Source organism: Ciconia boyciana, chromosome 11 (genome assembly GCF_034638445.1).
Source record: "Ciconia boyciana chromosome 11, ASM3463844v1, whole genome shotgun sequence".
Lineage (NCBI taxonomy): Eukaryota > Metazoa > Chordata > Aves > Ciconiiformes > Ciconiidae > Ciconia > Ciconia boyciana.
The window spans coordinates 22655410-22775687 of record NC_132944.1 but is presented as its reverse complement, the minus strand read 5'-3'; the positions used below and the strand labels follow the sequence as shown (position 1 = coordinate 22775687).

Genomic DNA, 120278 nt, shown 5'->3' with positions numbered 1-120278 from the left:
ATTACAGGCTTGGTGTTAGTTATGATCTTTATTAATCTAGGATAATGTAGCTCTTTTTCAATGCGATCATGAAACCAGCAAATAACCTATTAGCAAATACCTGTTGTTGTTTTCTGGTAATGATCATTGTTCCGAGGACATGATCTTGCTCCATTCACTTCTCATGATACACCAGCATGGACAGAAACACACTGCTAGAGAACACATTTGTAGAATGTATATGTATTCAGCAGCTCCTAAAACAAATAGCTATCCAAAATTCAAATGGGATTGTTGCTGTCTTGACGTAACACTGCAACTACACCATTTATGCCTGTGACTGTCCAGCAATACGTGCTATCATGCATGCACAGAACATTGTGAATTTTATCAAGAATTGCAACCAGAATATTTCAACAAATTGTAGAACCACCACAATGTCACAATAATCCTGCCACTCCTTGTTTAACTTACTTTGTGGGACCACTTTTCCTACTTAAGAAAAAAGTGATTATGTTTTCAGTCACTGCGTCTCAAAAGCAACTATAGATCAGCAAATATTGGTCTGAGCTGGTTTGACGTGCCATGCAGCTAGTCCTCCCCTCAGTCCTCTAGTGGACACGAAGTGATTGCTGTGAATCACATTTTTGTAGTGTTAACATTCAAATTGACACACCTATAGCTCCAGGAAAATGAACCTATTGCTCTGAAACAATTCCTTACTTTTTGACAGTTCAGCTTGATTCTGAATGCCTCAGAAGCTGCTTCTGAGGCAAGTTTCAGTTCAAACTTTGCTGTACATTTCCACATTGGTCTGTGTAGCAGTAAATGCCTTTATAGACTGTCATATTTTAAAATTTGGTATGGCTTAAAAGAGTGCAATTATACATAGAATTTGTTGTATTCCTGAAAATCAATGAGAAATTGATTTAGTAAATTGCTGATGAATCAGTTTCAGGGATGAGAACTCAGTAGAAAACTGTGCATCTCCAACTTTCTCCTTACCTGTTTATTCTGTTTTCATTATCAGTTTGCATCTTCATTTTTATACTAGAAACTGAACTTTTGCTCTACAGTATGCCTCATTCATTCAAAGTGTAACAACCTCTGTTGAGTCAGGATCTCCCACCACACCACTCGTTCACAACACCTCCCCACTGACAATCTGATGTATATTAATATTTTGGTAGCCTTTCAGATCATCATTGCACAATACTCAGACATCTGGCACTGAGTTGCCTATAATGATGCTCAGTGTTTTTCTTCTCTAGTCACTTACAGTTAACTTAGAATTCACAACAGGCTTCCCTCAGCAAAAGATCTTATTTTTCATCAAGTCATTAAGACCACAGAATCTCTCCTGCACTTTGACACACTCAAGCCAAAACCCAGGTGTTTAGCAGGTATGCACATAAACGCTACCTCTGCTGCATTTCATCATCCCGAAACAGACACCAACTCTGTAGGGGATAAATGTGATTCCCATTTCCCTTATCCAAGATGGCTATAGAGCCGGCTGTTTCTGCCCTCAGCTACGATGGACTTCCTGCCCGGAAGAAGGATGGCCACCTAAGCGGCATCTTGCTGCCCTTACCTAACATGGTTGCCAACGCTCGCTGCCTTGTCTGGTTGTGTGGCAAACCGCGGTTCGCACAAACGAAGCATGAGCTTACACCTCCTCCTTACTCCTGCTGAGCACTGTACAGCGGCTGAGCATTTTATACTGAACTCTTTTCATCCACCTGTTGCTTTCCACAGTTCTAAGAGGGACACTTTCTGGTAAGCATCAAATACCTCATAAAATACCCATACAATAATTGTATCCTCATTTCAGAATGCAACCACTTTCTGTATTTTTGACTTAGTCTATGAGTCTGCCCCTGATAACTTTTGAACTCGTTAGGCAATTTGAAATAGGAGTAAAAAAGTCTGAGAGAGAACTAAACCCATCCAACTTCTCTGAAGGCTGGCACTCATGCAGAAAAGGAAGGCTCAAATTAATGCCCTCGCTGAAAACTAGGTAGAACTCTGTTGTTACATGAGCCACTTGGCAGCGCCAGAAAGTATTAGAAAGGCAGCTGGCACGTACCATTGCTTCCCCCATGGGACTGCCAAAATGGGATTTCTCCAGGGGACGGAGAAGGGTTCAGGGTACCATAATATGGTGGCGGCTTACAGCTCAAAGGACACAGATACTTAGGGTGTTAGTTCATTCTACTGGTTGCAGGAAGACTTAAGAAAGATACTGTACAGACAATACAGTATTAAATTTGAATCTCAATAACAATATCTAAAAATTATAAATACTTACAGAGAACATCAGAAAAAGATATCCACTGCTCAGCTTATCTTTTTCACTTGATTCTCTTAGGCCCTATACGTGGTAATGGTTCTTCTTCATCGCTGATTTTACTTTCAGACTTTCTCAATTAAACATGCATACACAAATATAAAAAATGCTCTCATAAATGTTCTTTTCATTCCAACACCTGTAGTACCCTTTGTTCCCACTTTTTATGCCTTTGCAATTCCAAAATGCTCTCAATTATTTCTACTTTTGCAACTCTTTCCCTCAAATCTAACTCCTGATGGACTTAAATTTATTCCCCATTTTCCCCATCCTCTTTTTATACCCCTTTCCTTCCCCCTTTTGATCACTTATGGCACCTTGTGGGCTATAAGCAATAGCCATACTGAATTTCCATTTATTTAGAAAACGAGTAAATTAGGAATATATTTATCACAGTAGTATAATCTCATAAACAAGCTGATTAAAGCTATGGTGTGCCAGATATTTTCTTGTTTTTCTCCTGCAGGAGAATGAAAACTACGGACATATAGTCCTAAAGCTTCCACCTATTAGTCTTTCTCTTTTTGTCTTCAAAAATCAGACTAATCCTTCATATTGGATTTCATTTCTTTGCTTCAAACACAGATGTTACAGCCTGGTTTTGCTGTCTTTTGCTCATTGGATCATTGGAAGAAAACAGAAGAAAACTAGGCTGTAATGAATCACCCCCCCCCCCCCCCCAATCACAGTGCAGTCAAAAATAAAGGAAAAAGACAACCCTGAGATTTTACTGTGCTATAAGTAATAGCACAGCAATCGTGCTTTCTCTCATACGCTGCACTGCCTTACCTCGATTGTTGCTTATTTCCCTCATATATTGCTGGCTAAACTGCCTGGCCCAGCTCCACTTCTCTCCTCCACGGCTGCCTGGCCTTTCTGGCATCAGAGAACCCTCCCGTATCCCTAATCCTAACACCTTGTCACAGGGTAATTATAGTGCTGGCACGACTCCAACATCTATCTTATATCAAACAATCTCCACTTGTTTGCTTTATAGGGAATGACGGAATTAAAAATGAATTCAGACCGGAGAGACCTGTTCGGCACTAGCCTACCATATGACCTTGAAAAAGGAACAACCTTTCCTTGGCTTCTAGAAAACGGGCATAAATACGGCTCTGGATGATGCTCCAAGACCTACTGAGGGAAAACACTGCGCCGGTGACCGCACCGCTGTCCTGCCCTGGCCCGTCCCTGCCGCTCTGCCCCGTGCCTGCGGTCACCGCTCCAAGGGTTCCCCGCTCCAGCCGCCAGCCCGTCACTAGAGAGGGCAGAAGACGGCCAGCGTTGCTCCCTGCCCGAGACGTGTCAAGTGACACTGCGGCTTCCAAAATTTTCAACCTGGGATCATAAAACAACAAGAAGAGCACGGGGAACGCAGGAGGATGTCGGGGAGACTCCTGCGCTCTCTCATGAGAGCTCTGCTGATAACGTGTGACGCCGCTTTCTCCTCAGGGCTCCCCTACGTAACGGCAGACGAGCGCCGCTCGCTCCTTCCCTCCCTTCCCCCCCAGGGCAGAGCTGAGGAGAGCAGGGGAGGGGAAAGAGACGGCCCCGGCTCCGGGGGCTCACTCACCTCAGAGACCTGCCCCCGCTCCCACCTGCTAACACATCCTAGCCGTGCCCTTTCACAGCAGCCCTTCACCCCTTGTCCCGCTTCACAGGCGGCCGCCCGGCCCCCCGCACAACCGCCCGGCCCCTCGCCCCTCACGGCTCAGCCCGCCGCCCACCTCCCCTCGCAGGCACCCCCCCCCCCCCAGCTGCCCCCCCTCCCCCGCGCACCCGGAACAGGGCGGCAGCGGCAACGGGGCGGGGCCTCGGCCGCTGCCGCAGCTTCACTGGGCGCAGCGCGCCGGCGCAGCCCCCCCTTCCCGCGCTTGCGCAGCCGCCCGCGCGGAGCCGGAGGCGGCCGCCGCGCCTTCCCTTTGGTCAGGCCCCGCTGAGGACGGCTCCTCCCTCCGCCACCGCCTGCCCTCCCCCCCGACCCCCGCCCCTCCCCGGCAGCGCCGCGGCTGCTACACCGGGTGGGTTTCCAGTCACTATGGCGGCCGCTGCGCTGAAGGTAAGGGAGGGAGCCGAGCCCTGGTGCGCCCCGTGCCTCCCTGGGGGCCGGGCAGCGCTAGGCCGGGGGGAGGCGCGGGGCCGCGCCGGGCGAGGGGCGCGTCTGACCCGGTTTGTTTTCGGCTCTGCAGGTCGGAGGAAAGTTTTCGTGGTCGGCGGCTGCCTGAGAGGCAGAGCTACCGAGCGGGAGGCGTCCGGGCCCGGCCGCCAGGCCTCTCCCGCCGCCGCAGGGCCGGCCGCCGCCGGGCCAGCGGAGCCGCGCTCGGCGGGCGGAGAGCGCGGGGGGCTGAGGAGCGGGGCCCTCCTCATGCGCAGCCACCTGCGGAGGGGCTGAGCGGAGCGGAGCGGCCGTCGCCTCTCCCGGCCCGCCGCTCCCCGCGCCGGGGGCTCCTGGCGGAGACTTCCTGGAGCAGCCCCCCGCTCGCCTCCCTCCGCCGCCGGTCCCCGCGCCCCCGCCCGCCCGCCGCCAGCAGACCCGCCGCGGAGGGACGCTTGCCCGCTGCTGCCAGCCAGAGCCATCGCGGGCACCGCCTGGGAGCAACCTGTCAGTGCACCTCGTAGGCCGTCCCCGAAGGACCCTTCCCACGCGTTAGTTTGTCCCCGAGAGAAGGAGAGTTTGAAGCCCTCTCCATGCCTTATCAAGTTCCTTGTCTGAGTGGCTGCCTGAAGCTGTAGACCAGTTCAGCTTTATCTGGTCTAGGGGAGGAAAACGGTATAGCTCTCATACCCCATCCTAAATCGAGGACCACCTATTCTGCTTTGGTTTAATATATGAAGATGGTGAAATGCGGATTGCCATGTGAAGCAACTAGATCCCTGTCGTGGAGTGAGGGCTTCGTATTCACCTTCCAACTCCTGATCTGTGCGCTTTGAGAGAGGACGCTAATCCTTCTCCCTCATCCCCCTTCCCTAAACCTTTCCTTGCTTCCATGTTGCATTGGTCAGAATTTTGGTCAGTGTTGTTTACGGAAGGGGGGGGGGAAAGAAGGTAGTTGAGGTTGCAAACAAAAGTACTTGTATGACTCATCTACTTGGATTTAAGACATTCTATCCTTCGTTCAAGGAGCCTTTGCTTCTCTTTGAAGGAATCAGATGCTTGTTGCTATTCTTCCAGAGGAGGATGGATTGAAAGTTGTACATTTTAGACATTTTTTGGGCCACTGCTGATATTATTAAAAGACATAATGGGGCTTTTTCACTGGATTATTGCCAGAATTAGTTTACACACTGAAACAATGAGTTGTTAGGCCTCTCATACGATAATGTTTGTCCTGCTTTAATATAAAGTTGCTGTGGAGGTTTGGGTTAAAAATTGTGGAGGACAGTCTGCATCAGAAGAGGCTCTCTTCATCTCTGGTCGGCGTGGCAACCCCAATCTGTCCTCGATGCCTTCAGCCTTGGCCATCTTCACTTGCCGCCCGAACTCTCATCCGTTTCAGGAGCGTCATGTCTACCTGGACGAGCCCGTCAAGATCGGCCGCTCGGTGGCTCGGTGCCGGCCAGCTCAGAATAATGCAACTTTTGACTGTAAGGTGCTGTCCAGGAACCATGCTCTGGTCTGGTTTGATCACAAGACAGGCAAGGTAAGATGTTTTCCGTATTAAAAAAAAAAAAAAAAAAGAACCGCACATTTGTTTTAGCCCTGTAGTCCTGTAGATTGCAGATCACTTTGGTTTTGCTGCAATAAATATGGTTTCATGTGGAAGGAGTAAGATTTGTGTTATAGTTAAAATGATTACTTTTCAGGTAAGTTGATAATTTTTTACTAAGCAGAAACTTTAAATATTATTAAAAGTACATAAAACTAACAGTTGAAAATGGTGAGAAGTACTGAAAGATTTGCAGGCGTATTATTCATTGCTGGAAGTAGGTGATTTTGAGGTGAGTAATACAAATCTGAAAGCACAGGCTTGTATGAATATAATGGTGTAACAGTATTTTTTCAAATGCTGAGAAATTACTATTTTATCTGAGCATGTAAATAAATCTCACTGTGAGGAGTGTCAAAAAACAGGTTTTAAAAAAAAAATACTGGGTTTGTTTGGCACTCTTCCTACTTGCCCTTTTGAAATATTATAAAGAATATTTTGTTGTTTGGGTCTGATAGAAGGTTTGTTACTGGCATACAAGATATTTTCTCATTGATAGTGAAAATGGTTTTAAAATATATCCTGTGTTGTCCTAACTATTCCTCTCAAAAGGCTAACTATCTTGTTAAGTGAAATTTAGAGGTTCTGTAGTGCATGTTTTGTCCACTAGGGATTGAACTGGGACAAGTAAAGTTATTTTACTTAATGGTTGTCAAGTTAATTTTAAATATCCAGCAAGAAATGAACAAAGTGCAGATTTCAGTTGCTCCGCACTGTTTTTTTTTTTTTCCAAATATATTGATGTTATGCCCTAGAACTTCATATGCTCTAAATCAGCTGGTTTTTAGGTTTGCAGCATGCCCTCCTGTGAAATGCAGTCAGTGTAGCTCTTGATTTTAAGAATAATATGGTCTGTAATTACTGCAGTATTTTTTAGTAGTATGACACAGCATGAGGAACAGTACAACGCAGTCAAGTTCTTAAACCTTCCATTGTTAACTATCCTATGTTATGCAATACCTGGGCATGATGGGACAAGACAAGCATTTAATTTCTTAAGGCTGGGTTATGGCATGGCTTTCAAGTTACCTGCACATAATTGTTCAAACTGCTATCTGTATTAGTGTGTCATTAAGCATGTTGTTTTGGCTTTGTGTGTGTGATGTGCATTCTTGGACACTTTAGAAAACTTACGTGCATGAAATGTTTTCAGTTCAAGCTTAGTTTTTAACTTTTCTTGTTTCACTCAACAAAGTAAAACGTTCCAATTTATTGTACTGTTTTTAAAGTAAAAAGTATTATGCATATAGCTTTTTATCAACATTTCTCATGATTTATAAAGATTTTAAGCCCCCCGTGTGCTCTTTTATGGTTACAAATAGTCTAGCCATATTAAAGATGGTTAATTTGACAAAGCATTGAGTGTTGAGCAAGTCTGCTAACTAATAGATGAGCTTCAAAGACAGTCAGCTGTGGGTTTTTTGTTTGTTTTTAAATTTAAGTTAGCTTTGGCTTTTCTAATACGGGTAAAAAAAATTATATGCTTATTAATTTTTATCTAGCTGATCTAAAATAGCAACTTGGTAGTAGTAAATAAGTGAATGCTATGTGATAGTTCTTGAGATACCCACCTGGGCAGTTTTAATCCAGACCCCCATCAAATCCTCACGTGAAGGTATCTGGATCAGTAGCCATGGTGATCAACTGAAGAGGGGTTTAAGATCATGCATAGGAATACATCACTGTAAATTTTGCGTGTTAGATGTTGTGGTACTATAAAAGATTTAAAGCATTGATACAGCAGTATGGAGAATTTTGGATTCTGTGTTTGTTTCTTGGCACTATGGTCTGTTTTTTCATCTGGTTGAGTATTTGAACGGTAAATTGTGAGATAGTTGGAGGAGAGGGAAAAATGCATTTAGAGATAACAGATATAGAATGCTGTTGTGAAAAGGCAGGTAGAAGACATCGGTAAATACAGTCTTGAATTGCAAAAACTACTTTAAAGAATTCTGTGGTGTTTTCAAAGTACAAACAAAAATGTAAAACTATGCCAGAACATTTGCAAGTAGGAGTGTTTATTATCATTGTTTACAGAACTTCTAAGTAGTACATCTCATTTAGGAATATGTCATTACCCTATCAATGACCTATATTTAAACCTGCATAAATTCTTTTTGCCACAGTATTTGTAAACGTTTCTTAGAAGCTTATATATAGGAGTTTTATCAATTCTGGGTTTTATGAAAGATAAAAGACCTTGACATATTAATTTAGTAACAGAGAGAAACCTTAAAATAATTCAAAATAGTTCATGAATGATCTGGGGCTGCAGTTTCATAAGTTGTAGACTTTGATGGCAATACCAGTTGCTGGCATTCCCAGTCACTCAGTCCTGTGTCTGTGCTGCCTCTTGAGCTGCCTTTCAGTTATACTGTAATATTTTTTTTTTCTTGAGCGTTTGGAATGTTGTTTGTTTTGTTGTAGTGAATCATGTGAGTGATCCTGTCTAGTACATAGTCTGTAAACAATTATATCAGCATAATCTGTAAGGAAGGGTAGAAACCGAAGAGAGGGAGCATCATAAGCAGTGGCAAGGAAACTAGCATACAATTTTTTTTTTTTGAGGCAGTCTTAAGCTGAAGTATGTCACATAAATCGACCAAGTTGAAGATGACATGTTACTTACAGTTGAAAGATGTGAATGTTTACTTTGTATAAAGGCACTTTAATTATGCATAGAAGAAGTTACGTGCCCAAAGGAGATAATGTCTATGTAACACCAGCATTATTAAGGATAAAAGTAGAATGAGTCTTCGAGATCACCAGTAAATAGCAATTAAAAGCAGATATGTAAAGTTGGATTTGCTTTTTAAAATATTTTTAACATAATATGTAAGTCTAAAAATGTGTAAGATAAAGGTAGAAGGAGGTGGTGGTTGGAATATCTGTACTCAGCCTTTTTCTGTGCTTAGTAATACTTTTATAGACAACCAGTGCAATGCCTCTTTTTGCCTGTGTTTGTAGAAACAGTGTAATATCTCCTTGTGGATTTGTCACACAGCAATAACATTAGAAGCTTATGCTTAGAATTGATTTTGATTTTTTTTTGAGTAATTACAAGTTAATGAATCTTTTTAAGAGATGCCTGAAAAAGCGAGTCACTAGATATGTAGGAAGTGGATGTTGTGCTGAGCATGGAGTGTTCCAAAAAGTGTGAATCAAAGCAAAAGAAAAAGTGGGCTATAGTTCAGAAAATCTAAATATGTTTGTTCAGCTTCTATCACTGCATACGGGCAGAAACTCTGTAAAAACTGCTTAATTGAAATAGTCAAACTTATTTTGGTTTTTTTTTTTGTTTGTTTATTTTTGTTTTTAAAAATAAGTTGAAAACCCTTGAGAATTTGTATGTGACTTCTCCCAGGCTGAAATGCTTGTGGCAGATGTGGTGGAAGCTTTTAGTAGAAACTTGAAGTTTCCGACAGATATCCAGGCTTTCAAAAATTGGAATTATTCAGTGCCTTATATTGTTGTAAGTGGCTGTTATAAGTACCATTTATAGAGAATCCATTGCCACAGTTTACCAAAGGCGCTGAGAAACTGTGAGAAATAAAGTATTTTCTTAGACCAAAAGGACTCCAAACAACTGGTCAGTTTTAACAACTGAAAAAAAATGTGTAGGCACAAGTTTCTGTGTTAAAGTGGTAGCTAATAACTACTGTTCTCATTTAATTCAAAGTGAGTATGAATTGAATTGAGCACATTCATAGTATCTTGGTTACAGAAATGCTAACTAGTAAATTGAAAGCCAAATAGTCCACATGATAGCAAATGAAATTTAAGGCTGTGGTTTATGGCTTCTAGGCTTAAAATATGTGAGAAAAAATGTTACAGAACACTTCCTGCAGGGAGCACCTTCTTTAAAGAAAACAAACACCCCCCTCCAAAAAAGAAAAAACAAACAAACAAACAAACAAAAAAAACCCCAAAAACCAAACAAACCAAAACCCAACACCCCAAAACAACAACCCCAAAGGTACAGCCGGGGGATTACAGACTGGCTAGCTTTGTTTGAGTCCCATGGAAAATCTTGGAACACATTTTGGAACGCTTTTCTGGGCACATGAAGATGATGATTTGGTAATGGTCAGTATGGATTTAGCAGGGTTAAATCAGGTCTGACGAGTGATTGCCTTGTATGATAAAATGACTAGATTTGTGGGCAAGGGAGAGCAGCTCACGCTATTTACCTTGCCTTTAGCAGGGCTTTTCACTGTTTCCCACGATGGTCTTCTGTCTAAGGGCACTGCAGTCTGGATGTACAAACAACTAGATGAGTAAAATAACAACTGGTTTGAGGATCAAGCTCAGTCATAGTGGTTAGCAGGTGGTGCTCTACCTGGATGCTTGTAACAAGCAGAATACTGCAGGAGTCTATGTTACGACCTGTCCTGTTTAATGTTTTTATCAGTGACCTGAAGGACATGGTGAAGTACACTCTAGTCAAGTTTGAAGATGACACCAAATCTGGGAGTGGTGTTGTGTTGGGGAACGAGTTGATATGCTCAAGGACAGGGCTGCCATCCAGAGGGACCTGACCTTGCTGAACAAATGGGCATGCAGGAACCTCTGGAGTCTGAACAAGGACAAATGTGAAGTCCTGCGCTTAGAAAGGAAGAGCTCCTTGCAGCTTGTTAGACCGTGTCTAGGATATTGCATCTAATTTTGGACCATCAATGCAAGAAATATACTGATAAACAGGAGTTGAAAGATTAGATGCTCTCTTTTCTTGCTATATTGTACTAGGGATAAAAGTATATTGACCACGAAAGAAAGAAGAGAAGGAATTTGTAAAAAGGAAATAATGTTGTTCATTTAATGTTACATAGAATGGTTTGTGGAGATCAAGAATTTGGCAAGATTCAAGAAATACAGGACGTTTTCTCTGGACATCCTGTTTGTTCAGAAGTATTTTAGTAAATCTATCTTATAAAATTTAGTGGGATATGAAAAATGGTATTTGGGATTGCAGGATTTTAATGGGAGACTTTTTCTGCTGCTTCCTATAGAGATTTCTTTATGATACTCTGGGCTATTTGGTGCTGATCTATAAGGGATATTCAATTTCTCTTGTATCAGTAGCATTTCTTTTGGTAGATACCATGTCTGTTATTTATTTTTCCTCTATTACATCTTTTCAGCTTTCTGTTATGATTGTTGTCTTTGAGAGCTGAACAAATGTTTTATTTTTCAGTACTTTTGATGTTGCTGTGTTCAGTACTTCCTCTGCAGTGTCTGTAGAGGAGACACTTTATCTTGGAAACATTGAATGTTTATTCCAAGTGCCCGGGGAGACTGACCTGGGATCTGCTATAATACACTAAGGTGAAATTTCAGTGCTTAGATGCTTTCGGTAAGAGGGTGATGTCAGCCAGTGCTTACATACACCTGTTAGTATTTTTATGTAAGTGCTTTTCACCCTGAATGAACTATCCAATTTTATGCTGTATGATCATAAGAGTAGTATGGGGTAGGGAGTTCTCGGTTTCGGCAAACTTCACCACCGTGCTTCTTTTAGAGCCCAGTGTAGGAGTGCTGGCAGCCATTTATAGTAGAGGTAGGTTACTGCTGACAAGGATTTCCCTGCAGAGATACCATCTAGAGCCACTGCTGCAGAGCTAATACTGTAATTCTTGGAGCTGATCCATTGCAGTCATGATGCATCTATCCTGAGCCAGGAACACCAACACATTGATTAGGTTTTAAAAACAAACAAAAATCCCTTTTGTATTTGCAATGAATTTTTACAAACCTCAAATGAATCGGGTTACTTAGCAGTAATGAAGGCCAGTAAATCTGTTTTCCTTAGGTCTCTAATAGGATGGTTTGGGTTTGCTTCTGGTCCCATGCTTATAAATGTAAAACCTTTCTTCCCTAATACACTTTAATTATATAAAATTCTTTTTGACTTTTTCTTTGACTTTCTTTCACATATTAGTTGCAGCAATCCATTGATCATTTGCAGGTGGATTTACATGACATTGGAGAAATATTTTTGATTTGGCTTTGCCCTCTCATTTTTCGTACTGAATTTGAACAGTTCTGGTTACTTTGTTATCCAATTAAAGTAATTGAATTTATGTATGCTGTAAAGGGCCGTGTGGGTTAGTAGTGTCTAACTGTGTCAGTGTGCTACTGGTTGTGTTGATTTGAATCTGATCTAGCTAAAACTCTGCAAAACGTGTAGATAAATACTCAGCTGATTGTTGCATTTTGGGTTTTGTAATTTCTTATAATAGATAATATAAAGTGAAAATTATTATTGTTTGTGGAACCTGGCAAGTGAAAGGGAAGGAAGAATGCTGTCTCCGTCCCTAAAGCTAGCAATTTTACAGGCTATTGCTACTAAATTACACGATTGTTTGTTGTCTCTGGATTTTCTTTTGAGTCACATCAATAATTGCTTCCTGTTAATGTTGCTCACTTGCTGAGAGTTTGGAGTACCTAAGAGCTCCAAGTTTAGTTAAACATTGCTGTGACAATGAATTAATGTTTCCCAACTTGTCTTTCTTTCCAGAAACATTTCTGCTTGTAGCAGAATTGGTGGAAGAAGGCTTGCAGTATTGTCATGTTTTTGTTGAGTATAGACAAGCATTTTTTCAATCTGCTTTAGGAGTGGGAACCTCAGGCAGAGAGATGGATTGGACGGTACCATCTTAAGCCCCTGCAAGAAGACATATCTGACTGCCAGAGACCCAGAACAGTTTCCTTTTTGAAAAGGAAAATAATTGCACTGGAGCCAGACACTTAATCAGATACAATTTTTGTGTTATGTTGTACCAGACACACATGTATGTGATTGAGCAATGTCTGAGTTTATTTCAGTCTTGAGAACGTATAAATAAATGATGAACTTCCAGCAGGCTTATAATAGAAAGTCCAAAACCCTGTAGTAACACTGTAGTTGAGTGGAAAAACACAGAAAATGCTAGCAGCGGTTCAACTTTTTTTACTTTTTGTAAACATGTAAAAAGTAAATATAAAAAGTACGGGGATTAGTCAAGGGTAGTTAAGGGCATGAGGAATTCATAATATCTTTGCAAAGCTAAGGAACATTTCAGTATTGATAGTTGAACTGTGGTGCATACTGGAGGAAAATATGTGCTGGTCTTAGACTTTTTTAGGTTATAAAATAACGGTAACCAACCATTGAAAAGACTGAAGAATTGATGATGAGAGAGGCTCAGTCACAAATGTTCTAACAGTGTAAAATAGTGAGAACTTGTAACTAAATACAAAAATATTGACAGTATTGTGCTACTGTTAAAGTAAGTTTGTCCCCAGTTGGAACAACTTGGTCAGTTTTGGTTTTCATATGATAATTCAAATGTGTGGAAAATATTTATTGACAGAAGACTTCAGTATAGGAAACATGCAATGCCTGAGATAGATATAGAAGCTATATAAGAACAGGCAAGTGACCTTTTGTTCTCTTATTAAGAGACTATTGAAAATAAAACTAAGGACAAGTTATTAATGCTGTATATCCTCATAATTACAGCTGTAATAGTTCTTCCATAAAAATAAAATTAATGCAAGAGCTTAAGATACAAGAGTTGTGGATGCTTGTAACTGAGTATTGAGTAATAACCTTTTTAAAGGAAGGAATGGAAATGCTTATGTTTCAAATCAAAGAAGAAAAGCTCTGTTATGGGCCAAATAGATATTTGTACAGCAGGTTCTTTTGAAGACATTTGCTACTGGCTGCTGCTATTTGCATATGCTATTAGTCTTATCTGATATGGCAGGTTTTGCTCTTAACTGGCACTTTTTCAGAGTTGTTCCTTTTCTGGATGTTGAGCAAGATGAAGTTTAAACATAGATTTTCTAAAACTTTGATGTCTTTGATGCAATATTATTAATGTACTGTAAGAGGTTTTTTTGCTTGTTTAACATGCCCCCCCAGCAGATTTTGATGACTTTGCTTTGCTTTCTGTTTTTTAATTGCTTTTCTTGAAGTGTAATACTTAACCGTATAGGGTAGAAGCCAGATATCTTGGTTTTGCGAAGCTGGGCTTTTAGCCTGCCTACCTGTTTGCCTTTTAAATTCCCGGTGACCTTTCCCAGTAATTCCTGGCACCATTAATTGTCATTCTTCTCTTTTTTTGATTGTTAGCTATAATAGTTGAATGGACTTATGGGCAATAGCATTGCAAATCAGTTTTGGTGGTATTATTACTTGTGATTTTATTCTGGCATTGCTGTTTTCTGCACTTACACTTACTGTTTCCAAGTGCTTGAAGAATCTGAAGGCTTTTGGGAGGCATAATTAATTATTTGTAATTCTTCATGTTTTTAATTTTGTTATTTAAAAAAAAGCTTGTTTTTTTTGTATCTGGTTGTGAAAGAATCCATTCTGCAGCCCAACTATTTTTTCAGGTCTTTGATCTCGGTAGGTAATTGCAACTCCTTGTTGTTTTCTTGCTATCATTACAGGGATTCCTCTTGCTGAATGCCAGAGGATTTTTAAGGCTATGTGGAGTCAATATAATCACATATTATTAAGGGACAAAGTATAAGTTTGATGAAATTTCCTTTGTTCCTATGGATTTCAGAACTGTAAAGTCATTATGTATAGTTAGGGTGGTATTTAGGGGAAGTTACAATACTATGAACAAGGACAGCCAAATCTGATGACATGGATGTACTGTCAGAGGATAAGTTAGGTTGGTATGGACCTCTGGAGGTCATCCAGTCCTATCCTCTGCTCCACAGCAGGTCTAATGAGTTTAGGTTGCTTGTGGACTTGGGATAGAATTTTGGGTACAAAATTAATCCCTACCAACAAATAAGCTTCTGAGGCTAGGATCAGGCATATTTGCTAGGTAGGCTAGCTTGTGTTGCTATTGTCTTAAGTTATGTCCTGAACTTTCAGCGTGTGCGTGTATATATATATATATGTAATTTAGTATTATGAAATACCTGGAGTACTTATTTTATAGCGTAACTTAGAATTCCCACCAAAATGTGTCAGATAGAAATCCTCTTAAAATTTACCTGGAGGAAAAGAAGGACTAAATGGAAAGGTACAAGAATGTTCCTGGTTCCACCCCTAGTTCCATAAGGGTGGAAATAATACAACCCTTTCACTTACAACTCTCAACCACTACTTCCTTTTTAAGAACTCAAAGGGGAAATTATTTTTTTCAGTCTTCCTCTTCGAGAACTTTTCCTAGACTGCATATTCCAGCAGTTGTCAGAGAAAGCCAGGAATACAAATTGTCATAGAATGGGCATATTTGTTTTTGCAATCTGTGTAACTAGTTGACGTTAGGTAAAGCTACTGGTTGTGCTGTTTAAGCAGGGCTTTTGGTAGGTATATAAATATTGTCTGTGACTATAAGCCAATGATTTGGTTTATGAACAGAAGCCTTCTTATATAATTAAAGGAAGAACTGATAGACTGCTGTTATATTAATAATATGTTACCTATAACATAGAAAGGCATGTGGGTATTCTAAGTCTATTTGAATGCTCTTTACCCATGGCAGCATCCTGATTTTCAGTTAAATTTATGAATCTGACTTAATTAGAAAGTTAAAAGTATGTATGCTGTGTTTGGGTAACTTTTAATTTTCATGTAAACAGAAGGGAAAATGCTTTTGGTGTTTTTTGTACTTAAATGAGTGCTTTGCATTGACATACATGGACAACTTTCAAAAATAATTTTTTGTTTTGGAATCCGTGTGCACAGGCTACGTCACCTACTGAAATCAGTACAAGTTATACATACATCCTATTGCAGAACATTGCGTCCTGATAAATTTAATGCAGATCTACATTTTGGCTGTCGGTTGACTTGCTCTGACCCCATGTTCTAGAAGTGGGCTTGGGAAGGGTTAGTTTGGCAAAACACTACACCAGCATGGCTGTCCTCCTTTCCTTGAGCCATTCTGGGACATCCAGATTGCATTCCTGTGGGCTCTTAGGTCATCCTGTTCAGGGATTTTGCCTGCTTGGCAGCCTGGTGTAAATGTGCCTGCAGTTGAACAATTTTGTATGCAGATGTGCAGATAGGTGGGTTTTTCTGGTCTCCCCTGGTTGATCAAATGAAAATGTGCTCAGTTTTCTTCTTCCCTTTCCCACATAGCTTTCTGTTGAGCCTTCCCAGGGTAGGTGTTGCTGGATGAATTTTAGATGATGACGTAAGTTTTATAAACTAATATTAAAGGATCTTGATGACTAGTCTTTCTTTTGAGATCTGTAACTTGCACTCTCTTTGATGTGTTTTATAGTTTAAACTTGCTGTACACATCTTCCTTTATAATTGCAGTTTTGTATTTCCAAAAGATTTTTAAAAATAATTGCTTTGTAGTATCCTTTAGAAACCTTTTATTTATGAAGATGTAGTTTTGAGTCTAATGTTAGGGTACCTGTAATCTTGTAACACTATATCAGTGACTGGATCTGCTCGCTGGTTTCATGCCTTCCAGTAAGTCTAGAAAGTATGTTATGTAGTTCTGCTTTAAATATTGCTTTAGACAGTTTTTATACAGGTGAGCAAAGCTCAGTGGAAACTATTCTTTTCTATCCAGAGCAAAAGTTTTCAGACAATAGAAGGATTTAAGAAATAGTAAGTGCTTGCTTATACTTGTGGACATTTGGAAAAGGTAGTAATTTTATTCGACTGCTGCACTCATGCTGAGGTGTCCCAAGTATTCTTTTTCAGGGGCAGTTGTAGTTGTGGACCAATTCCTAGCTGCGCTACATGAAAGTGCTGATAATCGTTGGCAGTGCTCGAAGTTGGTAATTTGTATAATATTTTAGTGATCTAAAATTGAGAGGTCTATTATCTGCATTCAAAAGGGAGCTCTTGCCTGGTGGTGTTTAATGAGGTCATTTTTGTTAGTAATAAGGAGACCTTTTTTGATACCACCAGGGTTAAAGCTGCTTGCTGAGACACGACGCAACTGTGGCTTCTCCATTAGTGCTAAAACTACAAGCTACTTTGCAATTATAGAATAAGTATCTGGTGATCTGAATGTCTTTTGCCTTTTCTTAAGCTGGAATAAAACATGACAAATTGTGTCATGAATTTTAATATGCTTGATGGCATATTAAAAAGAAGAAAAGGAAATGAAACAACTGACATCCCAGAATTGAGGCATTTGCATCTGAATTTTTTTTGACCAAAAAAAACTGTTGAATTTTTTAATTTGAAATTTCTGTTCCTGGACCACGCAGGAACTAAGCATTCTTACAGCTGATAAAGATTCAGTGGCTTAACAAGTGACTTGGTGCATCAGTAGCTGCCTATGTGTGCATGTTCATGTCCATGGCAAACACTAAGTACTCTGGTTTATTCTGTAGCTGTAAGTGTGTATACAGGTAGGTATTACGTATCCGAGTCCCATGCTGTTGATTAGAGTTAGTAATATGACAGCATAACCCGTTTGGGGGCTGTACTATTAGCATTTACTAACAAAACAGTAAACTGTGTTTTATCAGGGAATTGTATTAGAGTAAGAAGCTTTTACGGTAGGGTCCATTTTAGGAGGAGAATCTGTGATTATATACAGCCAGAAAATGTTTTTTCTTAGAACTGAAGTATTGCATTTACAGACACAGCCAACTTGCATTTGTATTTTAAAACTGGTTATATTTAATGGATGAGAGATCACTCAATGCGTGTGCTCAGTGGACATAGGTTGGCAGAGATGTGCTCCTTATTTTCCTGATGCATTGTATTTTTGAGCAATTTAAAGAGTATTAGCTGTACTAAGGCTTATTTTCTTAATGTAGCCTTTGAAATATGAGCTTGCTTTGCTGGCATCTTAAAAGAGGTTGGAGAAAGTTTATCTGCTTTGATAAACAAGCCTTTAGAAAGAACTGTATGACCTTGCATGAAGAAGAATTATGATGGGAGGAATGTCTTGTATATTTATTTTACATAAGCAGAAGTAGTACAGTCAGTCAAAGTGCAGCTTGTTTAAAGTGTAAAGCACTGAGATGCTTGTCTACACTTGAGGCATAGTAAGGGTATTATCATTTAAATGTGTGAAGTAGAATAATTAACATATTTGTTTAACATGCTAATAGTGTTTAAGCCAAATGTAGAAGTTTTGAAAACATTCTAATTTAAATACTTGAGGTTTTTTTTTTCCAAGTATTACAGCTTCAAGTTCTGGAAAATAGACATGGATGACTGTTCTTTATAAAATACAGTATTAACAGTTTTTTTCAGACATGTTGATGTTACGCTTGGGTAAAACTGTTAAAAATGTCCCATAGCAGGAAGCTTCTGTGTCTTGCGTCTTCCCACAATGCTAATGAGAAATTGCATTATGAAAACTGTAGCGGAATATGGAGTCTTTGTTACTTTCTGCAAAACTCAGTGGTGCAATTCAGAGAGGAATCATGCTTGTTCATTGCCAGTTCTACTCTTCTACAGGATTTCGTTCCAACTCAAAAGGTACTTTTTTCAATATAGATTTCTGTGTTCCTCTGTGCTTTCTAGTTCCCTTGACAAAACAACTAAAGCAAATAGTATGAAACAAAATCTTGTCAACTTGTTCTGCATTGTCCAGTGAAAATACCTTTTAGAAAATCTAAGGTCAATGAACCTACACATTTCTGAAAGTGTGGGTGATAACACTGATTTAGAACAAGATGCTCTTGCCAGCGTTAGGGCAGTAGTCTAGTAAGTTAACAGGAAGAATGAAATGGAGTAGGCAGCAAAAAAGCATGATGAACCGCAGCATCAGAGTAGTGTTCCTTGTTTTATTTATCTAATCCTCTTGAGACCTAAAGCCTACGTAGCAGCTAGTGCCTCTCTTTGCGTTATGTTTCTTTATGGATTTTTGGGTAGTAACTTCCTTTTATTTGTAATGTGTGTATATTACCATTGGAAAATACAGTACTGCAGGTGGTGGAATTAAGTTTCCCTTTATTTTTTCCACTGAGAAGGTAAAAAATAAGATGTTCTGCAAAATACTGGTTCTTAGCAAGGTATATGACAAAACTGAAGAAATGGGAACAAATCTGTAGCAGAAAAGGTTGTGGGTGCGCAGAATTTTCCCAAACCGGTTCTCAAATGTCAGATGAGCCCTTCTGCGTAACTGGTCCTTCACCCATCCTATCCTCCGCATGCTAATTCTCACGCTTGGGCCACTCTTAAAACAGCTAGACCTTAGACTTCAGGTCCCTTATCTATGCTCTATACTGTTGGTCCTGTCTTCTTTCCACTCACTGAGAGGAAAAGAATTCCAAGCTTTCATGCAGAGCTACGTTATCTACCCTGTCTGTTTTTGAGCACCACTTCCCCATTGGAGTTTATAAGGCTGTCTTCCTGAAAGTCATTATTCTAGCTGCCACCTTCCTCTTACTACTGCCCCTTTCTGCAAAGTAAGAAAGAGATTCCCAGCAGTCTGTGGTGGCATCCCATCTCAGCTGTGCCTTCCATTCCTCTGCTCTTTTGTCCAGGTGGGTTCAAGGTAAGTGTCATGTGGTGTTGAGGCAGCCAGACCTAAGTGATTTTAGGGGCTGGAGAGAGGGAAATTAGGGCAAAGAGGAGTGAGATGAGAGGCTGGAATAAACTTTTCTGGTTCTGTGTCTCATTCCTTCTAAATATAAGCAACCAGTTCTTGAAGTCACTTTCTCTGATTTGAGCCTGCTAGCCATATCGAAAGGTGGTCTGCAGGTGCTTAGGTACTGTGGGGGGCAGGAAGCAGGTCTGTACAGTCAGGTTGGAGAACTGTAGAGGTGAGCTTCATATCAGCACTGAGGCACAAATCACTTCTCAGTATTAGGGATAAAGAATCAGGTGAAAAGAGCACTGAGCAGCAAAGGTACCATGGAGTTTGATTGTATTGGAAATTTTACGAGGACGGGATGGAGACAAGATGATGGATGTTGCAAGTGGATGAAGTGATGCAAAAGGGAATATTGAAACTTAAGAACAATTGAAGTCACGATTACACACTTTAGATTGCAAGTTGTTCTTTTAAAAAAAAAGAAAAACCAACAGGAAACATGTATTACCACTTCTCCTTTTTAAATTTACTTGTACCATTAAGCATAGGTGCTTGAAGAGCAGAGTTCTGTGCTGTTGAAAAAAATCATCGTAAAGATTAAAATTATCATTTAAGGTAACAAAGCTTTTCCTTGAAAATTTTCTATGTTAAGTCTGCTATTTGAATGTTTCATTTTTAAAAATGCATATTTTTCTCAGCTTAATTTCTTAAGTTCTATCAAAATATTCCTAACGTTAAAAAGAGCCATCATTATGAGCAATGCAGAAATGGCGGTTGTAATAAGCTTAATTTAGAGCAAAATAAATATTTCTTGATCAAACAGATTTTTTTCATTGAACTACTTGTACAGGTGGAAGATAGGTCATCTTCCATGAAAGATTTTAGGGAAAATAATTTAATCTCTTGACTCGCTAATGAGAGCATTGGATGTTGGTGTTTGCTTCAGTGGTTTTGGTTTATGTTTTAAATAGCAGCATGGAACTACTTATGCTCATTTCCATGGTTCTGTCACAGCTAAAATAGTTTATTTCATACTTAATGTCGTTTTGAACGTGTTGCTTCATGAAGAAATATAGTAATTCAGTTTGCATTGTAGTCGATACTAAGTAGAGATGAATGTTTGTATCCTTGAACTGACACAGTGGTTACTCTTCATATCTGCAGGATGTGAAAGTTCCAGTAGTTTTCCTTAAAAATCAATGGTAATTGTTTTTTTTCTGAGACTCTATCACAGTAAATTATGGTTTTTATCAGCTAACAATTTGAACTTCTCTGTAATACAGTATCTGAAGTGAATGAAAAAGGATTCGGGTAAAGTGTGAGTAGTAAAAGTATGGTCACTTAAGTGAAAAGTCTTTATTTGCTCTGATAGTTACGTATTTGCAGAGTGACTTAATATAAGGAGGATTAAGTATTGCTTGGAAAGAAATTTTGTGCTTTCCAAAATGAGCAGTCTTAGAAGCTTTCTTTTAAATTCATTATTTGGTTGAATCAAGTTGGTGAGTTTCTCTTTGTGGTTTTGTTGTTGTTATTTTGGGGGTTTTTGTGTGTTTTTTTTAATATTATTTCTGTGTTTTTTTCTTCTTGGAATAGTTTAGGGACTGAATTCTTCTAATATGCATTGAATTTTCAGTTGAAATTATGGCTGCATATAAATCTGAGAGAAGATAAGGAGTAATCTATTGCAGTTTAAGTGGTATTGAGGTTCCAGGTGATTGACTCACCGCGGGCACACTTCTTTCTGGGTTGGAGAGAAAAATGTTAGTAAATCACACACAGTTGGTAAACCTTTAGAAAGAGGGGAATGAAAGAATAAAAGGTGATAGTTGTTCCTGAGTGAAGTTTTGTAATGATTATTGTCTAACTGACAAAGAAGTAAATGTGTTGCATTCTATCATAAGGCCCAGTGCAAGAATACTTCTATTGTAACTTATCATAGAATATTACTGTTGAGTGACTTGCTTTGTGTAAATGATTATAGTCTTCTCTTAAAGCAGTAAGTGAAAACTGGATTAATAATTTGCGCATTGGTTACTGCATATATGAATGACTAATAAAATCCAGAAGGACTTTCTAAAATTGTAACAATTTATGGTTGTAAATTAGTTTACACAAAATCATTTAGGTATTGGTAGAATAGTTAGGAATAAAGGGTTAAGTGCAGTTGGTTTGAAATGCCTACCATTTTTCTTTCAAAATAATATGTCTGAGTTGTCTTGGGATTTTTCTCCTCTACTTTGTTACTCTGAACTATTGATGTGGTTTACGCATTTCTGTTTACTAGTTTACTGTTTCTGGTATTTAAATTTTCAAGCTAAACCTTTCAAAGGGAAGTGAAGAAAACATCAGTGTTCCTGATGTGCCTATTAAGAAACACTGAGGTTATAGAACTGTTGAGAAACAGAAGGCGAACGCTGCTGGGTGGTGGTTGATGAAGTGTGTCATGCTTTGAGTTAGTTCTCGGTGCTGGTTGAGTGGATGGTATTGGAAGTCTAGAGACATTCAACTGCTGAGTCTGGAAGTTGTCAGGCCATCCAGTTTGTGCAGTCAGTAGGTAGGTAAGCTGCTCAAGTTGTCCAGCTTTGAATTAAGTGTGAGAAGTGCAGTTTAACAAAGTGAGTGAGGGACCCTGGTTAACAGAACATGCTTATTTTATCTGACTTGGACCTAATTTTAAGAGACAGAAAAGCAAGCCATGGAATAAACAAATATAGTAAAAATACAGTTTGTTTGTCCCATGAGAACTTATTAAGAATTAAATGATGTATTTGTGTTCATGTCCAGAAATGCAGCATCCCTTTGTTTTTAAGGTATCTTCCGTTGAAGGTCAAAACTATAGTATAGGATATTCTGTGGTGTGCTTCTAGTCGCTATGTGCTTTGCACTTGTTGCAGTTGTGTGATGGGAGGGGACCAGTCTACACTCAGTTCCTCCGCTGTCCAGTTTTTTTCTTTTCCAAAAGAAACCAGAGCATATAAGCAGGGCGGAAGCTGGGGATGTGCTGTGGTGCAACTCTTAAAGCAGATGTTGGGGAGAGTAGAACAGCTGTGGGCACTGCATAGTATGTCTTTCCTGCAGTTGGGTGTGCTGTGAAACGTTACTGCTCCACAGGATAGACCTGCTGCAAAAGAAGGAACTTGTTAGGATGAAAAATAGTTGAAATACATAGAGAAGAAAGCAGAGAGCTGACTCCTGACACTTCCCTGAAAACTTAGATGGGAGATACTGAGTACTGTCGAGGAATGTACTATCCAGTAGAGCCAAGAGATATGTAAAGACTGAGGTTGTGTGTAATTACTTTCCAGGAACTGCTGCAGAGTCTCATTTAAGAATATCTAAAATACAGCTGCTTCTTCAGCCCCTAGGAGCTGCTGTCAGGTGGCAACAGAGGAAGGAGGTAATTTTAAGATCAAGTAGGAGAAGGACTTGCTTCCTTTTGAAGTCCATGGTAGACAGACTAATTCCTACCTACTAACAGGAGCAGTGTGAAAAGGTGCTTTCATGTAAGAGAGGGTGTTACCCTTTACTTGTTACCTGTATGTGCTAGATTATGTAGCTTCAGTGGATATTCGCATGGATCGGTGTATAAGCAATCAGGAGAGCTGTTATTGATCTATATATACATTTTGTATTCTGTTTTTATTATAACAATAACATCTTAATTGTTTTAAGACTGGCTGGGCAGATTTTGAAGTGTTTTTCCTGGTTCTGAGTGGTAAACACTTCTTTAAAATTGTTCTAGCAAAAGTGTCACAAATTTGGTGTGTTTTTTTTTTTTTAATGACAGGGTTGAAATAATGCAAAGCTGTAATAATCCAATGAAGCATTCTGTTAACCTGCATCATCTGTAGGGTTTGATATGCCTGGTATTTGCATAGGACCTCAGTATACTAGTTGGCTGTAGAAGAAAACTATTTTCCAAAAAAGTTGAGAGGAAAGAAGCAATGGGGACACACATGTTTCTCTTGAACTTGTATTTAACTGTGTTGCTCTTAATGCTGCCAATTCCCAGTGGCCCAACCTATTTTGCTTTGAAACAAGCTATGGATAGCATCTAATCCTAATTAAAGTTTATTAAAAACTTCATACTAATACTAGACTAATTATAGGTAGCATAAAAGTCTCGCTGATTTTTCTTTAATCAAAGTATAGTCTTGTCTACAGCTATATTAAATTTAAGCTTGGATGACAAACCTCTTGGTATGTCAAAGCTCATTACTTAACAGCAAACATGTTTTTTGTGGGAAGGCTGTGTTTGTACTGGGAGCGTAGTTTCAATTTTATGTGAACTTAATTTGAGGGTTCATCTGTTTTGGTGATACACAGTACGGATTTTGTTTTTTCATAGAGTAGATGGGTGAGCGTAGATGGGACTGATTTAATGCACAGTACTAGTGCCTTGCCACTCTTATTAAATGTCATAATCACTTTTAATGACTGGAGAGACCAAGCTTGCTGAGCTTTCTTCCATGTTCTGTTGGGACTGTAGATTTTGAAATAATTCTTTAAATGGTTTTGCTTTGAGTTACCAGCGCATATCCTTCTGCCAGTTGTATTTGTTCTTGTTCTTTTAGTAAATGACTCATTCTCCTGGTTTGCTTTAGTTTCTGGACTTTCTCTTTTGTTCTTCTAAGAGCCTAGATAATGAATTGTAGCAGAACTTAATATGTTAAATGTCAAGAATACATTTCAAGAAAGTACTACTTTTGTAAAGAAAAAGCCTAACTGTTCCCAGAACAGCAATATTTTTGAACTGCTGATTAGACATGGAAAAAATTTGCATGTTAATTCCAGTTCTTTTGCAGCATATGGCCAATTTCTAGCTAGATATTTTTTACCATTGATTAGGAAGTTCAATTTCTATATTTAATGTGAAAAGGCTTTGACAGCATTCTGATTTTTACACATGCTTGCTTATTCTGGGTAGAATTTTAGTAACTTGCATAATTTCAGTAGCAGGAACACTGAAGCCGAGAAACCTAATTTTAAAATCCAAGAAGTAGGAGAATTGTTAATGTGGATGTCATAGCTTAAAAGTAGCTTGTGTTTGAGGGTCTAGACTGTAAAGATGGAATTAATAGTTCAGACAACCCACAGTATACGTGCTATAATTAATGGAAATTTCAGTATTAAAAAAATCCCACCTTCATAATACAAACAGTCTTCAACTGTAGTTTCTGGTATGTACTTTTTTTTATTGGTTTGCTTTACCAGATCTGGGCGAGAGTGTGTATAATTGTGTTGCCCTCTAGTGGTTGCAGCTCAGGTTTAAATAATAAAAAGAAAAGGCATTCTCATGCTTCAGGAAGGGATTCAATGATTCTTGCTTGCCAGTGATTAGGTGTGTTGTGTTTTTTACAGCAGCAATGCGTTCCCTGGTCTGTGGAATGGCATGCTACTTCCATGACAACTGAACGACACCAGGATTGTACAGAGAAAACATAATATGCTATTACATAATATGATAGCAGGGAATAGCACCCATAATTATTACGAGGGAAATAAAAAAAAAAATCTTGATGGATTTATTGTATAATTTTTTTTTCCTAATCTTATGAGATTAACTTTAGCATCTTATTGGTGTGCTGGTTGCAATGTTTGGGGATGTGCCTTTGGCTACTGCATGGGAAGAATATAGTGGCACTTGTAACCTTTTGATGAGGCTTTGGATTTGACTTTCAGGTGAGTGGATGTTTACAAAAAACGTATTCAAGTCCTTCAGGCCACCTACGTTAATTGGCTCTTTTCTGATTCTTGGTAGGCGGAATGATTTTTTTGCTTCATATTTTCTGCAGAACTGCCCCTTTTTTGTCTAGTTCAAAGCATCACAACTGAGTTAATGAGAAAAATCAGTTGATGACCCTTCATTCATGGGCGAACAATACACCAGCTTTCTATGTTGAGCGGGACAAGGTCCCTGAATTCGTAGCTGCATGGAAAAGCTTGGTAGTCAGAGGGACTAGTAATCTTTCTATAATTTTGCGTATGCTTTTCAGGATTGAATCTATCTGTACTTCTGTCATCTCTCCCTCTCTCTCTTCCTCTCGTCCCCCCTCCTTTTTTTAAATTAAATCAATTTGGAATAGAAAACTATCAAGCTTATCCTAACTGCTTTGTTTAAAAAAAAATAAAAGCAGGGGAGTGATGGAAATAACTTTTCTGATGATGATACTGAAGTACACAGAATGACTTGAGTGATTCAATATACATAGTATCAGTAACTTCACATCGCTGCTTTTAGGAGGTGAGCTGTGGAAAATTTCACTGTATGTTTCTAGCCATTAAAAATGCGTATCATCTTGGTAAGAAAAATGTTATATTGTGTTTTGTCAATTGGACAGTGTGACCTGAAATCTGCATGTAGATGGTTGGAGGAGTCTCTGGTTTTCGTACGTGGAAGGATCTGCCATTTGGAAAATGACTTGATGGCTGTTTAAAGAATTAAAACATCAATTTCCCTTTATAAGATTTATAATGGAGGATATTTCTTCTTAGACTGACAGTCTAGAACACTGGTGTTAGAAGGAGGTTCTTTTTGTACTTTGAAAAATGTTTTCCATCTTTTAGAGGGAAATATGACACATTTAGTAAAAAAAAAAATTGCAAGACTTGGTAATGTATTTCTGAGAGGTGTGGATGACTACTCTCAGGCTTTACAGCTGAAAGGGCGTGAGATTGCCAGCAGTACTTTGCAATTCCCTTGCCCCTGCTCCTTGTGCCCACTGGCAGATTGGTCATGGACCCTTGTCATGTGTTCTAAGTACTTTTTTTATTGACAAAGATATTCTAAAAGGCATTCAGGTTTGGGGTTTTTTTAGCTTGTCTGAAGAATAAAATTCATGGGCACAGTGCTATCAGTGTAATGTCCCTGATGACTTTGTGGAGATGATGGAAAATAGCTAGAAAAAAGACATCAAAATACTTTTGTCTATATGGAAAGCTATACTGGAGTAATTACCATGACAAGTTTTTGCCACATTAGCAAACCTTTTAATCTGTAAACCCAAGGTACCATATACGTGATTTTTGCCCTCGACTAAGATGGATATGAATCATGAGTCACTGTGTGTGAAATTGTAATTACCATATCCTTGAACATCTTATCTGCACTCTGCCCGTTCCTCTGTGTCTGCTGGGTTTGTTCTGATGTTCTGAACCGGTGAGAAGGCCGCAGCACCTTCCCCTCGTTCTGAAGCCAGTAGGACACAGCTAAAGAAATGGCTGACTAATATTCTCTAAGATCACCTATCATAAATCAGCTCATACAATCTCTCACATTGTTGGCAGACCCATCTCAGTATGTGGATGCATGCTATAGGTATTTCTTTCCTTAAGCTTAAAAAAACCTCCTCTTTTTTATTGTAAAATTGTTGATCTCAAAGGAACACTGGAATAATCTGCCTTTGTTCATGAATACCAGCATTCAATTACTGCTTGCTTTGAAAGTCTTGACTCAAGAATGAGTTGCAAATAAACACAGCCTCCTCCCAGACTATTTTTGCTCTCACTTTGTTGGAGGTATGGCTTGGCAATGCCTTGAGTACAAATATTAAACTCCCAATTGTCAAATTTCTCCTCTGTGCTGGAAAATGAATTTTCCACCTTCGGGTGGAGCCGCACCCTTCTCTGACGGTGTTTGGTTTCTAGTTAATTGCATTTGCTCTCTGTATGGAATGCTGAAGTTCAAAACACAGAATGAAAATAAATTAAATTTAGTATTTTTTTAAAAAAAGGTTTGGTTCTTACTTGATGCGGAGAAGTCTTCCGAAAAACATGGAGGAGCATATTGCTCTGGTGACCCCTTGTTTTCAGTATGAGGAAGTGTGCAGTGAACTCTCACTACGCTGTATTTTGGTAGTATTTGTGGTTTGGACTTGTTACAAAAATATCTAGTTTGACATGATTAAAATTAGTACAGTGTCATTTGTACTTAGGCAGTTCTTTTGAGTTAGGACTTGTACTTCTGCATCTTTATTGGCTGCACTGAATTTATATGACCATAACATCAAGCTTACCCTCAGTACGGTCATTTTAACTGCAGCTGAGAAATGTGCTGAACATTTTCCTTGTGACACCTGTCATCTGTTAATAAATAGTTCAGGAGCAGATGATGTCAGCAAGCAAGAAATCTTTGCTTTGTGCAAAGGAGAGATGAATTAACCAGACCTGCTGCAGACGTTTGTTTTAAAAAAATAATACTGTAGTCGCATTAGAAAAGTCCTTTCACATGGAATGTGTCCCTTGCTAAAAGGAGGGGAGACAACTTCTCCATAGATTTTTTCAGGGTATTTTTAGGGTTTTTATGTAGTGTTATTGTGACGATACCAAACCACTATTGCATTTGGAGCAGTTTGTGAAATCTGATGGTGGTTTTTTTCTGTATCCGAATGTGTGATCACTGGGAGTTTTCTCTGTCATAAAACAGCAGTAGTATGGAGTTAATGATAGTAGGTAAACACAGTACCTTATGTGGAAGGAGCAGAAATGAGAAAAGGTTGAAATAGTTTCAACAACTTCTCCCTTTATTCTCTACACAGTTGAAAAGTGAACACGTGAGAAGGGATTCTTCTTTGCGAGGAGTAGAGGAGCTTTGATGTAATGATTAACTAATTGGAGAAACTTAGCAGTGTGCAGCCGGATCGTTACACAGCTTTTCCCGTCCTGCACCTGCCTTGAAATGGCTGGGACCATGGTTGAGAGTGGGAGCTTCCTGATAGACTAACGAGCTGCCTCCTGCTTTTTGCTTTCATATACGTAGACCTCTTTTGGCTGTTCACCTGGTGGAGTACCTGGTAATTTTGGCTTCTATTGTGGTTTTTCTCCAGTTTGCTTGCAAATGAAAAATGTAGTTGTTTGCTGATAGAAGTTTAGTAATGCAAATTTCTTCAGGAAAATTTCCATTTTAGTTAATTTTTTGCTAATCACTTAGTGATCTCGTTAATTCAAAATTTTTGAGGAAGCTTAAACAGTGGATAGTGTTAGTGTTGGATTTTTCGTTCTAAATATTTACTGTGCCAGATCCTGATAGTATTTCAAGATTTCCTTTTTTTTAAACATTTGTTTTTCATTTGTCTTCTGCTTTTTCTGTCAATTCTGCATATTCTCCAATGCTTTCCCACTAAAACAATTTAGTGTTTATTTTAGTAGGTGTTGTAGATCTTTGGGTTTATTTTTTATTTATGCAAGGTTTTGGTAAGCTTAGTCTCTCAAAATTTAAAGACCAGGAGAGATTTATGCCTTACCTCTGGTCTTAAATTAGGGCAAAGCTATGTCCAAACATGACAAATCTCCCTTTTTATGTTGTACTTTTCATTGCTGTAGTCGGAGACAAGACCACAGTTTATTTTGACCTTGCACTTTATAAAGTTGGTCAAAGAACGTAACTGCCAAGTTTAACCACTCCTTCTTGATCATGAATTTAAGAATAAAAATCTCAGTTCTCTAAATATTCTTATCACTTTTCCCTAGTGCAGAATTTTAGTACAGGTGCTTTCACCACTTGGAGGTAAGAGTAAATTGCAATGATAAATTGCCAACCTTTAGGAACATACATTTGAAGAGAAATTGGAGTTATATATGGGAACCTGCTCTTTACAGAGCTCATAATTATTTTTTTAATCTGGATACATGAATCCTACAAACACAGTCTTTGGGACTTTGTACACTTCAAGATACTGTTTACTTTCGGTTTTGCAAATTTTGAGTATGTCATGTTGCTAAACTCATTAAATTTATTACAGTATCCAATAGTATTTAGCTTTCAGTCTAGTTTGGGAGGAAAGTATTCATGTAAGGGCATCAGGATTGATGAGTATTTCAGCAATATTTTGCACTTAGAAGTTATTATCTGAAGTGATTATCCTGAAGAAGCCTGGATTTCTGGGCAATGGCCTATTAAGGTGTTTTGTTTCTTTTCTTTATTTTAAGGCCATATTAAGTTGCAGTATATTTCCGTAATTGATTAATAGAGAGAACACCGTAACATTAAGAGAAACCTCAGAAAGTCACCTTGTCCGTAAGTTTTCCCCAGGGTAAATGTTTGATGTGGTGATAGAAGTTGATGTAAATTATACAAAGTAATCACTGGTATCACAGTGATACATAGCTATATAAATGTCTTGCGTAACAAGAGACGGAGCTTCCTTAATGAAATAGAGCAGAATAACTTATTTGCAACAAGTACAATATCCTTCCAGAAACCTGTTTTTTATCTAGATTTTACTGGTTTTATGAGTCCCTTACAATAGTCAGGTATTCAATATGGAGCAGGAAATTTTTTTCAAAACCTCTGTGTTGTGTAAGATATTGTCATCTATGGCAGCAGTAATACAAAATAAGCGTCTTCATTATATTGCTTTTGTATTCTAATGAGTCAATTTGAGCATCTTGGTACCATGTGTGAGTATTAATTTCTCAGGAATCTTTCCCTTGATTGCACTTTATTGTTAATATAATGTAGCTTAGCACTTAAAGCAGCAATATATCTTAAAAATCTCTCAGCATCTTCAGGATGAGAATTTTGCATAGAATGAAAATTCTACTTGAGAATTTTCATGTAGGCTGAAAATTCAAGTAATTGTTTGTTTTCCTCAAGAAAATTATGTATAATTAGTGCTGAGTTGGGGAATTTTTTTGTAGGAAACTTTTCTGCTTCGTCTATATTCAGAATGGAGTTGCATCTCCTTTTCTGAGGCTGTTAATGTCCTTAATCTATTTTATGATTTACTTACAGAAGGAAGTTTTGAAGCATGGCATATGTGAAGGGACAGACTTTGATTCAGCTGTGAAGAGAATAAATATAAAATTTTTCTAGTTGTCCTGAAACCATCCAGCATTTGTAGCAGAAGGCTGATTTTCAGGAATTCTTGTGAACTGTGAGGACAAAAGTTAAGTAAAAGAGGTATTCTAAAGAGTAATAATTAGTAACTATGGTGACAGATGTCTTACTGTAGCAAGTCAGTCAGCTATATATAAACCAAATTACTTGTTAATTAGAACTCTTCCTCTAGATCTCTTCTTTTTAAAAATAGCCTTTTGCATCAAAACTAGTGACATGGATGTGGAGAGAGATCTATTTTTGTATGGTGTTGTCACATTTTGTGGTAAAACATTTTGTCTTGGGTTTTTTTGGGAGTATCTTGTCATCCTGCTCCTTTTGACAGTGAATGCATTTCTGGATGATTTGAATAATCTACGGATAGATCAGCACTCATGAGTAACTTTTACCTTTTTGAACTACTTTATTCCACACCTGTTTACCACAGAAAACTTTATCCAGTAAAAGGAATGAATATTGTGTACTGTGCCTAGGATTGCTTCAGGTCACATCCTTCAGCATGAATCTTCTACGTGAATGTACTTATTACAGAATTCTGAAGAATGAGGTGTTACTGCGTAATTGAGGGTGGTCAGGACTTCTGTGACTGGGCATTTTACTGCATTTTGCGATTACAGAATGTGATTATTGGGAGGAGTTAACTTCACAACTGTCAAGTCAGGTTACAAATTGTTGTTTCTAGAAAATGGAGTTTGTGAGGTTAGTTGAATGCCAGAGGAGGGTGAGGGCAAATAGGTTAGCAAGGGGAACCATCCTTTCAGATAATATTTCTATTCATGTTGGTTGGTTCCAGGTGTGGTGGTTTGTTTTGTTTTTTTTTTTAAACACAAAAAGAAGACAGGACTTGGGCACCTTTTGTGCAAAGTTTTGGATGAGTGCACAATCATAGAGTAAAAACACTGTTTTCAGTATAAGCTGTTACTTAATGTTGGCATTCTATGATGATCATCTCGTATGAAAGAATTTTTTCCATATAAATTACTATCACCATAATACTACTGTATTTTTTCCAGAAGTTTTGTTGTTTTAGGTGTTTGGAGTGTTGATAGTTCCTTTTAGAGCTGAAGTAAAAAAAAGAAATCTGGAAGTGGGTTAGTGATGTTTGTACAGTTCTGTACCCCTCATTGGGATGTTGGGGGTTCCAGGAACTGTAGTGCAGCTTGTTTACCTGTATTTTATGAAAGCAAAGGTGGTGCAGGTCATCATGGTTTTCTTAATTTACTCCAACTTCAGCAGCTGTCTCCTAATACAGAGATCTCCAAATTCTGGTTGTGAAATGTACTTTAAGGTCTTAAGATTCTGACATATAGCAATTGACAGAAATCAGATGGTTGACATTATAAATACAGCCTGCTGTCTGCTGTTCTCTTCTTGGATGCTGCTGTTGCTGCTGGAGGTGTGAGTATATGGCTTAGGAACAAGCTTCTAAAGTGTGCTCATTTTAGCCCAGGTCATTGTTATAAACCAACCAAATTAAGCAAACTGAAAATGGTAGAAATTTTGAAACCACACTGAGTTGTTCAGCTGTCCCTGACATCGAACCAACTTTGCTGCTTTCTGTGATGGGTAAGGAGCAGATAACTAGGATGGTGGTGGGTTCAGCTGGCTCATTTCTTTTGTCCATTACCACATACAAGTTGAAGGCCTCAGTCTTGAATGGTATAGTGGTTGGGATGTATGGGACTATGGTTTGAAGTTGAGGGCAACAGTGCATAATTAGAGCAAACTTTTGGAGATAAGCAGTAGAGATCTTCATCCTCATTCTTTTCTATATATCCACAATCTTTAAGTTGTGGCCATGGGTTTTTGCTTTTCTTATAAACTAGAGAACTTCTATTGTGATACAGTTTGAGGTCCTAAACTTAAAACTTTAGCCATCTTCTGCCAATCTCTTTAATATGAATTACTTTGAAAAATGCAACAGTACAGCTCGAGAATTTTATTTGATAATAAATAGCCCAAACCATTTAAATAGAATGCTTTTCAGCTCTGCATAGCTTGTTCTAAAACTAAATAATTAGTCTTTTTAGTAGCCTTTCTGTTAATAATGACCACTTCCTAATACAATTTTAAAATCCTTTTAAAGTAAATGTCTGACATCCTGTTTCTGAATTTTCCTGATGTAAAGTAGATTATGTGGATAACTGCAAATACTGAAGAATAGTATAGAGCTATTGACTAATAGTAACCTTGAGTCCTGAGCTTTTCACCTTCAGACCAGTGAGTTCAGTTACAACTACTAGCAAATGTGGGGTTTGAATAGTGGTTTAGAAAGTAAATGCTTTTGCCTAATGGGCACAACAGGTAGAAGATGGTATTAACTCTGCAAACATGCTGTCATGTTTTTCTTTTTTTGGGAATGCTTTTAATATGCCATAATTTAAAATTCTGATAGGTGTAAGTGTATCTGTAGACCTCACTAGTTAAAATAAGTGTTGCAATGTAGTATGTCAAAAGAGAGGTCTGTGCTGAAATGTTTGCAGGTACAACACACCTGGAAATGTTTGCTCTGTTTTGTTGAGGAAGGTGACATTTTGCTACTGAGAAACACACTAGAGCAACTCAAGGTCGTAGGCAAATGTATGTTTTGTGCACAGTTTAAGCTGTTGGTGCCTCTCGGTGTTTGGCATTGCCAGTCTACCTAAGGTGGTTCCTCCTCCTCCCCACAAATCCTTGACGTGGCAATTTGAGTGGCCGTCAAGGAATGGTTACATCTTCCAGCAAGTACTTGTGATGCCGTCCTGTATTCCAGCACTCAGGATGGAGGTTTAGGTATTACCAGGCTCTTGGGTTTGATTCCCAGTACACAAGCTCGAAGACTACACAGAATTGTGCAGTCTTCGGATGAGACAATAAGAGCAGCGGTTCAGCAGGAAAGTATTGAGATAGAACTTGAAAGATTGTGGATTGCAGCAGGAGGAGATAAGGATAAAATTACATCTATATGGGACCCAAAAGGCGGTTATGGTGATATTAGAGGAGTTAAGCGGTGAGGAACCAATCTTGGAATGGGAGATGCCCGCTCCAAAAGTCATCTTTCTGAGACCTTGTAACTGGCAAAGACAGGAATTTGTGAGCTGGACCAAGTTGGTATCCCAGGGCTGTGGAATTTCCAACTTTGAGAAGGATAAAATCAGTAACAACTGGCTGGAATTTTATAGAGGCCTTCCCCACAGAAAGCTCATCACGGTGTTACAGCTGAGAGGAGCTACCTAAGGTGGTTCCTCCTCCTCCCTGTGAATCCAGCCCATCTTCCTTTCCCCATCATAGCCCCTCTGTCCTTTTCAGGCAAAGTCTGCTGAGTTAGCTCAGCCAAAAGTTAAGCTGAATGACCGGGCCTGTAGTGAACTTCAAAGCACTTGAACTATCAGGACATGGGAAGCAGCAGAGGGATTAATACTTTACAGCACTTCAAAGACATCCAGAAAAGGCTGAACTCTGTTTATACCCAGATGCAGTTATGCTGGCATGAAACTGCTTTTATTGCCACAGTTTATTTTGCTTGACAACAGGTATGAGCAACCAGTAGGGCTGTCCTGGCAGTACAGTCAACAAAACTTCAAGGTGTAAACAGACACGGAACAACTTGGTCAGCAGAAGTGCACATTCACTGCTGTCCTCTCCCTCCTGCTCCTTGGAGCTACTGGCAGGTTTGGAAGGATAGCACTGAATTCCTGGTTGAGGATTTTAACCTTTTTCATGAGAGCAGCTGGATTTAGATTAAGCTTACATCTTCAGTTGAAAATTTAGGGTGAATATTTTTTGTCTAGTGCTATGTCAATGAAGGTTCACTTTTTTCTTTTTTCTTATTTACTGCATAGAGAAAGTGGTTAAGTTTATTTTCCAAAGAAGTTACTGAAAACGACTAGCAGGTTGTGCTCTGTGGGGACCTTCAATACTTATGGTCCCTGAATAGCTGTCTGCCACTCCTTCGGCTTGTTGAATCTGACTGGAAAATCCCTTCACAGCTGGTCACTTTTAGTTTCACAGCCTGTGCCTGCCTCAGGTAGCTAGAATCATTTTAAAAAGGAGATTTGCTAAGAACTCAAAAGTTAGTGCTCTGGTTTTGTTTCTAAGCTGAAGGAGCTGGTGTTTAGCAAGCAAAGAGCTATTAGATCCATGTGTTTAAGAAATAGAAGACTAAATAGAAAAGCAATTTTGCTTGATGTACCCCACCCTGTGAATTATGCTTGCTTATGGAGACAAATACTTCTACTTCCTTGATAGGTGGGTGGAGTTAGGCAAGTGAGAGGAAAGGAATTTAGGATGTGTCTAAGCAGACCAGAATGAGGAACTCAATCAATTGGATCTGGAGATAATTGAGCATTTGAACTTCTCTATCTTACAGCCAAAGGAGCGACCTGGAATTCAGTGTGCTTTGCACAGTGTACTCTGCTAGCAGAAGTGCTACTCCCAAAATGAGAAAATACTCAGTGTTAACTGAGTGAAGGAAGATAAAACGATCTTTTAATTGTATGGGAGAAAAAGCGTTCTGGCTGCAGTGTGATCAGTGTTGGCCGTATTGGTTTGACCCCATTATGTATTGTTTTAAAATCTGTGCACAATTCAGATTGTGCAAAGCCAATATACTTCGCCTCCTAGTAGAATATTCAGCGCGAAACAAGTAAATACAGTTGTACTACTCAGTCCAATTTTGGACTGAAGTATTACTCTAGGGAAAATTTTCCAATTTTTAGATAGATCCTCATTTACTTGCTGCATTTGAGTATTAGCTTTAGTACTCGGGAGGTGCATTTGTAATGCCAGCATTAATTGTTTAATGATTGATCATTTAGTTTGTAGCATGAGTAGGGGAAGAATCTGTCATCTTAACTGCAGCATTTTACGGCTTAACTGCTCTAGCTGACAGCCTTGCTGCTCCTTTGTGGTAGTAAACATGGCAAAAATGAAGTTGTTATCTCCTTAGTGGCTATAGTTCAGAATTTGACAAATTAATTTAAATCTTTCTGGTTTAAACTAATGCCTCAAAGCCTGTATAACAGGGATGTGAAGCACATGGGAGTTGTGTATACTTCTTTCACACAGAAAGTAAGAGATGAGGAAAAGAATGGTAAACTAGGAGGTCCTGAAATTGGCATTCTCTTTTACATTAGTTGTTTAGGCAGTGAAAATACATGGAATGAATAAAATATGTTAATGATTGACTTTCTGTAAAAGAGGCAATGGCCTACATTTTTTACTTAATTTTTTACTTAATTATTAATTCAGCTATGGAATAAGGCTGAAATATGTTTAAATATATGCTGTGGTCTATGTCTGCATTTTTAGATGTAGAATTTGTTCCTCTTCATGGAGTGAATCTCGCATCTCTGCAGACAAACTGTCTCAGTTCTCCAGTGATTTTCCTTGCTGTAATTCTCAGCGTAATTGTCCTGAACTGCAGTTTCAAGCTGGGTTAGATGGAGTAGCAGTAATGTGCTCTTAAAATGGAAAAGGACGGCTATACATAGTGTTAGCAAATGGTACGTGAGTCTTTCTTGATCGCCATTCTTGATTTACTGCCTTACTGCAGTACTGGTACAGTTCTACCCTAGAAGAGATTTGAGGTTCTTTTGTTCATTGTATTGTACTTGAGGTAGTTAAGGCATAAGAGTTTTTGAAAAAACACTATTTAAACAGTCAAGAACTCATTCACAGCGAGCTTACTCTTTAAACATTGATCCCCCCCCCCCCCCCCCCGCTGTTGTCCTGTATGTGGAGCACTTTCTATCTTTACCTTGTAATGAACAGAAAGATCTCTGATATCTTTGGCTTTTGAGTGTGTGATTATTATGCGCTGCTGATATTTTGAGATTTTAATTGTGTTCTGAGAAGCTAAAATGTTAAAGTAGCAAGTTAATTAAAAGTTCATTTTCGATGCTGCATTTGGCTACATTTTAGGCTCATTCTAGAACTTCATGTTGAATTTTTAGTTTGAGCCTCAGTGAAATAATGCCGTATATTGAGAGATGCTGTATATCGTCAAAATGAAGATGAAAAAAGCAGTGCTAAAAGCAAGTCTCATAGTAAGATATTAAAACAAAAGCTTGTCAGTTGTTTGTTCTACCCTTGTGTTGTACTGTAAAATTAAATCCAGGTAATTAAATCACTGAAAAAGTGTGCTGCTTTCTTTTCAAGATTTTCTGTGCATGTCTGAGCCCATCCTTTGCCTTCTCTGAGATCCTTCAGAAGTGTCTTGTCCTATACCAGAACTGCACGTGGCTTGGGAAACAAAATACTTCATGACTTTCTCACTTGTCAGGCTAAGTAAGGAGTTATCTTCAGCCTACCTCTTGGAAGATGTTAGAATAGTAATCATTAAGCAGAATGTTTGTTGTTGTTGTTACTTGTTTTTATTTCTTTTAAGAAAACAGTCTCCCTACTTTTCATAGGTAAAATCTGTCTTTCTGGAGCACAGCAATTTTATAACTTCCTAATATCAGCTAGGATTCATATATTGTATGTGCATGAGTTTAATGTATTATAATCTGGGATCTCTGCGGAAGAATTTTTCTATTTCATTAATCAGGAAATATTAGGAATTTGTTATGGGGGAAAAATTGTAGTGCTATCTGACTGCATGAAAGTGAAATGTAGACTATGATTTAGCAAGTTGTGGTACTCTTCTGAGTTATTGACCTAGAAAGCAATGGAACTTAAATGGAATGAGATTTTTATACACCACAGGTCAAAGCAGAGGCAGTTCTTTTGTTCAGTTTGCAAAACTGAATATTAACTTGAAATATGATAAATACTAAATTTGTAAAATTAATACATAATTCCTTGTAAAACATGGAAACAAATCTGTAATTTTTTGAAGCTTCCTTGATGCAGTTTCTAAAGAAGATGGACTGTACTGGAGAGGATTGAGTGTACTGATGAACTGCAAGTTTGACTTGAGAATAATGTCTCCATAAATTTTGTGGAAGCAGCATGGTAGGATGTCTGCAGTTAACTGAGTTTGTTAATGGGGTATAAATGAGTGAGGATGCAAACTATCATGAGAACATAAATTACTAAGGAGGAAATGTGGGCTGGGATTTCTTTTTCTATCTGAGAAGGTGTTACGATACTGGAGAGCAAGTTTCTTAAATAGTTGTATGTTACCTTGTATTTTAAGAAAGAGGGAAAACTACCACTCAAACCATATATATATATATATATAGTTGTGATCTGAATTTAGGATGTGATAATTCTTTAACAGTCCTCAAAAGCTGAGGTGTTTTGAATGTTCATGAGCCATCCTCTCTGCTCGAAATTGGACTAGTTGTTAATACAAGGCACAACAGGGCTGGGACTTGAGTTTGATCTGAAGGGAAGTGTGAATTATGAAAGCAAGTGTAATTAGGTCAGTATATGCTGCCCCTTTTTCTGGCAGTACTGGCTTAAGCACCTCCTCATATAACTTGCATCAGCTCTCAGAACTGGTTTGCCATGACTAAACAAATGCTTGAGCCAGTACAACTAAAGAGGTGGTGGTGCAACTCAGCAGTGAGCATCGGGAAGGGAAAGATTTATAATTACTCTTTAAGCTGGCACTGCTGCTGAAGTTTGTTGGTTTGTGCTGGAAAGCAGGAGAAGAACAAATGGTGCTGGTTTCACAGAAGGCACTGTACTATGTAGCTGTTGTGTAAAAGGCATTGTTTTGGGAATTGGAGAACCCACCAAGGATACTGCGTACTTGCTAGTATATTAAATACCAGTATACTGCCATATATACTAGTTATTGCAGACATGTGTTTGTTTCAGGGCTTGTGCTTGATTTTGTTTTCTAAAGATAACTTTTAGTAACGATACAAGAGTGATGAAGGGATAGACCTTTAAGATAATTTGAACTGGTGGAAACTAGTATGGAAACAACATTTTAATTTGTTACGTGAAAGGGACCAGTGCTGTGGGTTGCTGAGCAATTGCTACATTAAAGACGACTGAATCCTTTTTGCTAAGTCTTGAGGTCAGTGCATTTCTACTTAGACATCAGCTTATTAACGTGTTGCCGATTTTACTTCTTTCTTTACTAGATAGAGGAAGAGGAGAATATTTTAATCCTGTTTGTAAAGACTTCAAGAGCGTCACTTTCCTAAAACTTACATAATGAAATTCAGTAGCATACAGTTAAATGGACATCAATTTAATAATATTAAATTAATGTGTATTTTCTATGGCCATTAGTTTGCAGATTTTTTTCTTTTTGCAGTTTGAATTTTGAGAGTCTGCTGGTATTTTGGAAGGTTTATGTTGCTGATGCTCTGTTGCACTTCCTTTCCTGTGGTCACTCTCTTGTATTTCCCTGTGCTATCTCATCTGTGCCCCATCTGCAGATTCTGCAGAAGTGTATTTACAAGGGGCAGTGATTAATCAAAAATTTGGAGGGGTAAAAGGCAGATATGCAGAGGAAAGAAAAGGGGGGAGAAAAACAAATAAGCACAAGCATGTTTCTTTCTCCTTGCTTGTGACTCACTTTCTCGTAACAGAAGGATTTTCAAACGGTGCAGAAGGCTAACTGAAAACAAACAGGAAGTAAAAAAATAATCATCTCTGCACTGAACCATGAGAGGGTTCAGTACTTTCGGATTAGTAAATTAACAAGCTAATTAATTTGATTGGCTTTTAAACTTATAGCTGTTATAAAACCTATATTATATACTATTATTATAGAGTATTTCATAATACATAGTGTATTATTTAGAGTAGGGTGGGTCTGATTGTTAATTCAGTGAATGCAGCCATAATGTCTTGATCTATCCATAATTTGTGTTTACCCTTCATCTTGATGAACATAGGAGTATTTGATTATTATTTTCTTTTTCTTCAATTTAAGATCAAAGGCATATCTGTTAGAAAAAAGTCTTTCATGTGCTGCTTTTCATTCTGTCATTACGTACACCTAGCTGAGCTTTCCTGTGCTGGCATTCCCCTTTATTACTGTATTGAGTCCCATCTTCTGGACCCAGTGGCACTTAAGCTCTCAGGTTAGGGGCACTGCTTTGTGCTACTCAGGACGAGCACATAAGGTACACATGCTTGGTGGCATTTTCAATACAAGATCTGAAGAGCCCTAGTGCTGGTCTCTCGCTCCATTTTAAACCCACCTTTTCCCTCGACACTATTGCTTTGAGTTACAGATCAGGTTTTTTGAGAAGTGTGATAATAGAGGCAAATAAAGGCATGGAAAAGTTTGCATGGAATCCTGAAAAAAATCATCAATTGCTTTTATAGGAAAAACATGGGAATACGTTCATTTCTCTGAAGGCAACATCTCTCCCCCAGCCTTATGCTTGCTTTGGGACTTGATGAGATTCCTTATGGGTGCAGGAAGGCAGGGATTTCTACCATCCCATCAGGTTCCTGTAATAACTACTGTCATCTTGAACTACTGAAAGTGACTCATTTCAGTAGTTACACCTGCCTGGTTAGTAACATTCCAGTCCCCTCTTTCATGCCATCTGCTGATCAGGCCTCAGCCAGTGACTCTGGTCTTCTGCCAGGTGACTCACTTGTAACCTCTTCTCAGATGCAGCAGTTTTGACTAGGAGTCTTGTGTCATAAGCAGTTTCATATTCAATAAGTTGCTATTAAAATTTAATTAACTCTACAAATAGATATTTACAAAGGTACTTGATGATGCAGCAATCTCGAGATTAACTTAATGCTGTGAACTAGTATCGCTGAGAGGTAAAAGCATCCTAATTTTTTTTTCCTTAGTTTCGCCACGCTTTTATATTACAATTCCTGAACTCTGTCTTCTGCCAAAGCTTTTCCTTGTGCCCTCAGTGCTAGTCTTCCCTACAGCGTGTTTCTGTCATGGAACACTGGTACCTTAAATGCGTGAGCAGTCAGAATTTCTGTGTGTTGACCAAGATAAATATAAATTCTTACACGTATGGCAAAAGGTGTTGTTGCTAACAATGTCTGATCCTTTCCATGCAGGCAGTAGGTTAAGTACAGTTTGTAGCAATTATTTGCATAGTCTATGTGCTAGAATTCAGTCATATGTTAAACAACTAAAAATCAAATACAAATATTTCTTGATAATGTGAAGGTGTTGCATCCTGAGGAGGGTGTTTTGAGTTTGATACATTTGTCCTCTTCTACATTGGGAGGTCAAGCTGTATTTTATAGCAAGTAAAATTTTACTGGAGCTTATGTTTCATCATACTTGTTTGTTTTTTTCCAGATACTTTACTATTCTTTTTGTTTGTTTTTACAGTTCTATCTTCAAGACACTAAAAGTAGTAATGGTACCTTTATTAATAGTCAGAGACTGAGTAGAGGATCTGAGGAAAGCCCACCATGTGAAATTATGTCAGGTGACATCATCCAGTTTGGTGTAGATGTGACGGAGAACACGCGGAAAGGTAAGGGTATGGATCATTTCTTGTTTTTTTTTCCAAGTATATTTATTTAGAACAACGTACTACAATCCATTCTTTAAGAGTAAACGATATTCCTGTTGTAAGAAAATAGGTGGGGTTTTTTTGTTACCTCTTCCCTCCTTTGTGCTGACAGTGAGTCCCGTGGCCACGTGATAAACTGGATCAAGAAACTGATCTGCTGAAAACACTGACTCTATCCAGCCCCTTCCCTGCCACCAACTAGATTTTAACTGGGTTGCTTCCACAGCCCACCTTCTTCTGTGGCTGTATGGGTGCTAGCGTGTGCAGTGGAAATGCAGATCCAGAAAAGGAGGCTCAGCTGGGACCACATGTTTAGCTATTGCCTCTCTTAAATTGACTGGCAGCAATTTTGAAAGTGCAGCATGGGCATGTGTGCATAGCGCTATGTGGGGTTTTTTGTGGGTTTTTTAATTTTGTTTTTGTAACTACCTTTCTGTCAACCCTATGAACCCTACAGAAGTAGAAAACTGCATTTCTTGATAAAGTACTCAGCATAAGTTTGAAACAAGCTAATTTAATTCTTGTCAAGATACCTACTTTTTCTTTCTGTGACTGCTACTGGTTTTGGTTTCTGCAGGTACTTTAAAATGAGGATAGAAAAACGTTGCTAGCTGAAAAATGAGGTGACAGGATTTTAGTTTGATTTGGTTTTCTTGCTGTCCTCTTCCCCGTCCTCTTCCCAATATGCAAGCTCAAGAGATCTTGTGTTATGGTAATAGTTATATATCTGTGTTAATAAAAATGCAGCCTCTGTCTCTCTTCTTTTGCATTTATGTACAGTGTTTCGGGAGTAATTTCTTTCTCTTTCTGAAGACTGGTCTTTATGTGAATTATTAGATTGTAATCAATATGGTCAAGACTTTAAAAAGTTACCTAACAGGTCTGTTACTTTCAGTAAGCATCAAAGTTCTGGCTGTGTTCTGAAGGACCCTAATCCAGTAACACACAGATTTGGCAATAAAATGGCAGAACTGCCATCGCTGCTCTTCCACTTCACTCCTTTTCTGAACAAGACCTTCACAGAGCTTATCCTTAAAGTGGGGTATATTAGGAAAGAATGAAATTAAAGAATCATATTAAATGTAAATGATGATGGTAAAGTTCTTTAAAAAAAAAAAAAAACAAACCACAAGTGAAAACCCCCAAACCATCCCCCCCCCAACCAAATCAGAACAACCCCCCTAAAACCCAGCAAACCAACCCATAGTACAACAGTAGAATTTTTAAAAGGCATTAAGTGAACAAAACAAAAATATGAAGCCTGCTCCATCTGTTACTCATGAATTCTATCCATCTTTAGCCAGGTAGGTTATAGTTCTCCAAGTCTGAAGTATCAGAGGGAGGTTAAGAATACATCTTTAAAGAAAACATTGTTAAGCAATGGAGGTGGTTAAGTATTTTGTCCTGGCGAGCTTCTGGAGCTATATTATTTTTGAGCGATTCGTGGTAGTGAAGGTCACATTACATTGTTTCACTTTCCTCAAAAATGATGTCGTGAAGATTTAACTCCCAGATGTCTAGTTGGAATTGTCTGGGAGTTACTTAAAATGTTATTTAATGTGAAGTGATTGCAAATATTTATGAATACTAGCAGTATACATGGAATAAATCGAAGGAATACATTGAATCTAATGAACCTGGAACTATTTATTTGATGAGATGCTGTCCTTGCTAAAAGAAGCTGAATTTCTTCATGTGTATTTAGACCTAAAATAATTTTTATTTTAAGATTTAGTTGGAAGAAAAATTGGAGTTCACTTGTTCTTATCAGCAATTATTTGCAATTAGTTCATGTGAAAGTCTGTGGAAAGTTCATCGTAAGCAAATTCTTGCCCGTAGTAGTTCTTCCCAATGGTTTTATGTTAGTTTTACAAAACATGATCCCAGCGACCTGGCATTTGTGTGATCAGGTTGCGCAGCCTTCGTTTTCCTCTTCTCTAGCTTTGAACGTATGAACTGTGCTCGTGTTACTCACGAATGTGTTGAGCTAGCTGATGAGGAAGAGTATACAAGTTTGCTCTCCTCCTTCTTCATGCTCCCCCAAGCAAAGAATGAAGATTGTATCATCCCACTGGGGCATGAAGCAGCTGCCCCACAGTTAAAGTGTTTACCCATGAATGCAGTTGGAATGCGTATAAACACTATTTTTTTCACCAGTTCATTTCAGTAATCTTAGATGTTACTGTTAACCTAATCTAGTAATGAAACAGACGTGCAAGTAGTTTTATACTAGTGATTCCCTTTAAAACCCTTTTGCATCCTGGTATTTACATAACGCCTTACTTGCACAAGACATTTCAGCATGTTGCTGTGTGTAATTACAAGGTAATGACAGGATAGGCAGAGTTTACTTGCCTATGTAAATTCTGAATTGGGTAAATATTGCTAGAATACATTTCTTTTTATTGTATTGTTCAGGCTGTGTTTTAGTAAGTCATTTCGTTGCAAACATGATCTTGTTTTGGTTCATTAAAATAGTGGCACGTTCAGTATGTGATTTTTCAGGACATCTTAGATGAGCAGCGATTCCTCTGCTTTCTGCTGCTGAGCTGAAGTCATTCACAGGCCCGAGAGAAGAAACGTTTCCAACCCTCCCGCTTCCTTATTTGTCCACTTGTTATATTCCTAACGAGCACACAGGCCTGCTCATTTCCCTCTCCTCAACACAGTACTTATCTATTGATCATCTGACCGTGCTTTTCTCTCTGTTAGTCTGGTTTATAACCTTTGAGCACTTCCTGAATTTCCCAGCCAGTGCCAGAGCGTTCCAAGAGTTAACTGGTGGTGACTTCCCTGCATGGGAAGGAGCAGCAGGCTTTCAAGTAGGGTCAAATAATACCGGATGATTTTGTTCAAATACAGTTTATGCACTTTTTTCTAGTCAAGTTTGGACTCTTTAATACATCTTTTCTCTCACATGGCGTTCGAAAAAGCCTGTGCAGAGCAGATGAGGAAACCCAGCGCGCGCTGCTTGTCAAATAGATAGAGCCCTCGTGGGGAATGAGAGGCAGCTCCTTGGCGCTGCTTCGATTATTGCCAGGGCTGCTGTTACCACATTAACATGTGAAGATAAAAACGAGAGCATCGTTTGCAAATTGTCTCTGTGAAGCAGAAAATGTTGAGACCAACAGCAATCATTTCTTTATTCCCGTTTTTGTGCTCCTTTGCAGCATAACCCCCCATCGGGGTTCGGCGCAGAGCTCTCGGTGGTTTTTTGGAGTCGTGCGGTGACGCGTGTGACAGTTAGGCGTTTCAGAACGACGCAGCAAGCTTGGGACTAAAGTTTCGCAGCGCAAGCGTAGCAGGAATAGGTTTTTTACGTGCCCTGCGGCTAGCTGCGGGCAAGGCCGCTGGCAAGCGGGGGGCCGGCGCTCGGGGCCCCTTGCCGGGCGCGCCGCCGCGGCCCCTCAGGCGCCTGCCGGCCTGCGGCGCCCTCTGGCGGCGGCGGCGTGGCGCCGCGGCGTCGCTCCCTGCGCGGGCGGGGCGGGGCGGGGCGGGGCCGGCAGCGCCCGGGTCCCCTTGCAGCCGCCCCGAGGTGAGTGCGCGGCGGGCGGGGCGGGGCGGGGGACGCGGGGCAGCTCGGGGAGGGTTTTCCCGGTCCCCTTTGGCAACCGGAGGTGGCTTTGGCTTTGCTGCTTTTCTTTTTGTTGTTCCCCGAAAGGAATAAGAGAGGCTTGAATTTAAACAATTACTACTCTCCTGTCCGGACTGGACTGTAATATAGTCCATCACTATAATAACGTTCTATATGTTGCTTTACCTTTCCCTTACGCTTTCTCGTCATTCTTTCAGTTGTAACCAACTGCTAGCTAAAGGACAGGGTGCAGGGTTTTTTTTCTTTTTCTATTATTTTTATTTTATAAACCTATCAAAATGCTTGGTACCTTTTCACAGTCACTGTCTATTTGAGACCCTCTGCTAAATCTCCTTTATCTCTTAATTTTTTACACAAATAAAGCTCCTGCAGCTTTTAGGAGATTTTTTTTTTCAGTCTGAGTGTTGACGGAAAAACTTCAGGATTACATAATCTCACAGCAGACCCACCTGATATGACCCAAAGGTAAAGCTGTCTGTTGGTCTTCAATTTCAGATACCCTAATACTTTCTTCTTGAAATCACTCATTTCCTCTTTATGCCTTAAAGGAAAGATTCTTCATTATGAAAGCTGTGTGAGTATTACATGCTACAGCTAATATTGCTAATGTATTTTTTTTTTTAATGTTTTTGCAAGAACAGATTTGTGAATTCTGGGGACCTAAGTCTAAAGCCAAAAAAAGACCCCAACAAACATGGATTAATCTGTTTTGAGAATGAGGTCCTGGCTGTTCTTCCCTGACTTGTAAAGTTAATACTTTACCAGGTCAGCTTGAAAAAACAGGGTCTTGTAGCTCAGAGGATACTTCTCCAAAGCGTTAGCTTTTAGCACTGAATAAAGGTTAAGAACAACTCTGTTTAGTTGGATCATTTCTCCTGTATTTTTAGATTCTATTGAGGTAGCTTCCTCAAAGACTTGTCTCGTTTCCCTGGAGTGCTGTCGTCCTAAAACACCCATTGCCCTTTTTTTTTTTTCTTTTTTCCAAAGCCACATTAACTGTTTTGCTGATATTAATAACCATGAAAGTAGAGCAGCTATTTGTCTTTGTATGTTGGTGGGTGCTTTAGGTATAGTGCTAGATGACCATATACTTATTTGTATCTAGCTTGCACTAGTGTTTTGGGGAACAACATTGGTCTATCTTTCCATGTAACTGGAAAGAATTTTTACTTCCCAAATCATAGAACCATACAAGAAAAAAAAAAACAACAACCTAATTTGACTGTTTGCAATGTCATTGAAAATGGTATCAGTAACATTTTTGGGAAACATTGTGAAGAGAGGTTGAACTTGATGTAAGAATCAATTATTGCATTTGCTCCTCTTTTTCTTGTATTTTGCTCCTCTTATTCCTTAGGATCTTTCTTGAGTTCAAAGAATCTTGAATGTAGCCCTGGAGAAGCGAGCTTTCTCCTTCTGAAATGAGAGGCCACTTGTCTAGGGCTGTGCATGAGATGCATACTACAAGCATACCAAAACAGAGATGTATTGTCTCGAATGATGCTCGTAGCGTTCAAGAGGATGTACTTCTCAGTTATTCCTGTACTCTTCCTCTGCGTTCCCTTTTTGATCCTTGTGTTTGTAAATAACAATCACTTGGCAAGTTCCAGATGTTGAAGTGAGTGTCTGGCGACACAAATGGGATGTTACCTTTTAAGTCCCTGGATATGCTCATGGGAATCTTGTCAAAATGGTAGCTCGTTATTTTGTTTGTACTTCTGCATTCCCGTTAACCTAGCGCAGGTAAGATGCATTCCTTTTTCCTCATCTTATGATCAAAACATAGAGTTAACTTTTTTAACTTGCTGCAGTAAAGACATCTTGCAGGCATCTGCCAGACACCTAACTTTTTTAACGTGCTGCATGTGGAAGAATTGGACCTGTAACTGCTTCACAGCCAGGACTAAGCACACAGCGTAACTTCTTCAAGTTTCTAATGATAAAGTTTCCTGTCTCCAGAGGAGGTCTGAGCAGGCAGACCCAGGCACTGGTGCTTGAAGGCATTCATGCCTTTTCTTGTTTGCCTGCCTCAGAGTTTCTTGAGACAGCTCGCTTGGTTACTATAACATTAACTGTTGAACTTATAATTAAATAGTAACGAATCATGATGACTTAGTACTTGTTTCTTTTCAGTTACCCATGGATGTATAGTCTCCACAATCAAACTGTTTCTTCCAGATGGAATGGAAGCTCGATTGCGATCAGAGTAAGAATAAGTATCTATTCATGTGCAGCAAAATTAAAATACTGTATAATGAGGATTTGATGGGTATTATGTTTCAAATCAGGATAGGAGCAGTTTCTTTTCCTGTGATCATGCAAAGAAAATAACTGAGAGCGTGGTTCTTTTGCAGGCATTACGAAAAAGAAATCTCATTTGCTTGTTTCTTTTAGAAATTAAGACAACTATGAAAGAACTTTTTTATTAAGAAGTTCTAGAAAAGAATAAAAAAGTTCTTGTGAAGTTGGGCTTTGCTGACTGGCTGTGGTTTAGTGTACTGGAAGGGGTATTATAAACAGAAGAATACAGGACAAAAGAAAGCAAATGAGCGTTCTCCTTCCCTCTTTTTTATTTGGGATTGTTATTTTTGCTCCCTTAAATGCACGTAGACTCTACTAAAGTGGGGTTAATGGTGTCTCTGTGTGTGTACACGTGTACACCTAACGCAGTTTATATTCTTCAGAGAAGTAATACAGTAATGTGTCCTTGTGCTGCAGTTGTTTGGTGTCACAATGAAAGAAAGCTTTGCCTGGCATGAGGAAAAAAAATCATAAAATATGTTGGATGGAATAACATTTGGAAACTCAGATGAATATTGAGAGGGTTTTCTGTCTATATGTGCACATTTTGGACAAAATTTCAAAGAGCAGTAGAAACAAAAAAGTAAACATTTTGTTTGCAGTAACTGAGTGCCAATTACAAATGACATAATTTTAATCATCTTTTATCCTCAGCAATTGTATGGTTTTAATTGTGTACTTAAATATTCTTTTATCATTAGTATCCAGAATTATTTGCATGAAGCTTTAGGGTGTCTTTGCTTCTGGGAAGATAAGTCAAAATAAATTATTATGGGAAATTTTCCATGTAATTGCATGTCCTAATAAGAAATAGTAGAAATGTCTGGTGTTAAATTTTTAGTTTTGATGAAAATGTGGAAGTGTAACATTTTTCTCTAATGAAAGTGTACAAAATTCTGTAAGTTACCAAATATTATTTTACTCAGTTTGTTGAATTTGTAAACACAAGTAGTATATCCACTGTCTTTTCGTATCTGTTGTTTTGTGCATGTGAATTGCTTTAAACCTTATATTATCATTTTTTTTAAAAATAAAATATTATGTAACTACTGAAATAAAAGTTGGTAAAGAGAGTTTTTAGAATAGACCTTGGATTTATAATTTGAAAATAGTTCTGTAAGTTTGAAAACATCGCTTAGCATAGTATTAACTGGTTTTGCATGTTTGTATGGTAACTCTTCATTTTCATCTGAAGAATAAACTTAAAAATACAAAGCATCTTGATTAAATGCATAGTATTGGGGATCTTCTAGATTTTTGAACTGCTGTTCTGCACTCTGTGTTCACTTTTTAATTTCTTTTTTTAGCGTTATCCATGCTCCATTACCAAGTCCTGTTGACAAGGTAATTCAGTAATTTGCCATTTTCTGCCTTACTCAGTTATGTGCTGTTTTCTGACTTGTTATAAAGGTGAAGAAATGATGAAGTCCAGTTACACTTAGATATGTTTCCTACTGCCTGTTTTTACCTAGTTTAATATTTTGAGTGACATTTAAGGTAGAGAAGGTAATGCAGTATCGCAGTGTATATTTTAAGGTAGCTTGACTTCTGAATGTAGTACGGCATCTGAAACATGGCTTAGGGAAAAAAAAAAACATTGACGTTAAGATGGTTAAATTTCCAGGTACAGGTTGACTCACTAACAGGTCTTGGGTATGGCATAATTTGATACTTGATCTGTTCTGTGGAACCCAAGAGTAGCTCATGATTTGGTGTTTGGATGAGGTGTGTTGTCCTTGTATCTTGTTTTTTATGGAGGAGAAGCTGCACTGCACAGGATGGAAAGTGCTTTGGCATGTTCCAAAGGAAGATTGAGACCAGACCTCTTTGCTCTTCTTGTGTAGCCAGAGTCGCTCACTGCAGAGTCATGGAGGCAGTAATGTCTACTGTAATTTTTAAACTCAATTTTGATAATGTGGCAGACTTGTAGAAAAGCTGTTAATAGATACACCCTTGAGACAAGTGATCAGGAATTGATCGTCTCTCTAGCCTCTAAAAAGAAAGATTAACTTAAATAGGTTTGAATCAGAGTTTTAAACATGAAGAACAACATTTCGAGAAACTAAGGAAACTTATTTGTGAAGTCAGCAGCCCAAGGAGTTCATAGACTTTGCATTTAAGTTGAGGTTTCAAAACAGCATGTGTAGCTTGAATCCAGGACAAGGGCAGAAATTCTGAGGAAGGACTGCAGGTATAGCTGTTTGAAAAACAGGTTCAAAATTATGTCAGTGTAGGAAGAGCCTGCAAGAACTAGTACATAAATAAACAAATTTGCAAAAAAAAAAACCCCACAAAACAATCCCCATCTTCCGCCCAAGTCCAGAACAGTTTCAGGTATGATTGGAGATAATATGGGTATTCCTCAAATCTGAAACAGATACTTATAAAGGGGAATGATGAAGATGATGGCTAGTAGGTCAACAGGAAATGTGTGATTGAAATGTGTGTGTGATGATGACACTGAGTTGGAATACGAGAGACTATTTTCAATTCTGGAAGCCCCTGATTTCTGTTTGTCCTTGGGTTGAATGGCTTCACCTTTGTGCACCTTGTTTCTTTTTTGTCAGTTTAATCTCAGCTGAAACAAAAGCCTTAAACTCTTTGGTGTGTTGGTCGTCCAAGAACTTGTAAAGACATTAACACAGTGGGGCCTCGGTCCAGAGTTGGGAAGTTCTATGATAAAACAAAGAATGAATAGTAGCAGAGCAATAAATCATTGAAAATGTCATTATTAGATAATCTTAAGTTTACCTTCATGACTAGATTTAAATGTTGAATTTTGCATTATTCGAGTTTAATGAAAAATCCAAACCCATTTTGATTCTTAAATTCTCTTATTTTTCAGGTTGCTGCTAACACTCCCAGTATGTATTCTCAGGAATTGTTTCAGCTTTCACAGTATCTGCAGGTAGGTTTTCTCTTGACAGCATTTAGTTTGCCTAAATATTTAATCTTTGTTCAAAACACAAATCTTATGGTCTGTATGTCTTTGGCTTGCATTTTGTAAGCTGGAACATGATAAGCATTTAACTACCTTTTCTGTAGTGAAATAATGTAAAACATGTTGTAATTAGACATAGTATAGTTCTATGTAAACTTTTGGGGTTTTGCATGAGCAGTATAAACTATGACTCTTACAAAAGAAACATGAAAGCTCCCTGTTTTATAGAAGGCTCTCTGAATGCTATATACCTGCTTTTCCTGGCCTTTCTTCTCTCCTACCTTGCTGTCCCCAATTTTCTTTTGCTCACAATATTTTTCTCATCATCCATTGCTGTGGGTGTACTGCGTATGTGTATAAAAGTTTTGGCAGAACAAAAGCAAGGCAAAACAAGACGTCATTTCATGCGTCAAGAACTAGTTTGTTTCTGTGAATGTAATTTCTTAGTGTGACTATTCTGTCCCTGTATCTATTGGAAAGTATAAAGGAGGGGACAGTGCTGGCAGCTCTTCCTCCTCATGGGCATCGCCAGCCTTTCTGTGCCTGCTCCTGTGTCAGTTTTAATAGGTGTGGTTTTTTTCCTAAGATGTCATGTCACAAAAGGGTTAGACTGCAAAGTGGCAACACATTAAAGTGGGTGCGGATACGTATATATAAATAAACTCTTTAGAAAGGACCATAAAATCAGCTTTCTGGAAAAGATATGAAAACATTCTTACTGGCAAATTCTATCTAGGTTTAATTTATGTATAGTTCTACTGATTTATTTTTGCCTGGTTTTTTTTTGGTAACGGCAATTTTTATTTGTTCACATCAATGATGAGGCTTTTGAGACAGGTACTGACTTTATGTGTATTTGCTGACATAGCAGGAAGCAGCTCAGGCAGATGCTCTTTCTTGGGAGGCCAAATACGTACTTGCTCACCAATCTGTTCACTCTCTGTATCCTGGAATTGTTAACGAAGAATCTCTTCTATCCTACTGTCATAAAACAAAAATCAAACAAAAATAGTAGTTCTTGCTTGGCATTTTTCTTTTGTGACCTGATTTGAGGATGAACAGCTCATTGCATGGGAGCTGCCAAGCTGCCTTTTGGTGTTTACAGTTTTGTGACTCAAATTATTGACAAAAGTCGAAGTGTTTTTAAGTCTTGGAAAGAATAACTTGTTATGATGCGTACTCAGCATGTGCAACGTATGCATCAAAAATGAAGGTTTTCAGGAACCTGAGGTTATGGGATAACATTTTCTAATTAAAATATCCAAAGAAATGTGTGGATGTATAAAATGGGATAGGTTTATTATAGTTTTGAATACGTGACAATGTTTGCTACATACATTTCCTTTTTTCTTGTATTTTGGTATCTCTTCTGTTGCTTCTTTTTTTCTGAGTTGTTCTAGCTGAACTGACTGGTGGTCTGCTCTCTTCATAGGAAGCCTTACATCGGGAACAAATGTTGGAACAGAAGCTGGCAACCCTTCAGCGACTACTTGCTGTCACACAAGAGGCTTCAGATACTAGTTGGCAGGTATCTGCAGGCATCCTTTTCCAATATAAATTGTAGCTATTAATTTACAAACAATGGGGGGGAAAAAAGGCAGCAGAAAGAATAAAAAGCTTATGGCGGCTCTCTTAAACTGTGCAAAAGATAACGTTTAATAAATTTAGTACTCCAATAAAATTTAAGTCTTTAAAGCAGAACTCTACTGGAACTACGTAAAGCATGTTAATACTAAGTTGATACTTCTTTTCTGCTAGGCTTTAATAGATGAAGACAGGCTGCTATCAAGATTAGAGGTTATGGGAAATCAGTTACAGGCATGTTCAAAGGTAAGTAGTTCACTTAAAGTTGAATGCTAGGAATGCTCAAAGATAGCTCTTTTGAAGTGTTTTGAAATTAGCTAGTTGGAGGAAGGCAGTTGGAACATAAACTTTCCAAAATGAGCCTGTGCAGTTTTGATAATCTGAATAACATGAAAACCGTAGATCTGTTCTGTATTTCATGGAATCACTTTAAATCTAGACAAATGGCTATTTTTCAGCATTTTTTTAGCCCAAACTGATTTCTTTTGTATATGCATATAAACATGTACATAGAGAAATGCAGAAAAGGAATTTCTGTCATTGGTGAGAAGCAACCATTCTGTCCCACTTCCTATAGATGTTTCTTTCCAAATAGGGATCTGAAAAAAAGGCATTATCAATGTGCTCTGTCAGAGACAGAGTAACAAGTACGCCCTGCCTTGATTGTTGTTTAGGCCACCTATGCCTGCCTTAAATTTTTATTTTTATTTTATTTTAAATTCCTTTCAACTACCTACATTATAAGAACCTTTTTCCAGGTCCTATTTGAGGTCTTTCAGATGGGACCTCATAGGTTTCTGGTTTGTCAAATTGTAGGTCTCCTAGGCTTGACATTGTCTTAGCAGTGTCCAAAAAAACCCCATAGTTTTCCTGTAATCAAAGCTGATCATTGAATGTGTGCTGCCATACGCACACTTCAAAAAATAACTGGTTTACACCAGTCATGTCAGGAATCTTTGATCATTGATTTGTCCATAACATTTTCCTATCTACTTGCTAAACATTTTGGAATAGAACAGGTCTTATCACAATCTAGTATGTTTAATCAGCAAAATACTAATTTATATTCTCTCTTTGTATCTGGATTATCTTATACATACAGAATCAAACAGAAGACAGTATACGAAAAGAGCTTATAGCATTACAAGAAGACAAACACAACTATGAGACAACAGCCAAAGAGTCCCTGAGGCGGGTCCTTCAGGAGAAAATTGAAGTGGTCAGAAAACTGTCTGAAGTGGAGGTATTGAAGTTTCATGCCTAGTCTTCTGGAAATGCTGCAACAGTTCTAACTGCTGCTGTTTAGATCACTGGCCCTTGCAGTATATTCAGTAGTAGTGTTTGTTTCTCCTATTGGATAATACTTAGGTTGTTAAACAGTTAAGGGGAAACTATTCTTTAAAATCCTCCTTCTTTTTCTGCTAGATTTCAAAATTCATGAAGCTGTCTTACGGAAGTTAGTATGTGTGGGAAATAAGTGAGGGGAAAATGACATACATGCATTAGAAAAAATACTGTTAGACCTTGTTTAAACTGTACAATTTATGCAAATGTAAGCTTAACCACTCGTACAAATTACACTTAAGAATGAGCTTTTAAGATTACAAAGTATTGGACAATTTCTTCAAATAAGATTTCTGCCCCTGTAATATCTCAAGAAATATCGTAAGATTTAAGTGCTCAGAGTGTCTGTCCTCTTCATGCTTTTTAGAGAATGAGATGCATATAGCGCTGTAATAAATAACCTTATAAGATTTAAGTTAAGTACCCCTTTTTATATTGTAATAGTTCTGAACAGGTTTGTTAATGGTTGGAGTTTTATGTTTACTTCTAGCTTTCTTCTCCTTTCCGATCCTATACTAAGAGAAGAATCTTCTGACTTATTTATTATACTTTTTGCTCTTTACTTTGACTCTTGGGGAGAAATATTCATTTAACTTTAGTAAGAGATTTGCTTGAGTGCTTCCTGTCACATAGTTTTATCTCCACACAGAAGAATTATTGGCTCCTGGTTGAAAGTTGTCCTTTAATAATTATTATATAATGTAGTTTTGAATGCACTTCTGTTTAAAGGTGGTTTGGTCTGTTTTGGTGGTGAAGAACTAAGTCAGAGCTTGTTATTAAAAAAAAAAAAAAATAATTGTGTGAATGCAGAAACAAATCTTGAGCTATGAGGAGGAAACTCTAGACACCATTTAGTTGTGCTTCTATCACCAGCTGATGCAAACTTCTGGAGCATTCCTTGCCTCCTGAGGACCCAGCTGCCCTCTTGAGGGGATCTTAGTTTAGATGTCTTTCCACATTATGGAGTTCAGAAAAAGAACAATTCCTGGGAGCCATTTGGCTTATATAATGTGTTAAATCTTCTTTTGCTTCAATGAAATCTGCTGATTACATTGAATCACAAAATATTATAGAACTTTCACAGTTTATCATAAACCAGAAGAGAATGGGGGAGATGGATCACATGTTTCAGTTCTTCATTCCTATCAATCACAATGAATTGTATAACCTACTGTGGGTTTTTTGGTTTGGGGTTTTTTTACACATGCATGAAGCTAATATATTTTCACGTAATCTGTTCTTTAAGTAGAACATTACAAAGGTTTGTATAGATAGCGTTTTTGCCAGGACTTGGTCTGTTTGTTTAGCCTTAATGATTAGGAACAAAGCAGTTAAATATGATTAGTTACATACACTGTTTGGAAAAAAACAGATCAACTTCAGTGTTTGGTAGATTATTAGTCTCTCTTTATTTATTGCATAATTATTCTATTTTACAGCGGAGTTTAAGTAATACAGAAGATGAATGTACTCACCTGAAAGAAATGAATGAGAGGACTCAGGAAGAATTACGAGAATTAGCTAATAAGTACAATGGAGCTGTAAATGAAATTAAAGATCTTTCTGACAAACTAAAGGTAATGACAGAACTTCATCTGTCTTACAGTGATACTATAATGCATGGAACAAATAAATAAAATTTAATTTCTAATGCAGCAACCAAATAAAGGTTAAGAAACTTTTTAAACAGGTAAATGAAAAAGATGCACATAATCTTTCACTTTTTTTTTTTGTTTACATATAATGTACCTGAAAGTGTCATCAGTTAAATTGCTAAAAAGGTTCCCTTTTTGTTCACTTTGAAAGTTACCATATTTTTGGAGCGGCAATGTATTATAATAGAAAATTACATATGGTATAAAACTTTATATTCAACTGCTTATATATAGACAAATAACTTTCAACCTAAACATTTTATGGTTAATGGGAATGAAAACTAGAATTGGAAATAAATTTGCATTTCATGTTGCCTCTTTGTGCAGTTACAAATGTAACTAGCCTGCCACATAGTAATAGCATGACTCAGCTTCCAGGGGGAAGGAGCATGCTATCAGGTTTGTTATTAAACCAAACGTCTAAGTTTATTAATATTTAAAGGTCCTTTATGGTGGAAAACAAAATAATCACAGTATCATAAAGCCTGTTCCCAAAGAGTTTCCAATCTCCATAAGTAGAAGATGCGGAGGAGGAAGGTAGTAGTGTTCTCTCTGTACACCTGAGACAGTTGTTGCATTTGTCTTGGGTAAATACTGGAATTTGAACTTAGGTTCTTCAAGTCCTATTTCAGCACCTCAGAAGATTTTTCTTTGCAGACTAAAATGTTAAATTGCTGGTCTTAAGGCAATTGGTTTCCCAATTATGAGTTAATCACTGATGATGACGACTATACACAGAAGGATCAAAATTGAAACTTAGTACCTAGCTTGGAGCGAGGAAGAGTCTTTGAAACTTATTATCATGAAATCCAGCAAGGAAAGAGGTGTGGCTTTCGATCAGGTTGGTCTGTGCAATGTACAGTCAGTTCAGGACGACTCTTGGGTTTTGATTGATTTGAGATGCTGGGAGGCTCTGGGTGTTTCTTAGTTCTTGGGCCCTGGTACTGCTCCTGTAAAATTTAGGTTCCTCAGACAAAAAGTTAGTTAAGATAATTTTGAGATTCTTTCTCTGTTATTGTGCTTGAAGTGAAATTTATAGAAAAATAACAGTAGAAAAATTTTGCATTGTTTCCATTTTCTTTATCTGACTATCAAAGAAAGTTAGTTAGGTACATTTAGTTATACAAAAATCAAGGAAACCTATTCCTTTACATGTTAATTTTGATTTGTTTGGGATTTTTTACATCTTTTTTGAGCAGGTAGCAGAAGGAAGACAAGAAGAAATCCAACAGAAAGGACTGGCTGAGAAAAAAGAATTGCAGCATAAAATAGATGAAATGGAAGAGAGAGAGCAAGAGCTTCAAGCAAAAATAGAAGCTCTGCAGGCTGATAATGACTTCACCAATGAGCGGCTAACTGCTTTACAAGGTTAGTCACTAGTGGGGAAGAAACTTTGATTATTTGTTTTTCTTTTAATCTGTGAAATATCTTTTTCTTGGACTTCTGTTTACAGTACGGTTAGAACATCTTCAAGAGAAAACTCTTAAAGAACACAACAGCTTAGGTAGGTGTGATCAGTTTCTTGTTTCAAGCTGGTTTCCAGGTTTTCTGTTCAATTTTATTATAATAATCTTGGAGTCTAGGGGCTTGGCAAAAGAATAATGTTTTACAGTTATCCCAGTAGTGCATTCTTCTTGGTTGTTACTTGTTAGCGTTGGAAGCCATGTGGCCACAACAGAATGCCAATAGAGGGCACTGCTGTTGTGAGTGTTCAGCCTCCTGGGTCATTGCTCAGTTTGGAGCTCTGTTTGTGCCCCCTCAGCTCCAAGGTTTTGAAGGCTTTTGTATACATATATAAAAGGATTTTTAAAATACGTATGTATGTAATAGACAGTAATTCTTTGGATGATGGTAACCTCTTACACGTTTGAACAAACAGGAACATGATCTGTAGTGCAGGAAAACACATTAAAATTTGCCTGTTTTGTTTGATTAGATTAGATACTTAGAAGGAGGAAGTAGTATGAAAAGCCAGATGCATTTCACAATGCTGTATTTATAAAGAAACAAAACCCAAAACAGTTTGCTTGGTTCCAGAAATAATATCCTTTCTTAATCCTAGGCATACAAGTTGACGACTTCATACCTAAAATTAATGGGAGCACAGAGAAAGGTAGTGTATCTTAAGGCTACCTTTTGTCTTATGGTTGATGTTTGAAGTTGAACAAATTCAAAAGGTTCTCTAAAGTTCTACTTTGAATAATATTCTCTTAAAAAATGAAATTGAATTTGTCCACTCCTCTGACCAGCATTTTTTTTGCTTAGACTTTCAGTCTACGTGTTTTTAGAAAGTTCTGTAAAATGTAATGAGCCAAGTTGGAAGTCGTCTTTTTTTTTTCCCTTGTTTTTGATGGGCTCTCACTGGAATCAGTAGGAGAGTACTGAATGATGTCACGCTTGTGACACAAGAAAGTGGAAAACTCATTGACTTTTTTCCTCTTAATTTTATTTTATCTTGCAACACATGCACACGATTTTTCTAGTAAATTAGGCATGGTAAGTCAAGTCAGCAAAACTTTTTTTCCCCCTCCTATCTATAATGTGTCAAAAATTTGAGTATATGAAATATATAAATAGGAAAAACAAACTCTTTTAAGACTCAGGAGTGTATTTATGTAAAACAGGAGTGAATACAGATTGAACAAACTGATGGGTTTTTTTAAAGACCAATTAGTTAAAGCTAAGTATTTTAACTATTGTGTCTTAACATACGCTTGAAGTTTTTTGAATGAAATTGTCTGATAAGAATATGCCCAACATCACATATAGCAAAGATTATTGCAGTTATGATTCTAAATTCACTAAATTGTTCCATTGGCTAAGATATATTTGTCCTCTTATGTTAATTTAAAATTTTTCCTGGATGTAGCTTTCTTCAGCATTTGCTGGATCTTGCTGGATAGCAAAAGCTCGGAGGAATGGTGGTAGTATTAGTTGGAAGGATGGGGCACTTGTATAGAGAGCTCGTGGTTTTAACTAATATTCACAGTGTTTAAGGATTACTGTATGCCTTTTTGAAACAAAATTTTAAGACTCTTTATGCTCTAATTCTTAGCATTTTACCTTTTTTTGGTATTATAAATGAAGAGCTTCTTAACTAGGGAGATTAGTAGCAAAATAAGGCATGACCTCATGTCTATTTCTTATTTGGAGCAGGAGGAGAGATCTGTTAAACACTGACAGGAACTGTACAAAAACATCCCCTTAATCTAAGTACTAGTTATCCCTTAATGTCTTAGCATTTTAGGCACTTGGCTATGATGCACGCTGAGATTAGCAAGCAGGAGACTTAATGTCTGTTCCCAGTTTTCTGGACTGCCGTACTTTGTTTTTAGATAGATTGATCCATCTTGCTGACGCATAATTTTAGGTTGGTAATACTCTTAATGCTTGATAGAATGGTTAAGAAATAAATTTGCTTTTAATTTTTTTAAATCTTCCACCCCAGAAAATAGTTAACTTCTTTACAACGCAAAACTGAGGTACTATATAGGGATTTTGATTCTTCATTCTAATCATGTAAACCAAAAAAGACTTTGAAAGTTAGGTTGTTGGAGGTTATTAGAAAAACATGCAATACTGTGAACAAAAGTAGCCTAGAGCTAAACTGAAACATTTAATAAAAGCTTTCAAGCTTCGAGTGCAAATACATATTGTTTTATAGAGAAATAATTGATAACATCACATTAAATATGATGTTTTTAACAAACACTTTTTTGTTTGTTTTAAAATTGTTGGTAGGAATGTCTTGTTTTTCATGTACTGCTACCTCTTATCAGTCTGAGTTTAAAAATTGTCTGAAATACCATTTCAAAATTGAATTCATTATAATGTGATTATAACAAATATCATTGTATCACTGATATTCACTGTTTTGTCAAAGTTGAAGCAATCCCTTTTTGACTTATTTTTGACTTGCATAAGAGTCAAAGTGTCACTGGATGGATACATGAAAATACAGATTCCTCCATCCTATGAGTAACAGTAGAACTTGTGCTTAAACCTGGGAGTTTTAGGAAGCTGTCTGCCAATTTCTTTTTCTTTATGAATATAGACAACATATAATTGCTCATTCAAGCTGTCTTTCTGTGTCTTTATACAGTCTATCGCCTTTTTCTGTCATGCATCTACCATGCTATCTTATTGTTCTGTATTTTAGCGTAGTTTTCCATTATTCTGTCTGTTGTACCACATTCTTCTGCATCTCTGCTATACCTGGTCCATCCACATTTCTCTGGTGTTTTACAGCTTGCTGGCCTGTGTTCTCTTCGTGACAGTCTGTGCCTTTCTATATCTTCCTGTCTTTTATCTAGCCCTCGTATAATGGCAGATGGCAGTAATTTTCTCTGCCAGATTTTGGATTTGAAAGCAGTGGGAGGCAGTTACTGGGTTTTTTTGCTGAGTAGTCTTGCATTATTTTAGAAGAGCTAAGAATTTAGGGTTTATAATGTAGAATCAACAGCTTTGGTAGTGAAAGAGTTTGTAGATATTTTGCATAAGGAAAAGACTTCACAGTTGAAGGCAGAAGTCAGAATTTTTTTTTTTTTTTTGTGCTAAATAGCCTGTAAGGGAATAAAAGAATGTTTCCTCTATTTGTATACAAAAGGTATACATACCTTCCCCCCCGACCCCATCGGAGGAAAACAGTAAAACCATGTAAAATCAGTATGCGCTTTAAGAGTCCTTTTGTGTCTCTGTCTCTCAAAACTTCAGGTCAAGTCCTCAAGGTGTGTTTATAGGCATACTACCTAGCCATTGCAAGAATAAGGATTTTACATTACTTTTTTCTGTGGATGTCCATAACGTTAGAAGAGCTGTAGTCTGAGTAGTGGAACTAAGAACTCACGTTATAGCCTCTCTAGAGGCTTTTTATAACAATGTATATTAAGATGATGATGGTTAAGCATTAATTTTCTCTCATTGAGTATATGGAAATTCTGGTGCGGAAGATGGTAACTTGCTTATATATCAAGCCACTGTTAAAGGTTGTGTAGAACTGAGTTATTTTGATAAGTGGTATGTTTCTTAGTGAGTTGCACCATACTTGGCTTTCATATTTAAGTTTTGTGAGCCATATATTATATAAAGAAAGATAGGAGAAATTTGTATACAATCACTGTAAAATGGCTTAAAAAAAAAAAGTTTAATTTTGGAAAAATAAATGTTACAGCCATGGTGCTGTCTTTTAAAAGCCCTGTCCTTGTGGGTTAAAAAAAGGTTACTTTTTAGAGTAACTTTGAAATAGAGTAAAGCTTAGTATTACATATTGGATCTTAACAGCTAAGCTTCTGATATCAGAAGCTAATGACTGAACAATTTTGTTAGAATGTACCCCAGTTTGTGTACTAGAAAGGAGCCTTTTCAGATTGCTAGATTCTTGAGGTCAAAGGATTTTTGAGGTTCTTGAGGAAGGAAGTGTTAGCACCTTTTTACTTGAAGAGGTGCAAGATTCTGATGGAGTTGGGAGCTGAACAAGGTCACATAGAAGGACTTGGGTAAACCTGGGAATTGAGCCCATTTTTAGGATCTCTACTGTAGAACCGTCCTTTCAAAAATTGTTGTTTCTCTGCAGTGAAACTTTGTTTAAAAAGTAAAGGGAGATATTCAGCAACACTTAAAATAAATGTTTTTCATTTCAAGAGGGTATTAGATATGAAGAATAAACATGATGACTAAAGAAAAACTTAATTAAATGCCCTTCTAAAGCTAATAAAAAGTGCTGAAGAATATAGGTTAAATACATGTTTCTTATTTCTTCAATGCTTGGATTTGGTATTTGCAATTATCCATGTCTGATTATGAATTAACAAATGGGAGGAACTAGAGGCATCAGTGCTATGGAGTCGCATGTTTCAGTAGCATATCATCTTATGTATTCTAAATGTAATGTGATTTAAATAATCACTTATGGGCATTAATCTTTTTGCCAAAAATATGAAGGTCAGTGGAAATTTAGTGGAGGTCATTTGTCACCATCTAACCTGAAAGAGCAGTACTGCAAATGCCAAATGCAGAATGTTTGGACTTTTAATAAATTGGTTCCTACTAAATTTTGTTAAATAAAGTTGGGGTTTTTTTTAAATAGCTTCTGTTAAGGTAAGGGGCTCTTTATTATGCTTAAGAACTGCTATTAGGTTTTAGTATTTAAAAGTACCCTTTGAAAATGCAGTTAAAGTACTTCTTTCTTCTGACCAGTTCAAAAGAGTAAGCTATTTCCTAATATCACTCAGACATCATTTCAATGACATGTCTTGTCTGCTTGCATATTAACTCAGATTGCAAAAGTTCACTGTAAATACACAATTACAAATATTGTTAATATACCTTTCAAATTTTTTGTTGCATCAATTGAAAATGATAAGAAGATGTAAACTTAAGTGTTTCTTTCTTTACTAGAGCACTTTCTTTCAAAGAGTGGAGGGGACTGCACTTTTATTCATCAGTTCATAGAATGTCAGAGTGAGTACAAGAGTGTTCATCACATTTGCTTTAAAAATGACAGAAAACCCAGTAAAGGTGGATGAAAAACAGAATTTGTCACTACTATTTAATATTTCTGTAGTAGCAGAAATTTTCTAGGCATAGAATTGTGGCATTGTGGTATTGAGCAGATGCCTGTAGTAGTAAGAGGGTATCTTTGCTCTTGCAGAGCGATGATCCACGTTGTCTCTTCTTAGCATTTTATCCATTATTGTCCTCTGACCAATAAAAGGGTGGTAATGTTGCCACACTATGTTTAAAACTGAGTGTAATTTTTCACCTGTTGTGAATTAAGAAGTTGAAAGCATAACACTGCCAGTTTAAGCAAACATCACAAGCAGCGGTAGGACAGAGATAAGGTAATGATGCCTTTTCTTCATTTCATGCATCTATAATTTGTCTGATAACGAAAGGTCTCACACATTCTTCAAGTTAGTTGTTACAAAGAACAAAAAGGAAAACAATACCTTAATTTTTCTGTGGAAAACTAAGAGATTCTTTTAAGAAAAATTGAACATAAATATGCAATACCAATCTTTAGAAAGATGTGTTATTCTGGAATGAGAAACATGTTTTTCAAAGCCAATGGCTTTTGAAAATGAGTAATAAAACAGCACAGTCTGCATATCTGTAATTAAAGAAAAACTTAAGATGTTAATATTTTTTGTCCACTGAGAGAAAAATATCATTAGGATGAAGAGAGAAAAGTGCTATTAAACTTCAACGAAAACTCCTTTGTAGCATAAATAATTATTTTTTTACTTTAGAGTTTACAGAAATTATGTACGTAAAGTTGAGCAGAGAGAAGTATTTGTGAGCAGAAATAAGACAGTATCTTTTTTCTGACATTATGCCCGTTGGACTCTTCTTTTCCCTTTTAAATTTCAAGAAGCAAGTGTAACAAACTTGTTTGACTTTACTCCTTGTGATAAGGGTTGCAGTGCTATAAACTGAATGACAGGATACTGCTAATGTTTGTCTAAGAAAATTTAAACTTTATTTATTTGAAAAATGTTTACGTTCAAAAGTGAATGACTGGTAGCTGTCTTCTGTCAGGCTGAAGTTTAAAATAATTTTAAATTTTGCAAAGATCTTGTAGGAATCCTGTTTATTCAGTACCTAAAAATGAACTAAAATTAAATGTTTGAGTAAAAATATTTTTTGTCTAGAGTGAAAACGAAGAGCACACTGAGTGATGTTCAAATGCAAATTGGTTGCCTGTTTTCATTGTTTGGATGTTAGCTTAACCTATTTTAGCAAAACCTGTATTAGTATCACCTCTACAAATTAAATGTGACCAGTCTTGTCACTACTGAGAAGTGAAAGCAATCCTCAGGATCTAGTAAAAGATTCTAACATGCAACTGGAGTAGTAATAAGAGAGTAAAATAAAGATCCATTTACTTATGTCTGTTGAGAGATTGAAAGCTAGATTAAAGGCACTGTAAGGCCTCGATCGCCTCATATTTGAAAGAATGAATACGAGTTCAAAGGGTTCGGTATTCTGCACTTTTTGCGACAGTATAAGTTTTTACTATCTAATCAAGAACAAAAAAGATTCCAAGTCAGCAGCTCATGTAGTTATTTCTGGACTGAAAGTTTGCCTTTCCCAAATTCAAATGTGTTTAGTCAGGCCCCACAAAATCGTGAGGTTAAAAAACTGCTAACTGTGGGATCTGTTATTTTCATTTTGTATGTAAGTGCTGCCCTTCAGTCCTCCTCCTGCTCTTTGCTCCCTGCAGCAGTGAGGGCTGGGATCTAGTGGGGAGAAAAATTATCGTTTCAGAGATCGCCAGGAACTGGAGTTTTAAGACATGCAGCAAATACTTAAGTGTAGAACAATATCATAAAGATTGGCAATATTGATAAATACATAGTTCATCCTATGATGCTATGCTTTTTTTGCCCAGAGGTTTAGGTATTGGGAAAGGAGCAGGTTTATTATTTAAAAAATAATAATATGATAAAAATCCCAGAAATAGGAGTCACTCATTGAAGTTGTGTTACGTAGGGTTTGCTGTTTTGTAATAGAAGCAGAGGAATTAAAACTATAGGATCTGCAAACCATAAGAGAAATCTAAAAAGAAAGGAGAATTGAGACAACCATGCAGTTTGTCTAGAAAAGAAAGTTCCGACTTGTGCTGGTACAGCGGGTACAGAATTTTTTTGGTGAGGGAGAAACAACAGGACACTAAAACCTTATTCAACTGCCTAACTTGGGTAGCATTGTTTGTAACATCCGGCTTCTCTAGGTTTTTAAAGATATTTTTTGTTTATTTAAGCAGAATACAGTGACGATATCATCCAGTAACCTGTCCTGATCTACAACGTCTGTAGAATGTTATGAAACCTTGCTGTGAATGATCTGGGAAGTCTCTTACTTTCGGATCATTACATCCAGTTGCTCATTTCATAACTTTTTTTTTTTAGTAACCACTGGTGAAAACCAGTGACATCAACAGCTAAAGTCATGGTGCTTCTTTTTGATTAGTACACAATATGAGTTGTTACCAAAAATGGTGACGATGTATAGACAAAAGAGAGATTTGGTGCCCTGCTAGCTTCCTATCTTTCGCTCCAATCTACCTCTTCTTTATTTGTGTCCTTATTTTTTGTTCCTCATTTCGTGATTTTTTGTGTTTATGATTTTAAATGCAAGTCAATTTTTGGCTTTTTTTTAATAAGGTGGGTTTTTTAAAATTTATCTATCTAAAATGGAGTAGTTTTTGGATAGATTGAATGGCTATTTTCAACTTTCCCATGACTTTATGACCTGCAGGTGGCAAGTGAAGTTAAAGCTGCTTCGTATCACTTTTTTCAGATGGTTTGAAATTTGTGTGTTGAGGGCCAGGTTTCCTTTCATTGGTCTTCCAAACTTCGAAGACTAATTTGATAAAAAACCATAAATGTATTGGGGGCATGTTACTTAAGTAATCATTGTAACGTTAACAGACCATAACTATTATATTACACATAGTGATAGGCAACCTAAATCTAAAAGGGAGTTCTTAAATTGAAAAGATAGGAAATGCTTAAAAACCTAAAGGAAAACTGCCTCTGAACTGCATTCATCGGCAAAAAGAAACATAGACTATCTCAAAGATGAACTGAAAGCTTAACTTCAAAACAGATTGTTTCAGTAAAAATTATTATTATGTATGATATGTATCAGTAACTCTTTGCTGTCTGTTAAATAGTGACTGGATAGCATGAAAGATGATAATTATTTGTGCCAGAACTTAAAGCTAGGATCCTCACCCTAATTTATATTTTGGTAGCCGAAAATGCACATCTTGATTCAAGTACAATGTGGATTGATTTAAAAAAAAAAATTATCAAGTTTATGAAGTTTTCTGAAATAGTAATATGAAAAGATGCAGAGATCTGAAAAAGGGAAGTTTTAAAGCTATAGGTACGTCTGCTTTTGCTTTCTGATTGTTTGGATTCTGCCACTTGTAGTGACTAGGGTGGTAACAGTGCAGAATAAGAGTCTGTATCATTCAATGACATCAACATCCCGTTTTCTGTTTATTAGCCAAATATACACAGGCACGCTGAAATAAACTACTTTTTGTTGGCTTTGAAATACACTAATGCTAGCATTCTTCAAACACAGAGAATGCTTACTTGTCTTGTAAGTTAGGAGAGATGTCAGCCGACAAGTGAGAAGTACCGGCTGTACCAGCTTCGAGTCGCACTGGGCAAGGGGACTTGTGTGTTACTGCTCAGGTTCTTTGCTGAAGAAATAGTGTCAAGAAGAAAACTTCTGTACAAATGTTGAAATTCATACTGGACATTAGAAAACAGTAAGCCACCATCGAAAAGAAAAAAAAAATTTAAGTCTGCAGATTTTTTTAGTCATAGGAATTGAGAATTCTTAAGTGTAAAGAGCTGCTGCAAAGGTTTCAGTTTGGAAAAATGTCTGGATCAAGACGACTAGTTTCTTCGTTTTGTACTATAATTATTCTGTTTTTAACAGTTACTGAGTTGTGAAAACTCCAAGATCCATCAACTCATAATGCTAAGTTTCCTTCTGTAAACTGATTCTAGAAGCCTGTTTTAAGCAAACAGTCCAGCACAGGTGAGGGGTTACCCCTTCAGATGAAGCAGTTGATAGCTACTTTGAGCGTATGGGTTTTGCATTCAGCTACTTTTTTCAGACATATGGGCAGAATTCCTCAGCTGTTTTCTTGCTGCCTTCTTCCCTACCCCTCTTCCAGCCTCAGTTGAGTCCTGGAATAATCACATATGAAGACTTTTGTTTAGCTTTGGTTTTGTTTTTAAATGGGAGAGGGCTCATGCTATCACTCAGTAACTTCACTTGTGGCGGCAGTAACCTGATTCCCTCTGCGGTGCCTTCCTCAGGCTAGGCACGGGGACTCTCTCCCGCTCTGACGAACTCGAGACTGTTCTGAACTCGGATGATGAGTGATCTCCTACAGTTGCTTGAGACCTGAAACCAATCCTGAAAATCCAGAGTGCTGTTCAGTGTATTTCTGAAGCAGTATTTGTAAAATGTTACAGGAATGCAGGACAATATCTGTAGATGACGGTAGATGGAGGGAATATCTCTCTAAGACTCGTTTGTCTGGCTGTGGGGGAGGGAGGGGGGACAGGACAAGCTTTTGGCTATGCAAACCCTTCTTCGGACCTCAGGGGTTTTTGTCTGAAAGCTTGTCCACTCTCTGGGGCTGAGAAAGTTATCTCCATGCAAATGTCCTGCCTCTGTCCTTAGATTGTCATGATTATAGCAACATGCCAGTGGAGAAGTACAGAGACTTCTTAATCTTCAGAGCTACTTGAAGCTGGAAATGCTGACTAAAGCTCGCCTTTTTTTTTTAAATTAAAAATTTGGAAAGAATTACTGTCATCCAGCTTCCTTAATCTGAACTCTCCTGTATGCGCTGTTCATCCAGTCTCTGTGTCTCAGCTCCCTGTTAACAGCGCGTGGGGTAACCAGCAAACTGGGTTCCCTGCCTGATGGTCAGGGGTCTGGCAGGGAGAGTGCGGAGCAGAGGCAGCTCCAAGCCTGGTGTTTCAGTGGGTGTTAACAGCTTTCAACATTGTCTAAATTGCAAGACCTACTGCATAGAAATTGATTATGTGATCTGTAAGATATGTGACCCTCGATAATTTTGCACGTTGGCATTGCTAGCCGGTTGTTAAGGAATTTGAAATAATGAAATCTCCTCCGAAAAAGAAATTAATTAATTAATGATTCAGTAGTTCTTTTAGTCTTTGATTAATCCAAACCTGTTCTTCCCTTGGTGTTACTGTTTGCCTTCCTGTCCTAGCTGGAGTTAGGATGAATTTAGCAATCTAGTCTTAAATTCCATGTTTTAGGTTTTTATGCACCTGACATACATGAATAGACATCCCTGTCGATGCTATATGTAAACTCAGTTTTTGTGAACCTGAACGTGATGCATGCACAACCTTCTGGAAGTTTGTGCAGGTCTGAAAGTTTTAAGCAAAGAAAGGCTGTTTCTGTGTACCTTTCACAGGCACTGTTAAAGCAGTTGTGATGTGGAGGTGGCTTCTCAATTGCTGTTTTACTGTGGCGTATTTCTAGATTTCTGCTGTGTCTGGTGGATATCTATTTCAGGCAACCAGTCTTAGAATTCCTTTTTTGATAACTATAACTTGAGAAATGAATTAATTATTTATTGCTCCCAGTTAGATTTTTAAAAAGTTCATAAAAATTAATTTTCCTAACTTCTCATTAGTGAACTGAAACATTAATAATGTAGGCTAATAAATTGTAGAAGAAATAATTATGCACTTTATCACAAAGTTCCGGTAGACTTGTGTGCTCTGTTTCATTATTCCATGCCAGGATAAAGTTTTTGTTCAAGCCCGAGTAGGAAGTAATTTTATCAGCTTTTAATTTGGTCATGGAATGTAGTCTACGTAGATGCGTGCAGGGAAAAGCTTGCTTAATTTGAGCTTGGAAAGTAACACTTATTTTGTTTGGCAGACAAGATCATAGATGAAGGACATCTAACCAAAGTGGAAGAAACAAAGCTTTTGAAAGGTTAGACTTCTGGATTATTTAACCATTTTTGAAGCATGTCTTTTATGTCACTTCAGTGCATGTTCTGTCTTAAACTAGTAGTTTGAGTTTTGTTGAATACTCACTTAAGAAAAAAAAAAATCCATGAAGGGGAGGTATATTGTTTACTGAACTCTGCTCCAAATACTATTGTAGGGTAAAAAGATTTAAAGGAAACAATTTTTTAAGATTGAGTGCATGAAATGCTAATCTCAGTTTTGAGTGAGTACTTACCTGAATGTGCATTTAAAAAAAAAAAAAAAAAAATTTGTAAATTGACTTAAATCTCTAATGCCTGCATAAATTTCAAACAGGTTTTTGCTTTTGTTACAGAACTAACTCGAAAGAATGTTTGGTCTCATTTTAAGTTTTAAAAGTGTATTTTAATTTGACTTTTTTCTAATTTACACCCTCATAACTTTAAAATAACTATTAACCTCCTAAACATGCCTTTTCCAAGTAAAACATAAATGTGCATCTCCAACTCTTTTCTCTTCTGTATAAAACAAGTGAAATACAAGGATCTAATTAGAAAACATTTATGTTGTCAAGGAACAGTCATCTTTATCTTGCAGTGCCAAAATCAGGAATGCTAGAAAGTGTGTGGATCGGTATTTCCTATGTGTCTAATAATGTAAGATTGGACTTGTAGGCTGACTCCACTTTTGTAGCTTTTATTAATGTCTAGACATACTAACTCATTTTTTTTTACCCTCTGTCCTTCTGCAAAGTGTTATGTTATTGAATAAATGTTAGCTTGTTAAAAGTTCTGGTATTTTAGAGACTTTTCCATTTATCTTCTCTTACCTTAATGTATGAAATTGCACCTTTAATTTGTTTCTGTACATGAGTAAGCTATAGACAACATGCCATATTTGGCAGAAGAATGCATACAATAACTGTAACGTTACACTTGCGTGCCAGTTATCTTGCAAAGCGGTGAGCTATTTTTAGTGTTTGTTAATATGTTCTAACTCATCAAGTAAGTATGGTGTCAACACATTTTAATATACTTCATCATTTTGGCTATATTTATTCGGCTCAGTTTTATTATGGGAAATAGGGACAACTGCTGTGAAATAATATAGTACAGGAAGGACTTTTGTGCTTATGACTCGGGTTCCAGAACAGGAAGCAGCTTAATAAACCATTTCTCCTTTTGGTTTCTCTGCTGTTTCAGATGTAGAAACGGATGCATCTTTCCTCTGGTGCCTAATCTTGCTCCTTGTTTCAGGGGGAGGAGAAGAGGAGGGAGGAAAAAGCTGGTGTACCCGAGGGTGGGTGGGAGGGGAGTATGGGAGGGAGGTGGGGGGAGAGAGAATTAATTCAGCGGTTGGAACTTGCGCTGTTCCTCCCGTTCCGCACAGAGCAAGAAAGCCGTGTTTCCATTTATGACCAGATATGGTAAAGTTAGTTGGATACAGATATTGCTCAGCTTAGGACTTCTGGATTGGCCACTAATATAAACGACATGGGTGAGGCTTTTAGGATATACTTTTCTTAATACTTTAAAAATAATGTATTACTGGGTTTAGTAATTATTACAGTTTTAATGGCAATCTTGTGGGCTTGATTCTATATGATACATGTAAAATGCTTTGTATTGTAACATCTTTAGATACTAGTTAAAAGCCTTATTCCTAAAAATAGGGAAGTACCCTTTTTGTTTTAGCAAAGAACCACCCCCAAACCTCAAGTTTTTAACGACTCCAGTCATTATGAGCTTTGAAGTCTGCTGAAGTCATATGAGATATGTTTGGAATAGCTGCCAGGTCCGAACCCCTAATGCGCTTTAAGTATGCGGGTGCTGTGCCCTTCTCCCTCTCCAGTGATTTCACTTACATTAAGATAGGAAGAGTCTTGCTCTTGATTAGCTACTTTGTACTTACTTCCTTCTATTTCATGTGCAAGTGGATGTTATTCTGGTACAGAGGAACATAAAACTTTTCATGTTAGATGAAGAAAACTTTTTTTTCCTATTAACCTCTCTGTGTTTTGTCATCTTGCTAATTTCCCAGTGTAAGTGCACAGGTTGTCTTCAGTTTCCACTTAACTTCTTTCATTTTGGGGGTGTTTGGTTCTGTTTGTTCTCTTGTTATTTGAAAAAACAATGCACTCAAGCGTTCTCATTACTCCTTTGTTATTTACATATTTTCATATACTAACCCTATTGGTATAACATACTTGATTTATTTATCTGTGCATCTTTCTTCCTGTGTCCTGGTACTTTTTTGTTGCCTCTGCAGTATCCATATGTGAATAAATTATTTGTGTTCACCATGCTTTTCTGCATGTATGGTAGAAGTAAAGTCTGTATACTGGGAATGTTGTAATGATGCGTTTTTATGTATATCTCTCTACCTGGAACTTGAGACTCAGAGGAAACCTCTATTAATCTGTGGGTGGGCAGCAATGCTGTCTAACCAAGACTCTGCATAGTCAGCCAAGAAAGACTTCGTTATGTCTGACCTCACCTGCACATTGGTGACATGGTTCCTTGTGGACAAACTTACTAGATTTGTCCACACCAGAGATGGTGTGCCTTTGTTTAATGATGGACCCATCAGAACTAAACTGGAATGGTTATTTTAAAAAATAAAAAAAATTAAAAAAAGATGACAGCCTCATAAAGTATTTAGAGTCTGAGTCAGGGATACTTCTGTGTGGGAAAAGGATGCACTAGTATAACTAAGTCCCCTCACCTTTTGAAAAATGTCTGGTCTCCATTAAAAATCTAGAACTGGTAAAAAAAGGCAAAACAAAACCAACTGTGTGGCTTCACTACACTGCATGTAATAATGTGGTGAGTTGTGTATGAACAGATATTTCATGAAGGTGTTTTTTGGTGGAAAGGACATAGACTGCCTTCTTTTAATACAATTTGAACTGAAAATTCTTTCTAGAAATTAGTGTATTAATTTATATTGCTGTGATTCTTTACTGGTTCATACCACACTTTTTTAACAGTACAGTATATACAAGAGTCATTGCTATTATTTTATTTGTCCAAAATACCAAAGCACAGTTTTGTTCTTAACAGCAGTTTCATTCTGACTTGTTACAGTATCTGCATTGTTCTAGTTTTCTTTTCTTATTTGTTCCCTGATTGAATCAGCTTTTGCAGAGAGTTCCAACTGGCAAGAATACAGCTTTAAAAAACGTTCAAGCTGTGCATGAGACAGCATTAGATGCTAGACTAGATTAATGAATTTAGTGATGCTGAATCCATTTTAGCCCCGACTTAGAAATAAATAAGCAACTACCAGGTTTTTAAGTGTTTCTTCAACTATGTTGTTTTCTGTCGACATTTAGCAATAGAAAGAGACTGAACAAAGCATTTACTGATTGTAGTTGACTTCCCTTCTCTCTTACAGAGAATCAAGCAAGAGTCAAAGAATCTGATTTGTCGGACACTCTTAGTCCAAGCAAGGAAAAAAGCAGCGACGACACTACAGGTAAGCGTTTAACTGAGGTTTCTGTAACATCTGATTAGTTTGCTCACGATTAAGTGATTTAGTTCATTTTCTAAAAGAGTGGAGAACGTGTGTATTATGCGGAGCCAGATACAAGCTTAGAGCAGTATTGTCTATTTTGCGACTTCATAATTAACTGTTGTAAAGTGAGAAGACGTAAAAGCTTCTCTTCGCTTAAAGAATGCGTATATGAAAACTGTCTGCAGTCTACCTGCTTTCTGAAAGGTGTGGGGGTTTTGGTTTTTTTTAGATGCCCAAATGGATGACCAAGATCTAAATGAACCTATTGCTAAAGTAGCTCTTCTAAAAGGTAAACAAATTTATTTTTGTAACTTTAGATGCATAATCTGTATATATCTCTTTATGTCTACCTGTTTTTTATCAAATACGCATTGAAGTAAAGTGCTGAAATTCGAATGTTTTAATCATGGTAGTACAGAAGAGTTGCATTGAAATATCAATAATGATACCTTTGGGTGATGTGATATAAAAGCATACTTCTGAGTGTTAGTATAGAAATAATTTGTGCTTAAAGCTAGTTTCTGCACTCACCAACACTGTTCTAGGAATGTACATGTTATAACTTTACTTAAAGTTGAGTAATACTTTCAGCATACACTTAAGTTAGGGCTAATAGCTGTGGGGAGGGAGGGATCCATCACTGACATATTTTAAGCATTGCCAAATTTTACTTGTATAGTTTCCATCACTGTCAGAAATGCTTCTGTTAGTTTGCACCTCATGGGTTAAAAAGAATGTCTAAAATCTCTTTTCTGGTTAACACACTCAAAATGTGAATTTCCTGTTGTAACTGTATTTAGATGATTGTTGAGCCTTAGCTTTGAGCTTCATAGCTATATAATTAATTTTTTTGCTGCTCTTTGCACTGAAGGAATGTACTTAAAACTTGATTAGCAAGCTAATATTTACATATTCATGAGCTGAAAAATTTTGTGGGGTATTAATTAGTTGTTACATTTAGCATACTGAAAGTTAATTTTATGCTTTATGTACAATTAGGCATTTCATAATATCTGTAAAATGATGCTTATGTTGGCATCACAAATAAAAAGAATGTCACAGTTCTTCATGGTTCAGAAAGACAGGAAACCATAATGAAATTTAGGAGACCCGTAAAAGAGCTTTTTTTCTGTAATTATTTACACTTTTCTAATTTTATGACAGAAGGACTTGCAAAAATTTTATGTATTATATATGTTTCCAAACAGCAAAACTAAATTGAGTTTGATATTTTCCAGTGGATATCAGTTCAGCAAAGCAGTTTAAAAAGGAGCATTTGAGATGCTGAGCATGTTCCATTTCGGTTTTGCTCTAATGTCTGCGATTAATAGCAAGTATAGTCAGTGACTTTCCTATGTTAGAAGGTAGAATCTGGTAATGTTGTTCGTAGTGATTATGATAGTCTTATTTTTGGTTATAAATTTGGTGTTGGCAGCAAGTTTTATTTTGGGGGGAAAAAAAATAATTGGTTGAGACGTATCATGTTCATTAAGTATCAGAACTTTAAGTCCAGAATGGGATGCACCATTAAAGAGTTTGTTTCCTGTGGGCAGTGTTGCATGCACAGAATTCACAGCCAGAACAACCCTTTGTATGTAAACAGTACAGTAGAGAAACTGAATTCAGCCAGATCACGTCAAAATTATTTTAATTCTAATTCTTATGGTTTTAAGATATACTTTGGTCTTGGCTAATTTCTCAGCTACATAAATTGAACTTTGTAATGAGTCTCAGAGTAGGCAACAGCTTAAAATACCTATATTATCATATGGGGAAAAAATGTCTCATGCCGCAGACTTGGCTTCTAAGCATATAACTTTTCTTGTACAATATATTAATAAATAAAAGTAGTTAGCTAAATATTTTGAACACCTATACACTTTTTAAAAAACCCAAGCAATCATGGTAGGTCCACTGATTCAGTGATTTTTCTACCTTTCTGGATTCTCAAAAAAAAAAAATAATCAGTGAGAGTGAATGCTCCCATGTAGCCAAGTGAAGACTACTCATAATTGGCTGGATTTCGTAGCTGGCTTCTGCAGACACATTGAAAGTCGTCCATGGACCCCTCAGGCTGAAAACCACTGATTCCTGAATTCTCCTTATCTGCAAGTGAAGTCTTCCTAAGTTCTGTCAGAACGGTTCGTTTAACAGCCCAGGACCAAGATAAGGCTGCTGTGAGCGTGCTGCTTCCTGGATTAGACCAGCCTCGTGTCACGGCAAGGGTCAGGTGTAGTTATACTTTCTCTGTCCAGGGTATCTTAAACTAGCAGGGAGGGTTAATTGAATTCTTAAAGGACTAAAATCAAGTTTTCTTGACACAAGCAGTCTTTTGCTAATGTGGACGTTCTCATTGCTTCATCAGTCTTTACCCAGTTGAAGATTTAAACCATATCCATTACTGAACTCTTAAGTGAATAAGCAGCAAAATACCTATTTGCATAGACCACTTTGCTATTGAACTGCATATTGTAATTAACTAAAATAATTGGAATAACTCTCTTTCTCTTGAGGCTATTTATGGGCATTCCTATTTTGCTCTCATGAAACCATTAAAAATATCTGTACAATGAATCATTGCCCTTGTAACTTTTATCAAGAGCCTGTAAACCCCCAGTTTTGTTTGAGGTTTTGTCAGAGAGCTACTTCATAGGCCTTTGCCCTAAAAAGGATCTTATTTGCCACAGAAAGACTTTCAAGTGGATTTGTTACGCAGCCATATAATTAAGGAAGAGTGAGAACATTTCTGATCCGGCAGCTCTTTGGAATGCGGAAAGGGCTGCTGGAAAAGGCAGCGTTCTTCTTTGTTTAACTGTTGGAATTTACAAAACAAAGTAATGGAACAAGAAAATGATGAGACTTTTAATTGCTGTCATTTCCTCCAAGTGTATTTTCCGTCAATAAATTTTGAGTGCATTCAGGATTTGTTTCAACTTTTTACAAGTCAGAATCTGGCAAAGAGGGGAAGGGGAAAAGCTGTCACAGATTAGTAGAACTGCTGCTGCCCCCCCCCCCCCCCGAGGTAAACGACTTTCTTAGCCATTAATAACAGTTCCCTGGACGCTTCCATTCAGACAGGCTGTTTGTGACTACTTATTGCAAAGTTAGAAACAGGTAAATGTTAAACAGATGGAAAGAAGCAATAAACGTCATTGGAAGGTTAGTTATCTTGTTCTTATCAACTTATATTTTCATAGTAACTACAAGACGGATCCGTAGAATCTTAATAAAAAGAGTTGTCCGTTGAGGGTTTGCTGAACAGTGGTAGTTTAGGTAAGAAATTTTGAAAATCGGCAGTGGTCTGTTGATTCAGAAAGTTTGGGAACCATTGTTTTATATTGCAATAGCCAAATACTTTATTTTAGATATATGATACAGTTTACTTTTCAGCTTCATAAGATCCACATAGAAAACACGGAGTTTTAATTGTTTATCTGACTTCACCCAAGTACTCTGAAAATAGTCCTCTGAATAACCTGAGAAATTCTGCAAAATTCTGAAAGTGAACTACTGTGAGACTTGGAGAAACACCAACCTGCTCACCAGGTTGCTTCCACAGGCCAGGCACATACAGATAAGGGATCAGTTGAGAGCACAGCCTGTGTGTGGTTCTATATCATCTCTGTTATCAAAACAAAAGTGTAAAGGCAAACATACAAGCAGAGCTCCATTAATATCTTCATGTTTGTAAATATTAATTTAATCTGAGCTTTGTTTTTCTTTTGGTTTTATTGAAATTTTATTTTATAGCTCCTAAAATTGCAAAATACTCCTTTACATGCACCATCATATTCTTTAATGACTTGGAAATAGTAATTTTTCCCCAAAAGTGACCCATGGGTTAGGCTCCTTTTCTTGGGCCAGATTGAAGGAGAAGAAGTTTTCACACGCTTTGGGAATGATTTGTACAGATCACATTAATTTTTTTAACAATTTTTAATCTACCAGTAGAGTTGATGTTAAGGAAGACCTCAGTGTGTGTGTAACAAAGTGGTGTTAATTAAGAACCTTTGTGGTAACATGGCAAGCAATGTGATCAGAGATGAAAATTTTCCATTAGCTAGAATAAATGAATGAGGGGTTTCAAACTGTTGTATTTGACTTTTCTTTTTTTTTGGCACCTTGTTGTAATTAATGATAGAATTCCTGAGAACAGTTAGTCCAATGCTGAATACTTCTGGAAATTGCTCAAATACTTTTTTAATTGCAGCCTTTTACATTGGTTCTCAAACCAGGTTTTTATGATGTGAATTTGCTTCTTGAGGGAACTAATTCTAAGCCTGATGATATTCAGTAGTTTTATTATTTATAAATAGAGCAATCCTACTCACTAAGGAATTTTTTTCAAAACTAGAGTTAGCACAAAAATGATGTTTGCTTTGAACTAAAAGACATTAAAGAAATTTTCAGTTTGGGTGAGACTGAAAAGGTGTTATTTTCTCGTGCTTATATTTCTTGGCTTTTGATTTAGAAGCACGTTGGGCATATGAAAATTCCCCTATTGCATTTGAGTAGGAAAGAGTTTTTGCCTTGATTGTGCCTTTGCTAAACTGATTATGTTGTCCCCTAAGTTGAGTTCCTCATCTCCTTTCAAGCAGTATTATCTTTTATGATGTGTGCTTTCATTGATTGGAAAATACTGTCCACCAGAAAGTTCATTTAGGGTGTCTGTTGTTGGGTTTGGGACACTGCTTCTTTATCAGGCATGGTTTGAGCATAATTTCTCAACTTCCTCATCCATTTCTTCTGAACAGTCTCATTAAGGAGGGTTGAAAGTCTAATTGCCCCAAGTCTTTATCCATGAGAAGCTAAGAACAAAACATGTTCAGTAAAGAGAAACTTGCATTTGAAACTCTAATAAGCTATAAAAGAAAGTCTTTGGATGAAATATGTAGTCCTCTTTGTTCTTTCTGCTCTCAAAATTTTGTTCTGAAAAAGTCTAAAAGCACATGTGTGCCCTCAGCTCTACTTGATCCCACCAATTCATTACTGTGAGAACAGGAAAAATATAGCCTCTTTTCTTAGAGGGGTACAGTATGAATACTTTAGCGTGATTTGATAAACAATTATTTTAATAAAACAGCAAAAAAATTTTTATAGTTAGTTTGTTGGTGACATATACAGTCAAATATGAATGTCAAAAGTATAATGACAAACTGAACTATAGCTTGTATTTATTTTTTTCTTATTAGTGAAAGGTCCAGACAACCAAAGCAATTTATCTTGTGGGGGTTTTATTCTAAGCAGTGTGCCTTTATCTGAAATCCGTATGGTCTATAGTGGTAGGTGTTCATCAACCAGTTAGGCGTGTAACACATCTGCCTTTTTGTTCTCCCTCTCCCATGATGTGCAGCTGGACTTCTGCACTGATTTCCCTCCTTTACCTTTCTCGCCGAACTGGCTTTACATACAGTTTTAGCCCTCTACCTATACAGTTTATTACGCACACAGTTTGTGCCTATTGAAAGATCTGTTTCTGCACAGACGCTACTTAAGGAAAATTTAGTGAATGAGAGTTTCCTGGATCCAGTTCCTGGCTTGGCAGATACCAGCAGGCTAGAGTGTTGTCTTCCTCTTGTTACTGCATTTAGTTTCTAGTGTGTGCCCATTAGAGGACACTGCTATTCGTTACAAATACTTATTTTTCCTCTTTTAAATTCCCCCAAAACTTCAGCTTTAAAAGTGTTTAATTTGTCTGCGACTGCAAGTCATCTCTTAGAAGCCCAAGAGGTATTTAATATGCTTTTTAGCTAACACAAAACCTGTGGGGAAGAGCAAATGTTTTTATTTAGAGTTTAAATAACATGCATAGATACCTGATTGTGTTAAAGATATACCTAATATTTTAAGACATAGTGAAAAAAATTTTAAGGGCAAAATTCAGCTTAGCATTCACTAGGCCACTGAATGAAGTAAGAAGGGTGGACTTCTCTTCATTTTCTTAATTTTGTTTTAGAAAATTTCCCTAAATTTTTCCTTTCCTTGTAGTTATGGCCCACCAAGGGAGAGGGGGAAGCCAAGCCTTGCATGGTAGCAAGCCGGTTGGCAGTAGCAAACCACTTAATAGGACCCCTTTGCATAACCTCTTGCAGCTGGCTGGCATCACCCAGCCCCAGCCCAGGGCTGGCTCTGTACGTGTGCTGGGACCTGCCGTCAGGAGCAGGGCTGTGGGAGCGTGGGCTCGGGAGGCAGGGGATGCAGGATCGTTGCTGGTAAGTGTGTGCTAGGAGAGAAGGTTAGGGTAGCTTCCCTTGAAAAATAGACAAGTTGTAAACGCAGGCAAGGATTGCCTTATGCTTGTTGTTCCTTCGTTTTTGTCAATCCAGGAATCCTCGCCAATCTATACAGTGTCTTTAAAAACTCTCTGATTCTTGTTTGCTTTTGTTTTATACTGCATGTTACATATAACGAATGTTTTAAAGTTTGCATATCTTTTCCTCCTTTAAAAAGTACATTAATATTTTTGCTAATATTTACCTAATCCAATTTTGAGTTTACTTTAACTAACTCCAGATGATTTGAATAAAAAGTCGCCGGTCATCACATGGCAGTGCAAATTAAACTGTTGTGCAAATTTATGATTTAAAGAAAATGTTCTTTTATCAGATGAATTGCAGGGTGCACAATCAGAGACTGAGGCTAAGCAAGAAATTCAGCAACTGCACAAGGAGCTGATTGAAGCCCAAGAGCTAGCTAGGACAAGTAAACAAAAATGCTTTGAACTTCAAGGTGAGACCCAGATCAACTTGGTTGTGTAGGGTATCCATTAAGATTGTATTTATCGGGTAGCCCTAAAAGGGGGTCCAGTTTGCTGACTGTTAGATAAATTTGTTTCATAGCATTCACGTGTCCTGCACAGGATATCAGAAACTTTTGCTTTTTTCTAAACTCTGTATACAGTCAGATTGAGCTCTGGCTTTTTGGTTCAAGATAGACCAACATCTTTTCATAGTATTGAATACATACTTAAAACTCCATATATTTCATCCTTATGAAATATATTCATCTACAGGTGTTCATTCATCTGTACTTCAGTCAGATAATGCGCATAATTTAATGTATTCAGTGGTAGATCTTCGTTTAGATCATCCCATCGGATATGTAGCTGTAACATTATCCTCAGCAAACTGTGGGTTGTTTTTGACAGAAATAGTATAGTCTGGTTTAGTTGCATATTGTTCAGTGTTCTTTATTGGGTATATTTACAGCTTTTTTTTTTTTCTCCTCCCACACCAGTTTGCATTTAGCACGTGGAGTTTTTGGATCAGGCAACAAACTATATTAATTTCAAATTAATTGTAATACTACCACAATAATGGAATGGTGTCTTAATATTAACTTTTTATTAAACTACTTACACAGTTACTAGCTTTGATAACTTACTGAAATAATATGATTGTTTTAATCTTTTCAGTTAAGGGGAAGTTGTGACTGAAATTAATTACAGAGCTGAAATACTTCTTACTAATAAAAACTTCTGGGCACATTTTCACTTTCATTTATAGCGCTATTGGAAGAAGAGAGAAAAGCATATCGAGTGCAAGTTGAAGAATCTAACAAGCAAATAAATGTTCTGCAAGGTAGGATTTTTTTTTTCCCACCCCACTCTTTTAGGGAAAATATATAGCTTTGGCTGTTTCCATGGCATCATAAGCACTAATAAAGGAAAATGTTAATTGAGTGTATGTTTTAAATCTGATTTCTTTCACCATATCCTTGAATTTTATTGTGAAATGTTTCTTGTCAATTCCTATGGTTTTCATCATAATTTAGAAAACGCAAAAGACGTAATCCGTAACAGACGCCTCTTCTGCTTCCTGTCTCTTCAGCCTTTCTCAGCTTTGAATGATTCAGGGGTTCTTACTGTGACTATTTTATCTTCAGAGCACTCAGGTCTTTTTTGTGCTACCCCATCTCTTCACTTCATTGGTGGAACGCTCTTAAATACATTTTAAATCAGTCCAGATCTGTATCCAACCTCAGAGCATGCAGTAAAATTTCTGCAACAGAGACACTGTCTATGCTTTTTGAAAAAAACAGTATGACCAGTCATGCTTTTTTTCAGCCCGAAATAATTATAGCAGAATGGAATCCCATGATTTACGTAACTTCTGTGTCATGTATTCTCTATCACGTTAACTTGTCAGCCTGTGCATGTGAGTAAGCATATTGGTCAAGAGGCTGTCCAGCCTTAAAATCGATAAGGGTTGCATTATGACTCTTCCTTAGAGCAAGCATTAGTTTGAACATCTACTCAGCCATTGATTGTTATGAACTTGTAGGAGCTTCATACCTTGGTATCTTTGTCAGTATATCATTTGGTTTGGACCTAAAAACGGTTGGAAGGCAGATGAGCAGGCAGGCAGATGGACTGACAATCCTCACTGTCTTCGGAAATCAAAATAGCTCTAGCAAATTACTTTGAGTGGTAGTTTGTTGTGGAATGTGGTACTTGTCATATACCAGTTACACTGAGAAGCTTATATAATAGCACTGTTTTATATGAATGTCAGCAAAGAATATTTACGTTTTTTGCCATTGCACCTGTAAGAAGGATGAGCTTACATAATACTCATCTTCAGAACAAGAGGAGCAATTTAATTTTGAATCTTGTCCTGCAATTAATGAAAATTCTCCAAGTAAAAAAATACTGTAGGAAAAGTTAGAAATTAGGATTTGATAGTTACTTCTATGCAGAAAAAAGAAATATTTTTTTTTTCCTCCCAAAAAAAGAGAATCAAAGTAGAAGTTTGACAGAGCCAAACTTAACTGCAAGATGCCTCTTTGTCAGTTCAGTACTTTTTTTGTCCCCTGAACCCTGCTCAAGTGAGGTCTTGCTTGTTTCCTCCTCTTCTCTCTCCATAGTAGTTCAAAACATCCTGATGTTTGCTGTATGGCTTGCTGCTTCCCAAACTTTTAGGGTGTGACACATCTCAACTTGGGAAAAATTGTCAGGATGTCAGGATTCTCTCTTGGCAGCCTCTATAAACTGTAGTGGAGAAAAAAAAATCCTGGCAGCTTCGTGCAGTAACATTTCTTAAAGTATTTTCGTGGAATTAATGTTTTAGGCCAGCCAGTGCTACATGGCTTCATATATTTGTCACAGAGAAGAGAAGGTGCCACAGAAACAACTGAAATCCTGTCTCTCCATGTGAAGTTCTTTAGATGAACAGATAGGTAAAGCAAGGAAATTCAAGTAACTTGTCATTACTTATTGAAGTGAAGCATTCAGTTTAGATGAGGTAATGGCTTACATAAAAGATGTAATGGAAGTTTTCTTTCTAATTGCCCTTTCAAATTATATCCAGTGCTTCAGAAAACATTCCAATATTCTTGGTAGTAATTTTTCTGTGTAAGTTATTTCTACAACTCCACCAAACTTTAGAAACACTTGTATGTGTGTGGATTTTCAGTCATACCGTGCTTGTTTTCACGCCTGAAAATTTAAAGGGAGAGTTGTTCATCAACAATGCAGACAGAAGGAAAAATACAAATTTATTTGAAATACTGCCATTACTGAGAAGCAGGGATTTAGCTTGGCTTGATAGAAAATAGTATCAGGAAGATATGGTTTGAAAGATCACTCCTTTGGTCATTAATGGACACTTGCTGTGTTAGCAAGTCGTAATTCTTCGTATTTTAGAAACGTGGTTTCCTAGCGTATTGGTTTGGTAGGTTCAAGGCTTCTAATGTAAGGATACATGGAAAGGCAATTGTTAATGTGTAAGGTGGTGTATTACTGTCAGGCTGTTCTCATCTACTACTTTGCTATTCTGTTAGTATAACTCTCTAGAAACTATTTCCAAACAAATGAGGTGGTAGTAAGCCTCATGTTGCTCACATATATTTAAAAATCCATCATGCTGCAAATGTCTTTGTTATGGAACAGATGGACTGTTTCCTCTTGTACAGGACTGCTGTGAAATCTAACTTACTGTTGTCTAGAATAGCTCTTATGTATTACAATATATAATAACTATCATGTTTTGTCCCATACTGTCTTTTTCCTGCAGAGTGTGGAATTTGGGTAATTCATAGCTTCTTTAGTTTATCTAATGAGCTACATGTCTTGCTGGAGCCTGTTTAGAGGAGGGGAAAAAAAGTGCATTCTTCTTCACTGTACATCAACTGACAGCAAAGTTTCTAGATTGTACCTGTATATGAATTCTACTTATATTACGGTCTATGCAGCTGCTGAAAAACATCAAGTATAGTTGTAATGAAAGTGCAAGTCTCTCTTGAGTAGTTTTTATGCTCTATCAGTTTACAGCACAACTCACATACTCTGTGTCATCTTCTGTAATGGATTGAGAGAACAAAAATAAATACGAGAAATCTATGAAGGTTGCTCAGCCTTGGTTATCTTCCCCATGCTTTCCACTGTCCTTTTTTGCCCTTTGCTTCTGAAACCTATACCTCTAAATGTGTAATTCTGGCTCTCTACAGTATCGCATATTAGGTTTTCAAGTGATGTTAAGAACTTTGCACTTTTCTCACAGCAGTTCTTCATTAATTTAGTAATTGCTTTTTTCCATGTTAAAAATCAATGAAATACATGTGAACTCTGATATGTGTTCTTTAAAAAGCAAAACAGAAACACTGAGCAAATTAAACACTTTCCTTCCATGAGTCAGGGTTTTAACTATAATTTTGTTCTGCTTTCTTTCATGCTTCCCTTTCCTCTGTATTGTACTTTTTTTTTTTCCAACTGTTTGCACTGGATTCTATTTGCATGTGTGTTTATTAAAAATAGGTGTGCTCAGAGAAGAGATATGTTTAGTAATGAAACAGTTTTGAATAGGAATAATTTGTAAGATTTGCTTCGTGCAGAAATGTAAAATAACCTAGCGTGTATGTGACTGCTGCACATTTACAGTAAACTGCAAATGCTAAAGGACTTCTTATAGTTCAGTATATTCGGTGCAGCTGTCCCTTTCAATTCAAAATTAATCTTGTGCTTTGAAAAATGCTTTTTGCAAAGAAGTAATTTTTATTTCCTTTACTACATGTTGAGACTGGAGTAGAAATTAGACTCTGTGCCTCAAATATTTATAGACATCACAAGTTAACTGCTGAACAGGCAAACATTTCCAGTGTAGCTTTGCAACTGTTTGGCTTGTCACAGCAGCTTTCTTGTTTTTCCTCTTGTCCCCAAACCCTGCAGTGTCCTTGTTCTGTAATACTTGTTTTGCGTACAGTGAAGCTGGATCTAAATCTTGGTTCAGATTTTGGAGAGTTGCTTTAGTATCACACGCATAACACAACCCTCTCTAAGAAAGCTTTTTCTAATCTTAATTCTTGTTTCTTTTGACTCTCTGTAATACGTGACCCCACATACATGTCTCTTTAAGGGTACAGCATTTGGCAAGATTAATGTCTTTTTCAATTGCATTAGGATTCTTTAGTCCTATTAAACATCAACAAGTTGAGAAAGGGAGTTGTGGTTTAGATTTTCTGTAAATACAGTTTTTTAAAATACTAACATTAACGTATGCTTTCCAGCTCAGTTGCGAAGATTACAAGAAGATATTGAGAATCTTCGTGAGGAAAAGGAGAATGAAATTTCAAGCACTCGGAATGAACTAGTGAGTGCTCAAAATGAGATTCTGTCACTTCAACAAGTAGCAGAAAAGGCAGCATCAGAACGAGATACAGATATTTCTGCATTGCAAGATGAGTTGCAAACAGTACGAGCGGAACTTGAACGGTGGCGGAAAGATGCCTCGGATTATGAAAAAGAAATTGTCAGTCTGCAAGCCAATTTTCAGCTCAGATGTCAGCAGTGTGAGGATCAGCAGAAGGAAGAGGCTACGCGCTTAAAAGGTACTTGTTTAAAAGGATGTCACAGACCAGTGCGAGCAGTAGTATCCTTCTCAATCTGATGAATGTCAGTTATTCAAATCAATATTTGTCTATCTGTCTCTCTGTAGTCATTTACTATGTGTATATATACACATATGTGCATATTTATTTATGTGCATCGAGGCTTGTAGTGTTACAAAAGCTGTTTTGTATACTTCATTAAATAGTAATTGTCAATTTTGCCTAAATTAGCTTAGGTACCCTTTGATATCAAAAGTAGACCAAGTATAATTCCACTTAGAAAGGATGGAAAACTTGTACTGTTTGAGGATTGATACTGCCACAGACTTCCAAAAGGACCTGTGTAACTTCTGTATAATTTAAGCCCATAAATGGGTAGCTTGTGACCTTTTAATTTTTCTAGCAAAGCTTCACTTGAGACAAATAACTGTATTTTTATGGCTTAAAACTGTTGATGCCATCTCATTTTTAACATAAAATTGTTAAAATACATTTTAAATTAAAGCTTTATTCTGGACACATGATGTAGAGATATACAAATACGTTGTGCTGAGCCAGCATAGGGCTTCTTTTAGGCTCATTCATTTGCGTTTCACTTCACCTGTAACGCACCCACATCTCGTGAGGACTGGTTGAGAGCCACTTCTCCAGGCCTATAGCTTCAGGTCTCGGAGAATCTGCTAATAGAGTTCAAAAGCTCATGCTGAAACTTCATACATGCCGAAGAGAAACCGGCATGTGTAAAATATGCTTTAAATTCTGAATCAGTTAATCTTTGTGAAGTTGCCAGAGAAGCCTTTTTCCAGTTCAGACTCCAGTCTCTGTCATTGTATTACTAAGACATGTGTAACATTGATTTTTATTTATTTTACCAGGGACTGATTTATTTCAAAGGTCTCTTTTTCACCCTTTAGTTATTGCTTTAAATGTTCTGTTCGATGTAGCAGAGGCATGGTATCTAGTGATTCTAGTTGTTCGCTATTTTCAAGTCTGGGAAATTATTTTCTTCAAATATACTTTTCTGTCACTGTTTCTAAAATACTAGAGGAGACCCATAAACAGACTGTTTTCTACTTCTTTGTGCCTTAGAAGAAGCTCGCATTAAAAAAAAGCACTATATTGTTTAGTGGCTCACAAACCTCATAACAGTAGAAGATATGGTAATGTTTTGTAGGTGCTTGTGAGAGAATTCATGTGTCGTAATTACAAATAAATATATTTGAGATTTATGACTGATACTAGCTTTTCCTCCATTTATTATCTGGTGATACTTGAAGCAGTCATGAAATAATTTTGCTCAATTCCATTAAATTTTATTTGTTGCAGGTGAACTTGAAAAGTTGAAGGCAGAGTGGAGCGCTTTGGAAGCTGAATGTGTTACACTAAGGAAGGAAAATACCTTGCTTACATCTGAACTTCAACGACAAGAGAAGGAGCTTTCTAGGTAAGGGCAGAATGGATTTGTCTAGGAAGGTATCGTAGTAGCTGAAGAGGTTTTTTTGTTGTTGTTTTTTCTTCCCAAAAGTGGTACTAAATGTCTGATGGTGTTTCAATAAATTTATTCAAATTTTATTTATATCATAGTAGTGGGCAGAACACACTTTCACACCAAATTGTTATACCAAGCTATTTTTTTCTATTTTGCAAATGCTTCTGTAGTACTTACTTATCAGTCATGTTATAGTCATAAGGTAACCCGACTTATTTTGCTGCTTGGACTTGGAAGTGTGCATTATGGAATTATTTAGACTTAATAGTTATCCTTCTACTTAAAAGATAATAAACCACATAGATTTCCTAACCTAAAATTTTCTCAGCATTCAGGGTTGGAAAATGATTCTCAGATAGTATGGTGTCTCATGGAAGCCTGTCACATTATAAATAGTAACGATGGGCAGAAACAGTATTCTATATCATATTTTGCTGAACAGAAAAATACAAATCTTTTTATCGCAAGCACCATAATGTGTTTTGGGAGGGATTTTAGAGTGCAGGCGTATTTGTATTTTACTGTATTTCTTTTGCTATTTGAGCACATGACATGGCTAAAAACTATCTAAATCTTCTGTCTGGAAGTAACTTCCCCTCTTATCCCTTCATCTCCCATTATGATGATGTTCTTCACTTTCAGATATTGGAATTTAATTCACAAAGTAAATATGGGACAGCAACTTTGTTGTAGATCTGAATTTTACCATCATGTTTAGATATGTGGGGTGTTTTGTTTTTTTCTTTTTTTCTTCTTCTGGCTGCCTTACTGTTGTAAGATCTAATTTAAAAAATGGAAATTTCCCACAATAAAACATTTCTAGAAGTAATGTATTATTTTACAGGAATCAAACCTTTCTTTTTCATTCCATCATGCCCTGATTTCCACTTGTATTTTTTCGGAAGATCACACGAGCAAATACAGGAGACATGCAAGATCTCTCCTTTATTTTTCTTTGTCTTGCACAGGCAAAAATTAACACTACTTGGTTATTACACTGAAGTTTGTAAGGGCTTAATTTAGAGCTTTCTGTGACTATTACACAATTGTACTAAACACTTGAAGAATTTACTAGCTATTAGCTTTAGCTTATGCAGCTGGAGTAAGCAAAGAAGCATGTGTGCAAATAAGTGAAATACTTCTAACAACCTTGGACAGACTTCTTGTTACAAATTTGTTTCAAAATACTTTGGAATATATAATAAATACTTAGTGAATAATAAAAAGTAAAATAAGAAACTAAAAATTAGGAATTATAAATTATAGATTATTATTAATTATACACACTAAGCTGTGCACATATATTTAAAAGCAGGACTATGGCCAGCCTTTTGTGTCAGTACTTCGTATAGGGAGACAATGATCTGCACTTCTATGATTGCTCTAAGCTGATATTTCCGTATTAAATAAAAATAATATGTGAAGCTTTGGAGGATGAAAAGTGCTTTTAAAAAAATCTCGTTTGTTTAAATTTAAAACACATGAGGAATCAATTGGATTTTGTTTTTCAGCTCTCAGAAACAGAGTTTAGCGCTAACCAGCGATATAAGTGTTCTTGAAATGTCTCGAAAGGAACTTGAAAATCAGATGGGATCTTTGAGAGAAAAACATCAACGGGATGCAGCTAGTCTAAAAAGCCAACTTAGTGAAGCTGAGAGTCAAGCAAAAGATGTTCAGAAGGAGGTAACACAAAACATTATTTCTGTTTTGAGAGAATGTAATGCCCAATGACTTTGACTTTTAAGCTAAAAGAAAAGGAAAAATATAAGATTCCTAGTAATTAAAATTTTTCATATTTTTATTGCAAGTACTTTTATGGTAGCTAACAATATAAAAACTGGGGGTTAAATCTAAACAGGAAAATTTCAGATAAAAATTACTTGCGTGTGTCTTGGGAACTTCCTAAAGTTTACTTTTGTGCATTACCTTAGTGAATTTACTTTTAAGCTGTTCAGACAGGTAAACCCTTATTCAGAGTCTTCCTGAACATTGTGGTATAGAGTTTCATTAGCTGTTATGAATCAAAATTAATTCTTTTCAGTCAGTATGATCTTTCTAGTTAGATTTAAAGTCTTTTATTTGACAATGGGACTACACAGTCTTTACAAAGGTCTCCTTTCATCTTACTGGATCACTGAGCTGCTGAAGATGATTAACAAGTGCATAAGGAAAAGCTAGCATTTTGAGCACGTATTTCATCTGCCTAGCCTCTAAAGATTATGTCTGGAAGAAGGCCATAGCCTCCAACAATTACTTGCTTTCTCTTATGAGCATTTTGTGATGTTTTCCCCAGTCACTGCTTTTAGTTTCTTTTGCAGTCCTTTGCTTTGCTCTGTCATTAATTCATCCATGTCACATTCCTTACCATTCTCAAAATTTGAAAAACCCAGTCTTGTTAGTCTGTGTTTTTGTAATCAGATGTATTTGTAGAGATGCCTGATCTTTTAAATTTGTGGTAAATGCCAGTACTGAAAGTCATTGGTTCTGTCCTTACTAATCCCTGTCATGAGGACTACTAGAAAGCTTGTGATCTGTAGAAAAAATTGAATGTGAGTTTGAAAGAGGAGAAGCTGCCCATGCTGTAGGAACCTGAGACACATTCACCCAGTATTGTTTGTACTTGACCCACACTGAGGATTATGGCATGACTGTAATAGGGCATAACATTTTTTTTTTTTAATGCCTTTCTTACTCTTATGTTTGAGTTTGCTGTGTGGGAAGAGCGTTTGTTTTACTTCATACAGAATGTTGATTTTTGCACCTATCTGATTGGTGTAGGTATTTAAACTACAGCCCAGATGTAAGACCACTATTTAAACGTAAAGGACTCCTTGTTCCCCTGTTTCTTGTTTTGTCTTCGTAGTTTTTACAGTCCTTTCCAATATGATAATGAGTAACTGTTTGGTAGGAGAGATGAATTAAGGCCTCGCATTTACTTCATATTTCTTTTTTGTAGTAATCCTAACCCTTTCAAAGTCAGGGACAAAATCTTCATTTAGAAAAAAAGAAAATCTAAACTAAGATTTTTCTGCCCTGCTTTTATGAAAAGAGAGTGTACTGATCCAAGGCAAGTTACTCTAGGCAGATGACAGGAAAAAGGAAGCTGTGCACTAAGCAAATGCAAGCATGTGTTGGGTGCCCAGGGGTCCGCAGACTGTTTTCTCTTTGTCTTTAGTATGAAAGAACACAGACTGCGCTCTCAGAGCTGAAGACGAAGTATGAGATGGCTGAACAAGAAAATCAGTCACTCGCAGAAGAGCTCAAACAATGTAAAGAAAACCTGAAGCTGCTACAAGAAAAAGGAAACAACGTAAGTCTGTACAAAATATGTGGGGAAGTAGGGCGATGACACTGGCAATTCTGTTGATTGAGGGAGTATGTAAGGGTCAAATAGGACTTCAAAAACAAAAAAAAGGCTGCCTACCATATTACATGCAAAATTCCATTCTGGTGCTACCTGTGCAAATTTGCAGGTCCTTACACTGTTACAATTATGCATGCAAGTTAAATTTACAGTTGTGTGACAGTTTTAAATATGGCCTTAAATATCTGCTCTCTTGAAAACATCTGGCTTAAATACTAGTGAACCAGAACTAAGCAAAACTTATTAATTTCAGAGAATATACATGGGTAAAAGCTGAGAAACCTGTATCCAAATGAATTAAGCAATCTTTTTCAAGATGCTTTTATTTTATTAATGTTTATTACAACAGATGTTCCCCCCTTACTCTTGCTCATGCTTCTTAACAGTGGTTATCCCTGATCGGCTCATGCTTTAAACAGTGCAGTTGAACTGTCCTTTGTATTCACTAATGAAAACATTATTTTCTTTCCAATTAATTTGAGAAGTTGTATCATTAGAATTGAGTTTACAGCTAGGGACAACTTGTTTTATACTGAGACTTCTGAAATCCCCCAAATGTTAAGGGTGTGGCAGACACGTTATAAGGTGGTCATAGCCTTATTTTAGATACCTTACTACCCTGGGACGGCTGGCTTCTTGTCTTCCTGTACTGCCTCTATGGTCAGGGCAGGGTGAACAACTCCTGCAGTGGGCAGTACAAAACAGGAGGATAATGGATGCTCTGTAATAGCCTTTTAGAAAACTGTTTCTCTGACTATGAAGAAAGTTCTACAGGTACCATCCCCTAAAGTCAGCTGGCTGCTAGATGCCCAAAGTTTGAGTGAATACTCTTGCCATAGCCAATTACGTAATGTAAACCTCTTAACATAGTAGAGCTGTCAAAGATGTAAAGAATTCAAAGCCCTTCTCACTTTTTTCAGCCGTATTTTCAGGAATATGATGTTAGAATTCTCTTGGAACCAGCTTCCTCCTTAGAATTCTTCTGCAATGCTCAGATAATATTGAGTTACTGAAGTAGGCAGAAGTCAAAAACAAACAACCAAAAAACTCCCATTCTAGTAGAAGAGATCACACTGAATAAACAATTGTGAATGTGAGATTTTGTGCTCTGTTAAAAACATTAACCTCAGGATTAAAATGATCAGTGGAAAAAGGGGGATAGTAGAGGGAATAAATACTGTGAAGGGAATTGGAGCACCTGATGAAAGTGGAAAAGCTTGCAAGGTAAGGGAAGTTTTAGGAAGAGTTTGAGGTGAGTATTTAAATGAAATCAGGAACCACAGCAGTTGCCCAAATCTGTTTCCAGAGGAGGAGTTAATTATGGCAGTTGAAACCTGGAGGTCAGGGTATGATGAAGAGCATCCAACTATATAAGGACTTGCAGGACAAGCTTGCTGTTCAAGCAAGCATTACTTGCAATCAGTAATGTAAAACAGATCTATCTTGTGGATTATTTGAAGCATCATGGATACTGGGCTGAGTTCCAAGGTCAAATTTTTCAAGTACCATTGTCCCCTTATGCTGGAATCATTATCTGCTACTTCATTTCCGAGGACAGTGTCCCACAGAAAGTGACTTCCCACTGTGGGATTTGTTCCTTTTTGCAGCCCATCTGTATCTGAGTTTGCGTATCCTCATATTCTAATACAAGATGCACATTTTTGATGAAGCACCTAGTTAAATGCTCCTCGACAATAAGGAGATTTGTTATAGATTGATAAGTTCATGAAGGGGAAAATTTAATCGTTTGGAGGCAATTTCATTTAATGTGGTGGATATTTATCATCTATTTCATTTACCAAGATGCCACAGCCATGAATGTGTATAACTTTAAAAAAAAAAAAAAAGTAAAAAAATAATAAATCCATAGAATTGTTCAGTGAACTAACAAATGTTAGAAAAGACAAGGCTGTTGTACTGCATTTGGGATATCATTTAAATATTAAGTTTTTATACTTAAGTTTTACTTAAAAAAAAAAAGTGTTGTGTTCTGAAACGCTTAGCAGTGTGGTGTACTACTTGTGCTTGCATGCTTGTAGTCACTGATTGTTTCCTGATGTGCTTTATACGATAGATTTGTTTATGTGAATGGTTTGAGAACCTTAGCTGCTCTGGTTGACTTAAACTTCTGGCACTTTTTTGAACACTGCTGTGATTATTTCTACCAACATGCTTTCTGTGGGAAGGTGGCACTCCGACTTGTGGCACCAGTGACACAAAAATAATCCTGCATGACAATGACTTTAATAGTTACATATAATTTGTCTATTAAATATTTGCCTTGATTAAAACAAATTTGACTTGAATGGCAGAGACTAGACTACCTTCTAAGATTCCTGTTTTGAACCATATTGGAGGTTCTATGATTAAGTGACTTCTACAAATTTGTAACAGGATGAGATTTCATTTATGGATCACAATGTTTTAGAAGGTCTTCAAGCATGAATTTATTATTTATTTATTTGACTGAACAAAATCAAGGTGGCTTCAGCACAAAAAAGTTCTTAAAATATTTAGCATGGTTTGAAGTTAACCCCTGTGTGTCTGTGTGTGTGCACGAATATATAGGCTAGGATAGAGAGAAAGCAGATGTCTTCCAAGGACAGCCTAAAAAGAAATTAGGTCCTTTTTTTGCTTTTAATTTATCATATTAAGGATGAGGCTGCCCATCCAGAATGTGAAGTAAAGTAGTTAACAATTAATTGAATGTAGCTGGGAAAATGTGTAGATGGTTCTAACGAGGCCATAAGCTAAACGAACCCTGCAATCTTGCCAGCTGGTGGTTTGGCCCAGCTGCAACACTTGATCGATTTTCAGAATTGCATTTGGCCACAAGGCTGATGAGCTGCCAGAGATGCTGCTCTTTGTGGCATCTCTAACAGAAATGTACTTCCCTGCTTTATAGTAACTTAGTGTTGATTGTACAGTCATGTTACAATCTCACGGAAATGTCTGAACTACTGGGTTTGCCTGTGGGCATAATTGATTCACTAATGGAGGAAAAAAATTGTTTTTCCTGGAGGCTGGTGATGGAAAATGGGAAAGGCTAACTTGCAAGGAATGAAGAAGTAGCTGAAAAATTCAGTATCTGGTGTGAGTCTTTCTGCCTTAAGAAATCCAGATGGGATTTCCTATCACTTAGAAAAAGTAAAACTAACTATAAATAAGATACAGGCAAATCAGTTTAAGATTTGTATTGTTTCTCAGCGCTAAATTCCAAGTTGTGACAAGAGGTTTCTCAGAACATTTTCTGCTTAATTCCCTTTATTTTTAAACATCCCTGTTCATTTGAGTAGAATGGTGTACTAACTTTGTATACCAGATTAGATAATGCTGTATTGTGTTAGATGTCTTTAATACATTTCAATTAAAACAAAACTCACTGACTTATTTTCCCCTCTCTAAATCATCTTTACCTGATTGATTTATAGCACAAAGTGATTTTTAATATCCCTTCCCTTCTTTAGCCTTCCATATTACAACCCGTCCCAGCCGTATTCATCGGCCTAATCCTGGCTTTCCTGTATTGGTGTTACGGCCCATTGTGGTAGCGAAAGGTACAAGCACTACTGTTCAGTCAATGTATGTTTGTCCCTCTCACCTGTTTGTGCCATTTCTGTATAAAATAGTGCATGGTGAAATGCTCACAGGTATTTCTTTACCTGAAGCAAACCCTTCATTTAATATGCCATTCCGTTGATACTGATGAGCTGAGCAATCAACTAATCACTTAACATCTGTGTGATTTCTTTAATGCTAACAATGAATTTCGTTCTATCTGGTTCTGAATGTGCCTCTTCTAACTCGGTCTCAGTTTGTCTTTAGCAAATGGGCTACCTTTTGCACAATGCTGCGATGCTAGGGCCTGTAAGAAAACTTAATTGCCTAATTAACTGTGAAAAATGAAGAGTTTGCCTCTGAATAATAATAAAAATCAACAAGCTTTGGTTCCTATTTATGGACTAAGAAATTCCTCTCTGGCTCTAAACACTTTAATTTTTCTCACTATTGCTGTGAAGAAGATGGAAAAAAAGACAAGATGAGAAATAGGTGGTTGGTTTGTATTCTGAACTCTCAGCTTGCATTTTCTCTAACGTCTCTCAGTGTGTCCTCCTCCTAAAATGCTACTGTTGTCATGAAATGCTGTGACAATCCATTTGAAATGATGTTGTTAGGATCTGCTACAAACTAACTTCATAGATCTGGATTTAAATATTTAAAAGCTAAGTTAAAGATGTCAGTACTGCATAAACCTGTGTCTAGCCATTACTTGGCACAAGCCATGTTTTAAACATTTTAAGCCCTCACATGTTGAATAGCAGATTTCTTTGAGGTGCGTACAGTAATGAAGCTGGAAACACGGAACTGCCAAAAGTTCTCCTGGTGATCCTCAGTCATGAAGAGGTGTGGAGTTCCCTTTGCTAGAGAAACACGGTTTACTGTGATGCTCTAAGCCAGGACTAGCCTGCGGTAGGGCTCATGGGTGACATTTTAGTGATGCCTATCAACAGGTACTCAGGACTTTCAGGAGCCACGGGGTAAACTGATTAGTATGAATTAGAACAAATATGATATTGATTTTTTTTTTCTCTCCACACAGAGACAATGGCCTTGGATGCCTGTGATGGCAGCTTTGGTTGCTGTAACAGCCGTGGTGCTGTACCCAGGCCTAACCAGAGCTTCTCCATGAGAACTGTTGTTGAATCCATACACCGTCCTCCCTTTAGAAGCTGGCAACATTCATATACTGAGGGAAAACAGATTAATTCTCTTCCTTTTTACCTCTTAATACAGCACAGCTCTGCGTGAGAACAGCAGTAGGGTCATTTGCTTTAAACTGTATAAAATGTATCTGTCTATAAAGAGGGAATAAAATTGTGATTCATCATACTGTGAGCAATATTTTTGCTTACAATTTCATGCAAGTTTTAAATTAGTATGTTGGGATTCTGAATACTATAATGGTGGCCTAAAGTAGGCTTCTTGGTACCAAATTATTTATAATGGCTAGTGTTGTGGACACTTACTTTAGAATCTGATTGCCAGATTTAAAAGGAAAAACACATTTCTGATTTGGACACCCAAGCCAAGTAACCTTGCAGATACTTGGAAAACAGATGCAGTGTGCTCAGTGCCTTTCAGTATGTTGGGGGTTTTTTTGTTGTTTTTGTTTTTAAACTAGTATACCATTTTACTTGCTGTTAGTCACTGAGCTGTTGGGAACAAGACTTAAGAAAACTTCTCTTACCACGCCTTTTGAAGGAAGCATATTTTTCTTTGATAAGGGTTGCTTTATTAATGATTTTTGGGAATAAACACAATTCATGTCCAGCCTTAAAGAGATAGAGATACTGATGGTGAAGACCAGCCTAGAGTGTTTAGTGTGCGCGTGTGCGAGTGTAAGCATGTGTGTGTTCTTGAGTGAACTAAGGTGTTTCTGGGAGCAAGTACTTGGTCATTTGATGGACATAGTGCAGTGATTCAACTTACGTTAACTTTAGTTTGAATGTAATTTATTAAATTTCATATATTTAAAGAGATGCGTTCTTTAAAAGTATGAATACTTTCTCACATACCACATGTATCAATTTATTTTTTCAGTCATTTGATACTTTCTGACTTGAGCTGGAGAAGCTCTTTAGATAAGCTTTTGTTGACGTAACTTTATGAAGAGAACTGCTACAGTACATCTGTGATTAGCTGAAAAAAATCTAAGATACATAAAATACTACAAAATTGGAATCATATACCTGATGATTTTTTGTCAGGTTAAGACGATTTTAATTTGGTAGTAAAATTTTGTGCATCATCATCACATGGCTGTAAGTATGATGCAGTGGTCCCCATTACAAAGTTTATTTTCCTTATCTAAGTACTATAACTATTGCTATTTGCTGACTTTTGGTGGGAATCACTGTAGTTAGTGCTGAATTAAATGTAGACTGTAGTTGTCTTGTTCAGCGCAACAGTTCTGTCAAAAAAGTTTATTAAAGACTTAATATGCTAAGGAATGGTAAAGTAAAATGGCTCTGCTAAAGGAAATTTCAAAATAGGGAGGTAATCTCAGCAATTGAATTGGCTTTAAAAAATGTTATGGCAATTGACAGATAGTTTAAATATTTAAATAGAAATTTAGCATATAATTTACTTCGTGAGGTTTTAAGGGTCATTGTCCTTTAATTAAAGGTTCTGTCTTAAGTTACACGGGATTTGCTAAGGGGAGGATTATTAGTTCGAAAGAATAGTCCACAAGTGACTTGTAGAAAATATTGTCATTTAGTTCATTCATTTCATCCTTTTCAGTTGCAGGAAGCCACCCAACCACAGAACACTCGTATGCCAGTGGTACTTAGTACCTCTTGTATATAGGTTATTGCAAATATTGTTCTGAAATGCTTAACTTCAGAATTACATTTTTTAAAGTAAATAATTGTTTTAAATCTATTTTGTAAAAATATAAAATTACAATAGAATTTCTGGAGTACAGATTAAACTATTTGCACTAACACACGTGATGTGCATGATTTAATAAAATAACTTTACTCTCCCTATGCATGTTTGAGTTGAATGTCATTTAAAAACAAAAGATTCATGCTAAGTTTCTTTTGCGCTAGATATTGCCACAGTTACTAGGCACAATGTCTGCAGCATGTCCAGTAATAGCAAAAGACTTTTTTTACCTTGTATTTCACGTTTGCACTGGTTTAAGCTTTTGTCTAGCTGATCTCTCTCCTGGCTGTGGTTTTCAGAAAGGAAGAGGGGAGGAGAGAGCGATGACAGGCTTGGGAGCGTTATTGCCATGGCGGGGGGAAGCGTTCCCAGCTGACGGGTGGATGGTGCCTGTGGCAGGGGTTGTGGCTGGAGGAGCAGTGGCTGCAGGTAGCGGGGCAATAGTGGGAAGGGAGCCTGATGCTGCCTCCTCTCTTTAGCATCTTGAACTCCCTGTTTGTCCCTCTTCCAGCTACTGTTTCTCTTCCAGTTGATTCTGTTCCCTCCTCCCTGCTGGCAGCATGTAGGCATGGTGTGAGGAGGTGGAGTGGAGCCTGGTGCAGCAGTGGTCCCTCGCGGCTGGCAGTGGGGAAGGTGCCGAGTTCCTGGGGACCAACCTGGGGATGGGCCCGCGCTGCCAGCGGCTGCCCTGAACTGAGCAACGCTGCCTGCGACACAAGTTTGTTCTGGTATTAAAGACAAATGTGTTTTCAGAAATCTTGAGGGCATCAGAGAGCTGAAATTTGAGACCCAACATGGCTGTATTGAAGGAGAAAGATTTCCCATTTAATGATGTGCATGTGTGCATATTTATATTGTATACACAGGTGCACAGTACACATTGCATGGGGGTTTGTGCTTACAAGTATACCTGTGGTTCTCTAATGCTGTGCCTTTCCCTGGAGTTCTTGACATTTGCATGTTCAAAATGATCAAGAATGAGCTCAAATGCACAGTTCACTGTTCGTTGTGAGAATCCCTGGAGCAGGATTGGATAACTGGGAAGTTGGGGTTCTGCAGTGCTTTGATACTAAAGCAGCAAGTGGAGTTATTTGCAAGCACTCTATGCACAAACCTCTCTGTTTTTTGTTGCGTTTGTTTATAGTACATGTGTGTGGTCTTCTACATTCATATTTAGGTTCTTTCTTTTTAGTTGTGAGGCTTGATTAGCTAAGCCTTGGAGTTACTGTACCAAGAGCAGCTTTTCACAAACATGTAGGGTGCTCTAAGTCTGCTTGTAAAATAAGTGCTCTGAGCTTGCACTGAAGTTTGAGGTTTAAAAAGGTTCCTCATACTAGAAAAATTAGTCTGAGAGTTGTTTTATCGGTTGCTAGTTCAATTTGGAAGATTTAATATAATAAAATATCTGAATGCTTCTTCAGTTTTGTCCTGCTGTCCTGACTGAGGCACCTTTTTTTAAATTCTAAAAGAATTCTACCTGCATGGGTACTACAACAGCAGGCCTTTTGTTTAAAAATATAAATATATACAAAAAATACAGTGTAATTTTCCTGTTCCTTGTAGCCGAATTAAATGCATTCTTCCAGAGTTTTAGCCTGATCCTTCTTGCAGAATCTCTGGATTTTTTGGTGCTAAATGGAGAACTGTGAGCCTGCACAATGTATTGCAAAGTTTTCTCATAGAACAGCTTTAGTGAGACTTAGTATCAAATGACTGATGGCTGAAGCAAAGGTAATCATCTGTGCGTGTATTTTGGGGGTATATTCCTAAGTTATTTTTCTTTTTCTAACCAAATGTTCTGTAGTATGTTACCTGTTCAAATTTTCAGTGTGCTTTACATAAGATTTTGAATGTCTCCTGCCTTAATCTGTAGGGTTCTACCACTTGCAAGAATCATTTCTTCAGCTTGAATCTTCTCCATGACAAATCCACTGCCGAGATTCATTCCACCAGCAGCATCTGAGTGCTTTAAAACACCAGGTCACCACAACGGCTTTTGGGAAGCCACTGTAGTTTGCAGTAGCTCTGCAACTGGGGCTGGCCGCTTTCCACCAGAGGCCTTATTTTCTTTCTGGCTTTTCATCTACCATTAGTATTTCATTAGCAACTGTCTGAAGATTTTGAGTCTCCATTAATATAGCAGTTGGTCATATGAAAGAATTAGAAGCCATATTCTCTCCCTCTGCCTCTCAAGTATGTACCTCTGGATCTGAAGCGTGATGCTTCCAGCAAACAGCTGCATTGAATTCCTTGGATCCAGCTGATTTACTCATCCCAGTCCCTCTTTGCGTGTGCTTCTGGACACAGAATTCCTTTCTTTCTCCTCTGGTGGGGAATTGGGCTGCAGTATGGGTCTCCCAGTTCTTTCTGCTTTCCTGGCTTTTTAGTTTGTGTCAACTCGTTCAAATTAGTCAGCAGAGGTTTACCCACAGAGCCAGGTTCTTCTGCTTGGAGAGAGGGTTGCACCCACTACTGCTTTAAAAACAGTGGGTGCTACCGGTATTGGACTACAGGCACCCAGAAGTCGAAGGCAAATTAGCAACTGAAACACGGGTTCCAGTGGTAAGGGCCATCAGAGGCTCACGTTTCCATTCGTTGGTAAAGGTAGAGGGAACTCACGTCTGATCGCATTTCTGGGTATCACAGTCATAAAACTTCACCAACTGATTTCAACATCAGAAGCATAATTCAAGAAGTTAAGCATGTATTTTAGAAAAAAGAAGTCTTGCTTTGAGAACTTCAGAAAAAGAATCAGTCACCTCTGTAGGTAAGTTACTTGAGCAACTACTGTCCTCTGAAAGAAACCCCAGAGCTCAGCCCTGTGTGTGAGTTCATCTCGCTTTGGCTCCCAGCCATTGGATTTCAATGTCCCTCTCCTGGAGGGTGTTCTGCTGCTACAAATTTGTCCTGATCCAGGGATTTGACATACCACGATCAAAGTACCTTCCAATCTTACTTTATGTGAAGGGATTGAATGTCTTAAGTTTTTTCTTCATCCCTCTAGTTTTTGTTGTCAGCTTTTTAAACTATTTCTAATTTCCTGAATGTTCTTTTTTGAGGAGTAGAGGCCAGAACAGAACATGTCCTTACAGCAATGACCTTACTAACATCATATAAATAAATAAGGTTTATATCCTGCTCCGCTACTCTTATTTGGCTGTCTACCAGAACCCTTTTGGGGATTCACTGACTTCTAGCATTTGAATTTTAATCTTGTGAATCAAATCAGTACATTCCTTGCATCACCCCAGCCCCGTGGTATCTGACTTTGCAATATTGTTCAGTAAAAACCACTGTAGGCAAGCAGTCCAAGGCAGCAACCTGTTCCCATTACTGTTCAGCACTTCATCAATGGTTGGGTTTTTTCTTCCCTTCAGGTTTTAGCAGGGATGACTGCTGAAGCTTTTCTACATTATTGATCATACACTGTTGAACAGTAGTGAGCCAAAACCAGATCCCTGCAGGACAATAAGGAAAACTTTCATCGAATAATTCCTTTACTTAGTTTTTCCAGTCCATCAGCTGGTTTTTAATCTGTGTTTTTAGTTGCAGTGATAGCAGTGTAGTGATCGCTTTTATTGGAATGTCAAATGATTTACAGAAGTCTTGGTTTAATAGCACCAATACTTACATTTTTTAAAACTTATAAAAGTGAAATTTTATTTTAAAATGCTTTGACAGGCATGAATTACTCTGCATTCTTGAGTTCAGTACTGCTTGCTTCCCATATTACTCTCTGATTTGCTTAGATCTTAAGGTGAAGGAAAACCGGTCCCTTTCCCAAGATCATACATTTTACTCTCTTCCCTCAGCCCCATGGCGTTGTTGCCTGTTACTGCTGCTTCCCTTTACAAGGCATTTCTAATTCTAAATTATTCATGTGACTATGTGTAAATTTTTCAGTCTGCTCAGTTTGGGTCAGCATTATTCCCAGTGCTGGAAATATGCGCTTCTAAGGCACCGAGGGGGTGTGTGCATGTGGATACATTGCTGTTCTGAGATTGCGCTTGCATGCGGTAAGATAGATCATGACTACTTGCATTTAGCAGCCATGAGAATGAGATGTAATTGAGAGTCTCAATTAAATAATTCTCAACTATGGGAATGGAGATGTTAGTATGGAGATATAATTCTTTTATTATGTGTTGTGGTTTAACCCCAGCTGGCGACAGAGCATCACCCAGCCGCTCGCTCACTCCCCCCCCCGTGGGATGGGGGAGAGAATCGGAAGAGTAAAAGTGAAAAAACTCATAGGTTGAGATAAGAACAGTTTAATAATTGACATAAAATAAAATAGTAATAATAATAATAAAAGAATATACAAAGCAAGTGATGCACGATGCAGTTGTTCACCACCTGCTGGCCACCGCCCAGGCAGTCCCCGAGCAGCGGCCCCGGGCAGCTTCCCCCGGTCTCTATACCGTCTCTATACCCACCGTATGGTCTGGAATGTCCCTTTGGGCAGTCGGGGTCAGCTCTCCCGGCTGCCCCCCCAGCTCCTTGTGCCCCCCAGCCTTCTCAGCGGGTAGAGCACAAGAAGCTGAAAAGTCCTTGATTTACTGTAAGCGCGACTAAAACATCATTGTGTTATCAACATTATTCTCATCCTAAATCCCAAGCACAGCACTGTACCAGCCACTAGGAAGAAAATTAACCCTATCCCAGCCGAAACCAGGGCATTATGTCAGGTGATATATTGAAAATGCAGATGTGCTTCCAAGCATGTATCTCTTCGTCGTATCTGATGAAGATGGACAAATCCAAAGCTTGGGTTAAACTAAAAGTAACTTTTTCTTACCTGACCATATTAATCAGTAACTTGAGAGAAAAGGGTTAAGTGATCAATTAATTCTGTTCTATTGGAATAAAATTTATCCAAAAGCTAGCCCGTATTTGTTTCAGTACCCTCTGTTAGGAAAACTTTTTTGGTTTTTTGGTTTTGGTTTTTTTTTTTTTAGAAACGCCACACACACCCTATGACTGGTAAAGTACTGCCTTCAGTATGGAATGGATTTACTATTTTGATCTTTTCGTGCTAGATCATTTATGAAGTTTATATATTTCTTGTAAGGAGTTCTTGCTCTGGAAAATACTTTTCTTGGGTATGTCATCAGTTTTGATGTGACAAAACTACTTGTCTTGAATAATATAGTGGCTCTTATTTTAAAATGTTCCAAATATGAAATATGTCTTTTTGGGATGAATAAATGGTAAAAAGATATGAGAATAAATTTACAACACAACAGAAAGCTGATTTGTATTGTACATAGTCTCATTCAGCCTGACTCCAAATTTCAGCACTCCACAGTATCCGAATAACCTGCCACACTCTGTTTTATTGCAGTAGAAAAGTCACTAGTTAATGAAATCAATTAAAACTTATTTTAAAATTGGAATCTATTTCCCGGTTTACTTTTGTACAAATGGGGCTCACGGCCATAGGACCTTTCCTCCTCCGTGTGATGTGGTAAAGCAGTGCTCCAACAGCTCTGCACGCCCGCCCGGGGAGAGAAGGGCTGGAGCACGGGGTGTGAGCATCACCACGGCTTGTGCAAGGGTTACACGTTGGCCAGTGACCGGCCACCCTCAGGGTATCATTCACCGATCATCCTTTAAGAAAACCAACCACCCTACGGTCTTTAACCTGCGCTATAACTCAGATGTAATTCTGGAGCTCTGCTTCAGTGCTGACTCAGGAGAAGGACGTTTACTGAGTCACTTCCATAGTTTTCAGCCAGTTTGAGGAAGGGCAGTCTCCTCCCTGTTTGCTGTGTGGTTTGGATCCACCCCAGGCTGTGGTTTAAGTAAGCGTGGTTCCACTCCAGGCCGTGTAAGTCCTGGTATCAGAGCCTGGGTAACTTGCCTCTCTTCCGTTCCTCTGTTTAAAACGTTAAAATCGGAGTTAACACTAAAACATTTTACCAGATGCATTAGATGTTTGGGGTTTTGGAGTTAAAAAAAAAAGCCTGAAAAAAGTGTCAAATATGTCTGTCTAGCTGCTGCTCTTCATGGGATGCTGTTGGTAGCAGAGATCACACCTAGCATCTCCCAGTAACTTCGTCTCAAATGCCTTGTCTCCCAAATACCGGCGCAGAGCGCGTTTTCATAGACCAAGGAGGCAAACGCTGAATTAGTTTATTTCTGAGTAATGCTATAGGTGTGCAGCAAGGTGCTATACCTTGAGTCGGGTATATATGAGTGGAAAGTGGTGAGCAAAAAGGTTTGCTCATTCTTAAAGATTCAGCATCAATATTACAGGCGGGTTAGGTGTGATATTGAAGGCGTTTGGGGTTTCTGTTCTTTGTGTAGCAGTCACAGTTGATTGGCAGCTTTTCTGTTGCAGAACTTGACTGTAATCCAACTATAGCTGGGCACTGTAATAGACACTTACTGCTCAGTTTTTTCCGCTTTATAATTATTGTAATGGCACGTTAAGTGAAAACGTAGCCTGGAGCACCTTCGCAGTGGTTTTTTAATTGCACTTGCAGACTTGGGTTGGCCAGGTGTTGGTGTTTCTGTGCTACATGTTGCAGCAATTGTACGTCCTTCCTCTGCAGACTTCCCTGAATTGTAGTTCTGCCTTAGTTTCCAATACTTTCAAATTTAAAGGGCTCTCATCCGTCTGTTTAAAGAGTAAATTTGAAGTTGCTGCCGTGGTGCACCTGCAAGTTAGTATCACATTTATACATTCCTGAATTATGTCCCAGCCAATAACAAATTATTAACTATCTCCCTTATTACTTTATGTGACAGACTGCTTATGCAGTGAGCGAGGGTGTTCCTTAGCACGTCCATGCCCCTCTTCAGGAGGAGACTTAGTAGACAGATAGCAAAAAAATCTCTGTTGACTTACATGGTGTTTCTCATTTCAAATCTAGAGAGAGTGGTAAAAAATTATTTGCCCCAAACTGATGCTTCCCCCAGTAATTAAGAAACAAATACTGGAATAATTCCAACAGAACGAGTGCTGCGGGGATGTTTCTTTGGTGAGAAGTGGATTGCTTTGTCAGATGTGTAGGATGTTGCATCTGCTGGGAATGTGGGTCTGCTGGGCATCTGGTCTGTGGGTCTACTGACTGCCCTGAGACGGGCAAGGAAATCCATCGGTGAAGCCTTTGATGTAATGTATGTCAAGATGGAAGGTGAGACTGCTGCACTGGCAGAGATCTTCCTCGACTGAGGCACCCCAGTTCTACTCATATGCACCCGGACTCATGTAACAGGGGCGTTCATTTCATGTAAATGGTTTCCAGTTCCTGTGAAATACATTTCACTGGAGAGTATTAAAACGTGGTAAGTTTTCTGTTCTGAAATAAAGAACAATAATTGGGTATTCAGTCATATTCTGCAGCTGTATGGGTTAACTTTTTAATTTCTTGGACCATAAGTAGGGCTTCGGCTAGATCCTGCTGGCTCAGATACTTCATCAGGAAACTGCTATATTAATCTTTAGATTTTGAGCACACATTGGAGGCCTTCATTCCTTCTGGTTGTGAAGATACTGTGAAAATACAAAGTTTTAACTGTTTAATGGGAAGGTTGCTCCCTGCAGCCTCTGCAGAGCAAGCTTGGAATGCAGTCTGTTTGTCTCGATGAGTAGGACCCTAGGTGTCCCGTGGTGCAGGTGCGAGCAGCCATCTCCAGTTGAGGAGAAAGAGGATGGTGACTCAAGGGGGAGTCACGTCCTGTTCACGCGGGTTAGGGACACCGCCACTTCACCCTGCCTGGGCCTGACTAATGAAGCTGGATAGAGGTAAAAAGAGGACCTTTGAAATGTGAGAAAGGGAAAGCCAATCCTTCAGAGAACTGTGGCTGTCCAGATCTTGTACGCAGGTAGCTTACCTGTTCAAAAGCAGCTCAAGCTCAGCACTGCATTTATGGAGGTCTTGGAGTCAAGTGGGCCGCTTTTCACTGGTCGTAGCTGTTGCTTGCCCATCGTTGAGTGGCAGCTGTCTGCAGACTCAGGCAGACATAACGGCCTTGCTTGCATCCAGCTTACAACTCTGTGGTTTGCTCTGCAATCACACATGCTGAGATGATTTGCTGTGATGTGGGTTCTGGTGGTTTTGGAGAAGTGGGATCTAGGGTTGATTTCATTAAGCGTGATTACCCCCGCTCCAGCGTGTACAAGTGTCCAGAGTGGGAGAACTGAACCCCAGTAGTCAGCAGTACCCCCGTGACCATGCTTTGGACGCCTGCCCATCAGTGAAAAGCAGTTTTGCTGTTGCATCTCGGTATGCTACGGTCTGCCTTGGGTTGGCTTTTAGCTGGAGTCCAGCATTTATGTCAAGTGTATTTATGCAACTTCTGTTTTACCAGTACACATTCAGTGAGCCAGCTGAGCTGCGTGTTTGCGTGGCTTCTTGAATCAAGTGAACACTGGAGCAGAAACAAGTTGGTGTAGCAGAGCATTGCATAAAACTCATCGACACAGCCTGTCTTAGCGGGATGAAGCTTTGTGCTTCTCCGTACGGTTTTAATAGGATAGGTTCAGGTAAAACTATTTCAAGCTTTTGAAATTCAGCATGTTGGAAGGGTGAAGGTGGAGTTGAGATGTGTGGCGTTTGCTGCGGGCACAGATCTCTGCTGAGGCGTCTCTTAGTTGGCAAGAGGGAGTTTAAAAAGCTTCCCCAAATATATTGGCTGCCTCCCAATAACTTTTAAACTGGCATTGAAGCTGGAAAGGATTTTTTTTTTCTTTTGTTTCTGTGCTGCATTGCTTATTGCATGCAAAACTGACTCTTTTAAGCAAGGAGCTTCTACTAACAGCTTGAGATGTCAAAACACTCATTTCAAATGCCTTTCATCACGTTTCATGATGGAAAATACTTCCCCTACAGCCTTCTGGAGGGAGTCCTTGCTGGTAGTTGCTGCTTCTGTTTTTTCTCAGATATGTCAGGCTATTTTTGCTGAAGTAAGCTACTTGCCATCTTCAGTATGTAAAAGCCCTTGTAGCCGTAGTTGTGTTGTCTCCGAAAGTGTCGCCCCGCAGCCCTGTGCTGTACGTGTGCTCTTCTGCTTTCACAGGCAATAAGCTGCTGCCCTGGGAAGCGCGGCCTGGCCCGCGTCACCCTGCGGGGTGGCAGGAGCCTGCGGGAGGAAGTTCCAGGTGTCTTGAGAGGAAGGAAATGAGGGGAAAACAGCGTGTTTTGGGGAAAGTTCCCACACGATGCAAAGGAGAGGCATGGGGCGGGGGAGCATCAGGAAGGGAAGGGCAAAGAGCAGATCTGGGAAGGACGGGAGTGTTCCTGGGTTTTACCTCAGAGGAGAAAAGCACCCTTCGGGCCTTGAGAGAGCATCCCCATCTTCGCTGTTCCTGTCTGCTGCCCTGCTGCCTCCCACCCTCGGCCGGCGCGGTGGCAGCCAGCCTCAGCCACCAGCTGCCTTGTGCAGGGAGCAGCTGGCCCGGCCTGGCCTTGGATGCAGCCGCGTGGAAGGGGCTGTTCAATGCACTCCGCGAGAGAGGGGCCTTAGGGACAGTATCTGCCTCCCTGCCCCATGCCTGAACCTCGTGGGAAGCCTGCTCCGTTCTCTTCCCCTTCCTGGCGTTGACCCGTGGGTCCGCTGTGACCTGAGGCTTCCTCTCGCCCGTGCGAGGCCAGCGCCTTCCGCTGCCGCGCGAGAGCTGGGCCCGCCGGCTTCCCTCTCCACGAGTGCAGAAGACTTCTGCTTTTTGCAACAACACGGAGATGACACGGAGCTTTTCTTGCAGCATTAAGCAGGTGAACAATAAAGAAAGTAGCTGCCAGTTAACATCCAGGGCGTTTTAATTAGACACACCCGTCCAGTCACTGAGGTCTCCAGGAAGCAAAGACTTTTGTCTCGGCAGTCAGTGCCGCAGGAAACGTTGTGGGGTGAGATTTGGTGGAGATGCATCTTGCAGAGTAGAGATGCGTACGCTGCCGTGCTGGCCCAGCGCCGTTGCAGGTGTGAGCACAGCCCTTGGTGACAGCAGCTCTACTGGTCAAAGTGCCAGAACTTGCTGTAGGGCACAGTGGAGGGCGGACCTGTGCCTGACTGCCTCAGGAGAAGGTAAGACCCGTGGGCCTTTCCTGCTGTAGGAAACACGGTGTTGGTGTCAGCACGTCCTCTGCGTGGTCTCAGTATCGCTTTGGTGCTAAATGGTGTATTACGAGTGAGATGCCTTCGGCGCATCTGTCGCCTCATTCATTGCCTCGTCCGTGGAGCTTTGCTTGAGCCATCCCTATGGCTAAGACAGACAAAGATTCTTTTGAAACTTCAAAGAATCTTTGTTCTAGTTTTGTTTTGTCTAATTCTCCCTTGTATATAATAATGTACGTAATATATGTGGAAAAAATTATCTTCACTTAAATGTTTTGTTCGCTGTACACATGCAAGTGGAAAATGCTTCATAGATACTTCCTACAGTCCCACAGATTCAGACAATGCAGTTCACAGTACTGTTTTAATCTACGTTTAATGTTAAAATGAGAGAGTTTGTTAATTTTAGCAGAAGCAGATGTCGAGTATAGCAGACTCAAAGCAAAAAAACCCCACAAACCAACAAAGCCCCCCAAAACAAAAGAAAAAAAACTTTAGGCAGCCCTCAGTGTGTGGCCTAAACGCAGCAGTCCTTTCGACTGTGCAGCCCCCGGCTGCGCTGCTAATTGGGCCCTGCTTTTCACCCTCGTTAGGCCTTGGGCTTGCGTACACCGCTCAGAAGGAGCCCCCATCGTGCGGCACTACAATACTTAGCTGTTACGACGATGTATCTCTGTGGGAAGAAAAATTCAGTTCACACCCTGTAAGTCCAAACTATAAGGTAAAAATAATCCCTTTCTATTCTCTCCTAAACAGAACTGCTCCTGGAAAGCAGAAACAAACCCTAGTAATTGCTCTATGTCCCTGGAGTCCTTAACAGAGCATCTGCAGACATGACAGGAACAAGACCTGCTTCGGGATCCCTGCAGTTTTCAGCAATGGCAGAGATCAGTTCATGCGTTACTGTCTAAGTGCTGTGTGTGTGCTCAGTGCTGTGGCATTACAAAGAAGATGACTTTATTTTCCTGCTGCAAGGAAATCTTAACATCCTGAACATATGGAAGGAGAGTTTTCTCTGACTGTGCAAAATCTCGTAAAATGTAAGCTGTGGGGGAGAGGGGAGGCCACGTGCATGCTCAGTGTTCAAGAAAAAGCTATTTGTGCTTAGTATAATGGCAATATTTTTCAGTTGCAGCTCTCCTGTGCGGAAGTTTAATCTCCCTAATATGGACAGAGTGAGAGCAATGAGAACTACATCACTTTTAACTTAGCCAGTTTTCCAGGAAAAGAAATATGTGTCAAGTATGTGTTTTGGGTCACTTTTGCACCTTTTTGGTCTTTCTATGTTTCTATTTATACCCTGGCCAGTTCTTACACTCTCCGACCTGGTAAGAAAGTTAACGTGGTTACTAAACTTGAAGAGGGAAGAGACTGGTTTCCTAGATTTGATCTGAGCACCATTACCTTTATTAATATAAATAATGACATCATCTTTCATTGCAGAATGGGAACCTTAAACGGTTATGGGAGAGCAAATTTTAGGAACAGTGTCCTTATGAGACATCTGTGATTCATCTTCAAGTGTGCATACTTAAGAAGGATGCTGTATCCTGAGGCAAATCAGCTCTGTGAATCTGACTTTACTGCATTTCAAACTGTAATTTATTAGCAAAAATTAGTCACTTTATTATTTTTTTTTTAAACTGTGTGAAAATTGGTGCTTGCAGCCTGCTGGGGAGTGCTAGGCGAAGCACAGGCAGCTCTTTTGTCCTCTTCTAGCTTCCTCCAGAAATCTGGTTTTGCACTCCTCCAAAAGCCTTTTGTAAATGATGCCTGAACCATAAAGTAATGGTAACGACTGCCTCACTTCTGGGATTCAATGTGTTAGTCATTCAGGGTGGTGGTGTTCAGGGCACTGACAAACTGCCAGGAAAGTGCTTGGTTTCCTACCGGAGAAAAGTTTGCTGGCGTCTGTTAGAAAATATCACCACTTTCAGGTTCAGTCTCTTCTACATAACGCAGCGAGGAGGAAACGTGCATCCTTTTTGGCTAGAGCTGAAAAAGCAAAACGATACACCACAGCATGGCTGTGGTTGCTGCCAAGGGTGAACATCTGCTCTACAGCTTGTCGTTCAGCTTTTAAAGACGTCCCGCGAGCAGCCAGGAGCTGGCCTGGCTGGGTTCTGGCATCTGTGTTGTACCTGAACGGGAGATAACTCGCTCCGAAGGGGAAAGCCGCAGACTGGCAGGCTCCACCTCCGTGCGAGCTGCATATTGGCAGCAACGCACTGATCTGTCTGCTGCCTGCTGGGGAGAGAAACCCTGCTTTCTCCTCTCCTGGGTTCTCTGTGCCATATTTACGTGAAAGGAATAGCTCCTGCAGTGAATTGCCATGAGGGCAGTGGACGTAGGCTCCCCGTTTCCCAGCACCTGCCTTTGCGCAGGGACACGGTCTGCGTGTGCCTCTCTTCCCGCTGTCGGTAAGCAACTGCGTCTGTGATAGTCATGCAAGGACAGAAGACTGAAAGTTGTTTTGAGTTTTTTGTTTATTTATTTTTTAAAAGCAGAAAAGTGTTTAGCAAGCACTAGTGATTATTTCCAGTGAGTTTGTTTTCAAACCTGACCTCACGCCATGTGAACGGCCGGTGTTATCGGTGCTCCTGGGGAGAACCGAGCCAGGAGCGAGGCTCAGCCATCCTTAAGCCCCTGCCTTTACCTTTCTCCTTTCCTGAAGCTTAGGAGAAAGCTGCTCTGCCACCCCTTCTGCCCCAGCCTCGCAGCCCTTCCCTCCTCCACGCAGGACTTTGCTTGACGCTGTTCAGCCCTGCCTGCTAGAGGAGCTGTGCAGCGTAACTGTGCTGGACACACGTGGGGGGCCGTCGTCCTAATATCCTCCAGCTGCCTCCTACGCCTGCGTACCTGCTGTCCTCTCCGAATTGTTTCCTCGGTAAATGAAGACAAATGTTGCATTATTCCAGGGGCAGAACAGGGTTTCCCAAACCTTTCTTCTGTAGTGGCTGTTGCCGCTTCTCCATGGCTTTAAGCCAGGGCTGGCTTGGCATACTTTTGGGTCAGATTCCTGATTTCTCTCATCTGGTTGTTGCCTTTTCCTGTTGCTACTCGCAGCGCTGCCAAGCTGTCAGCCAGAGTGGGGGGAAGCGCTCGTGCGAAGGGCTCCGGCGCTGCCGAGATGCCAACCCATTGCTGAGATGGTTTGGAGGAGGCCACCAACTTGCTTTTTGTGGCTCCTGCCATGTTTCGCTTGCTCTAATGCCTGAGTCTCAGACTAAAACCTGAGGAAGACCATGTCTTCAGACGTTCTGTCTTTTCAGCTCCCTGTGGGAGGGGTAACTCCCTGGTGCTTATCCAAGCGTCTTCACCCTCATCCCAAAGCAACAGCCTTTATAAAAGCAGATGAGCCTTGCTGGCACCCTAGACATCCTCCCCGAAGGGCTCGGTGTGCCCCGCTGTTGGTGCGGGTCTGCCCAGGGCTGCAGGCTGGCGTCCCAGCTGACGTGTACAGCAAGAGGCCGTTTTTATTCCTCCTGCTTCCACGACCAATTTTGGAGAGGCTGACCCTCATCTGGAGAATATTTTGGGTGCCACCTTCATGTGGAGATTCTCAGGAGTACCCTTGAGATACCATTTACCTACAAGATTTGCGGTGCCTGGTAACTTTAGGGATATGTGTTTCTTCCCTGGTCTTACTAAGATCCTGGTTAGCCATCTGGAAATCTCATCCTGTGATTACTCCAGAATCTGGAAGACCTTTTGTAACTACTAATCCCAGAAACAGATTTTCCCTTCATCCTGTCTGTCAACACAGCCTGTAACTTATTTTTATGGGCTTCAGCACATGTTTGAAGCATCACTGCCTTAGGATATGGTCTATGTTTTCCAGACTATTTCAGTGGTCCTTATATCTACGTATAGCACTTTCTGAAGAAGGGCTATTTAGTGGGTATTTAGTAGGATCTTCTGTGTCCTTCAAAACTCAACACATCTCCATTTGCACGTCTAGAACAGGAATCAACGTGACTTAGCGTGCCATGAGCATGACATCCTAGGAAATTATACTTTGCGATGCAATCTATTTTGCTTCAACAGAATTGAGTAATGTTTTCATTAATAAGGAAGCAAGGAGGGTAAAGCAAAAAGAATATTCTAAGCTAACTGATGCCATACTGGACTCTTAATTTTTTGCCTTTTTTTTTTGTGTGTGTGTCTTGTCCACTAGTTGTTGTTTACACACCAGAATAACTTGTGTATAAAGTTTGCTTTATGTGTCTTAACTGCTTTATGGAGGCAGCAGGCTATGGCAGGTAGGAGCTGATCCTGTGTGCAGCGAAAGCTGCCTGATAGTGCCATCCGCCTCGGGGTAGGTTAGTGGGGGGGTCTGTGTTGCGACCTTGCCTGAATGGGGGGCCCTGTGTTCCTGCAAGAACATAAGGCCCCAGGCAGAGGCTCAGAGACATTCACAGGATGAGGTTCACAGGACGTCTTCCCCGTGGCTGGAGACTGCCTGCGTGGTGGAGAGGGCAGGAAGATGTCCTTGCGTGTGCGCAGACCACAGCAATGGGCTCACTTCAAGCCCACGATACCTCCAGGTCTGTTGGCGTGTGCCTCTGTAGAGTGGGCCCTGGACTACCCGTGCTCCTTGGGCCTGTCCTTGTGCGTTTGAAGAGCATCGTGTAAAGCCACCCTCTACGAGTGGGGAGCGAAACGGCGCGCTGCCTCCTTTTTCTCTTTTGTTATGGAAGAATTCTCAAGAAATGTAGAAACATTTCTTGAGAACAACAGAAAAGCTTGACCTAATTGCTGCTCTAAATATACGCCTGTGGCCCCCAAAAGGCCCAGCAGGATATAAAGCTACCAGTTCCAGTTCTCATTTTTGCCAGAACTTCAAAGCGTTTCCTTTTATGCAGTAATCTTAAAACTAGTCCAAGAAAACACTCACGCGATTACTTAGATATTCCAGTTATGCCACCAATATGGAAACTTAAATGATGATATTTTCCACAGGCAAAGCTTCCATCGTTCGTTAAACGATGGTCTTCTGCTTGCTTGTAGGAAGATACAACCTCCTTTCCGTGGGCCTGAGAAATGGTTGCTGCTCATAAGCTGAGCCAAGAGTGATGACTGACCAGCTAAGAAAATAGGACCATAACACAGTCACCAAAGTCCTTTTTAGGGTTTAAATGTTTTTTAACCATAGTCATAACCTTCTCTGGAAGAGAAGCTTCGTATGGACTAGCCAGAACTTATTAAATAAACACTTTGCTATTCTAGTGTTTGACATTACAGTTACCATCTTTATCAGTTGTGCATCACGTCCAAACTTCAGTAGAGATAAAAGCTCATGTACCTCCATTGATTAAAAGCAAAATTAGCTGGGCTCCTATCCCCCAAGTCTTAGTCTGTTCTTGAAAACGTTGTAAGCTGTAGTTCACTTACCTCTGCCGGCGTGGCCACACGTAATCTGGCAAGGCGTTTATTTTGTTCGCAAGGCCATTGCATAGGCTTAATTTGTGCATACTCAACGAGCCATGGCCGGTCTGCTCCAGAGATTATAACTATATGATACAAATATGTTATAAAATTCAGAGGGACATGGTGAGGGGGGGTTGGTTGGCTTGTTTGGGGGGTTTTTTGGTAAGTGCAGTTATGTGGACAGGGTCTGAGATTTTTTTTATTTTTTTTTTTCCCTGCTGGAATGATCTCGTGGTAGTACTTGACCTTGCAGTCAAGCCAAGGTAGGTTCGTCCCTTGGCTGCTGGGCCCGGGAGAGCCGCAGCCGATGCTCTGGGTCCTGGTCAGGAGGAATTCCTGGAATGCCGAACGGCAGCCACCAGGGTCAGCAGAGACCAGTCGTACTTGAAGTGGTTTCAAGGACTACAGGAAGTGTGGTCAAAAATGAAGATATCATTCAAGGATCGTTTAGATGTAGAGAATTCCTCCTGGTTAAGCAAATATCCTGCTGAGTTTCTCCTGGAAAAGAATTCGATGTGTAAGGCTGTATCTTTTCCAGATTATGAGGGATGGGATGCAAGAGAGAGAAACTTCTACAAACTTAGAAAGCATCTGGGCCTCAAACTCTTTTCCCAGTTGGAAAGTTCACTGTTAAGAAAAGGAAATAGATTTTTATAAGCAATATTTAATTCAAGCATTTGGCTAATTCTCCTGCTGCAAAGGTTTTGGGTCAAAGTCTGATTCATTGATGTGGAACTGGAATGAAAGGGATTAGGAGAGGAAGTAGACTCTGAAGTTAGGAAATCTCTCTGGTTTCTTGTCCACTAACCATTTTTTTCCTACCCATCAAATGTATATTTGACCTGTGTTTCTAATTTAAGTGTTGTAGAGAAACTTATTCCTACATGCCTTCCTTTGCTCTGTTTCTGCCCATTGTCATCAGTTCTGCTATGGGTGTGTTCGATTTTGCTCTTTCAGGAAGGGATCCTCATCTTTCCATATTTGGGGAAGTTTCTGGACATGACACTGTTGTACAGATGCTGTGAATTTATACATTTATTCCATTAGGTTAGGGAATGGAAAATGGGTGGTTTATTATTCTTATTACTCATGTAAAATATTTGTTAAAATAGCGCCCTGTTCACAATGGGATGTGCTGCAGTAACGCGGGCGCTGGGGGAAGCCGCGGCCAGTACCTTCCTTTCCTCGCTACGTGTATGTGTATTTGCATAGGTCCGTGTGTTTCGTTCAGGATTCCTGCAGGGATCACTCTGGGGATCCATCTGAAAGCTTTTCTTCTGGCAGTAAGGTCAGTCTCCCTCTGTCTGTCCTTGCCGTCTCCCTCCTGTGTGTGTGACCCCAAGCTCCTGGCAGCTCCTATCCACCGCCCCGCTCTCTCCCAGCCTCCAAAACCTTCCCTCTCCCCTTGTTGGTACTCTCGTTGCTAGGTCTTAGAGACCCGGCAGTCGCCAATCTAACGTCACTTACATATCCCATAATATCGTGAACGGCGGTTGTGAGTGCTTTTCCTAGCTGTGTTCATAAAGCAGCTACCGAAAGAGACACTCGGAGGAGATGGGTCCACATCCTGCCCCGGCACTGTTGCTGTGGAGCTGTGATGGATTTACTGCTTTCATAAATGCAGCAAACGGCATTGCCAAACCCAGTGGTTTATCTGGGGCCGCCCCTGTGCTACGCAAAAAATAGCTCATCCTCGGAGGAAAAGATGAGGTGGGGTTTTTTTCCCCTGACTTTGCAGTGATTACTTTGGGAATAATTACGTTGCTCAAAAGAAAGAGAGCTGCTTTGTGTTTTGTGAAAAAATGGAGGTAAGGACAAGGGGTCGTTAAATGCGACAAGTCCTCAGGCCGGCTCGGGCCGGGCAGCGAGGGCGGGCAGGCGGCAGCGGGGTCCAGCCCTGCCCGTGCTCTGGAGAGGGGCGAGCGGTTGGTGAGGGGCCAAGGGCACCTCGGGGCCCGTCCTGCGTCGGGTGGGCCTTCCCCGGTAGATCGAGGGTGTCCTGGGAGGTCACCGAACAGGGAGGAAAGAGGGGGCTTGGCAGCGCGGAGGACCTCATCGTTTTTCTCCCAGTTTTTAACCATGTAATTCATGCTTTGCTCTGTAAAGCATTGTGATATAGTTTGTATACATTATGTAAAATAAGTTGTATTCTATTATATTGAAGAAATACGAATATAAAATAAAGTCAAAGGATGGAGTAAAGTAGCTGTGTGGTAACTGGACCCCCAGTCCCTGGTTCCACTGGTGGTCCCATTCCCCAAGGCTGCAAAGCCTCTGGGGCAAAGACTGCGCTTGCAGGTCTCTGCCGTCCCTGGAATGATTTAGGAGCTTTCCACGTGAAGAGACGACATTAAATACAGTCTGTCCTGGGAGAAAAGGGAAGCGCAGATCAAGCTCTGTCGCACATTGCTCACCAGTAGAGCCCGTCTCCAAGATCTCAGGTTTTCCTGCTGTTTGCGGCACTGTGCAGCTCTTGTGTCTCAGGAGTTTTAAGACACAATTTTTAGCTGTGCTTCAGCTTTTTGAGGCTGGAAAAGCTCTGTTACGGCTCCAGGCACAACAGATACGTGGGCCCTTGGGGGCAGTGCGTGTTGGTAATGGGACAGCATGTGGCCATTTGTAATCTAGGGAAAGCAAAACCCCAAATCTCCAGGGTTTGTATGGGGGGAGGCTGGGAGGGCGGTGAGGTTGGCTGCGAGCACTTCAGATAGGGAACTTGCTATTGCGGAAGGTGGAATCTGCCAAAAAATGCCAAGGTGAATCTTTTATGGGAGCAAAGGTGTCGTCGTGAGCTGCCCGACACCAGGGTGAGACCCTGCTTCTGCATTTCATCCCCGAGACACGAATTGCAGCCCGAACTCTCATCACCCGGCATGCGTTGCAGGAGACCCGGCCTCCGAGGGCAGTCGGGAGGAAGAGCCGTAAACCCCAGCGGCTCCCGAGCACGGCTGCTGGGTTGGAGGAGTCGGGCGTTGGGCTCTGCGAGGGCTGCCAAGGAGGTCGGCGCAGCGGGGCTGCCGGCACAAATCCTTCTGCTCTGTGGGAATTTCCCCCTTGAGCGACTGCTGCGCTTTTTAACCGGAAGATTAATGGAAGGGGGCCGTGGAAAGGGCCAGAGCGCTGGGTATTAGTTCATTAGTCTCCAAGCAAGCATGCAGCCGGTGAGTCACCAGCACCGCTTCCTGCGCGCTGACGCCGTGCTTGGAGCTCTCCCAGCGCCGGGCGATCCGGCCCAGCCCTGCGAAGGCTGGGAACTCGCAGGACCAGATCACTGCATGCTGTGACTGCGGGCTGTTAATGCTATAAAATAAAACCTAATCTAGATTAATTACACTGCACATGTTATTCATCTATAATCCTGCTCCTCGGCCTCTTTCCCTCCCAGCACAGCTCCCCGTTGGTTTCTGTTCCTCTCTTAAGGTGTCCTTGCCTCCCTTTGGGTTTCTCCATTTCTTCCAAGGGACGGGAAGAAGGTGCCCGCTGCTGGTGGCAGCGTTGCCTCCTCTGCCCGTTCCGCTGGGGCAGACCCGTTACCTGGGTACACGGAGGCATAAACAGCTGGTCAGAGCTGTCACTGGGCTTCCATGGGTCACCAGCCGCAGCAACGGCTTGTGATGCCAGCGAGGTGCGGCAGCGCAGCAGGGCGGGTGGCTGGCAGTGCTCCTGGTGTCTGACACCAGAAGCGATGGTCCTGTGAGGGGATGCACGCAGGATGTGTCTGCTTCCATGGTTTTACAAAAATGCGCTGCTACATCCTACAGAAACGGGTTGAAAATTAAGTTCATCCATGCGGGGAATCAGCCTGTAGCTGCCACCGCTTCTGATCAGAAACAGAGCCTTGTGTCGAACCAGTTGTCTTCCTCACATGAAGATGGTGGTGCTTATGTGCGAACTCGTGTGCTGTCACGGGCCTGGTCGGTCCCGGCCGCAGCACCTTGGGGTGAGCCAGCCCTTCACCGCCCTGCAGGGGCCGGGAGGGAGAGCGGGAGGGCTGGAGCAAAATGCCGGAGTTTCTCACTCCTAAAACCCAGCTCACACCTGCGGTGCTGCCCCGCGGCCAGGGAAGAGGAACCCCGACCGCAGGTCCAGAGCCCAGGCAGCCCCTCCAGCTCAGCCCCCACCGCGGGGGTCCCAGCACAGGGTTTGTTTAACAGCGGGGGGAGGATTCAAGCTCGGAGGGACCCACAGCCGTCGCGGCTCAGCATCGTCACCTGCCTGTGCCGCAGCAGAAAGCTCCCGTCTGTCCCGCTCTACTCGAAGCAATGCTCAGCTCTGGCGCGTTTATTGTTACGATAGGCGCTAGGAGATTAAAAGGTGTCAGCTCAGCAGATGAGCGTGTAGGATAAGGACCGGTTGCTGTCTGGAGCCTGTGGCAACCTTCCTGATGGCTTGAGTGGGAGAAGCACCAAGACCCCGATCTCCTGAGATGACGAAGAGCCGAGGCTTGCTAAATCCGGACAAAATAAGCCGTACTTTTGTTTAGCTGTGAGTTGTTTCAGGCAAGAAGAGATTTTGAAAGGATCTTTGTACCTCACAGCGGATTGTTGCGCTTTCATGCGATGCCAGCAGGATCAGCGGATGCTCCGGTGGGGTCCCGAGGTGAAGTGCCTGGGGGTCCCCAGCCCCCTCAGGAGCAGCGGTGGGTTACGGGCATCATCCATCTATTTTCCAAAATGTTCTGAACTATTTTCTGCTGCGGTCACTTCCAGCAGGTGTTTTTAAATGTGGTGACCATTCGTTCTTTTTCCAGCCCTTGTTTTTCTCTCCTCTTCACCTGTTTGAACGTTGCTGCCACAGGGGAGCAGACCAGGAGGGTTGGACCACTGGGCTGCAATTTTTTTCCTTTTATTTTTCTGATTTTTTTTTTTTAAAACGACTGCATTTTTAAATGACATGTTTATAAGTATGGACCTTATTTTCAAAACAAAGCGCACCACTAACTTTGCGAACCGCTGTTACAAAAGAGAGCCCGGACCGGAAACCTTTATGCATCCGTAACTCTGACCGTGTCCCTGCAAAAGCAGCGGTGGGTGCGGAGGACTTTGTTCTCGGGGTACGCACAGCAGAGCTCGTGACCGTCGCAGGGCTATAAACGGCTGTGCTTTGAACCACTTGTTTTAGCCTGGCGTCTCCAAGCAAGCTGGGCCCTAGCTCGAGCAGTCACTTGACCTGAAATTGGTGAAAATGCTGAACCCCTGGGGAGGGAAGGAGCCCCCAGGGACCCCGTTAGCGTGGAAGGGGAGCCACAGGAGAGGGGCTGGCGGCAGGCGGGGTGGCAGCGTGGGGCAGTGAGATGGTGCTGGGTGTCTTGGCATACCCGGGTGCCGGGGATGTTCCCTGGTACCGGTTGCAGAGGAGGTCTCCACTCCTGGTCCCCCCGTGGGGTCAAGTTCTTCCACCAACTCAGTCGTCCCCAGCACTACTCTTCCTCGAGAAAACGTGCAATTTCTGAAATGGTTTAAATACTGTAATTTGGGGAGTCTGCACGTTGCCTTGGCGAAACAGACCCTGTCAGCACCCGAACCCCTTCACCCCGCGCCTGCTCCCCAGCAAGCGCCAGCCTTGCCCGCGCGTGCCGGGAGGTCGCAGATGCGCCTGGCGCTGACCAGCAAAGATAACGACACGTGGGCAGGTACGTTTGCGGCGGCACTTTGTGCGTCCGCTTTAAATTCTAGCAAGGGGTCAGCTACGTTTAAATGGACTCAGGGGTGAGACCGAAGAAATGAGGCTTAAAATTCAAAGCAGGCCAACGGGCCCCGCCGTGGCGTAGCGGTCTGAGTCACTCGCTGGCCTCGAGCCATGGCCCTGACTCCTGGGAGAGATGCTTTAGAAGCTCTTCACGTGGGCAGCGCGAATGATATGCACGTGGGGAAAAAGAAAATAGTGTTTAATTGAAGTGCTGCACATGTATATATGTTTTTAGGATAAACAGAACAGGTTGGGCAAATATTTATTTCTGCCCCTACTGCTACAAAGCAAACTTTCCCACAGCTTTTGACAGAGATAATCTGTTTTTTAGCCACGATGGTGAATTTGTAATGACAAGTTTTCATTTTGAATGTTTCAGGATTTCCTGATTGGTTCCCATGCAATTATTTTGATTAACAATGAGGTTTTTCAGACCGACTTGAAAGGGTCTCGAAGGCTTAGGAAGAACCTGGCTCTCTGTTACTCCTCTCTCACTGGGATTATTTTCCACAGCTTTCTAGCACTTGAATCAAACCCTTTGGAAATCAAAGAAAACTGCATCTTAGAAATATTTCATATTTCCACCCCTTTTGAGAAGGGTTTCTTGAAGTTTAGAAAAATGCTTGTTCCCATATAAAAAAAAAAGAAAAATGTAGAGCTGTAGTAAGAAAGAAAAACCAACCTATCTTTTTTTTAATGAAAAGGTGTATTTTTAACAAAAAGATGAATGCTTTAGACGGTCATTTCTGTGAGAAGGCAACATGTGAAAACAGAGACTGAGAAGTATTGAGGGCGTTTCTGATTAACAAGGAAATGAGATCTCAAACTAGGAACCTCTGGATGTTTCTCTTTCATTTATGAACATATGAGGCGGCTTAAGAAATTAGGGAGAAATCCATCAGTGTTGTTTGCTCAGATTTCATTGTTCTGTTCTTATAATTTATATTTTTTTCCCTTTTTTTTGAGATGATGTGGAAATCTCAGACTAGCTTTAGAGTGTGCGTGCCAGCAGATCCCCACCGCACCCCCCGTCTGTACCCAGCCCGCGGCATCTTTCTGCCGATGGGAACGGTCCTCCGGAGCGCCCGTTCCCCCCCGAAAATGCCATCGGGGCAGGTAACCATAAGCAAAAGCGCCATATAATGTGCTGGGACCGAGTGTACCCTGGGCAGGGTCCAAATCAGCTGGGACTGCACCTCCTTGAGCTGCCCCCGAATGCCCGCAGCCCACGGGGCTGCTCCTCGCGGGGAGGTGCGAAACAGGAGACCTTGCTCCTGCTCGCAAGAGGCGCGGGTGGAGGTAACCCCATCTCTCCATCTTCCCCTGAGAAATCACCAGCACTTCATGCAACCGCTTAATTAACATCAGCAATGGGGTGGCCCGGGCGCTGAAGCTGCCTCGTGCTGATGCCCGGCGGAGGGCAGGGTCCGGGCAGGGCGGCCGGTGCGGCTCCACGCTGGCCACCGGCACCTCCGTCCCGCACCTCACCGCAGGGAGACGGAAGGGCGATGTCAGCGGTGAGCCTGAACGTTTGCGATGTCACGCTGAGAGACGGCTGCTGGGACAGGGCCTGCGTTCGCTGTTCGTGGCCTAGATGAATTTGTCACCTTATGATAATTTAAATATAACAGCAGATTTAGGCATCGTAGCGGCAGAACCCAGTAAGGACTGAGAAGGGTGGTTTCGATACAAGCTGAGAGGCCTGTAAATGAATAAAACCCCGGTTTTAGCCGTCCGTGAAAGCGAAGCTTTCTGAGTTCAAGCAATTACACAACCAAACTGTCCAAGTTTAGCAAACACATTAGCTAAAGGTAAGTACATTTAGCAGCGTATTTTCTTTCACACCATGGAAAGTGGAAACATAAACCGTGTGTCTGATGTGATCTCCGTACAGATGGGTTTGAAACGCTGGCTCCGTTCTGAAACACCATTACTTTTACAGTGGACTTCTTTTAAAAAGTATATTATTGCTGCTAATATTATGTGTATATATTTTAAAAGTAATTTCCCTGGACTCCAATAAAACGTTCTAGCAGAGTTTTGTTCTCTAAACAATTTTAAACCGTGTTTCGCCTTTTGGGGAGTACTTTTGGCCCCCAGGCAATGCAGAAGAAAAATTGCTGGCTAAGTAACACCAGATGCAGGAGAGACTGCTGGCCACTAGAGAGCTCCCAGATGAAAAGGCCTTTCAGGCTGAAATACAAATATGTCTTGTAATGAAAGCAGAAACCCTCCTTTACTTCAGGACTCGGGGACCAGCCACGAAACACAGAAAGGTTTCTTGCTTGCGCTGCAGCAAGAGGCATCATTATCCGTAATTACATTTTTCATACTTGAAATGAAAAGCCCCAAAGCTGCCCTCCCTCCAGAGAAAGGTTTGGAAGATTATCTTAAATGTTGGCCTTTAAGTCAAGTCACATCGTGGGGCCGATCTCAGGGACGAATGAGAAGCTGCTGCAGCCCTTCGATAAGGGTGTCTGCGCGGGGATTACGTGTCGGCCGTCGTCTTGTGCGCCGTTGACGGTGAAGCCCCGGGGATGCCGTGTGTCACCTGGAATCACAGCGCTGCAGTCGGAGCCTCCTGCTCTGGGGAAAAAGGGCAGGGGGGCACCTCTCCCCCCGCCTCGCTCGGGCTCCTCTTTCATTGAGGCTCCTATTTTGGGGGACAAAAGTCACCATTTGTGTAGCTCGGGGTGGCTGCTCCAGGGGGTTTGGCCGTGGCATGCGCCCATGGTGCTTTGGGAACCACCTGGGCAGGAAGCGGCGCTGACGGGTGCATCCGCCCCGGCGGGGCTGGCTGAGGTTCACGTTATTTACACGGGGCCAACGTGCACCGGATCCATTCCAGAGTCTCGGCAAAGCCCGTGCCCCGGGGAGCTCGCGAGCGAAGCCCAGACGCAGGGTGCGGGGTGGGATGTGCCAGCGTCGGGGCCGTGAGTTGCAGGAGCCTCGCGTTTGTCGTTTGCTCTGAGCGCTTCCTCACGGGTGACAAGGGCCCGTACGGTCTCCTGCGGGTGCGTGGGCGGATGCTCCGGACGGGGCGTTAAGCAGGGGTGGGCAGCAGCTGGGCGCAGCGCAGCCAGTGCCGGCGAGCCTGGGCCAGCGGGCGCTGTGCCCGTGGGGCACTGCAACGCCCCGGGCGCGTTGGGTCTGTGAGAAAACCTCCAGCGCAGCTTGGCCCTGCTGGCCCTGCCGGCCCCGTGAAACGCTCCCGTCCCTGCCGTGCGTGGCCCTCCCTGCGACAACCCGCAGCCTGCCCGGCCGGCACATCCTCCTGCGGAGGAGGCTGGTAAGCGTCCGCACCTCTCCCTTTCCTCCGACCGCCACCGCAGCCGGGCGAGAGGGCAGCCCGCGTGCGACAGCAACTCTCAGAGCAGCGTTTCATACCGAGCCGTGATTTCACGCCTAGCAAGTGGTGTTTGAAGAAGCCTTCGTGAGGGCCAGACTTAGCTTAGTTTCCTGGGGGACAGGAGCCTAAAAATTCCCATCTGCCAACTCCGAACAGTCTGCACGGAGCACGCGTGGGGGCTAAAGGTGAGAGCGAGCCTGCAGCAGGGGACGGGGACAGAAAGTGCCTCGAGATGCACCGCGTTTCCATCGCTCCGCAGTTGTATGGCAGAGAAGTGCAAGAGGAACGTGGAGGTCAGGGCTGACACCATCACGTAACCGTTTTATGCATCTTGCTGGAAATAGAAGTACTCTGAGTTCCTGGTGGCTGGCCCTACGCCATCCTATGCATTGTGGTCGTGCCACGTGCAGGGGCTGGGGCCGGAGCACAGGGAGCTGGAAACCCAGTGGGCTGCGAGGGCCAAGCAGAGGCGTCTTCTCCCCTCTGCTCTTGCATGAGCAAACGCCCTTTCATCTTCAGCTGGGCCACCAAGCCCCGTCCCCAGGAGCCCTTCTCTGATCAAGGCAAGGAGGGAGGTGGGTGCCCAGGAATGGGCACGGCCAGGCTGGCTCTGACTGGGGGCTCCTGGCAGCGGGGCGGGGGCTGGGATGTTTTAGAGCTACCTCCCAGCACGCCCTCGCAGATCCGGGTTTCTCCTCTGTCAGAAGCAATTTCCACCCCCTGCAATTTCCCAGGGGCTTGGTGAGAAAGGGAAAAAAAAGTGCTGTCAAAGGTTTTCCCCTTCCCTTCCCAAGCATAAGCCCCCGGGGTCTCCGGCAGGGCTTTGGCAGCCACAGGAATGCGTGGGAACACGGGAGGCTTCGGGACGGGGCTTGGGGGTGTAAGTTGTTAAGAGGAAGCTCTCACCGTAGGCTCCTCTGCAGCAAACTCACCCTCAAGTCTCAGAGCAAACCGCCCACGCCGACCCCCCGCGTCCCGGTTTTGCCCAGGTCGTGTCCTCATCTTCGGCAGCCTGGCGCAAGGGTGTGCTCCGCGTCCCCGGCAAGGGACGAGTGCGGCGACGCAGCCGTCCCTGCTGATATTTCGCCTTCCAGGGCATGAAGGAGTTAAACTTTTCAGATGGAAAACAAACTGAAGATCAAACCAGCAGCTCGGTGACCTCCCGCCGCTGGGACAGCAGCAACTCCCCAGCCCGAGCCCGGCAGTTTCGTCCATCGGCTCGGCGGGCCGGCGGGCAGCAGCGGCCGGTAGGTGCGAGGGGTGGCGTGGTTGGGCATCGTGCGGGACCTGCCCTCGGCTCCGGCGGGACCCCGGGGCTGGGGCCGGAGGGCGACGGCAGGCTGTGATGGTCTGTGGGATGGAGGGAGCACCGGGAGGGTTGTCTCTGATCCGCTTTCAGAAAAGGGATTGCTCAAAGCGAGCTTGTCCTAACGACGCCTGGGGAAGTGCCGTTTCTTGGGACGCCCAGTCGGCAGATCCTGAGGCTTCGGGAACAACACGGTTTTGCAATTGCACTCCCTGCATGCAGCAAGGGAAGATGTTGTGATTTATCTCTCCCTGACGAGGAAGGAATGATAGCCGTATTCTTTAATCCTGTCCTCTGACGATGGGCAGCTATTTATCAATAAATGCAAAAAGCGTGGGATGTCGGTTTACAGTTTCTAAACAATGAAGATCTTCTCGGGATAAATGGAAATTGTTTTTTTTTCCTTGAGCTGAAAACATTGTGGTCTGATTCTAAGTAATATCAGGCATAGCCTGTTGTGCTCGGTCTGTGTTGTGTCCCTGGCGCTTTGGTTTATTGAACGATAGCAAACACTCACTGGTTCAGAGACCCTGTGTCAGTAATTTGGATGTTTATTTTGCAGTAATAAAGTGGGGTAGTCTTACCTAAGGATTTGCATAAACATTTATCATATCATTTACATTGTAAAATGGAATCATTTTACATTGTAGTAATAATTCCTCTTGCTCAGAAATCAAGGCTGAATCAAAAGTCATGATCATTTCTGGCGAAGAAACAAGGATTACACTTAGTTCAAAGAAAAACAAGTGGAACCACATCCCTATCAAATTAAAACTACAGTAGTATATCTTTCCCCTCGCCCCAAGACTACCCTCAACCCTTATGGCGTTACGTGTTTTTCCTTAGAAAGAAACCAGAAAATATATTTCCCTAAAATCTGAGAGGGTTTTTTTTTTAATTGAAACGATCTTGGGATGGTGTCTGAAGGAGGTTGCCAGCCAGATGGCTGCTAAGCGGTAGTTTCTGATCAGGCGAATGGAATTGCAATCACTGTGTTTCAGAGTTGGAAAAGCTCAAATTGCTCTTCACTGGCCTCCCAGTCGCTACAACCCGATTCCCACGAGGTACTTTCTGGCCAGGGATGAGGCTCTTGATTACAGAAATGCAGATCTCCTGGTAACTGCGCT

At 39.9% G+C, this 120278-nt stretch overlaps 1 protein-coding gene across 33 annotated transcripts; it reads left to right on the top strand.

The window, feature by feature from the left end:
• The first annotated feature begins 4236 nt into the window (after positions 1–4236).
• On the top strand, positions 4237–93743 carry SLMAP (sarcolemma associated protein). Of its 33 annotated transcripts, none has more exons than XM_072876322.1 (25): positions 4238–4391; positions 4522–5973; positions 40559–40706; positions 46474–46546; positions 47949–47985; positions 49487–49549; positions 51015–51110; positions 51341–51412; positions 52269–52409; positions 53950–54087; positions 55365–55533; positions 55619–55669; positions 56228–56278; positions 60562–60624; positions 66622–66678; positions 70071–70151; positions 70420–70479; positions 76797–76919; positions 77696–77770; positions 81693–82013; positions 83340–83457; positions 85014–85185; positions 86678–86812; positions 90334–90423; positions 91467–93435. In XM_072876322.1, exons 2-24 carry the CDS (start codon positions 5776–5778, stop codon positions 90415–90417), a joined length of 2526 nt encoding a protein of 841 aa, XP_072732423.1. In that variant the 5' UTR covers positions 4238–4391; positions 4522–5775; the 3' UTR covers positions 90418–90423; positions 91467–93435. The 33 variants fall into 33 exon arrangements, with proteins under 33 accessions (XP_072732441.1, XP_072732419.1, XP_072732422.1 ...); XM_072876320.1 differs by having other exon boundaries at positions 40559–40712; XM_072876340.1 differs by lacking the exon at positions 76797–76919 and having other exon boundaries at positions 4237–4391; positions 91467–93448.
• The last annotated feature ends 26535 nt before the right edge of the window (positions 93744–120278 follow it).

Coding starts and splice junctions, on each gene's coding strand:
- SLMAP (XM_072876318.1), top strand. CDS start 5,776: ATGCCTTCAGCCTTGGCCATCTTCACTTGCCGCCCGAACTCTCATCCG. Junction 5,974..40,558: donor TTGATCACAAGACAGGCAAG/GTAAGATGTTTT, acceptor TTGTTTTTACAG/TTCTATCTTCAAGACACTAA. Junction 54,088..55,364: donor ATCTTTCTGACAAACTAAAG/GTAATGACAGAA, acceptor TTTTTTGAGCAG/GTAGCAGAAGGAAGACAAGA.